Genomic DNA, 115,239 nt, shown 5'->3' with positions numbered 1-115,239 from the left:
TTTCTTTAAATGTATTGGTGTTTACTCTTCCATAAGGAACTTGTGGGCACCCCTGCTATAAAGTATATATATTCTGGATCCTTATAGATAGCGGAGTCGATTAAGCCATGTCCGTCTGTCTGTCTGTCCGTCTGTCTGTCTGTTGAAATCAATTTTCTGAAGGCCCCAGATATCTCCGGGATCCAAATCTTCAACAATTCTGTCAGACATACTTTCGAGAATTTTGCTATTTTAAATCAGCAAAATCCGTCCATAAATAACGGAGATATGAGCAAAAATCCGAGACAACCTCTGAAAATTTCATCAAAAAACACAATGTATTGCATGCTTTGACAAAAAAACAACAAAACGTATGCTTGGATGTGCAAGCTTTGTGTATTTTGTTTTTTTTTTGTGTTTTGTTTCTTTTGGCGTTGTTGTTGTTTTTTATACAACTAAAGTTTAGTTTGGTTGTGTGTTGGTTTTTTTGACAAAAAAACAACAAATCGTATGTTTGAATGTGCATGCTTTGCGTATTTTGTTTCTTTTGGCGTTGTTGTTGTTTTTTATACAATTAAACGTATGTTTGGATGTGTGTTGGTTTCATTGCCTTGCGTATTTTGTTTTTGTTTTTTCTTTTGGTGTTTTGTATCGTTTGGCGTTGTTGTTGTTTTTTGTGTTCTTGATAAATTTAGGATGCTGTACGCTGAAAGTGGGCAATGTACATACATATATACTAATTATAAAAAATAATAATGCATCCACAACAAAGGTGAAGGGTATATAAGATTCGGCATAGCCGAATATAGCACTCTTACTTGTTTTAGCTACATATTCTTGTTGTGAATTTACTACTTATTTCTCAACTGATTGTAAGTACATTTGTTAGCTTGACAAATGTTCCCAGTCGACCTATATCTTCATATAGGAAGCTGGAACTTTAAATCATTTATTAAAAAGTTAGGTTATGAAAACCAAAAACGATTGCATGTGGACAATGCAAACTTCGAGAAACTGTAACGCGGTACAGTTAGACGACGCCAAACATTATCCAATGCGAGAGTGAGCCGCAAAACTCTCGAAGGCAGCGGGCCTGATTGCCCTTAAGCGATAATGACAAAGACGCGCGAGCTCTTTCTCCACCCAGAGCTGAATTACGACTGTAGTTATCGCTTTGCTCCAATTATACTTGATGGCTTACTAGGTAAATAATGTTTTTGCTGGGTAACTATATGAATCAAGGCGAATTCATACAGGGTGGTGTCAGTTCTACAAAAACAACGATTGGTCTTAACAAATGTCAAAAAACCAAAATTAAAAATTAAACAAATAAGTATTTAAACACCGAGCTGAAGAAAACAAACTTTTTAACAAACTTTTTCATTTTTAGCAAACTTTTTTCAGAGTTGTATAAAAGGTAGTATTTTGTATATATGGGTGAGCACTAGAGTGACAGCCGATTCTTTTTTTTTAGATTTCAAAGAGTGCCGGGTGGAATATTGTGAAACTAGGCCTAAGTGTTAAGTGCTGAAAATTTGAGCCAAATCGGTCAACGATTTCTGGACGCGCATCGAGGACAAAGTTCAGATATATGCAAAATTTTACTATTTATATGGAATAAATAGGTGAAACTCGTTAAATTTTTGCATTGTTTTCTAGAAATGTATAGAGCTATTTATATTAATGAATATTACATTAAAAAAATTTTTTTGGAAGTTAACCCTGCATCTCCTTTGGGTCAAAATGACCCAAAAACTGTATTATCGCCAAAATTCGGAAAAAATTCAAATTTTTCAGATATTTTAAAAATTTTGCTACTAAATAAATACTTTTGCAATTGAATGCAAAATAATCGAAATGTGTACGTAATTATCGTTGTAATGAGATATAAATGACATAATTTGGTTAAAAAATGTTAAAGTTATTACAAATTCGCCAGACCATTTACGTGTTTCAGGCCACTTGAACAAAAAATTTAGGAAAAAAAATTAAGATATTTCGAGAAAAATTAAAATAAAATCTAATTTTTATTTAAAATATATCCGTATTTACTTGTCTATGAGTTTTTTTCTTCGTAGGATACCGTTAACCTATTCGCAGGTATGGCCAAAAAAAATATTTGTTTTAACGGCTGTTTCAAATCTCCATTTTCAAATTTTTAAAAATTTTGTTAAACAAATTACAGATTTTTTCGATCATCACATTGGGGTTTATTGAGATCAAAATAGGGAATAAAAATATGAAAAAATTATGTCAATACCTCTTACAGTTTTTCCGTACCTGCGATTTAAATTTTGCGATTTTCAAGAAAAACTAATTTTTTGTCCATATTTAGTCGAATGAGTCCAATTTTCTTAATGTTATAAATTTTAAGTAAAACCTATTCATAATATTATAGTCCTTGTAATTTTAAATATGGTCTGAAAGTTTTACTAAAATCGGAAAACGATAACCTTAAATCGTGAAGGTCAAAGGTAAAATTTTTTAATATTTGGAATTTCTAATGAAATGTTTTGGATTTGTATTGTCCACAGCGTTGCCGCTTTGGTCCAATTGGACCAAAATTGGTAGTTTCATGTTAACAAATTGACTTTTGGTAGTTTGGTTGGTTTGTTCCGATATTTGTCGTATTTTGGTAGGTTACGATATTGCTGAATACATAAGTATTTTTAAGAACAAAATAATTAAAACAATAACGAAAAAACTACTTATGTTATGCCAAAATAATAAAACTACATATTTGCAAAATATGAAGATAGCTTTTTCTTAAATATTTAGTTTAAATGTATTTATTTAGTAGTGTTGAGTTCAAAAAATGCCAAAGGGCTCTCAAAACTTTTATTTTCTAATAATATGTGTTAAACTCTGCTTCAATATTTCAGTTTCATCTGACACTTTAATTATCCAAATATGGAAATTAGGACGCGTACTTTTTTTCTATATGAAACTTATTTGTGTTGAATTTTTTCGGGATACCAACACTTTTAGGTGTTTTATGCTCGTTTAAGTAATTTTCGGAAGGGGGCCTTATATGGGAGCTATGGTCAATTATGAATTGAATTTTTAGGTGTAATTTATTTGTAAAAATGTTATTTAATATCTATATAAATCAAGCATTTATGACGGATAATGTCCTATTTCTGGAGGACATTTATATGGGGACTATGTGAAATACATGGACAACCAGCCAGACAGACGTACGGAAGGACATCGTTAAATCGACTCAAAAATAAAATCTCGAAAAAAGAACGATTTTAACATATTTATGATTGTAGTGTAATTAAATAACTTCCTTCCTCTGGGTAATTTTATAGCAGCAATAATATAATTTTAAGTTAACTATTAATTTTGAAACGAATCCGTATAGCATTTCTCAAATATTTTAAATTTGGTAGGATTTGGTAGGTTTTGGTAGTTTTTAATTAGAAATTTGGTAGGAAAAATATTTTATGAGTGGCAACGCTGATTGTCCATGTTGTTGTTTTTTCCATGATAAAAATATAGAAGGTAGTTTCAATCAAAATTTTTTTTAAAAATAAGGTTTTTTGAAGTTTCCTTTTTTTGTGAGCATTATAAAAAGCGTTGCCACATTCCAAAAAATGATTATGATTTTCGAGAATTTTTTTACAAAAAATGTGTAATTTAATTTATTATTTAAATAAAAATGTATTATGTTGTGTTGGGAGTTATTGATTCAATTCCTAACGTTCGATTACTTATTAAAACACATTGACTATTTTTATATGTTTGCATTTTCTTCATTTTTTTTATTACTATGTAAATATTTTATATCTTTTAAATGGAGGTTTAATTATAAGAGACAAGTAGCACACGGAAGAATGTATTTTCAAGATCTAGCCGAGCACTCTCAGAAAATATAAAAAGTCTTTGAAATCGGATGGAAAACAAAAAATGGTACGCGTTTAACAAATTTACATGTCGAAGGTGCCCTACTTTGGGTCCCATAGCGCCGCCATTGAAGTATTTGTGGGGTTCATTTTCAAATCTTAAACTCGAATATTCCTTGGGTACGCCGTTTAGAAATACGAGATTTATTTTCAAATAATTTCGATTCTACTCCAGTGTGCATAGTTAATGGATTATGATCGGTAATAATCGGTGATATATATCCCAAAATATGTTTACATAATAAATAGTATTTTGAAGTTACCTTGTGTTCATTGGGACAGCATTCATATCCAATCTCACACGCTTTGTTTTAACGGAAATATTACTTTTAACTAAATGGTCGGAGCACACCATTGGCTGTTTTGGCAAATCTTCTTCGCAAGCTTTACATATATCCATAAACTCTTGTTGTTGTTGGGTAAATATTTTTTCTATTTTTTTTAATAATTTTCAAATTAATGAAAATTATGTATTCCCAAAAGGAAAATTTGAAATTGATATGGCATTACTATTTTAACGAAAACGTCAAAATCCTTAAGCATGTCAGACGTAGAATTTTAAAAAATAAAGAGAGAATGAAACTACCTTCTATTTTTCTACTATGGTTTTTTCTCTTTCGATTATATATATATATACTTATATAAAAGAGTTACGTTACTGACTGACTGAAGGTAAAATCATGAAATTTTAACTGTGGGTTCCTCCCTCCCCAAAACGATCCGATAAGAAGGGATTTTTGGAAATTCGAACCTTTAGGGTGTAAAAAAGGGTAAAAACGGGTAAATTCGGTAACCTTATATCTTAAAAACTAATAAAGACTCAAAAAAACTTAAAATTGCTTGTTACTCCATTCAAAAAATAAGCTGACAGGTGTTTCGTACTTATTCGAAATTCGAAACTTTTAGGGGAGAAAACTGGTAAAAACTGTATTTTGGTACTTTTTTGGCACCCTATGTATCTTTTAAACCAATAAACATAGAACCAAATTTTAAATCGTATTCTTTACTTATCAAAAAATAAAAAATATAAGTTTGGTACTTTTTGGAAATTCGAACCCTTAAGGGATAAAAATTGTGTTTATTTTTGGTACTTTTTCATAAAATATGTTTTTCTATAATTTGACATAGACATACGAATATTTTATTATGAGCTCCCACCACGTTACAGAAATTTATTTGAATAAAATTGTACCACCTCAATGGGGATAAACAAGGTACCAAAAAGGGGATAAAATCGGGAAAATACATTATATTTGAAATTATTAAGCCAATTTTGATAATTTTTTTAACGTTGGTTCCTGGATTCATACAAAAATTAACGAACAGGGTGTTATTTGGAATTCGAGTACCAAGGTGTATATTGGGCCAAATCCGGGTAAACAGTTTGGTACTTTTTTTAAAACATATTTATTCTTGGGCACATTAACACAGATTTTATTATTTTGAGACATGCCTGTAGCATAAACAATTTTGCCAAAATGGAATATTTTTAAATTTCAAACTTGAGGGGTGTTCAAGGAAGAAAAGCGAAGTTGGTACTTTTCTCCTAATGGTACTTTTTTACATTTTAAATTATTTCAGTTATCGACATTAAAGTTAGCTGATATGTATCTGAGTGAAGTTAGTGTTAGGAATAGGGGATAATATTTAGGTACAAAAATGTGTGAACTGAACTATAGGTACTTTTTTGTTCTTCTAATGGTACTTTTTTGAAATTTCTATAACAATGGACTTAGAAACATGAAATTAAACATATATGGTCCTAAGTGAGTGAGAATTCTAGGGGGAGACTTTTTGGTACTTTTTCTTTATTGGAATGGTACTTTTTGTAATTTTTTCACCAATGAACCTAGAAACATGAAATAAAGCTTATATGGAACCGAGTGAGTGGGAAACTACAAGTGGGTGCATTTTGATACTTTTTCTATATTCTAATGGTACTTTTATGAATTTTCTATAACTATGGACTTAGAAACATGAAATTAATCATATATGGTCCTAAGTAATTGAGAATTCTAGGGGGAGACTTTTTGGTACTTTTTCTTTATTGGAATGGTACTTTTTGTAATTTCTTCACCAATGAACCTAGAAACATGAAATAAAGCTTATAAGGACCGGAGTGAGTTGGAATCTACAAGTGACTGCTTTTTGGTACTTTTTGAATTTTCTGTAATAATGGACATAGAAATATGAAGTTAAGCATATATGGTCCTAAGTGAGTGAGAATTCTAGGGGAAGACTTTTTGGTACTTTTTGTTTATTCTAATGGTACTTTTTTGAATTTTCTATAACAATGAACTTGGAAACATGACATTAATCATATATGGTCCTAAGTATTTGAGAATTCTAGGGGGAGACTTTTTGGTACTTTTTCTTTATTCGAATGGTACTATTTGTAATTTCTTCACCAATGAACCTAGAAACATGAAATAAAGCTTATATATAAACCGAGTGAGTGGGAAACCACAAGTGTGGGTTTTTTGGTACTTTTTCTATATTCTAATGGTATTTTTTTGAATTTTCTATAACTATGGACTTAGAAACATGAAATTAAGCATATATGGTCCTAAGTAAGTGAGAATTCTAGATTGAGACTTTATGGTACTTTTTCTTTATTCGATTGGTACTTTTTGTAATTTCTTCACCAATGAACCTAGAAACATGAAATAAAGCTTATATGGAACCGAGTGAGTGGGAAACCACAAGTGTGGTCTTGTTGGTACTTTTTCTATATTCTAATGGTACTTTTTTTAATTTTCTTTAACAATGGACTTAGAGACATGAAATTAAGCATATATGGTCCTAAGTGAGTGAGAATTCTAGGGGGAGACTTTTTGGTACTTTTTCTTTATTCGAATGGTACTTTTTGTAATTTCTTCACCAATGAACCTAGAAACATGAAATAAAGGTTATATGGACCAGAGTGAGTGGGAATCCACAAGTGACTGCTTTTTGGTACTTTTTCTATATTCTAATGGTACTTTTTTGAATTTTCGAATGGTACTTTTTGTAATTTCTTCACCAATGAACCTAAAGCCATGAAATTAAGCTTATATGGACCCGAGTGAGTGGGAAACCACAAGTGGGGGATTTTTGGTACTTTTTATATATTCTAATGGTACTTTTCTGAATTTCCTATAATAATGGACCTAGAGTTTCCAAAAAATCGAAGAATTTCAAAACCGCGGCTTCGGTTTTAAAAAATTAAAAACCGATCGGTTTCGGTTTTGTGATAATTTATTAAATATTAAGTATTATATAAACAAAATTAGTTGATAATATAGGAAATGATATACAATGCTAAAATTCAAACTTGACGGGTTATGGTTTAGTGAATGCGAATTTAAAAGTGATAATCAATGGTACTATTTCCTTATTGCAATGGTACTTTTTGAATATATTTCTAATATATAAAAATCTCGTGTCACAATGTTAGTGTTTGAACTCCTCCGAAACGGCTCAACCGATTTTTATGAAATTTTGTATGTATGTTTGGTAGGTATGAGAATAGGTTGTTAAGTATATTTCATACCGCTAGGTTATTAGGGTGACCCTATCCAGAATTTATTTTTACCATTTTTTGGCCAAAAGCTTTTTTTATGCATTTTATTTATTTGGCATTAAAAAATACATATAACCCCAAATTTTCATCAACCGACCCTCACCCAGCCGTTTTAGTATTTTGTATGAGCAATATCAAAATATCAATATTTAACTATTTTTATGAAATTTTGTATATATTTTTGGTAGGTACGAGAATATTATATATCATACCGCTAGGACATTAGGATGTCCCTATCCACCCATTTTTTAAAATATTTTTCGCCAAAAAATTTTGTTTGTATTTCTCTTCATTTGGCATCAAAAATTACCTATAATGCCAACTTCACTTAGAATACATTCGCTATTTTTTATTTAACAACCAAAATATTCACTAGAAATAATTTGTATGGCAGAACAACGTTTGCCGGATCAGCTAGTTTTATAATAATAAACCTAAAATTTTAAAATTATATGAAATTAGACATTTACAATTAGATTCACAAAGTGAGACTTGATAGTACTATTTCTTTCTTCTAATTGGGGTGGCGAAGCGCACCGGGTCAGCTAGTTTAAAATATTATTGTAATTTCGAATTACATTGTTATTATTAGTTGTTATTGGAACATTTGCCTCACTCATAACCGGTTTTAAAGTTTGGGTTTTTAATTATTGAATCGAACAAGAATAACAAGAAAGTAGTATTAAGTATATGAAAAATGTTTTGTTTTTAGTAACACACAAAATAAATGTTCTGATCTCCGTAAATTGACTGTCACGCATCACGGTCAAAATTTGGACTCCGTGAGTATCGGGTGTATCATGGTATTGATCATCAAAAAAGTAAGATCGTAATAATTTTGCCATCCCTGTCGTCAAGGTTCAAATACTATTTTCTACTAGCAGCAAAATTGATAAACTATGTATGTAATTTTAACCATTTTTGAAAATTTTTATTATGATACCGGTATATCTGTTTCATTTAATTGTTTTGTTGCTTTTTTAATATATTTTTAACATAAATGCATAATATTTTATTTTAATGTCCTTTGACAAAAATAATGTATAAATAGGGTATAAAGAAACAATCTAATATTAAGTAAACACTAACACTAAGTAAAAGAAAAAAAATGTTCTTTTAAAATTTCAATAATTTTTTTTTTTTTTTTTATTTAAATTAATTACAAAATACAATTAGTGTAACTAATAATAATGTAGAGTACTAGCAACAAAATGGCCTGCGACCCGAAATTAAATAAAATTATATTTGGTTTAAAAGATTATTTTCTTTTATAAATTTAAAAATTAATTTAATATTATCTGTCTCCATATTTTTTAAGAGATCAGTAGGTATACTATATTTAAAAATTTTAATCCTGGACGTATTGAAAATTGTACATTCGTTAAGGAGATGAGAAATCGTTAGTGATGTGCTGCAAGTGGCGCAGAGAGGCGAAGGTGTATTTTCTAGTAAATGTTTATGTGTTAGTTTACAATGGCCAATTCTTAGCCGAACAATGACATTGCTTTCATTGTGCCGATATTGAGACCAATTTTTAGCGCATATTAACTCAAAACGCGATGTGAGAAATGCTGCCGTACAACCCCACAACATGACCCTTATTCACTGTTTGGCCTTCTCCAAACTCTTAATCATTATGTTTGCGCCATATTTTTAGTTTCCCTTCTCAACCAAATACATTTTACTTGCTTTCATTTTACTTGCTTTTTTTGGTGGGCTTCCAGTTTCTGACTTACTTGTTATTTCCTCAATATTAAAATATGTTCTCGCATTTCGATACAAATGTCCTTTGTTTTCTTACTCATTTTACCAAAACATAATTTTTTTTCATAAAATGACTGCAGTCTTCAAGAATTTGTTTACAAGTTAAGCTTTTAACACTTTCCATATATTATTATTTTTTTGAAAAGTAACGATCTCTATTTGGTATCGTACGTATAATTTTCTGTCCTACCAGATTAAGTTTTAACTATAAAAGTACAATAAGCCGGAATTTTTGTAGTTAGTTTATGACAACTACAACCCGGAAGCAATCAAAAATATCGATCAGAAGTCCAGGGTTAAAATTAAACTCCAATTTTAGACGAGGTACGTAATATTACACAGGTCAACACCAAAAAAAGGCTTGACTAACCATTATATAGATTTGATGCATCATGTCTACCTAAGTCCAAAAATGGTCAAATAACAGTTTTTGAGTAAACATTAATTATGTGAAGAAACGTCTAAAAAAATCACAAATTTACTTAACATTTTTTTTAAAAATACCTATGAATAGAATTTAAAATTTGGACCATATTTGTACTACTGGAACCACGATACACCAAAATTGTGTAGTTGTTTATGGTGTTTATAAACCGGTTAACCGAAATCTCTTTTTTTTGGGAACCGGTTAATTTAAAATGTTGATTTTTGGTTAACCGGCTTATCCGGTTTTTATCCCTAACTAAAGTTAATAAATCTCATGTTTTTGTGCATATTTTATATCCATTATATCAGGGTTCAGAAGAATTCATGTATGAACACTTAAATTTATGCATTCATGATAAATTTTCAAGAATGAAATTTGAAATTTTTTTTATGCTCATATTCGAAAATTAAATTCTATTTTATGTGTTTTTTTTTTTAAAAGTAAAGAAAACTTCTGAATGAAACCTTATATTATAATTAAATTGAGCTTTACTTTTATTTTACTGATCCCTTATTTATAAACTTCAATTTTAAGAAATGTTTTTTGATAAATGTGATGTTTTCGTTCACTTTTTAAACAGAAATTTAAAATTCCTGTTAGAAATCTTGACCTTTTTATTTATCCGATTTTTTTTGACGATTTTTAAAATTGGAAATGACGATTTTTTTCTTTTTTGTCGGGATATTGACGATTTTTTCGTCGTTGCATTGTCCACATGCAATCGTTTTTGGTTTTCATAACCTAACTTTTTAATAAATGATTTAAAGTTCCAGCTTCCTATATGAAGATATAGGTCGACTGGGAAGTAAAATCAACGTTGGATAACCTGGCAATTTGAGTTTTTCAACTCCGCCAACCAAATTTAAAATTCTAAAAAAAAAAAAAAAATTGCAATAAAATTGCAATTCTAAGTTAGAATTGCAATTTTATATATATATATAGGACATGTTTTTTATACCAAAATGTTCTCTGTAAAGCTACCTTACAGAAAAACATAAAATTGTTATATGTTCTTAAAGAAAGTTTTTTTTTTAATAAAAAAGAGTTAAGTCACCTTTTCATCCAAAAAACAGCAAAAATCTACTATTTTTTGAATTCTTAAATTGAAAATCGTTTATTTTTGGATCTATAATCGTATTGCTCTGAAATATTTTGTATATTACTGATAATTTAGTTGTCTAACTAACAAAACAAAAATCGAGTCCGTTCAGTACAAAAGTACGACCTATATTTTTAAAAAAGCGGACCAAGGTATGGCAAAATTTTAAAATTTCAATTTTGAAATGCCTATAACTCGAAAAGTATAAGAGATAAATAGCACACACAAGCATATTTTTTCAAGACATAGGCGAGCGCTTTCTAAACATACAAAACTCTTTGAAATCGAATGGGAAACAAAAAAATGGGACGTGTTTAAAAATTTTGCATGTCGAAGGTACCCTATTCTGAGCCCCCATAGCGCCGCCCCTAGGGCATTTGTAGGGCCCATTTCAATAATTTAAACTCGAATACTCCTTGGCTACGCCCGCGTCAAATTTTATCCTGATCAGATCAGCCGTTTAGAAATGCCAGATTTATTTCAAAAAAATTTTGATTCTGCCCAACTGTACATTGGATGTGTTTACTGATATGTTGTTATGCACTTATCAAGAACAGCAACTGATAGCATCAATTGCAGAAATGTCAATTGTGCTATAGCACAACTACAGAAGTGTGTATTTTTGCTAGAAAAGTTTGCCAGCACAACAAAATAAAACGAATGGAGTGCAATATTAGCACGACAAAAAAACTGTGTGTGCTACTAAAGCACGAACATATATTTTGGTGGATATGCAATGGATTGTGTTTGCTACTAAAAATTGCAGACTAGCAATGCAATTTTAATAGTAATACGAACGAACAGTATGAATATTTATATTAGCTGATTGTGATGAAATGAGATAATTGCATATTTATTGCATAGTCAAATGTAAGAAATATGTTGCTAGAGCTGAATATCGAAACCCTGATTCTAACACTCACTTTCACTTGAAATTAAAACTGAAAAAAAACACATTTGTAAAATTTCGTATTAAAAATTAATACAAAATTCAAATAAGTTATATTTTTGCAGAAATTTTTGATAAAAAAGATAAAAAATCTATTTATAAAACTTCTCCAGGTCAAATATAAAATAAATATTTTGAGAATTGTTCGAATTTTTAAATTTAATTGTAATAAAATTTTGTTACAGTTTTTAAGGTCGCTTATAACTATGTGTGTTTGAGGAGTGTGGTGAAAGTGGTTTTATCACCAATACATATAAGCAATATGTTACCAATACATTCATATAGTTAGGTTTTTTTTGACAACCGACTTAGGTTTTTTTGACAGCGTTTCACTTGTTATTATTCTTTGGTGAGAAATATAAAATGTCCAATGTTCAAAATTGAGAGGCTCTCTCATCACGCTCATTAATGTTCATACACATTAATGTTGTTGGTTTTTTTTATCATATATGTGCGGACTTCTTTTATATTCATGTGTGAGTTGTTTGTTTTATTTGTTTCTATTCAATGAAAAAAATAAAAAAAAAATTAATAGGTCCTTTTTACATGTTCTAAATCTGGATGCGTGTAACTTTTTATAGGGACGAAATAACTGTTAGCAAGTTGATAGCTGATTTAAAAGAAAAAATCGGACTTCCGTAAGCCCTCCATGTCTAAAAAACCAAAAAAAAGATCTGGCAAAATTAAAAAAAAAATAAACTCAAATATCTCCTCAACTAAAAGAGATAACCTACATGTGTAAGCGTAGTTTTTGTAGATCTTCCCAGGGTCTACCTATATTTTAAATTTCAGCTTATTCGGTCAAGCCCGACCATATTAGGGTATTATATGGTCGGGCACTAAATAAAAGAGCAAAAACTGGTTTCTTTTAAAATTTCAATAATTTATATTTTTGAGTGATGAAAGTTAACTATGTTGAATTTTGTGTGTATACCAACATTTTTAAGCGTTTTATGAACGTTAAAGTGATTTTCGGAAGCGGGTCTATATGGGAGCTATGACTAATTATGGACCGATCGTAACAAAATTTGGTGACATGCATTTTGTATATGGGTCATTTCATGTCAAGTGAACCAACTTTTGAAATCGATGTCTTCCGATCGGGATGAAATTTGTCATCGGTCGAGAACTCTCTGAGTTATAGGGGGTAAAATTTTGACAATTTGGTCAAACAGGGGTTTTTTCTTATCCATGTAACTTATTACCTATTGTTCTTAGCAAAATGTGTCCCAAATAGTATAGATAGCTATTTCTTCGATCTTTCGAAAAAAAATATTTAAAAAAAAAATAAAAAATTTTTAATATTTTTTTTCCGAAATCAAAAACTTTTTTGACTTTTTTTTAAAATGGGTCCTTTTTTTTTTTTTTTTTCTTAAAATAAAGTTTAGATATTTTCCTTGAACACCTACTTGGTCGCTTAGTGGGATGCGAGTGGGATATCTATCAAAATAAATATTTTGTAACTCAAAACATAAAATTTTTGACTTTTTTTGCAAAATCAAAAACTTTGTTGACTTTTTTTTTTCAAAATGGACGCTTTTTTAATCTTTTTTTTTAGGTCAAACAAAAGCTTAGATATTATCCTTGAAGACCCTTTTGGTCGCTTAGTGGGATGCGAGTGGGATATCTATCAAAATAAATATTTTTTAACTCAAGACTTACAATTTTTGACAATACGATTTTTTTTCCAAATGGGCCCTTTTTTTAAATTTTTTTTTTGTAGTCAAAAGAAAGCTTAGGTCCATTCCTTTAAGACATTTTTAGTCCCTTAGTGGGATGCGAGTGGGATATCTATCAAAATAAATATTTTGTAACGCAAGACATACAATTTTTTAATTTTTTTTTGCAAAATCAAAATTTTTTCCCAATATGGGCCCTTTTTTAATTTTTTTTTTGCTCAAAAGAAAGCCTAGGTCCATTCCTTTAAGATATTTTTAGTCCCTTAGTGGGATGCGAGTGGGATATCTATCAAAATAAATATTTTGTAACAATTTTTTAATTTTTTTTTGCAAAATCGAAATTTTTTTCCAATATGGGACTTTTTTTTAAAAATTTTTTTTTGCTCAAAAGAAAGCTTAGGTCTTTTCCTTTAAGACCTATTTTGTCACTTAGGAAGATGTGAGTAGGATATCTATTAAAATAAAAATGTTGTAACTCAAGACATTCAATTATTGACTTTTTTTTGCAAATTCGAATTTTTTTTCAAAATGGGCCCTTTTTTAAAAATTTTTTTTTAGTCAAAAGAAAGCTTAGGTCCATTCCTTTAAGATATTTTAGGTCCCTTAGTGGGATACGAGTGGGATATCTATCAAAATCTATACTATTTGGGACACATTTTGCTAAGAACAATAGGTAATAAGTTACATGGATAAGAAAAAACCCCTGTTTGACCAAATTGTCAAAATTTTACCCCCTATAACTCAGAGAGTTCTCGACCGATGTTGTTGAAAAATTGTGTCTGAGTTACTATCCAATAGAGCTAACTTTGGTGCAAATTTCATCCCGATCGGAAGACATCGATTTCAAAAGTTGGTTCACTTGACATGAAATGCCCCATATATTAAACTTATTTGGAGCGGAATTTGTGGAGATACATATATAAATTAAACATTTATGACCGATAAAGTCCGATTTCGGAAGGACTAGGTGAAATAATGGACCGATTTCAGCCAGTTTCAATATGCTTGGTCCTTGGTCCGCAATCTTCAAAATAGCGACCTGTACTCTGCGCACAAGGTTTACATGGACAGCTAGCCAGCCAGACGGACGGACATTGTTTAATCGACTCAGATAATGATTCTAAGTCAGAGGTTCGCAAAAATAAATCCTCTCACCAATACACTTACTCTCACCAACACATTCAATTCTTTATTTTATTCAGTGCACCTACAAACACACAAATACAAAAACTGAAAAAATAAAGAAAAAGTCATACACCAATGCTCATGCGTATTCCTAGTTGTCTCGTTGAGTGGACAACGACTACTAAAATGTAAGAGCATAAGAATACGTGTGATTTGATTCTGCACAATTGTGCTATGGGCTGCGCATTACTGTTCTAAGTCGATCTGTATACTTTAAGGTGGGTGTTAGACTAATATTTTTGGGGCATTACAAACATCTGCACAAACGCATTGTACCCTCCCCACTATGCACAGTGGGTGATCTGAAAAAAAATGTAAAAAAAATATGTAACTTCTAAACGAATAGTCCGATTTTAATAAAATTTCCCATGGCCATAGAGGAGGTGTTGATAAGATTAAGTTTTGAATTTGGGCTTATAACACCAAGGTGGGCCGAGCCACAATGCCCCAAAGTGGGGCACCTCGGGTATATCAAAAATTAAAAATGATGCCAAATTTTTCTTTGCGATCCGATTTGAAAAATTTTTATATATATGGAATCTACTAGACGAGGTCTACAAAAAACATCAAATTTTATTTTATTTACCTACCTAATAACGGATCCAATTCTTTCCCGATTTTCTTGAAATATAATTTTTTGAATTAACAAGACATGTAGTAATTATAGTAGGAAAGAATTGTTTAAAAAAAATTGGAAAATTTTAATTTTTAAAATGCAATAAAAGTTTTGTTTATGAATCGTTTTTAATGAAATTTTACACTTATATAGAAACTTTCGATCCAAATCCAAAAGTTACAAAGATATTTGTGAATTGTTAATGACAATCCCACAATTCCCAAAAAACTTTCCAAAAATCCCAAAATTGTTATTTTTTGAAATCCCTTTGCACAATATTGAAGAACATATTGGGACACACAAAACAGGTCTTAAGTTTTTGAAAGCAGCTATGCGATTTGAGAAAATGTTGTCTTAAGTTGAAATTTATATAAAAAATAGGTCTACTTCAGAAGGCTCCGGACCACGCAATAATACGAATTTTGATATTATTTTGCTTTTATAATATTTCCCGAAATGTTGTCTTTCAGAAAAATATAAATACACTATTTATATTTTTCTTATTTTCTGTATAATTTAAAATTAATGTAAGTACTTTTTTCGAAAAAAATGGCGAAAAAACGAACGAATTTGTTTTAAGTTTGAATGCACATAACTTTTGACTCAGTATAGGTTTCTAAACAATTCTTTCCTACTATAATTACTAAATGTCTTGTTAATTCAAAAAATTATATTTCAAGAAAATCGGGAAAGAATTGGATCCGTTATTAGCAAAAAAACAGACCAAGGTAGGTAAATAAAATAAAATTTGACTTTTAAAATGCGAATAACTCGTAAACTATAGCATAGAGATAAAATATGGCTAAAGCAATGTTTTTTGTAGACCTCGTCTACAAAAAAATCAGACTATTCGTTTAGAAGTTACAGATTTATTTCCACTTTTTTTCAGATCCAGATTCAGATGGGGCAGAATCGAAATTTTTTGGAAATAAATCTGAGATTTGTAAACGGCTGGTCCGATCGGGATTAAATTTGAATTGGGCGTAGCCAAGGAGTATTCGAGTTTAAGTTATTAAAATGATATGGGGGCTCAAAGTAGGGTACCTTCGACATGTAAAATTTTTAAACACGTGTCATTTTTTTGTTTCCCATCCGATTTCAAAGAATTTTATATTTTTGGAAAGCGCTCGGGTAGCGCTCTTGAAAAAATCGCTTGCGTGTGCTATTTATCTCTTATAATTTCCTAGTTATAGGCATTTCAAAATTTAAATTTTAAAATTTTGCCATACCTTGGTCCGCTTTTTTAAAAATATAGGGCGCACTTTTGGACCGAATGGACTCGAATTTTTTTTGTTAGTTAGACAACTAAATTACCAACAACATACAAAAGATTTCAGAGCAATATCAATTACGAATCTAAAAATAACAGATTTTCAATTTAAAAATTCAAAAAATAGTATATTTTTGCTGTTTTTTGGACAAAAGGGTGGTATCCCGATCTGACCAGCCGTTTAGAAATGCCAGATTTATTCCCAAAAAATTTCGATTCTGCCGCAATGTGCGTGGGTAGACCAAAAAAAATATGTTCGCCAAAAGGCTGCTCAAAACTTACTTACCTTGTTTGGAGGGGGAACAAACAAGGAAGTAAAGATGTCTTCCAAGTAGGAAGCTATTTTCAAACTTGTTGGAATGAAAACTTCGGTGGAAGGTTTATGAACAAAGCGCCATGGGCTTAACTCACCAAAAAGTCAAGAAGATATAAGTCAGACTATTGCAGATGCAGCTTTTTCGGAATGTGTAGTGTCACAAGAACTAGAAGAACCAAGAAAGATTCCAAAAATAGTTCGCGAGCGAATATTACAACCGCAAGTGTGCTACCAGCATCAACTTCCCCAAAAGTTCCAAAGTACCAACAATTAGCTGAGCACAATGAACTAGAGACAAGTTCTTATGATGCCCCTCAAGCTGAGCTTGAAGTACAAAAGGAATTAGTCAAAACGATAAAATAGGTAATAGAAAATCAAAAGGAGCAGCAACAAAAACAAAAAGAATTTATCGGGCTTTCGAAAAACTTAATGAGAATTAAAAAAAAAACGAAAATCTTAAAAAAGAGGAAACGGAGAATTGCGCCGGCAGAATGCTTTTATGGAAAATCAAAGAATTAGATAAGTCGAATATAAATTAGAGAAAAATAGCTTAGAAATGCAACTACAAGAATATACAAAATAAGTAATTTGTGTTCATCACACTGTGATTGAAATTGGACGTGTTTTCTTTGTGATTCTTTCGGAAAATAAATATAAATTACAACTGTTTATTAATTACGCGAAAGGACGCTTTTAATTTAATAATATTATTAAATAAAAAAAAAATAAAAAAAAGAACTAAAAGACAAATAAGTGAAAAATCTTTATTTATTAACTATTAAATATAGATCAAGAGTGTTAACTAAGTATTTACAACTACTCTTTAATGAGTCTCTTTATCGAACACAGTGAGCGAAGGTTAAAGGCCCAACTATAATATGCATAAAGGCCCAACTATAATATGCATAAACTAGCTTAAGTCAGCTTAAGCAACTGTGCGAATACATATAAAATGTATGTGACAAACTATAATGTACTTAAGAGAGTTTCGTCAAGTTACGTCAAATTTTATTTGCTTAAGCAAAGTGCGAAGCTGGTCGCACACAGTGATGTTAACTTTTAAATTTCGATTACCGTACAGCCCTAAAAAAAATACCGTTTTTTAAGTAAAATTACCGTATGCAAAGTTTTGTACAAAAATAATAATATTTTCTTATTGAAACAGGTTTATTTTTATAATTCAATATTTTGAGGGCCTATATTCAAAACTCTCTATCTTAAAAAACACAACTTTTCAGGCAAGCCAAAAAAATGTTTTTTTCGCGTATTACTTGAGTTATTAAAATTCGGTATGCTACAATTTTAAAGCAACTACTGAATCTCACATATAATTTGTTTTTAAAATTTTGCATTATTTATATTTTCTTCTCAAAATATTCAATGTGTATGTACAAAAATGATAATTTCATTTATGCCATCTGTCAGTTTTTAACGTGATTTATTTAGATAACGGCTAATAATACAACATAAGATAAAAGACACTTTAAAAGTAGACACTTATTAAGCAAACTCCAACTTTAACCATTAATTGTTATGCCATGGAAATTATATTTTCCAAAAACAAAAATGTAAAATATTTCCATGGTAATTCATTTTTTTAAATGATTGAAAAATGTAAAATTCATGTTCAGCATTCAAAAATTAGTAAGAACATGAATTGCAAGAAGAAATTATTCCACAAAAAATATTTGAAAATTAATTATTTGAAAAGATAGAGACTTTTTCATTCGGAAAAAATTAATTGTATAACATAGAGAAATAACGGGTTTTGAATATAGGACCAAGTTTGTAAAACAGCAGAATGCCTTTTTTATCAACATCTTTTATTTGCCTTATAAGCATAAATTCCTTATCAATTTCATTAAATTCATCCATTTGAACATTTTCTGGGAAATGCAAAACTAAAGGATATTTTAATATTACAGAAATATTGGTATCGAACAATTGGGGATTTATTTCGTCAATGTTTTTAATGATTGCATTTGATTTTATTCAAAAAAATGTTTTCAATCAGTTTTTAATACTAATTTTTTTGTATTTGTATCCATACTTGAAATACTTGCGGTAGTTGGTTATCATCATCCTCAAAATTTTATTATTATTTTAATGAGAAATATGTATGTATATCATATGTAGACACATTATGGAAATATAACTTTTGCGATATAATTCTTAAAAATTTAAACTTTTTAAAATTACCGTACAAATGTAGAAATTACCTGCCTACCGTACGAAGGACTAAATTACCGTACAATACGGTAATTACCGTACGGTTAACATCACTGGTCGCACATTCAGCTGTTTGTTTATTTTATACAAAGAAAATAGAGAAATAAATGAAAAGGATGAAGAAAATTAATTTATTTTGATAAAATAATAAGAAATACGTATTTTTGTAATTGCATGTTGCACATAAATGTGCAAATGGAGCTAAATTGTTTTGAATGCACGTAAGTACATTATGGTCATCTAAAAGTTTCTTCGGATTTTCTTAAGCATTTGACAGTCTTTTCGTTCGGTTTTGACATTAACTTAAGCTAGCTTATGCATATTATAGTTGGGCCTTAAGCTATCTTAAGTTAATGTCAAAACCGAACGAAAAGTCCGTCAAATGCTTAAGAAAATCCGAAGAAACTTTTTGGTGGCCATAATGTACTTAAGTGCATTCAAAACAATTTAGCACCATTTGCACATTTATGTGCAACACGTAATTAAAAACAATCGTATTTCTTATTATTAAAATAAATTAATTTTCTTCATCCTTTTCTTTATTTTCTTTGTATAAAATAAACAAACTTACGGAATGTGCGACCAGCTTCGCTCTTTGCTTAAGCAAATAAAATTTGACGATACTTGACGAAACTCTCTTAAGTACATTATAGTTTGTCACATTCGTTTTATATATGGGGGATTTCATGTCAAGTGAACCAACTTTTGAAATCGATGTCTTCCGATCGGGATGAAATTTGCACCAAGGTTAGCTCTATTGGATAGTAACTCAGACACAATTTTTCAACAACATCGGTCGAGAACTCTCTGAGTTATAGGGGGTAAAATTTTGACAATTTGGTCAAACAGGGGTTTTTTCTTATCCATGTAACTTATTACCTATTGTTCTTAGCAAAATATGTTCCAAATAGTATAGATAGCTATTTCTTCGATCTTTCGAAAAAAAATATTTAAAAAAAAAAATAAAAAATTTTTAATATTTTTTTTCCGAAATCAAAAACTTTTTTGACTTTTTTTTAAAATACGCTATTTTTTTTTATTTTTTTTTTTTCTTAAAATAAAGTTTAGATATTTTCCTTGAACACCTACTTGGTCGCTTAGTGGGATGTGAGTGGGATATCTATCAAAATAAATATTTTGTAACTCAAAACATAAAATTTTTGACTTTTTTTGCAAAATCAAAAACTTTGTTGACTTTTTTTTTTCAAAATGGACCCTTTTTTAATATTTTTTTTTAGGTCAAACAAAAGCTTAGATATTATCCTTGAAGACCCTTTTGGTCGCTTAGTGGGATGCGAGTGGGATATCTATCAAAATAAATATTTTTTAACTCAAGACTTACAATTTTTGACTTTTTTTTTTGCAAATACGATTTTTTTTCCAAATGGGCCCTTTTTTTAAAATTTTTTTTGTAGTCAAAAGAAAGCTTAGGTCCATTCCTTTAAGATATTTTTAGTCCCTTAGTGGGATGCGAGTAGGATATCTATCAAAATAAATATTTTGTAACGCAAGACATACAATTTTTTAATTTTTTTTTGCAAAATCAAAATTTTTTTCCAATATGGGCCCTTTTTTAATTTTTTTTTTTTGCTCAAAAATAAGCCTAGGTCCATTCCTTTAAGATATTTTTAGTCCCTTAGTGGGATGCGAGTGGGATATCTATCAAAATAAATATTTTGTAACGCAAGACATACAATTTTTTAATTTTTTTTTGCAAAATCGAAATTTTTTTCCAATATGGGACTTTTTTTTAAAAATTTTTTTTGCTCAAAAGAAAGCTTAGATCTTTTCCTTTAAGACCTATTTTGTCACTTAGGAAGATGTGAGTAGGATATCTATTAAAATAAAAATGTTGTAACTCAAGACATTCAATTATTGACTTTTTTTTTCAAAATGGGCCCTTTTTTAAAAATATTTTTTTAGTCAAAAGAAAGCTTAGGTCCATTCCTTTAAGATATTTTAGGTCCCTTAGTGGGATACGAGTGGGATATCTATCAAAATAAATATTTTGTAACTCAAGATATACAATTTTTGATTTTTTGGCAAAATCAAAAACTTTTTTGACTTTTTTTTAAAATGGGCCCTTTTTGTAATTTTTTTTTTTGCTATAAAGAAAGCTTAGGCCTATTCCTTTAAGATGGTTTTGATCGCTTAGTGGGATGCGAGTGGGATATATATCAAAATAAATGTTTTGTAACTCAAGACATACAATTTTTGTGTTAAAACATTTATTTTGATAGATATCCCACTCGCATCCCACTAAGGGACTAAAAATATCTTAAAGGAATGGACCTAGGCTTTCTTTTGAGCAAAAAAAAAAAATTAAAAAAGGGCCCATATTGGAAAAAAATTTTGATTTTGCAAAAAAAAATTAAAAAATTGTATGTCTTGCGTTACAAAATATTTATTTTGATAGATATCCTACTCGCATCCCACTAAGGGACTAAAAATATCTTAAAGGAATGGACCTAAGCTTTCTTTTGACTACAAAAAAATTTTAAAAAAAGGGCCCATTTGGAAAAAAAATCGTATTTGCAAAAAAAAAAGTCAAAAATTGTAAGTCTTGCGTTAAAAAATATTTATTTTGATAGATATCCCACTCGCATCCCACTAAGCGACCAAAAGGGTCTTCAAGGATAATATCTAAGCTTTTGTTTGACCTAAAAAAAAATATTAAAAAGGGTCCATTTTGAAAAAAAAAAGTCAACAAAGTTTTTGATTTTGCAAAAAAAGTCAAAAATTTTATGTTTTGAGTTACAAAATATTTATTTTGATAGATATCCCACTCGCATCCCACTAAGCGACCAAGTAGGTGTTCAAGGAAAATATCTAAACTTTATTTTAAGAAAAAAAAAAAATAAAAAAAATAGCGTATTTTAAAAAAAAGTCAAAAAAGTTTTTGATTTCGGAAAAAAAATATTAAAAATTTTTTATTTTTTTTTTTAAATATTTTTTTTCGAAAGATCGAAGAAATAGCTATCTATACTATTTGGAACACATTTTGCTAAGAACAATAGGTAATAAGTTACATGGATAAGAAAAAACCCCTGTTTGACAAAATTGTCAAAATTTTACCCCCTATAACTCAGAGAGTTCTCGACCGATGTTGTTGAAAAATTGTGTCTGAGTTACTATCCAATAGAGCTAACCTTGGTGCAAATTTCATCCCGATCGGAAGACATCGATTTCAAAAGTTGGTTCACTTGACATGAAATCCCCCATATGTATATTCGCACAGTTGCTTAAGCTGACTTAAGGCTGGGTTAGCCGACCGTTGATGTAATGTAACCGTAATGTTGACTTAACGTAACACTTTAGTGCGATTATAGAACATTAAAAACGTGTCATATGTTTTTGACATAAACAAATTTAAACAGCTGTTTGAAAGTGTTATCAACACAATTGTTTTAAATACTGTTCAAGCGATTTTATAATTTTTTTCTGCGATTTAAAAAAATAAAATATTAAACTTTTTTGGTAATAGTACTTACATATAAATCGTATTTTTTTACACATAATGGCCCATAATCATAGTCAGAAATAAAGTATATTTTAATAGAAATAAAGTCGTCTTTACTTCAGAGTGGACTTTAGGTCTACCATAGACAAGTTAAAGTATATTTTTGACGTTAAAGTCGACTGTAAATATAAAACAAGCTGAAGCTGTTATTAACTCATTTAACAACAGCATCAGCTGTTCCTTGCCACGTAAAAAAGTTCGGCAAAAAGTAAAAAAAAATTAAGTTACAAGAATTTGGCAGAGATTTTGCAATTATTGAACAGTTATCAATAAAATTAGTACCAAAATATTCTAAATATGATATTAATCTTATCTTTTCCATTTTTCCACCACAAAAAACTTTTTTTCTTTAGTTGTCCCGGTTATTTTTATTGTTTACCTTTTTTGGTTTTTGTTTTAAATTTCTATGTCAGCTGTTCAGCAGTGCCACTTGTCTTTATTTTGTTGTATATTGTATGAAAACATTTTTTACATTTGAGGTGGCACCCAGTTAAAGTCAGTTCAATTTAAAACATACTTTAATTTTGACTATAGTTGGGAAATAATATAAAGCGGGTTTTTAATTTAAAGTGGTTTTTAAAAAGAACCGACTTTAGTGTTTGACTATGATTATGGGCCAATGTATTCATCATCATTGTGAAGTGCTGCGAAGTGACTTCATATATGTTTATATTAACCCATTAGGAGACAATTATAAATATTATTTATTACCTTGTCATACAGACTTTATTTATTAAAGGTCCGATAACATAAAAATTAATTAATATTGTATTGTACTTTATACTAAGGGCCATTATTACAACTTGCCTTTATGTTCGTAATAGTAATAGTTAACTTTAAGGGTACCTTTTTCTATTGCTTAAATTTTCACCTTTCACTATTTCGAACATAAAGGAAAGTTGTAATAATGGCCCTAATTTGTTAATTTAATTTGTCTATACAAAATATTAATTTAATATTTTCAAACTTATTACTTTCGACTATTATTAGTATACATTTTATAAATGCTTGTGTGAACTAATTTGTATAATAAGTAAATATTACCATAACAATAAAAAAATTTTGTTTTTAGTAAGAATTGTGCTAAATTTCCCAATTATTGATAAATTCACTGACATTTATTGTTGTGGGATAGCTAGTTCCTTTGTCCCCTTTTACAATGCAGAAATTGAAAGGCAGACATTTTTCTCATTCTCTTTTGAACTAACCTAAACCTGTGTAATACACACTGTACCTCTTCAACATCTCGCCTTCAAACTTCGTCTGTCTACCTTTCAATTTCTGCATTGTAAACGTAGACTATGCGCATTTCGCTGGTTGCTTAGGCCAGATCATCAGGAAAACTTTTCCCAAAAGGCTTTAGAAAAACTAAAGATATTATACAAATCAAACTATAGAGTGAATGAGAATTACAGACACTCAAGCTTTTTTTGTAAAAATATCAAAGCTTAAACAAACAAGTAAGAGTGCTATATTCGACTATGCCGAATCTTATATACCCTTCACCTTTGTTGTGGATGCATTATTATTTTTTATAATTATTATATATGTATGTACATTTCAGCGTACAGCATCCTAAATTTATCAAGAACACAAAAAACAACAACAACGCCAAACGAAATAAAACACCAAAAGCAAAAACAAAAACAAAATATGCAAGGCAATGAAACCAACACACATCCAAACATACGTTTAATTGTATAAAAAACAACAACAACGCCAAAAGAAACAAAACACAAAAGAAAAACAAAATACGCAAAGCATGCACATCCAAACATACGATTTGTTGTTTTTTTGTCAAAAAAACCAACACACAACCAAACAAACGTTTAGTTGTATAAAAAACAACAACAACGCCAAAAGAAACAAAACACAAAAAAAAAACAAAATACGCAAAGCTTGCACATCCAAACATTTTGTTGCTTTTTTGTCAAAGCATGCAATACATTGTGTTTTTTGATGAAATTTTCAGAGGTTGTCTCGGATTTTTGCTCATATCTCCGTTATTTATGGACGGATTTTGCTGATTTTAAATAGCAAAATTCTCGAAAGTATGTCTGACAGAATTGTTGAAGATTTGGATCCCGGAGATATCTGGGGCTTTCATTTGATTTCAACAGACAGACAGACGGACAGACAGACAGACAGACAGACAGACAGACATACAGACAGACAGACAGACAGACAGACAGACAGACAGACAGACAGACAGACAGACAGACAGACAGACAGACAGACAGACAGACAGACAGACAGACAGACAGACAGACAGACAGACAGACAGACAGACAGACAGACAGACAGACAGACAGACAGACAGACAGACAGACAGACAGACAGACAGACACAGACAGACAGACAGACAGACAGACAGACAGACCAGACAGACAGACAGACAGACAGACAGACAGACAGACAGACAGACAGACAGACAGACAGACAGACATACAGACAGACAGACAGACAGACAGACAGACAGACAGACAGACAGACAGACAGACAGACAGACAGACAGACAGACATACAGACAGACAGACAGACAGACAGACAGACAGACAGACAGACAGACAGACAGACAGACAGACAGACAGACAGACAGACAGACAGACAGACAGACAGACAGACAGACAGACAGACAGACAGACAGACAGACAGACAGACAGACAGACAGACAGAGATAGGGCCAAGCTCAGGCTACTATCGGGGTCAGCGGGTGGCGGATAGCTGAACGACCTACAGATATGTAGGCCAGCTGCGATAGATAAGCAGTCCCCGACCATGAGCGGCGGAGTTCGAGGGTGTGCTAGAAAAATGCACATGAGCCTTAAGACGATTCTGCGACGTGGCGATTAGATGCCGCCATTAAGTAAGCATCCCCCACAGGAGGTACCCTCTACAGAGGTGTAATTTGAAGAGCGACGCCTTCGTGGTTCCTCCAGTCGAAACAACAAAAAACCCAGAAGCGTTTGTCTCATATTGGGCGGCTCCCTGGTCAGCGTCTGCTTTCATGTTAGAAACGGCTGTAATCACACCTGGCGGCTAGGTATAAAACGATAAGGGTAGGAACCCCGACAGAAAAGCCACAATGGAAAGTCAAACAAATGAATTTAAACTTACGGTGCAGGGAGTTAATAACCCAGTGCCGGCGGCAGAGGGGGGTGGGAACGCAGGCCCCCGGTCGTCGATATCCAGCGACTGCATAAACACAAACACAAACAAAAACAGCATAGGAGAAAATGTGACGCACAACGATAACCCGTTACGTGTTTCGATGTCAATGGCAGATATGCACATAGCAAACCCGTTTGGAAGGAGATCCTCAATAAAGAGAACACCACCAAGTGGAAACAGTGTTTTTAACGTTGAACAACCCAAAGATATAGCACAGAACACGGTTAACCCTCAAGAGATACCAATAAATCACAGCGATACCTTTACAGATCTGGGCAAACTAATAGTAGACCTCATGGAGTACGTCAAGAGCCGCAATAATGTCCACCATGCAATAAAGGACAAAGTGAGAATAATAAGAATAACGTACAACAAGATCCGCGATGAGGGGACTAGCGTAGGGAACGATACCCATAAAATTCCGGACGGCGCCTATGGAAACAATGGTACAATCGAAAGAGAAACGCAGACGTCACCACAAGTATGGCCCACCAAAAGAGACACCAAGCGTGATAGGGACGTTTCCGAAGAAACGCCAAAATCGACTGCCCCTAAAAGACAGAAACAAGCATCAAGAAAGACGAAGCAATCAAAAAAGGTAGATGTAGAAAACACCGCTAGCGACACTGCATCAACCCAAAGGGAACAGCCTCCTGAAAATATATGGCAGACGGTAAAGAAAACCAAAAAGAAAAGTTTTAGAAAACCCAAACCGGACGTGATGATTATATCAACTAAGGGAGAAGCTTCATATGCAGACATTCTACGGAGACTCAAGGCAGACCCTGAGCTAAATAGCCTAGGTGAGGAGGTAAATAAAATAAGGAGGACACAAAAAGGCGATCTGCTCTTAGAACTTAAGACGACAGGCGGCAACGTGGCGGAAAGATTCAACGATAAGCTTGTAACTTCATTGAACGGCTGCGCTGATGTTAAAACACTCAAGGAGGAGACTGTCATTGAATGTAAGGATTTGGATGATATTACAACCAAATCGGAGATTTGTAGAGCTTTAGCTCATGAGCTAAACTTACCAGCTCTAGATGAGAGAATAGTGAAATCGCTTCGGAAAACACCAATGAAATGCGTAAGATTAAAATAGGATGGTCGGTGTGTCGACTAAAAGAGACAGTTACGTTAACAAAATGCTTCAAATGCCTTGATTATGGTCACATCTCGAAGTTCTGTAAATCGGAATGCGACAGATCTAACCATTGCCGGAAATGCGGGGTGGAGGGTCATTTTGCCAAAAATTGCTTGTCCGAAGCTAACTGTATGCTATGCAAGTCAAGAGGAGCAGACGACACCAGGCACGTTACAGGAAGCTATAGATGTCCCGTGTTCAGACTGGCGCTTAGTCACAAAAGCAAATGATAGGCATACAAATAAACGTCAACCACTGCGCAACAGCACAAGACCTTCTAAACCAGTCTATCCGTGAAATTAAAGCAGACGTCGCAATAATCAACGAGCAATATAAAGACCTAGATAAAAATGTCTGGGAAAAGGATACAACAGGAAGAGCAGCAGTATGGGCCTGTGGCAATAAAGCTATTGAAGAAGGAATGAAGCAGCAACATGAAGGCTTCGCAAGAGCAAAAATCGGAGGCATTTATATATATAGCTGCTATGCATCGCCAAATATGCAATTGCAAGATTTTGAGCATCTTATAGATAACCTTGTAAGAGATATACACCGTCACCAACCAACAATCATAGGGGGTGATTTTAACGCTTGGGCAACAGATTGGGGAAGCCAGAGAACCACTGATAGAGGAAGAGTACTCCTGGACGCATTCTCTCAACTGGATGTTATCCTTGTCAACAAGGGGAACTCGCATACCTTCAGAAGAGCTGGTTATGGGTCAATAGTCGACCTAACCTTTGTAAGCACAAACCTATCTAGGGACATCGAGTGGTACGTTAGTGAACACTACACACATAGTGACCATCAAGCAATCATATTTACAGTGAATATCGGAATACCTGCGCAGATAGCCCAAAGGAAGGAAACCCTTCAAGGATGGGCAAAAGATAAACTTGACGCCGAATGTTTCATGGAAGTGTTTTCCAACTATAACATAATAGAAGGCACCGCGGCAGAAATGTCTGAGCAACTAGTCTCATCGTTAAAGGCGGCTTGTGATGCATCCATGCCTAAGCGTAGACAGACCCAAAGAAGAAATGAAAACTATTGGTGGAATGATGACATCGCACTCCTTAGAAAAGAATGTCTTAAGGCAAGACGTAAATATCAAAGAAGTAGATCACGACCCGACCACATCTTAAAAAGAGAAATCTATCAACAAGTTAGAAAAAAACTTCAAAAAGCCATAAACAAAAGTAAATCGGACGGTTTTAAAAAGCTATGTAACGAAGCTGACTCAAATCCATGGGATAGTGCTTATCGTATAGTGATGGCACGCCTTAAAGGGAAGAAATCAGCACAAATTACTTGCCCAGAGCTGATTAATAACATAGTAAAAACTCTGTTTCCACAAGAAGAGCCCTATGCTGATTATAGTTTAGCCCCAGAAGAAGCATTAACAAATGAAGCGCAAGTCTCAGAAGCGGAAATCCTGGATCTTTGTTCTAGGATCGGTGAAAATAAGGCGCCTGGATTGGACTCTATTCCAAACAAAGCCCTAAAGCTTGCCCTTAGAACGAGGCCCCACGTGTTCGCTAAAATTTTTACAAAATGTTTAGAAAATGGAACTTTCTACAGTAGATGGAAAATGCAGAAACTGATATTAATCCCAAAGCCAGGAAAAACACTAGGCCAACCTCAATCCTACAGGCCAATATGTCTCTTGGACACAATAGGTAAATGCCTAGAGAGAATCATATACATACGTCTACAAACAGCCGCAGAGGAGTCCGGTGGCATATCTAATATGCAGTTCGGTTTCCGCAAGGCGAAATCAACGATCGATGCCATCAATCTGGTGGTGAACACGGCGAAAACTGCTATTCAAGGGAAAGGCATTGCATGCAAATACTGCTCTATTATTACCTTGGACATCAAAAATGCATTCAATTCAGCCGGCTGGAAATTTATATTATCAGCATTACGGAGAATAAATATTCCATATTATCTAATTAAAATAACCATGGACTATTTCTCGAATAGAACCCTATGGTATGAAACTGACAAAGGCCTTGAATCATATAACGTTACGGCGGGAGTTCCACAGGGTTCAGTCCTGGGACCACTTTTGTGGAACATTATGTATGATGGGGTATTCAGACTAAGACTGCCTGAAGAGGCCACCATTGTAGGCTTTGCAGACGATATTGCAATACTTGTCCAAGCTAGACATCTAGACGACGTTCAACTTTATGCAAACGAGGCTGTAAGAACAATCAAAGCCTGGCTGGAGACGGTAAACCTTGACCTCGCCGATCACAAAACCGAGGCTGTTCTCGTCAGCAGAAAACGGAAGGTGGAAACACTTACTCTAAGAGTTGGAGATAGCATAATAGTGTCATCGCGAGCAATTAAATACCTAGGGGTGATGATAGACGATCGCTTGAACTTCAAAAGTCACATGGAATATGCATGTAAGAAGGCTACCGGCGTCGTTAACGCCTTGGCTAGGATGATGCCAAATATTGGAGGTCCCCGACAAAGCCGGAGACTACTCCTCTCACGAGTCTCAAACTCAATACTCCTCTATGGAGCACCAGTATGGGAGAACATGACAAAAAACTCTGCCAAGAAAGGAATGATATCTCTCTTCAGGAGAACCTGTTTAAGAGTTTGCAGTGGATATCGTACGATATCCCTCGAAGCAGCTAGTGTTATCTCTGGAATTGTACCAATAGATACAGCAGCTAACGAGCTATCTGAGATATACTACGCGCTTGGTAATAACCCGAGCTTAGTAAGGAGAACTTTGAAAAAAATCGAAAGAGAAAATTCTATACGCAGTTGGCAACAAAGATGGGATAACACACAAAAAGGAAGATGGACTTACAAACTGATTCCTAACATCAATACTTGGATCTATAGAAAGCATGGTGAGATGAACTACAACCTGACGCAGTTTTTGTCAGGCCATGGAGGTTATAGAAGTTACCTATACAGGTTTGGTCATGATAGTTCACCTAGATGCCCCGAATGTACAAACGAAGATGAAACGGCGGAACACGTCGTTTTCAAATGTCCGCGCTTTATAAGCCAAAGGAATCAACTGGAGATATGTGTTGGCGAAATCCTGTCAGCCGAAAATGTGATCGGAGTTATGCTTCGAACGCAAGATAACTGGGAAGCAGTAAAAAGATTTATTGACATTGTGAACCACTCGCTAAGGTTAGCAGAAAGAAGCCGCAAAGCGGAAACAGATAGGCTGCCCTGAACTTTGGAGTAATACAGTGAGGTCAGCATTTTGCTGAACCCTCCCGCGAAGTAATACCGAATGGCAGTTCCGTGGGGATAAGGGTCTGAAGAATGGGGGTGTGGTTTAGTACGTAGGCAGTCGTGAATCGTGCATGTTTTTCAATACGGGTTGAATACATTTATGAAAATTCCACACCTCCAGCGTATCGAAAAAAAAAAAAAAAAAAAAAAAACAGACAGACAGACAGACAGACAGACAGACAGACAGACAGACAGACAGACAGACAGACAGACAGACAGACAGACAGACAGACAGACAGACAGACAGACAGACAGACAGACAGACAGACAGACAGACAGACAGACAGACAGACAGACAGACAGACAGACAGACAGACAGACAGACAGACAGACAGACAGACAGACAGACAGACAGACAGACAGACAGACAGACAGACATGGCTTAATCGACTCCGCTATCTATAAGGATCCAGAATATACATATATACTTTATAGGGTCGGAAATGAAAAATGTAGAAATTACAAACGGAATGACAAACTTATATATACCCTTCTCACGAAGCTGAAGGGTATAAAAATCAACAATAAACAGTGAGTTTATCTTTTCTTGTTTTTTATACCCTTCAGCTTCGTGAGAAGGGTATATATAAGTTTGTCATTCCGTTTGTAATTTCTACATTTTTCATTTCCGACCCTATAAAGTATATATATTCTGGATCCTTATAGATAGCGGAGTCGATTAAGCCATGTCCGTCTGTCTGTCTGTCCGTCTGTCTGTTGAAATCAATTTTCTGAAGGCCCCAGATATCTCCGGGATCCAAATCTTCAACAATTCTGTCAGACATACTTTCGAGAATTTTGCTATTTAAAATCAGCAAAATCCGTCCATAAATAACGGAGATATGAGCAAAAATCCGAGACAACCTCTGAAAATTTCATCAAAAAACACAATGTATTGCATGCTTTGACAAAAAAACAACAAAACGTATGGTTGGATGTGCAAGCTTTGCGTATTTTGTTTTTTTTTTGTGTTTTGTTTTTTTTGGCGTTGTTGTTGTTTTTTATACAACTAATAGGGGGGTCAGACGGCATGTATTGCTTGTGTATTGGGACATGTATTCGATACATATGGAATTCCATGTGTATGGCAAAATTCACGTAATACATACGATTCATAATTTCCACGTTCAAACGTACATATGTAATTGCATGTGACATAACCTCTATTAGTTTATATGTTTGTTGTTTTTAACAATATATTTATTTAAAACATTTTAAAATCACAATACATATATTTAATGCAATGAAATTTATTTTGTTATGATTTTTCTTTACTATTTTTTGTTTTGATTTTTTATTTTGCACTCACACAGTGTTGTATTTCAAAATACAACACTGTTATACACACGAAAATAGAACATGCTCTAATTGCAAAAAATGTCACGAGTAATACACATGTATTTTACATACACAAAGTTTCATATGGATCACACGGTATGTACATGTTTACATATGGAAAAATGTCCCAATACATGGCACAAAACACAAGCAATACATGCCGTCTGACCCCCCTTTAACCGTTTGTTTGGTTGTGTTGGTTTTTTTGACAAAAAAACAACAAAACGTATGTTTGGATGTGCAAGCTTTGCGTATTTTGTTTTTTTTGTGTTTTGTTTCTTTTGGCGTTGTTGTTGTTTTTTATACAACTAACCGTTTGTTTGGTTGTGTGTTGGTTTTTTTGACAAAAAATCAACAAATTGTATGTTTGAATGTGCTTGCTTTGCGTATTTTGTTTTTCTTTTGGCGTTGTTGTTGTTTTTTATACAATTAAACGTATGTTTGGATGTGTGTTGGTTTCTTTGCCTTGCGTATTTTGTTTTTGTTTTTTCATTTGGTGTTCTGTTTCGTTTGGCGTTGTTGTTGTTTTTTGTGTTCTTGATAAATTTAGGATGCTGTAAGCTGAAAGTGGGCAATGTACATACATACCTATATACTAATTATATAAAACAAAGGTGAAGGGTATATAAGATTCGGCATAGCCGAATATAGCACTCTTACTTGTTATTTATGTATTTATATTATTGAAATATTTAAAACATTTTTAGAACATTGAAAATATTGTTAAGCGTTCTGAGCATAAGTATTTTTTATACAAGACTTTTAAAATCAACAAGTTGACAACACCGTTAGTAAATGTCACGTTGAAACGTAAAGAAATTCTGTTTTTAACAGGTTCAGACGTTACAGTTACGTTACATTTTGTCACTATAACTGCTTTAACTACTTTACACACAATAGAAACGATCAGCTGTTCCGTTCCGTTAAGGTTACATTACATTACAGTCGGCTAATCCACCCTTTAAACTAGTGTATGCATATTATAGTTGGGCCTTAAGTGTAAACGGCAGAAATGCATACGTTACAGTTAATGCAGATGAAAAAAATATAAACAAAACAAACAGAAGAATAGATGACAACTTGTTTTTAACCGCCAAGCCTGTTAACCGTGCTCGTTCTTGTTCCCCCGCATTGTCAACAACTAATGATTGTTAAACGAAAGAAAACCCAACAGCTGTTAATCTGGAGTTACCAAAAAATACAAATATTTTATTTACGCCTGAAAGTATGCTAGCAATATCAGCTTCAGAAACGAAATCCACCACACCGACTACAATTAAAATTAACCCATTAAGCGGCGCTATACCCAAGATTAGTCAACCATTATATAAAGATAATAAATCCCAAATACAGGTTGGAATGGACCGATATGTTACAGTATTAAAACGGGCACGATAGGATAGTGAACCTGCAAGACTAAACAATGAAAAACGTTTTTCTATTCTGGAATGTGAAACAGATGAACCAGTAAATAAAATTACCTCTACAAAACCACCCCCTATTTAATTGAGAGAAAATAATTCAAATTCTAACGTTATTCCAATCAAGAAAAGCACGATTCATGAAACAAAAATACAGGTCAATAGTGAAAACGATTATAGAAAGGTTGTAACAGATTTTGAAACTCAAAAGAAAAGTTTTTACACTTATCAGCTGAAAGGAAGCAAGGGTCTACAAGTTGTAATAAAGGGTATTGACTGTAATGTCGAACCACTCGAAATAAAGCAAAGCTTAGAAGATAAAGGTTTTAAGACAAACAAGTAACAGAGCTATATTCGGCTGTGCCGAATCTTATATACCCTTCACCAAAGTATACCTTAATTGTATGTTGAAACAAAATAACAACAAAAATAAAAAAAAAATAAACCAAACGCACTCAAATACATACAAATTATGCACGCGTGTGTTTGATTTGTAATTCTCATTTCATTCCACATTGTAAATTCTACCCAACAACAAGATTCTACAATGTAGAATGTTGTTTGTGCTACGTATGATAGAGTTGCTCATATGAGAACTCATTATAAGCAACTCTCTCTATTTTGTTAGAGAATAAGATTTACAAAGAAACTAAATAGAATTGGTGAATATACTCAATGTGTATTACACACATAAACTTTTGTTTTCTTTTTATTCTGCTATTATATATGTACATGATTTCATATATCTCGGCCATTTGTACACCAATTTTCTCGATTTTAAATAGCAACCGAGCTGGAAGAATTCCGGAGATTTTGATGTATCAATCATGTTTGTAAGTTATTTAGGGGATTTGGAAAGTTGATTTCAACACACAGACGGACGTGGCTATATCGACTCCGCTATCTATAACGATCCAGAATATATAAGTTAATAAATTTTGTATTTTGTTTATTAAAAAAATACAACTTTATTGATGAAATTCTTAATTAGAACTAACAAAAAATGTTTAGTTTATTCTTACAATAACTTAAACTGAAATATTAATTTGCATGGTAATGAATAATGTAATTGTTTTGCAATATTGGTAAATTGGAACACGTCTGGAGCTGCGTTAGCAGTTTTGCAATATTGGTAAATTGAAACACCTCTGGAGCTGCGTTAGCAGTTTTTATTATTTCGCAAATATTTATATTATTGGTATTCAACTTTTTTTGTGTTAACATATACACTGTATGGGGTCGCAAATGGAAAATGTAGAAATTACAAACGGAATGACAAACTTATATATACCCTTGCCACTCATGGTGAAGGTATAAAAATGTGATAAACATTAGAAATCGCGAAAAAAAAACCCCAACCACTCTTCCGTGTTGAACTTGACATAAACCTAGTGACATAAACCTGAAAAAAAAAATGAAACACATCCCATATATAACCTGAAGTATTTGGCCCAGTCCAATGTATGAATTGCCAAGAATATTGACACACCAAGGCATATTGCAATTTGCCACCAGTATGTGTTATTTGCGGGGAGTTGCATAACACATCCCAATGTAAAAATCCAAAGATGATCCTAAAATAAAAAAAATGCAGCAATTGCGGAGGTAACCACACAGCAAACTACAGGGGTTGTCCAGTCTACTCAATTGTTAAAAAATCACAAAGCCAGAAACCGAAGATTTTCCCCGCTCACCCATTAAATAATATCAATTTGAACTTCCCCCCGTTGCAACAGACATACGACAACAAAGAAACATATGCAAATGTACTATGAAACAACCAAACTCAGACGCAAGTCCGTCAACCACAAAACCAAAATATGAACCCAGAGGTAAGAGAGCAAACGCAAATTTTCAATTTTACCAGACTGGAATCTACAATAGAAACTCTTGTGCAATCGGTAAATAACTTTACAAACTCAATGAGTAACATGATGCAAGGAATGCTTAAGATGCAATCAATGTTATTGAAGGCTGTGCTTAACAAACCATGAACTGCCTAAGAATATGTTTTTGGAACGCTAACGGCATTCGCCAACATAAAAACGAACTCGAGTATTTTCTTAAAAGACATGAAGTTGATATAATGTTAGTTTCGGAAACCCATTTGACGTCTAGAAGTTTATTTAAGATAAATGGCTATGTTTTTTATGGCACAAATGATCCAAGAGATAGAGCATGTGGAGGCTCTGGAATTTTAATTAAAACCCGTATCAAACATCATTCAATGTGTGATATTTGTGAAGATTATCTTCAAGCTATGACAATCTGTTTGGATGATTGCTACAGAAACCTATTAATTTCGTCGATATATTCACCTCCAAAGTATTTGGATTACTGAAAACAAATATGAAAATTTTTACGAATCACTAGGACCCCGATTCCTGGCAGCTGGAGATTATAATGCTAAGCATACTCACTGGGGATCAAGACTTGTAACCCCGAAAGGTCGTGCTTTGTTTAATACAATTTCTAAATTGAATTTGAATGTGCTGTCGAGCGGAGAACCAACATACTGGCCTACTGACCCAAGCAAAATACCCGATGTCATTGATTTTGCAGTTACAAAAAATTTACCAATGGAACTAGTGCATGTTAAATCCTCATTAGAATTATCCTCGGATCACTCATCCACCTTCGTTACTCTATTGAACCCCCTAGAAATAGTATCCCCGACTTGTCACCCTGCAATATCAAGCACGAAAATAAATTGGTTGAAATGTAGAAAATATATTAGCACACACAGTACAGAAAATAATCGCTAAGAACACCAGAAAATATCGATATCTCACTCAAAAATTTTAAACAAAACTTAAAACTTGCTGTTGAACACGCCACTCAATTAACCGAACAAATAAGATACATTAGACTCTATTCTGCAGAGATTGAACAGTTATTAGCTGAAAAAAGAAGAGTTCGTAGAGAGTGGCAACTCTTCAGATCCCCTCAACTTAAAACGGAGCTTAGAAAATGTCGCAAACGCCTCAGTATGCATCTTCACAAACGCAAAACTGACTCAATTAATAAATATCTGGAGAACTTAGATGCTCAGTACTCAAATTACTCTCTATGGCGAGCTACAAAAAAATTAAAAAGACCTGTTATGAGCAGACCTCCTCTACGTAATTCTAGTGGAGGCTGGGCGAGAAACGATACTGAAAAAGGAAACCTGTTTGTTAGTCATCTAAAGAATGTATTTTCCCCAAACATATTACTGCAGCTGAACCACTTCGTTTTGAGATTTCAGAGATTGTCAAGGCTATTGGTGATTTAAACTCCAAAAAATCACCTGGTATTGATAAAATCAGTAACAAGATGCTCCTCGAGCTACCCCAAATTGCATTAAGAAAAATCCTATTTATTTTTAATGCTATATCACGCCTTGAATATTATCCACCAGAATGGAAGGTTTCTTTAGTTACAATGACACCTAAGCCGGGAAAAGATCACAGTAAAGTAGAATCATATGGACCCATTAGCCTATTGTCAAATATATCAAAGCTATTCGAAAAACTGTTAATGCACAAGTTAAAGCCGACAGTGAATCATTTTGATTATATTCCAACTCATCAATTCGGATTTCGAGAAAAACATAACACCATAGAACAAACTCACAGGTTGGTAGAAATCATATCCAAGACATTTGAAGAAAAAAAAAATTGTTCTGCACTCTTCATCGACGTTTCGCACGTCTTCGACAAAGTATGGCATGAAGGATTATCGATAAAAATAAAACAATATTTACCAGTGAACACACACTTCATAAGTTCACCACAGCCTATTGAAGCAGGCGTACCCCAAGGAAGTATACTGGGTCCCTTCCTATATTTGCTATATACTTGTGATAAGCCTACAAACAGTCGAACCCACATATCAACTTTTGCTGATGACACAGCTATACTAGCCATTCATGAAAACCCCCAAGAAGAATTTGTACTTTTACAAGACCGTATCCTTTTACAAGACCATATCCTCGAAAGGTGGTTGAAACAATGGAGAATAAAAGTAAACGAGCAAAAATGTATACATCTCACTTTCACATTGCAATCCTAATAAATAATCATATAATACCTCAACAAACTGAAGTTAAATATCTAGGTCTGCATCTAGACCGACGTCTTACCAGGAAAAACCAACTAGATACGAAATTGACTCAAATGAAGTTAAAATTACTACAAATTTACTGGCTAATTGGTTAAAGCTCGAGATTGAGTTTAGATTGCAAACTTTTGCTGTACAGCTCAATAATAAAACCCATATGGTGCCTCAGCTTCTAATATTGAAAAAATTCAAAGATTCCAAAATAAAATATTAGGAATGATAACAGCAGCGCCTTGGTATGTGAGAAATATTAACATTCATAAGGACCTAGCTGTCTCCCTGGTGAAAAATGAAATAAAAAAACAAGCGGAGTCATATTTGAAAAAGTTAGAAGTTCACCCAAACCCACTTGCACGAACATTAATGAGAAGTAATGGCTACATCCGACTAAGAAGAAGGAATCCAACAGACCTGCGCTGATGATAGGATCTATAATTTAAACATAATTTTTCGTCCAACTGTGGTGGGACGTAAATAAAAAATAATATTTAGATTTAAGATTTGAACAAATTATTGATAGTTCACATTATTTTGTGAAGATACAATAAATAAAATATGAAAAGAAAATAAATTTGTGAAATACAGCTCAATAATAAAACCCATATGGTGCTATGGAATTCAATTATGGGGCACGGCCTCAGCTTCTAATATTGAAAAAATTCAAAGATTCCAAAATAAAATATTAGGAATGAAAACAGCAGCGCCTTGGTATGTGAGAAATATTAACATTCATAAGGACCTAGCTGTCTCCCTGGTGAAAAATGAAATAAAAAAACAAGCGGAGTCATATTTGAAAAAGTTAGAAGTTCACCCAAACCCACTTGCACGAACATTAATGAGAAGTAATGGCTACATCCGAATAAGAAGAAGGAATCCAACAGACCTGCGCTGATGATAGGATCTATAAATTAAACATAATTTTTCGTCCAACTGTGGTGGGACGTAAATAAAAAATAGATTTAAGATTTGAATAAATTATTGATAGTTCACATTATTTTGTGAAGATACAATAAATAAAATATGAAAAGAAAAAAAATTTGTGAAATATTTTTCAAAGTTTTGTGTAATGTGAATTGACAATGTAATGTACCTTGTTTTGTAAGAATTGTTTTCTTTGTACATATGTAAGTGAATTTGTTTTTATGTTTAAATAACTTTTATTTTATATTTGAATAAACAAAAATTAAAAATAAAATGATAGTCAAATTTATTTATAAACAATTATAAAAGTGTATGGCCAATATTAGCTCTTGTAGTTTGCTGTAACTTAATATTGGCTTGATACTACTGGTAGAACACTTCTTCTTCTGGCATATTTAAGTCTGTAATTTCGCTGCATGAATCCGTTACTTTATAATGTGTGCATATGTTTGGCAGCTTTTTCTGGAGCGTAGTGCAACTCTCTTGCACCGAGGAGACATCTCCAACGATTTTTCAATACCCCATTAGTACGTTCAATAATGTTTCGGCATTTTGAATGGGCCCCGTTAAATCTCATTTCTGATGATCCATCTTCTGGGACACGATGAGGAGTTAAGAGCCATGGCTGCAAAGCGTATCCTGAGTCTCCTAATTGTATAAAAAATTAAATTATGAATTTTCATAATCATTTTTTAAAAAATCTTACCTAACAGCCAAAAATTGGTTTCGCCCAGCAATACTTTTGTTCAAGGTGAACTCTTAGGTCGCTGTTACCCCATATAAAAGAGTCATGACATGCGCATGGTTGGCACGAATCAACATAACGAATTTTTAACTCGCCATCACAAATGTACAAACATTAACCACTTTAACACTTCCAAACAAAAGATTACTTAGAGGTTACACTTTTTACATTCACTTTCAGATCTTACCAGCATAACATTTAAGCTAAATTTTCCTTTTCGGTTATAGAAAAGATGTTTGTTAATCGATGGAGCAATTATTTGCACATGGGTTCCATCGATGCAACCGGTAACTCCAGGAATATTGTGCTTCTTATAAAAGGCAAGCGCAATTTTTCTTTTTTCTGTTGCTGTTTTTGGCACATTTATCCAAATCGGGCAAAGGTGCGTTTCGAAAATATTAATCACTAAATATACGTCGGAATCTTTGCCAATATCAGTTTGGTATCCACCTTCGGCAAAGAAACGCAAGCACCCACTGAGCTTAATTCCGGGTGCTACAGCAAATTGTTTTTTGGCCTGTTGAGTGCTCTGTAAGTACTTCCAGTAAATAACTGAAAGCAGGTTTATTTACCCGGTAGTATTTTTGAAACCTAACATTAAAATATAAAAAATAATAATTGTAATAAAGGAAAAATATCTCTGCATATACATTCTTACAATGATTGCGGATGCTCCAGTGGGTTAGACACATCGTGCAACTGCCTTCTTTCAATTTTTTGATTTCTCAATTGTTGTTCATCTTCTACAAAAGACATATTTTCAGCAAGCATCCGAAAAGCAATACTATGCATTTTAGTTGTTTTTTTATTTATTTTTATGTGAAATATAAATTAAATATCTTTTACTAATAACTTTTGTAAAAAATATTAAATGGCGCCAGGCCAAACAGCTGACTTCGAAAATTCGATTTTCCCTTTCCCTTATTTTTCATTCCCACGGAATTGATGATTGGGAAAATTTTTTCTCGAGAACAAAATATTCCGTGAGAATATTCCCAAACTCTTCAATATTTCAAATAAAATGTGCAACCTCTAAACATTATTCGATTTTACTCAAATGTTTTAGATGACGGAGAATAATTTTGTACCTTGGGAGCAACGAAAATTCGATTTTCCCTTTCCCTTATTTTTCATTCCCACGGAATTGATGATTGGGAAAATTTTTTCTCGAGAACAAAATATTCCGTGAGAATATTCCCAAACTCTTCAATATTTCAAATAAAATGTGCAACCTCTAAACATTATTCGATTTTACTCAAATGTTTTAGATGACGGAGAATAATTTTGTACCTTGGGAGCAACGAAAATTCGATTTTCCCTTTCCCTTATTTTTCATTCCCACGGAATTGATGATTGGGAAAATTTTTTCTCGAGAACAAAATATTCCGTGAGAATATTCCCAAACTCTTCAATATTTCAAATAAAATGTGCAACCTCTAAACATTATTCGATTTTACTCAAATGTTTTAGATGACGGAGAATAATTTTGTACCTTGGGAGCAACGAAAATCCATAAATTGCAAAGCAAATTAATATAATACAAACTATAAGAATTGAATTTCATATTTCCAATGCTATTTAAATGAACATGACTGTAAATATTGCGTAAGAGTTTTCCGTTTTTAAGCGTAACGTATAGTTTTTATTATGTCGATTAGTAAAATTAGTACAAATAAGTTTTTTTTTGATACACATAAGATTTGTATAAATATGTACTTATGTATACATATAAAAATATAACAATAAAATATATTTATGTATATATATGTATGTAAGTCAGTATGTGACACATTAAGTTTTATTTTCCTTAACACGTTAATGACGTTCATTACGTACATACATACATTAGATATTAGACATTACATTATATGTAAGTATAACTTTTATTGCATATTATGAATATATTTACATGTGTTCGTTCATACTTCTAACGTAGATATGTTTCCTGCTCCAAACGAGTTTGATTTCAAATAGATCACATTTTAGTTAAACCTAGCTTAACCTACTCTTATTTCAAAAACGCTAGAAATGTAGACAAGCTTTAATCAATGATGCAGCTTTTCGGTGCAATTTACACTCAGAATTTTTAATGTTGAATAGACTTGTTTAAAATGATAAATATGACAATAAGTACTGTAAAAATTCGATAGTCAGGAACCGATTTATTTGGTTAAAAAGCCATTCAAATGATGACACGAATTCGCATAAAAAAGAACAAATATATTTTCCACATGTACATTAGAGGAGTTCAGTGTTTGATGCTTATGGCACAAAGTATGTCAAATTTTGACCCACTCTTGTTGAAAAATTGTGTTTGAATTACTATCCAATAGAACTAACCTTGGTGCAAATTTCATCCAGATCGGAAGACATCGATTTCAAAAGTTGGTTCACTTGACATGAAATGACCCATATATATTATTGATCCTTATGAAATTCTGTCTGTTAATGAAATGTATACCAAAATGTTTATCTATATATATAAAAGAGTAACGTTACTGACTGACTGACTGATTCATCATCGCACAGCCCAAACGGCTGAAGCTAGAATCACGAAATTTTAACTGTGGGTTCCTCCCTCCCCAAAACGATCCGATAAGAAGGGACTTTTGGAAACTCGAACGTTTAGGGGGTAAAAAAGGGTAAAAACGGGTAAATTCGGTAACCTTATATCTTCAAAACTAATAAAGATACAAAAAAACTTAAAATAGCACGTTACTCCATTTTTAAAATAAGCTGACAGGTGTTTCGTACTTTTTGGAAATTCGAAACTTTTAGGGGAGAAAAAGGATAAAATCTGTATTTTGGTACTTTTTTTGCACCCTATGTATCTTTTAAACCAATAAACATAGAAACAAATTTTAAATCGTATTCTTTAATTAACAAAAAATAAAAAATACAAGTTTGGAAATTCGAACCCTTAAGGGATAAAAATGGTGTTTATTTTGGTACTTTTTCATAAAATATGTTTTTCTATAATTTGACATAGACATACGAATATTTTATTATGAGCTCCCACCACGTTACAGAAATTTATTTCAATGAAATTGTACCACCTCAATGGGGATAAAAAAGGTACCAAAAAGGGGATAAAATCGGAAAAATACATTATATTTGGAATTATTAAGCCAATTTTGATAATTTTTTAACATTGGTTCCTGGATTCGTACAAAAATTAACTAACAGGGTGTTATTTGGAACTCGAGTGCCAAGGTGTATATTGGGCCAAATCCGGGTAAACAGTTTGGTACTTTTTTTAAAATATATTTTTTCTTGGGGACATTAACACAGATTTTAATATTTTGAGACATGTCTGTAGCATAAACAATTTTGGCAAATGGAATATTTTTAAAGTTCGAACTTGATTGTTTCAAGGAAGAAAAGGGAAATTGGTACTTTTCTCCTAATGGTACTTTTTTTTAATTCTTATCGACTATTCACTTATCGACTTTAAGTTAGCTGATATGTATCTGAGTGAAGTTTGTGTTAGGAATAGGGTACAATATTTAGGTACCAAAATGTGAGAACTGAACTATAGGTACTTTTTTATTCATCTAATGGTACTTTTTGAATTTTATATGACAATGGACTTAGAAACATGAAATTAAGCATATATGGTCCTAAGTGAGTGTGAATTTTAGGGGTAGACTTTTTGGTACTTTTTCTTAAATCGAATGTAATTTTTGTAATTTCTTCACCAATGAACCTAGAAACATGAAATAAAGGTTATATGGACCAGAGTGAGTGGGAATCCATAAGTGGCTGCTTTTTTTTACTTTTTCTATATTCTAATGGTACTTTTTGAATTTTCTGTAATAATGGACATAGAAATATGAAGTTAAGCATATATGGTCATAAGTAAGTGAGAATTCTAGGGGGAGACTTTTTGGTACTTTTTGTTTATTATAATGGTACTTTTTTGAATTTTCTATAACAATGAACTTAGAAACATGAAATTAAGCATATATGGTCATAAGTAAGTGAGAATTCTAGGGGGAGACTTTTTGGTACCTTTTCTTTATTCGATTGGTACTTTTTGTAATTTCTTTACCAATTAACATAGAAACATGAAATAATGGTTATATGGACCCGAGTGGGTGGGCAACTACAAGTGGGTGCTTTTTGGTACTTTTCTATATTCTAATGGTACTTTTTGAATTTTCTATAATATAATGGACCTAGAAATATGAAATTAAGCGTATATGGTCCTAAGGGATTGAAAATTCAAGCAGATACTTCATGGTACTTTTTTTTTTATTATAATGGTACTTTTTAATTTTCTAGAACAATGGACTTAGACACATGAAATTAAGCATACACGGTCCTATGTCAGTGAGAATTCTAGGGGGAGACTTTTTGGTACCTTTTCTTTATTCGAGTGGTACTTTTTGTAATTTCTTCACCAATGAACCTAGAAACATGAAATAAAGCTTACATGGGCCAGAGTTGGTGGACATCTACAAGTGACTGCTTTTTGGTACTTTTTCTATATTATAATGGTACTTTTTGAATTTTCTATAATAATGGACCTATAAACATGAAATTAAGCGTATATGGTCCTATGTGAGTGAAAATTCAAGCGGATACTTCATGGTACTTTTTTTTATTATAATGGTACCTTTTTAATTTTCTAGAACAATGGACTTAGAAACATGAAATTTAGCATACTCTTTTTTGGTACTTTTTCTTTATTCGAATGGTACTTTTTGTAATTTCTTCACCAATGAACCTAGAAACATGAAATAAAGCTTATATGGACCGGAGTGAGTGGGAATCCACAAGTGCCTGATTATTGGTACTTTTTATATATTGTAGCGGTACTTTTTCTTTATTCGGCTTTTTGTAATTTCTTCACAATTAACCTAAAACCATGAAATTAAGCTTATTTGGGAGTGAGTGGGAAACCACAAGGGGGGGCTTTTTGGTAGTTTTTATATATTCTAATGGTACTTTTTGAATTTTCTGCAATAATGGACATATAAATATGGGGGGGCTTTTTGGTACTTTTTATATATTCTAATGATACTTTTTGAATTTTCTGCAATAATGGACATAGAAATATGAAATTAGGCGTCTATGGTCCCAAGTGAGTGAAAATTCAAGGCCATACTTCTTGGTACTTTTTATTTGTTCTCTTATGTACATTTGTGAATTTACTATAATAATGGACCTAGAGTTTCCTAAAAACCGAAGAATTTCAAAACCGCTGTTTCGTTTTTTTTCGGTTTTGTGATAATTTTTAAATATTAATTGTTATAGAAACAAAATTAGTTGATAATATAGGAAAGGCTATACAAATTTAAAATTCAAACTTGACGGGTTATGGTTTAGTGAGTGCGAATTCAAAAGTGATAATCAATGGTACTATTTGTTTTTTGCAATGGTACTATTTTATAATAATAAACCTAAAAATTTAAAATTATGCACACATGATTCTGAATGAATTTGAATTCACAAAAGGTGACTTTAGTGGTAACTTTCTTTTGCATTTTCTATAATAATAGACCCAGAAATATGAAATTAGACATTTACAATCAGATTCACAAAGGGAGACTTAATAGTACTATTTAACTCTTCTAATTGGGGTGGTGAAGCGCACCGGGTCAGCTAGTAATTTATAAAAGCAGTTTGGTAGTGAAAATCAGCAAAATCTAATTGGTAGGGTTATGTAACATAATGTAAGACAACCTCCAACAATTTTGGTAATTTTCACAAGGTTTTTGTGACCTTCGATAAATTCAGTTGGAAATTATAATAATCGGTTTATAATTTCTTCTAGCCCCCATACAAAATTTCTTCACGAAATATGGTGCTATGATATATAAATGTCCATAGAATGGCAGTATCCATACAAAATTAATCACAACAAAGTTTTGTGGAAAGAGAAATTTTGAGACCAAAATTTTTGCATCGGGCACTATTAGTCAATAGCCCACATATAAAGTTCACTTCCGAAAAAAACTTAAATATGTACTAGGGTTATCGGTCCGGTTTTTAATAACCGGTTTTTTTGCTAATGTCGGTTTCGGTTTTTTTGAAAAGCTCACATTACGAATATCGAAGAAACCGGGGTTTTTCTCCTCGAATAGCCGGTTTTTTCTAAAGGTGTATTTTTATGAGTTTTCGTGTATTAAAAACTTAAAAAATATTTAAAATCAAAAAAAAAAAATTAAAACAAATACTTCAACTATTTTAGAAGACTTTTTATATTTAGAAAATCTCCCATGTGATCTGGAAAGCCTGAAAACATACTCAATGCTTTGTTTTCTATATGTCCAACAAATACATCAAGTGAAAACAAAAAAAATCGATATAATCCGAAGCATTTAAACTGTGTTTTACTTATTCCTAAGAGATAATTTACTGACGTTAACAATCTTCGGCTCAAATTTGACAGAAATGAAAATAGATTTTTTTTAAAAAAAAACCTAACGTAGTTGTTGACATTTGAAATTAAATTAAAGTCATAAAATATCAAAAATATCAACCCCTCATTTTTAGAAAAAATGCTATTTTAATTTCAAAATGGGTAATATTTAACCCGAAGACCTTATGAAGGATAAGAAAAACAGTAGTTCAGCAAGTATGATGAAAAGAGACTGATACATATATAATAGAGCTACCAAAGATATATTGTTGTGCTACCAAACCACTGAAAAAATGTAACTTAATTGTACGTAACAAAATACCTTAAGTCCAAACAAGTTAATAAACACTTTTTTTTGCCAATTTTCTAAAAACCTAACATTGTTGTTGACATTTGAAATAAAATAAAATTCATAAAATATCAAAAATATCAACCACTCACTTTTAGAAAAAATTAAATATTAATTTCAAAATGGGTCAAATTTGAACCGAAGACCTTGCGAAGGATAAAAGAAGTAACCAAAATGATTTTAATCACTATTATTTTAATAAATAAGTTTTTTTCTTCTTATTTCTAGGCATTTTAATATTTTTCCAAAAAACCGGTTAACCGGTTATTATAAAAAAACCGTAACCGAACCGGTTTATATTAAATAGCAATTTTTCGAAGAAACCGAAAACCGGTTTCTAAAAAATGTCGAAGAATCGATCACCCTAATATGTACACATTAATATCTTATATACATACATATATTTCTACTAGGTTGATATTCGACATACATAATCCCCATAAACATGAGTAGCCTGATTGGACATGCTAACACCGGTGCGTCTCAGGTAATTAGGTGACAACCAGAAGTCAAACAGTCACTGAAGCTCATCGAATTTTATAGGGCGCTCTTTTGTCCTCAGAAGGCGGATGAAAGGCGGACGAACTAATTTCTCTAATTGGTCAACGGCGAAGAAACTCAACGAAAGGACATCGTACACCCTTCAGAAGGCAACGGGAAACCACTGAAGTATATATCCCTAGAACAAACAAATATATGGCACCCAATCTCCGGTAACTCGAGGGTGCTAAGAATCCCGGAGGTAAAAATACATTAAATATTGGTACATGGAACATGCGTAGCTTATACGAACCCGGAAAATTCATTAACACCATTAATGAAATGAAAAGGTTAAGCATTGACATTCTCAGTATAAGCGAAACATGGTGGCCAGACTCTGGTCAATTTCAATCTAATGACTGTAAAGTGTTCTATTCTGGCAATAATACTACTGAACATAGGAATGGAGTTGGGGTAATAGTATCGAAAAAATATGTTAATTGTATTGAACAATTTGTTCCATACTCAGATAGAACCTTACTGATTAAATTTAACGCGAAACCGTTGAAACTAAATTTAATACAGGTATATGCACCGACATCTGATAGCAATGATGTGGAATTGGAATCCTTTTACTCGGAACTGGAAGAACTTATGAAAATTGGAGACTTTAATGCCAACTAATTGGCAACGAAAATTCGTATAAAACTAGCCTCAATTAAACGAATGCCTTCAAATAAACAAATGAACGTAGAAAAACTCAAGGATGCAGAAGTCAGTAACAGTTTATCATTACAAATAAATGAAAAACTACAATCCGACCAAATCAACGAAAGGAATGTACACTAGACATGCCCTTAAAAAATAGATTTGCTTTGGATGGATCTTATTTTGTTCATTAGCAGCTAAAACTAACTACTGCAAAATTTAAGTGCAATCGGATAACTAGAACACGTGCCGGAAATCGATTGAAAGTTGTAGAATTGGGTAAATAATGGTACTTTTTCCGATATCTTAACAAAATTCCAAAATTTTCTCTAAAAGCTTAGGTTTATTGAAAATATTTAAAAAACAGTACTTAAATAGGACATTTTTTAAGATATCGGAAAAAGTACCATTATTTACCCAATTTTACAACTTCCAATCGATTTCCGGCACGTGTTCTAGTTATCCGTTTTCACTTAAATTTTGCAGTAGTTACTTTTAGCTACTAACGAACAAAGTAAGATCCATCCAAAGCAAATCTATTTTTTAAGGGCATGTCTAGTGTACACGCTATGGAGAAGAACAACGGAAATAATGAAAACTGAATCTAGAAACAAACTTGGTATAAGGAGGAAAAGGCCAAAGAAAGGATGGATTACAGATGAGATTCTGGGTCTTATGGAGGAAAGAGGGAAATTTAGGAACAATAACCAAACGGAATACGATAGAATACAACAAATTATACGCAGAAGGATAAGAGAAGCGAGGCATAACTGGCTTGAAATGGAAAATCTCCAAACAAAACATGACGATTTTAACTTACATACGAAGTTAAAGGAAACGTGTGGATTGCATAGAAAATCCTCAAATACCGTACTTTTTAACAATCAAGATGAAATTATTTCTAGTAATGATGATAGGAAAATGGAATGGGAAAACTATATTAAATCCCTGTTCTCGGACGACACCAGATCTTTGAATGATGATACTATAAATGTGCAACAACTCACTGGACCGCCAATTACAAAGGATGAAATTAAGAAGGCTATATAAGAAGGATGTGACGAGTTACCAGCGGAATTAATCAAACTTTTAAATTATGATAATTTAAACATTCTCATGAAACTATTCAACGAAATATACGACACTGGTATATGTATATCCAGATGACTGGCTTAAATCCACCTTCATAACAATACCGAAGAAAAATAACCCTAGAAAGTGTCAAGATTATAGATGGAAAATGTGAAGAATTTATAGGCCGTACACAATTTGGTTTCAGAGAAGCAATGGGTACGCGTTAAGCCCTTTTTAGCATACAAGTTCTTGTGCAAAACTGTCTCGATGTCAGAAAAGATGTATTTGTATGTTTTATGGACTACGAAAAAGCCTTCGATAGAGTACAACACGATAAAAGTTATTTTCCAACAATCTTTCAGCTCTATGGAAACCGGAATAAAGGTAAATGGCCAATTTATCAACAATATCCGATATGCAGACGATACGGCAGTATTGGCTGACAATATGGAGGATTTACAATCGCTTGTACAAGCAGTATGCACACAAAGCAACATACATATATGGTTTAAGCCTTAATATAAAAAAAAACTAAATTTATGATAATAAGTAGAAACAATACATCTTATTCGAATGCTGCATTATTCATAAACAACCAACAAATAGAAAGAGTCAATAGATTTGTCTATCTCGGATGTGTGCTACATGAGGACTGGGATTCTGACGCAGAAATAAAAAACGCATAGAAATGGCAAGAAAAACTTACGTTAAATATACATAGTAACATTCTTTCAAGTAAAGAAATCAACATTGGCCTCCGGCTCCGCTTCAAGAAATGCTACGTCTGGTCGGTACTAATGTATGGTGCAGAAACATGGACATTAAAAATCAACACTATGAATAGAATAGAAGCGTTTGAAATGTGGTGCTTCCGAAAAATACTAAAAATATCGTGGGTAGATAGAGTGTCTAACTATGAAGTTTTAAGGAGAATGGGATGTGAAAGTGAACTACTTCCCACTATTAAACAAAGGAAAACTGCCTACTTTGGTCATATTATACGTGGGAGCAAATACGAGCTATTGCAACTGATATTAGAGGGTAGAAAGAGGGCAGGCGAGGAATGGGCCGAAAACAAATGTCGTGGATGCGTAACATAAGAAATTGGATGGGCTTGAGAACTATAGGCGAATTAATTCATACAGCAGGACAACGGGACGAATTTCGTGATATTGTTAATAATTTAAGTTAGAAATGATATTTAATAACCAATTTATTGTAATATATGCATGTGATCACTTATATCCAGCAGTGGATTTGTAATAAAAGAAGAAGATACATATATTTCTACTAGGTTGATATTCGACATACATAATCCCCATAAACATAAAAATCACTCTACCGAATTTTATGAAGATCGGCCCATAATTGGTTATAGCTCCCATATAGGGACCACTTTCGAAAACTTTAATCTTTTTATACCCTCCACCACCATAAGTAGTGAATGAGGGTATATATAAGTTTGTCATTCCTTGTGTAACATTGAGAAATATTCATCTGAGACCCAACAAAGTATATATATTATTGATCCTTATGAAATTATAAGTCGATTGAGCTATGTAGGTCTGTCTGTATGTCTGTGTAAAACACAAAATAGACAAACAAAATTGGTAAACTTGAAAGAAGAATGTTTATTGTTCTCCTAAGCAGTTTGGTATTGAAAATCAGCAAAATCGGTTCAGTGGAACCAGAGTTATGAACCAAAATGTGAGACAACCTAAAAAAAAACATGGTAATTTTAAAGTTGTTTTTGTTATATGTGCAAATATATTGCAGATAATACCATAAAATTTTACATACGTTATTTTTATATTAAAAGTACTAACTCTGGTAAAAATTATAGGAATCGGTAAATGATTTCTCCCAGCCCCAATACAAATATCTTCCCGAAAAATAGTTCTATGGTCTGTAAATGCCTACCAAATTGCAGTATCCACACAAAATTCAGGAAAAATAAGTTTTGTGCTCAACAAAATCACAACACCAAATTTTTTGTGGATCGGCCCATATTTGACCATAGCCCCCATATAAAGTTCAATTCCGAAAATCACTTAAATAAGCATAAATGTCTTATTAATATCGCTATTAAGTTCAAATTCGTCATAAATAGTCGCAATAAATAGGCCAATAATTGGTTATAGCTCCCATATAAGGACCACTTCCGAAAAACACATTAACCTACATAAATATCTGAAAAATATCAATATCAAAACAAAATTTTATACAAATCTCTAATTTATATTTAGAAATCATACTACAGGATTTTGTGAATATCGGTCCATATTTGACCATAGCTCCCATATAAGGTACACTCCCAAAAATCAGTTAAGTACTCATAAATCTCTTATAAATACCTTTATCATGCTAAAAAGTTATGCTCATATACAAAGATATCACTGTACCAAATTTTATGCAGATTGGCCGATAATTGGTCATAGCTCCCCTATAAGGCCCATTAAAAAATATTTAAAACATATCGATATCAAAATGAAATTACGCACAGATCAGTAATTTGTATCCAGTAATCATACTTCTGGATTTTGTGAATATCGGTCCATATTTAACCATAGCTCCCATATAAGGTCCACTCTCGAAAATCACTAAAATCCTAATAAATTTCTTACAAATATAGTTATCAGGTTGAAATTCGAAACAAATTTATTCAATATATACAAAAATCGATGTACCAAATTTTATGATGATAGGCCCATAATTGGTCATAGCCTCCATATAAGAATCACTTCAGGAAAACACATTAACCTGCACAAATATTCAAAAAAATCTATTCTGAATCAAAATTTTACACCGATCAGTAATTTGTATCCAAGAATCGTACTACAAGATTTTTTAAATATTGGTCCATAATTCGGCATAGCTCCCATATAAAGTCCACTCTTGTTAATAGCGTTGTTTATATGAAATTCTACTGAATTAGCCCACAAATACTTAGGACCATAATAGGTCATAGCATCCATATATTAAACCAAAATAGTACACAGATCAGTAATTTGTATTCAAATTACAAAATCATAATACTGAATTTGGTGAATATTGGTCCATAATTGGCCACAGCTCTCATATAAATACATAAAAATCACGTTAAAATATTTTATGACAATCGAACCATAATAGGCCATAGCGCCCACATAAGTCCCACAACCAAATATTTTGAAATTTGTCTAAATATTTGTATACCCTTTTTTATACTCTGTTTCTTCACTTGAGGTTAAAATGGAAAAATGTTGATCCAAACGTATTAACTAATTATTAAGTATATAAATTGTTAAATTTCGTACGTTCTAATAAGAATTTCGATTATAAATTGTTGAATTAGATACAATTTTTTGTACATTTGAAATAAAATATCTTCTGCGTAAACTAGCCTTTCTAACAATTGTTATATTATTTCAGTTGTTATACCATCATATTTAGGTGGAGGGTATTTAAGATTCGGCACGGCCGAATATAGTACTCTTACTTGTTCCTTATTGAATCTTTCTTTTGAGAAATTTACAATAAGTGCAATGTTCAACATGAGTGCTCGTTAAAATGATTATCTGGACAGATCCAGTGTTTCCAATCGCCTCAGTCTTCTATGACTAGAGTGGTCAAACCGGTTTTCGAATTATTCGAAAAACCGGGTTTTTTCCAATTTTTCGGATTTTTTAAACCGGTTTTTATAAAAGGGCGGTTTTCGAGTTATTCGACAAACCGGGTTTTTTGTCTCGAATTATTCGACAAAATCGAATATTTTTTTTTAGAAGAATTAACAAGTTATACATCAAGACCAAGGCGGAATCGCAAAGTAGGTCTGGGTTGATTAACAACTCGCGCATCATTGTCATTATTTCTTAAGGCTCGTTTTCATCTTATTTCATTCGACAATTTTGCGTATAAGATTTTTTTCAAGCCAAGTATTATAAAAATACCAAAAAAATCAATTTGTAAAAAAAATCGAAAAGTACTTTCTGTTCTGCGGCTCCTATTATATCCTTTCTTTGGATTTAACATTCTGTGTAATTTGGAATAAATTTAAAGTTATGTTAAGAAATTTAAGTTATGTTAAATTAATTTTTAAAATATTTAATTAGTTTTAATAAAAAAAAATTATTTAAGTATAATTTATACCTCAATTCATAAAGTGACAAAAAAACAATTAAAAACCGAATAACCGATTTTTAAAAATTATTCGAAAACCGGTTTTTTGTATACGTCGATAACTCTATCTATGACCCTCAAATGACAGCAACTTCCTGGCAAGGGGATTTTGATGATCCAATAGTTTTGAAAGGTAAGTAGTTTAAACTGGAGAGTTTGATCTCCCCGCGTATTACGGGGACATGGAGATTCCTATGGATATTACTATTGCGAATGTACCTTGGGACACCTGTTATTGTCCTTAACTGTGCTAACTGCTTTCTTTGCAATTTTCCAAAGTTAGATGAGGAGGCTGTTCCCCATAGCTGAGTGCCGTATACTTAGCCATATTGGTTATATTATTGTTTTGTACAAAATCACTTTGTATTCCAAGTCTAGAGCAGACTTTGGGCCAATTAGCCAGTACAATTGAACTGACTTTAATTTTATTTGTGTACCCTTGGCTTCAATATGGTGGGACCATGTTAAACGGCGATCAAGATGGATACCGAGATATCTCACATGGCTCTGTTCTAGAATTTTGATATTATTTATCTGTATGGAAAGGCAACTTTCTCGTCTTAGAGTAAATGTAACGTGAATACATTTTGTTGCATTGACTTTAATTTTCCATTTGTCCAGCGGGGTTTTCATGTGTACTTAAAAAAGCGGTAACGTCCGCAAATGTGGATGTGTGAGTCAGTGTGCTCGTAGGCATATCTGCAGTATATATGAACGGCCCTAGAATACTTCCCTGTGGTACACCAGCGGATATTTTGCGACGTGGCGAGATCACATATTTTGATCTGATTTGGAAAGATCTTTCTTGTATGTAAGTTTTAAGCAGTTTATGTATATTCGCAGGTACTAATCTAGTAATTTTGTATATTAGTCCATCGTGCCAGACTTTATAGAAGGCTTGAGATATGTCAATAAAGGCGTCATGAAATAACCCCCACGAAATAATCCCCCAAAAATAAAATGAAATAACCCCCCAAAAATTAGTACAGAGAGCAACAACAACGATTTTTGGGGAGTTATTTCCATTTTTGTGGTATTATTTCATTTTTTTAATTGGGGGATTATTTCATATGAAATAATACCCCAAAAAATCATTATGAAATAAGTCACCAATATAAATTTTGGGGGATAATTTCATTTTTTAATTTATAAAGAAAACGTAAATTAATCTGTAAATTATGTTCCGATATACTAACAACTTGTATTTATCATTCACAAAAAAATGTGATATCAGTGTAAAGAAAGTTGTAAAGAATAAAAATTAATTTTGGAATTGAAACTGGGTTCAGAATGACTTTTTTTGGTTCAGAATGTCAAAAAATCGGTATACAATAGTACAAGTAAATAAGAGTACAGGAATAAAACTTGCAAGGCAAGAGTAAGTGTGCTAACAGCTGGTAACTGCTTACTTGCCAAGAATTATGTTGAACACAACCACAAGAACGAAAAAGAATTGTATAAGGAGTTAAAGGCTCTGAATATAATTAGGGACGAATGCGAAGATTTTGCAGCAATATTATGAGGCGATACCTCTGCAATGAGCTTAATAAGATCATCATTCCGTAAAATATATGAACTTATGTTGTATGTTAGTAAGTTAAAATATATTGTTCTAGTTTTCCCTCAATTTCTAATGGTGTTTGAAAATACTTTCCGAGAAAACAAATCAATTTATTTCCTCACATTTTAATAAATAAAAATTAAAAAGATTTTAATTTTAAAATTTGTATATTTAGTCTGCTTTAACTTTTTAATAAGGTTTAATTTAAAACCAGTTTAGTTGAAATATTGTTTTGTAAATTACTGTAATGTTTTGGAACCAAGCGCCGCAGGCGAAAAATTGTGTAAAAAATAAAAAATCGCGTGATAACTCAAAATATATTTACAATCCAATATTTTCAAAAATCTTATTAAACCCAAAAATATTTCGTATTCAAATACAGTTTTTATTTCATCCAAAACTCTTAAAAGAGATTTCAACACAAAATGAGAAAGCAACAAGCATTGTTTTTATTCCATGCAAACATCTCAAAATATGCAGTTAATACGATATGAAGCTAATGGTAGATGTTATTTCAAATGTCTCCCAAAATTGCAACTGTCCATGTTGTTGGATTACAGTTTTCATTTGCAGTATTTTATTTTGTCAAAAGTAAATACAAACATTTCATATGAAATAAGACCTGAATAGTTTTGGGGCGTTATTTCGTGGGGGTTATTTCATGCCGCCGTCAATAAATAATGCAGAGCAATACTGCTTGCTCTCGAAGGTTTTCCGAATAAGTTATCCGATGTATCTGTTCGACAGTACTATGTTTCCTTTTGAAACCAAATTGATTATGAGGAATAATGGAATTTTCGTCAAAGCGCAACAACTTTTCAAAAAGTTTTAAGAATATTGACAATAGGCTAATGGGACGGTATGATGTCACTTGAGTGACATCTTTTCCCGGTTTTGGTATCATAACTATATCAGATATTTTCCATGAGGATGGGAAATATTCAATACGTAGTATTGAGTTAACCCCTTGTGGCCAACATAAAATAACTAATAAGGAAATGTTGATGCAGAAACTACAGAAAAACTGGCTTTATCGATGAAAAATCACTTAAGAGACGTAATTGCTGCTAAAGGACACCACATTAAATATTAAGGACATCATACATCATCATAATATGCATTTTATAAATAGATGTGTAAATTTATTTATAGGGTACGGAAAATTTTTTGAGTTAATATTTTGAATAAGTTTTAATTTTTTTATTATAAATAAATGTGAACCTATTTTTATTTTACTATTACTTGGCAATTTTTATAATCACTTGTTGGACTTTTAAAAACCATTTACTTTATTCGAATCGGATAAGTATTTTTCGAATTATAATCAAATATATATTCAGCTGTATAGGGTACGGACAATTGTTTGAGACAGTGTATATAGAAGATGTACGGTTTTTTCTTACTGTTTTAAATGTCTCAATATTATGTGTTATTTCTTTTTCATTTTGCAATATGTTTTTGTGCGATTTACTTTAGTATTTTGTGTACCAGGGCACAGTGGGGCAGAATCGAAATTTTTTGGAAATAAATCTGGCATTTCTAAACGGCTGGTCCGATCGGGATAAAATTTGAATTGGGCGTAGCCAAGGAGTATTCGAGTTTAAGTTATTAAAATGGGTCCTACAAAGTAGGGTACCTTCGACATGTAAAATTTTTAAACACGTGCCATTTTATTGTTTCCCATCCGATTTCAAAGAATTTTATATTTTTGGAAAGCGCTCGGCTAGATCTTGAAAAAAACATGCGTGTGCTATTTATCTCTTATAATTTTCAAGTTATAGGCATTTCAAAATTGAAATTTTAAAATTTTGCCATACCTTGGTCCGCTTTTTTAAAAATATAGGGCGCACTTTTCAACCGAATGGACTCGAATTTTTTTTGTTAGTTAGACAACTAAATTACCAACAACATACAAAAGATTTCAGAGCAATGTCAATTACGAATCCAAAACTAACAGATTTTCAATTTAAAAATTAAAAAAATAGTATATTTTTGCTGTTTTTTGGACAAAAAGGTGACATTTTTTTTTAACGTTTATTTATTTATCGAATCTGCCTTACTTAGGCCTGACAATAAGTAATAAAAATCTTATAACTAAACTTAAAACTAAATGCTCTCTGACGGGAGCGTTGATGTTCATATGGGCCACATCTTAGCGGGGTGGTAGATCGGCTCTACGAAGCCTTGATCTTGTTTGGGTCTGTGTGAGATGTCTTGCAAGCGGGTTCGGGTGGTTCCACAATTTCATGATGTATTTCTCACGGACATTCTTGAATTCATCTTTAACTAACGGTACTTGTAGGTCTCTATGGATGTTCTCATTTCTTATGTACCAAGGTGCACCTGTCATTATCCTAAGAAGGTGACATAACTCTTTTTTTATTAAAAAACAACTTTCTTTAAGAACATATAACAATTTTATGTTTTTCTATAAAATTTCTTTACGGAGAACATTTTGGTATAAAAAACATGTCCTATTTTTCGAACATGTCGGCCCTACGCCCTTTGGAAATTGACCTATTTTTTATCAAAATTTCAACTTTGGACCACATGTTCTAAAATCCCTAAGCTGGGATCAGAAAACGGAAAGCAGTTTTGGAAACCCTGATGTGTTCCCTATTTATCCCTAAAGTATTTTCCCAGCCCCGAAGGAAATGTGGACCCTATAGACAAAATTGTAAAAATACCATTTTTGGTATTTTCGCTCCAATTTTTAGGAATTGCGGGATTCCCTTTGACCTTTTGACAGGTTTTTTTACACCTTGTTATTTCGAATGAGAAACTTAAAAAACGCTGAAAATTTCATTGAGTTTCGTTAATAAATAAAGATTTTATTACATATTCATTGAGTTTCTAAAACTAAAATTTATATCAAAATTTTAATAGGATTGCAAATATTAGGAACAATTTGATCCATATTTTTTCCGAGCTATATTTTTTTGTTTAGATAAGTTAATTTTTGGTCTTACAAAAAAAAATTTCAAGTCAATATCTTAATTAGATTCAAAAATATGCCACTTTAAAACTCCGTCCTTCAAAAATATTGCACTTTTTCATACTAAAGCATTTGTATAAATTTTCTTAATGTGACTAGTCAGAACCAATGATAAAATATTAAGAAAATTTATAAAAAAATTTTAGTATGAAAAAGTGCAATATTTTTGAAGGACGGAGTTTTAAAGTGGCATAAGAGATAATATATGGCTAAAGCAATGTTTTGTAGATCTCATCTAGTAGATCGGATCGCAAAGAAATTTGGCATCATTTTTAATTTTTGATATACTTGAGGTGCCCCACTTTGGGGCATTGTGGCTCGGCCCCCCCTTGTTATTATAAAAATTCAAAACTTAATCTTACCAACACCTCCTCTTGGCCATGGGAAATTTTATTAAAATCGGGCTATTCGTTTAGAAGTTACAGATTTATTTCCACTTTTTTTCAGATCCCCCACTGAGCATAGTGGGGAGGGTACAATGCGTTTGTGCAGATGTTTGTAACGCCCAAAAATATTAGTCTAACACCCACCTTAAAGTATACAGATCGACTTAGAATCATTTTATGAGTCGATTAAACGATGTCCATACGTCTGGCTGGCTGTCCATGTAAACCTTGTGCGCAGAGTACAGGTCGCAATTTTGAAGATTGCGGACCAAGCCTATTGAAACTGGCTGAAATCGGTCCATTATTTCATCTAGTCCTTCCGAAATCGGACTTTATCGGTCATAAATGTTTAATTTATATACATATGTATCTCCACAAATTCCGCTCCAAATAAGTTTTATATATACAAAATGCATGTCACCAAATTTTGTTACGACTTTTGGAAAAACACAAGATCATGAAAGTATAGGTTCGACTCTACTACCAAAGAGTAGTAAAACCCTATACTCAGTTTTTCCATTTTGGTGACCGATTTTTTTTATGGGCCCCCAAAGTCTCTGAAAATCAGTGGGGCCTCTAAAAAAGGTGTCATCAGTTTTTGGTTAACAGCTAATTCAGACTTTGTGATACGGCTTAACTTTATATGGCAATAATATAGGTAAGAGTCCGCCAAATAAATTTTGTTAACATTTTTTTTCCAAAAAATAGCTTTTTCATGCACTTTTGTTGAAAAAATATAGGAAGAAAAATTTTTTTTTTACTTTTTTTAGAATAACTTCCAAGGACTCCTAATTTTCCAATGACAATATTCTGCAAAGTTGTAGCTACGGTAAATAACTCCTGTGAACATATCAATGCAATCCGAACGTATCTAGGCATTCTAAATAACTGTCAAAAATCACTTTGTAGCTTAAAAATTTTAGTTTTTTATTATTTTTTGACTCTAAAACAAAAATTTTTTGTTTAAAATGTATGTTCGAGTGTATACTTCTCTATTGTGCTGGAATAACGAAGAATGGGTAAATCATTATCGGTATGATCCGGGCGCATCACTTTATCCAATATTGATCACGCAAGACCGGCTTGATGCAAGATATGAAAAAACATTTTGTGGAGCTTCGAAGAGTAAATATAAACTTTTTTATAAGTTTTTGATATCGGTTTTTAGTGAAATGAATTAATTTTGTGTTTTTTGGACGTATTTTACCTTGAAAACTAACAATATTATAAAATGGTGATTTTTCATCAAGAAAAATTAAAACTTTGAATTAATTTAAAATTTGACCAGTTACAGGCATCATAATAAAATTTGGAAGTAATATAGATCTAAATGTTCTTAAGTCAATGGAAAATAGCCCACTTTGACGTTATTTACAGTATGATAGTAAAAACGTTTTGTATGTATATAAACAATATATAGGGCTATACAAAACTACAATTGCTACTTAAGTAATGTCTTTTTTAATAACTTACTTTTTAAGTATACTGTTTTTGTTTTTTAGACTTTACTATAAAATAAACAAACAAAACAAAAAATCGAAAGTCCCTTTGTCTTTAGTTATTTGTTAAATTTCAGAAACAATACAATTTTTGTGAGTCATTATTACTTATTTAAATTTGGAATTATGAAAAATTTTAAGCAATTTAATAAATTTAAATATATATGAACATTTATTCGTTTTATTCGATTATTCTACATAAAATTGTTCGAATTATTCGTTATTCGAAAATGGCCATTTTTAAATTGTTCGAATAATTATTCGAAAGAAATTATTCGATTAATCAAACGATCATTAGTCGAAAAGTCGACTTTTGCCATTTTTTAAAAAGTCGACTTTTCGAAATTTCGACTTTTGGTAGTTTATGAAAAGTCGACTTTTCGAACTTTCGACTTTTTAGTTAATCGACTATTTTCGACTTTCCAACTATTTTCGACTTTTTTAAACTTTTTACCATTTCTTGTAAAAAATACATGGTCTTTTGTAATGTTTAGCAATAAAAATGAAATTTATCAAGGCGATAATAGTTAGAATAATGTTGTAAGAATTTAGTGTAGAAAAAGCTTTATTTTATAAACATTTATTTATGTATTATTTAAATATAAAAAATTACAAAAAATGCAAGTGCAATATTTTTTTTAACAATCTAAAAAGTCGACTATTCGACTTTTTTCGACTTTTATCGACTATTTTCGACTTTTATCGACTTTTGAGATAACATAATCGATTGTTCGACTTTTTTCAGGAAATAGTCGATTGTTCGAACAATCGAACAATCGACTTATAGAACCCTACTAACGACTGCAACCTCTGCCACTATTTATAACACTGCCATCTGCATTCTAGATTTCTCTTTAACTTTCTAGAGGTTTCTAATACATACGCCATCTGTGGTGTACTTTCTACAATGTTCTTTACCTGAATATTCGAATACAGCGTTGCCAACTTACGATCAAATCAACTGAAAGCTTTTATTTAATAATGCCCACAGATATGTTACAGTTTGCTATTACAGCACTGTTATTTGAAAGCATTATGCTACTTTTAAATCAGCCCTTAAAATCGTTATATTTGAATTCAAGTACAATTTCGTAACAATATCAATAAAAAAAAATTGTATGCATACGGTTCAGGTTTGTAAAAACGTTTTCAAAAGTAGAGCCCTCAAGATGGCATGTAATTCGATTTTTTTTTACTTTTACCGTAATCTGTGTAAAATTACGCAAATTTTAATACCTCTTGTGAAAGTGTAGCTCGAAAAAACATGTTTCTCATCCAAAGACGGGCCAGCCTAACGTACATGTACAATAAGGTGGAGCGATAATGTATGAAATTTTTTTTTGGTTTTTTGTTTTCAATGGAATAGCGATATAAAGTGGCCTTTTAATGAGTAAGTTAAACGTACGAAAGATGACTTACCTATTTTGATGTTTTGAGGTACCCCAACACGATTGAAAATCAAACATTTTCCTATTTTTCATATGGTCATTAAACAACCTTATACTTTATAAACTTTAATTTATGTTGAACATAAATATTTTCATGTATTGTTAGGTCAATAAAGTTACATCCAATAATTAAAAAAAAAACTAAATTTTTACTTAAAAAATTAAATTCATATTTCATATGTTTTACAACCCAATCCCAATCCACAAAATCGTACTTGTAGCTTATGAAAGTGGGCCTAATCACTTGGTTATTTTTTTTACTGATAGAGGACATCCAAGGCTACTATACATAAGGAGGACATTGGGGACTTCCACTCCCCCCGTTTTCTAGAGCCATTTATTTTTGTATTATTATAATCTATATTTACGATCTACCAAATGAATTTTTTTGTGTATATTTAAGAGTTAAAAACGCAACTTTTAACAGGTATTCCAAAGCGAATACGAAAAAAAATAAAAATCGCTCCACCCTAATGTACCTGGTACATGATATATAATGACAAATAATCACAGCAAAGTATTATATATTTAGTAACATATTTATACTCAATTCCATTTGGTTGAGAAAATAATTCTGAAAGTTTTACAAAATAAAATGGACTTAGCACTTTTGTATATTTATAGTTATTTAATATTAACCATTACTGACTACTAAAAACTACAAATTTTAAAGCTGTATATACTTTATTGGACATTTTATATTTTCTACACATATATGACACCAGTTTTCTAAAAAGACCAATTTTCGGTTAACCGACAAATAGGTTTTTTATAAACACTAGTGGTTTAAAAAACCTCGAAACAGTGTTATCTGTGTGACTCTATATCGATTTTCGTTCAATTTATTCTGTTTTATTTCGGTTTTTAATATTTTTAATTCCCAATATAGTTATTTTCTGCGCATTGGTGTGAACATACCTTAAGGATTATCAATGACTTTTATGAAAAATATATAGTTTTTGAAAGAAACTGGAACAAATTATTTGAAGTCAATTATTTTCAGAATTCGCTTATTTTCGGAAAATTGTATGTTTGCGATATAGCAATAAACCTGAACAATTTCTGCAGTTTTCGATTTTTCATGAGTTTTTTAAAACACAAAAAATTTGCTATTTTCACGTAAAAAATATATTTTTTGCTTCAATTTGTTATTTGAACTCCGAAACCACTGAGCCGATTAAAACCCAATATATAAGCGGATTAAAGGCTATGTAAATTTAAACTTTTCTAAGTTTATTTTAATAATATCGGACTAACCCTTTTTGTGTTATCATAAATTATGTGGAGTAATGCATTAAACACATTCAAGACAGCAGGCTACCAACTTCAATCTGTCAAAAATAAAATGCACACGTTTATATGGAGACGATTATTTTAACGACAGCACAGCTACACGGCCACACGACTACTCATGCCGATGTAGCCGAATTAGGCTAATTTCTATTTTTGTCAACTACAAAACAGAAATAGTGTTGCTAATATAATAAACAAATGTAAATCAAATTAGTGCTTAAAAAAATATATTTTTTTACTTAATTAAGAGAAGTTTCTGATAACCATATTGAAATAAATTAATAACAGGTACATAATTATTTATAACCATATATATATTTTTACTCAAAATAATTGTTTCAATCTTAATTACTTTGGAATTTTGTACGGTTATTTTTTTATTAAAGTGACACCACTGAATTATAAATCAGCTGTTTTCTTTGTAGCTGTCGTCTTTAAAATAATTCAGTAGCTGCCACACGACTACAACTGTAACCAGCAGAATTTGTGTTCGTGTAGTCGTGTAGCCTGCTGTCTTCAATGTGTTTCATGTATTATGCATTAAACACATTGAAGACAGCAGGCTACACGACTACACGAACACAAATTCTGCTGGTTACAGTTGTAGTCGTGTGGCAGCTACTGAATTATTTTAAAGACGACAGCTACAAAGTAAACAGCTGATTTATAATTCAGTGGTGGCACTTTAATAAAAAATAACCGTACAAAATTCCAAAGTAATTAAGATTGAAACAATTATTTTGAGTAAAAATATATATATGGTTATAATTAATTATGTACCTGTTATTAATTTATTTCAATATGGTTATCAGAAACTTCTCTTAATTAAGTAAAAAAATATATTTTTTTAAGCACTAATTTGATTTACATTTTTCTATTATATTAGCAACACTATTTCTGTTTTGTAGTTGACAAAAATAGAAATTAGGCTAATTCGGCTACATCGGCATGAGTAGTCGTGTGGCCGTGTAGCTGTGATGTCGTCAAAAGAATCGTCTTCATATAAACGTGTGTATTCTAATTTTGACAGATTGTAGTTGGTAGCCTGCTGTCTTCAATGTGTTCAATGCATAACGTATAAAAAAAATTCACAATTTTACAAAAAAAAATTTAAAAACAACTTCTCCATAGAATTTAAAATTTGGACCATATTTGTTGTACTACTGGAACCGCAATACATCAAAATTATGTAGTGGTTTAAAAAGGCTCTAAAATTTTTTCGATTTTGTTGCCCTGTGTAATTGGAGTACCTCTGTACTTTTGAAGTTTGAATTGTTCTGAAAAAATTTAAGAAACAAAAAGAAATAAATGAAATGTTGGTCACCTCAGTTTTTAGTCAACCTTTAAAGAAGTGCTCTGCTTAGTTATGTCGTTTTGGTCAAGTAGCGTGACAAAATAATATTAACTTGTTTTAAATTTTAAGCAAGTTAATAAAAGAGAGCAAAACAACTTTACGAACTGAGAGCTGCTATAAAAGTGGCGAAGCATAAACGGACCCACATTTTATTTTTATCGTACATTAAATTTTGTGTATTTTTGTTTGTTTTGTTAACTAAGTTTTTATTTTTATTATTTTTTGGCCAGAGCATTGTTACTCTGGCCCATACAATGGAAATCAACAAATATTGTTAACAGGAATGAAATGAAAAGACGGCAACTGGTTGTGATGGTTTAACAGTTTGTAGCAGTTGCTGAATAAAGCAAGACGTTTTTACGGATTACGGGCGTTTTTTTAAAACGAGTGCGAGTGTTGGTTATAAAAGTCTTGAATATTACAACTACTAAACTATTTGTTGTTGTAGTATTCAGTTTCAGTTTTACGCCGGTGAAAGCTGTTAAGTGCGAATAGTTGGTTGTTTGTGCATATAAATAAATATAGTAAAAATTCAGTTGTCGTTGCCTTTATCGGTCGGTTGGTCAACGTGAAATAAGAACTTTAAAGACGGCTATCGATTACGTTACGCTTTAGCTTGATCCCATTAATTGTGTGAACTTATTGGCCACCTACCTTCCTCCCATCATCGCTGGGTGAAGTTCTACGTTGTCAGAAAGTGAATAACAAAAAGCTGTAAGTGAATGTGTTGTAGTTCGTGACATCTTGTATCTTTTGCTAAAATTGTTCAAAAACTTGTACTCAGCAGTACGAGTATTTTACTGCACACAAAATGAGTTTTATTTGGAACACTGCAAGTTGGCACTGTCTGTTACTCAGCCACTTGGATTAACAATAAAAATTTATAAAAAAAACTAAATATAAAAATATAAAACCACAAAGTGAAGTGAAAACAGTAATGGATAAAGTAAGATAAAAAATACTTATTGAAAAACAAAAGCCATGGAATACGAATGAAATAAACATAACGAAACATAAAAAAAACTTCATTTCACTTTCATTTGAACATTTTTTTTTATTTACCGATCGAGTGCATTGTGAATTAAAAAAATCAAGAAAAAAAATATATATGTAAATTGTATATGTATGTTTTGTATTCGTATAATATATGTTTGTAAATAATACCAGTACGCGTTGATTTATTATCTGTGTCTCTTGATCAGATACATTTAGCACGGGAATTTATGAAACATATACTTCATACAAATGTATTTACATACATACGAACATACGTTCATATGTAATATGTAAAGTCACAAATGTACGTGCAGATTAAATAGATCGAATCAAGTTTTGTTTGGTTTCATTCTTTATTGTATTATACATACATATATTTTCACAATAACGAAGATTACTTTTAACCCGCTTCTTCTTATGGTCCTTACTAGGGTATTCAATTAATCGGGTTTCTGGTTTAATCGGTTAATCGAGCAAATAATTAATCGGGTTTAGATTTATTCGGTTAATAATCGGTTAATTTAAAATTATTCGATTAACCGAATAATTTCTATTTTAATTTTAAATTGAAAATACAACAACGAATTTTGTGTACAAAAACATAAAAAACAGCAAATAAGGTATTTGAGATCATTTTTGTAAACGTATCGCCTATTTGCTGCAACAACGTCATAACTCAAAATCCATGTTTTTTGAACTGAGTAATATAACCTTTCATATAGTTTCATCAGTTTTCAAAAAAGTCAATTATTTTTTGTGTGAGAGTGTTTTTTTGTTGTAAACATCAAAATTAAAATTCATGTTTTCTCGTATATTTGATAAGTATATTTATATTTCTGAAATCGCATGATTTGTTGAAAATTTATTTAAGAAATAGTAAAATGTCATAAAACATTCAAAGATGTTTTTCTCGAAACGACTTTTTTGAATTATGACGTTGTTGCAGCCAATGAGCATATGAGCAAATGTTGGAGAAATCAAAAGCATTACAAAGAATATTCCTTTTCGGATTGTTTTAGATTTTCATTAATTTAATAGTGTCGTTTAGTTATGATAAAAGACTCATTTCAAAAAAAGTTTCGTCTATACATGTAAATACAAACAAAGTTTTAAAGACATGTAAATTAAATATGTCAGTTGTTATTTATACATACTCAATAATCATGTTTATTGGATGTTCAAAAAATATATAATTTTAATTTGAATTTAAAGGAAAAATAAATACAAAACAATTTTTTAAAGTCCAAAAAAAGGAATTTCGGTTAATCGGTTAATCGACACAAATTAATCGGTTTATTTGTTATTTGAAAATCGGCTATTCTAAATTAATCGAACAGTTAACCGTCCAAAATTACTAAACTGAATATTACAGATACCATTAAGTAGTGATTTTGAACGTATGGCTTGTTCCCTTTCAATCCTGACAATGGTCATTAATTGTCTAAAAAATCAATTAGGAATATTTACTGAAGATCGCAATTTACTGAATATTTACTGAAAATTGGCAACTTCTAAAGTGATAGTCCGATTTTAATATAAATTTAAATTTATAGAGGAGGTGTTGAATTTTGATTTTAAACAAAAAGAGGGGATGTTTTGTGCGAAGCCTCAAGTAGTGTTCATCGGGTATATGAAAAATCAAAAATTATGTAAAATTTTGGATTTGAAAGATTACACTGTGCTCGAAATTGACACTTTTTTTCTGTCAAGAAGGGCACTCAGTGGTTTAAACTAATTCGGGTACGCTGAATTCAATGTTGCTAACCGTTTTTTTAGGTTAGCTCGTATTTTCGAGATATACCGTTATTTTGAAAATGGAGGAGTTTGTACAACATGTATTCGCGTAATTCAAAAACGGTTTAGTTTCTTGAATAAACTGAAAAACCGCAATAAAATTACCTTTAAGAAAAGCTTAACACCTTTTTAATCTTCGCAGTCGTTTTAGAAATGTAAATTTTTTTGGACAAAAAAAAATAATTGTTTAGAAAAATTTCGAAATTTTTGGTTTTTAAAACGGCGTTAAAAAAATTCATATACGCTCTTAATTTTTTTCACACATATAGAAAACGAAGTTCCAAATAAAACAAGCCCTAAAGATTAAAATCTGCAATGAACTTTTAATTTTATTCACAAAAGATCGTGCACTGTTTTCTATGTTTAGTACTGCAATAGTCGGCAATGCATTCTGTAACTTTTCTTTTTGTTGTTGATTTTGAATCCATAAATTTGACTAGTGGAAAAGATATACATATATATTATATATCACCGTATAAGAAATTATGTCTTCTTTTCAAAAATGTATAAAATTTTTAAAAATTAAAAAATTTATAGAAGACTTTTTTTAAAAATGTGGGAAAAAAGGTTAAAATGTTATTAGGCGATATTTTGTTTATAAAATCAAAAGTTGTAATCATATTTTAATCATTAAGAGCATGTTTTGTTTGGAACTTTATTTTCTATACTCTTAGAAAAAAATATTTATAAAAAATAATTTTTTGTTTGCCAAAAAAATGTATATTTCTAAAACGACTGCGAAGATTAAAAACTTGTTAAGCCTTTCTTAAAGGTAATATTGCGGAATTTCGGTTTTCTAATTCTTTACCGTTTTTGCATCATTTACGAGATATTCGCATATGAAAATTAAAATTTCAGTTGTTTACCGATATTAGTCTGGTTTTTTAATTAAAAACAAATTTATATCTATTTTATCTATTTCTGAACATGTCCAACAGATCCACGATATGGCGCAAACGAAAGAATCTAGCTTGCACAAATACTATCTGTTGATAAGGTTTGTTTGGTATTGAAAATGGGCAATATCGGTTCATCATTTCACATAGCCGCCATACAAATGTCCCCCCGAAATACTTTTTAATGTACAGTCATAAATATATTGATTATCCAGCAATCCTGATAAAATTTTGCACAAATAAGTTTTTGTTTTTCATTCACAAATTTTTTTCACCAAATATTTTTTCATACAATTTTTTTACTTAAAACATACTTAAGTAATCGTTTTTATTGAATTTCTTTACATTCTTGAAAGATCAGACAAATATTCCAAAACATCCACCAGAATTCTTATGCTATACAATTTCAAAATAACCGCAATATTTCGAAAACGCTAATTGGAAGAAAGTAAGTGTAACATAGTAATGAGTAATTGAAATCGAAAATTTCAAAATTAACAAATCCAAATGTGATGATTATTGAGTCGAAATCGCAAATTCTTTTTCAACCCATACGAAAAGGTTTTCCGAAGACCTTAGTTAACATTTGGACCCAATATACCACGAATACCGGTTAAATCTTCATTTTCGGTTCTGGTGTTTTTTTTTTGGGAATGTGTGAATACGTGTACCTATATCCAAAAATGTTGATTAATATAAATAATTGTCTATTGATCCATTAACCGTAAATAAGAAAAGAAATTTGTTTGTTGTTGATTCAAACAATTAGCCAGTTCCCATTTTTAAAATTTTATTAATACGTATTTATACTTACTCAAAACACACTTACATATCGATGGCTTAATATAGAAAGGTCGTATCTCGTTTTTTTAAAATCGGGTTTTTTTACATATTCTGGTAGACAAAACCCAAATAGACCTCCCTTAAGTTTCCTATGTTGACAAATAACAGATTTACAGTAATTATAAAAAAGCCATAACTCATTTAAAAAATCGTATGAAAGAAAAACCATTTAAAGTTGAATGCATATTTTTTGGTTTATAATAAAACAAACAACTTTTCTAAAAATATTTTTTGATATATTACAAATTTTTAGTTGTTTTTTTTTCAATTTCACTTTTTGATATTATTGAGTTTTTCCTTCTCCTGTAAAGTAACTCAAAGTTGAGATACGACCTTTCTATATTAAGCCATCGATATACAAATTTATATTTATGTATAGCTGTATGTATATAAGTAAATATATACATACATATGTAGTAGATTCGTAAAATTTAAGTCACAAGATGTGTTACTAAAAAATAAAACAGAAACAGAAGTAAATACAAAATAAATTTAAACTTGTTCCACAAACTTGAAGTACGGGACTTAAAGATTTGACCATAATAATACGAACAAACAGTTAGTTGTATGTATTGTAACCAGTTTGTTTTTAATCGATTTTTTGTTGTTGTTTTCCTGAAATTTTTAATAGCACCCCTTTTTCACAAGTTAACTTAAATTAAAATGCGAAATGATGGCTGTTGTTTTGTTTCTTCTCATTTCGCAATAAAAAAAATTAATAAGTGATTGTTTTAACGGAAATATATTGTGACTCACTCAAAACTTTATATAGATTGTTTAATAAGCTGTAACTTATTTATTTAATTAATACTATTTATCACACATAGGAATCAATATAGAGGAAATAATGTCTGTTAAAAAAAGAAATAAATATAAGAATCAGTCGATTGGTGAAGTGAAACCCACTCAAGTTGGTTGTTTTTTTAAATTTTGTATATTTAAATTTAAATACAAACAGCTTTCGAATTTCTTTTGGAAAACAGTTCATAAATTAATTTACATTTTAAAGATCAAAGATTCGAAATACATGCTATCAAGTAACATTCCATAAATGCCCAAAAATATCTCCATAAAATTTTATAGCATACCAAATATTAATACATATCTCTAATATATCGAAAATGTATTATGTCTTCATACTTATTTTTAAAGATAAACACAAATCCATATTCAATACTTATAACAAGACAATTTTTTTTTAGAACTTATACCTATAAAATACTAATGGTAAAATATACTTATTAAATTGAAATATATACATACAATACTAGTTCGAGTACGTTGATAATTTAATACAACTTTTATACATTTGTGGTTTTCGATTAACTGCTTGTAAATTCAAGGAACACACATATGTATGTACAAAACGTTAATAACAAATTTAAATCAAAGTTTAGACTTAAATTATTTAATTTCCTTGTTTTTACTTGTTGCCAAAAAAAAACACATACTCACAATCAAAAAGAGTACGACAAAAGAAATAAACAAATCGTGTTGAATTATTTAGTAATAAAATAATCGCATATATGTAGGTACAGGCGCAGATCCACGGGGGGAAAGAAATTTCCCCCCAAAACCAATTTTTTAAAATAAATAATAAATAGAACAAAGAAAAGAAAGGAGGAATAATCAATTTTAGAAATTTAAAAGAAAAATACATTTTAATGAAAAAGCTTAACATTATTTTTCAAGTTTGTTGTTTTTTGAAATATGGGCAATTTCACGAGAATGACAACCACGACTGAAAAATCTAAAATCCTTGAAACCTTTTTTTCAAGTGAAAGTATTTAGAGTTTATTACAACATCTTAAGGGCAAAAATAATAGTTTTAGGCTAAAATGGCGGAGAAAACTAAGCTCCTAATTAACATGTAGTATGAAATGAATTTGAATCTGGTTGTGTTTTTGTTATTATCCAATTGTTTATTGAAACCGAAAATATACATACATACATATATTTTCTATTTATTTTTTTAATTTTTGTATACATACTCTATACATCTCTGCAGCAACCTGTGTTGAAGATATTTTTGGACATAACTTGACCTTTTTGATTATATGGATGTATTTACGCTCACTTAAGAATCTAGGACGACCTGTATGTTTAGCACTTTCAAGTGTTGATGTTGCCTTAAAACGTTGCACGATACTCCAAATTGTAAAACGGCTTCTTTCCATAATCTCTACAATCTCAGCATATGATTTTCCTTGATTGTGCAAGTGAAGGATGATTTTGCGCTCAGATTCTGTTGTTTCCTTTTTTCTGTTAGCCATTTTAATCAGAATTGATAATTATTGTGCTCATTTTTTACAAATTGACATTAACAGTTTTAGAAACGAAAACTGTTAAATAAAAGAAGATAAAATCGCATTTTCAAAGAAAAAAAAGTGAATAGATCGATCAAATTTGAAGAATCTGGTTAAGTGTGCCAATAGTTTTGTTCTACGGAATTGTGGAATTTTTCGTCTTTTTATTATTTTTAAATAATATTGCAAAATTGTTGAAATGAAGTTGGTGGTATTTTGTAGGAAATTCATCAATCTATCTGATAAATATATGTATATTTTTATTAAAAATGTCAACAATATGGCCTTTAAATCGACCTTAAAGTACAATGAGCATCCTGTGCCAATACTTAAGTTCGGCACTGTACATATACATACATATTTACAGAATATAGATTATTTTACTATAAGAGAAAAATCTGTCACGTACGATATTAAATTTAATTTATTACAAAATCATCAAATATTTGGTTTAGTGTAAGAAATAAAAAGAAAACATAACGCCTCTCACGATTCGCAAATTTTCGCATATTTCTACATGTACCTCAAAATTACTTCAATTTTATGTCACGTAGCATGTGACACGTACGATATTCCCTTATTTTGCTCGATATTTTGGACAACAATGTTTCGAAAGAACTTATTATTTTTTTTAAAATATAGTACCCTCTGAATGGAACACAAATTATTTTTCAGATACTCTTATTTTTCCAAAATCTATTCCACTCTATAAGGGGAACAAATGTCACGTACGATGACATGGAATTGCTCATATGTAAATGTAACGTTGTTCTCAATGATGGTGGTGATATCCATAAGCGATAAATAATTTGTTGCAATTAGTTTTTGTCTAAACTATTTGTGTGAATTGTGAATCCAAAATTCCAATATTTTTTTATAATCAAAAAAAGTATGTGCAATATCGATTATTCATGAATTTCTAAAAGTATTTTTTAAAATACACTGAATTCGCAGAAAAAAAAACGTCAAAACAGTTATATGTAAACCGAATTTTTAGTTTTTTATTTAGAAAATCAGGGATATTTATACATGTCCGAAATCTCACAACAAAAGCTAGTTTGGATATTGTTCAGTCGTTTCATATTTGACTACGCGTCCATGTAAAACTTTTATACATTTTTATTACTTTTGCTACACATTTCAAGATTCAGGTACTGTAAAAAATGTTCTCAAATTTCTTTAATTTAACCACATAAATAAAAAAACCTTCTTTCACCATACAAACCATACAAAACTGCGAGGAATTGTATTGCATTGTGACATATATTCCATTGTGAATTCAGTAGGATGTGAAGGATTTAAAAATTCGTTATTTTAAAAGTGATTGATATACCCAAGCTTCTTAACAAAATTATAATAAAGCTTTCATATATTGAGATACAAAATGTCGCGGATCAAATTATTATTCCGTCAGATTTCGAGTTTTTCCCCTTTGCGTTTTCACTAAAAGTCTGGTTTTTCCAACATATTCACTTTCAGAACTTGGAGATTATCTTTCAGATATTTATCGAGTATTGTAATAGTTTCAGGCCCTAATTTTGTAAATCACGTCACCAAAGTGATATTTATGTAGAAAGCAAGAATAAAATTTCAAAAATTTTAAAAATTTGTTTTTGTTTTAAGGAGTGAGATCGAAAAATTCTTAACATACATATATGTTTATAAAAAAGAAACCACTAAACTTACAGCTTTAATTTTTTTTTTATTTGATTGAAATTATTATTACAATTTACAAAAAAAATTATTTTTATAGTTTTAATCACTAGTGATGAAATTTTGAACCTTTTTCGGAAACCCTTCCATTAACGTTTTTATAGTGCTTTCTGTCACTTTGCTCGAACATGTAGTCCATCTCCGTTTAAAATCTACCACACTTTTGGACACCTTTTTTGTACTCTTCAATTCTCTTTTAACAAGAGCCCAATATCTCTCCACTGGCCTTAGCTCCGGGCAGTTTGGAGGATTTGCCTCTCTTGGTACAAATACCACATTATTGTTCTTGTACCACTCAAGGGCTTGTTTGCCATAGTGACAGGATGCCAAGTCAGGCCAAAAATAAGTGGACACATTATGAAGTCTTATGAATGGAAGCAGCCTTTTTTGTAAACATTCCTTGATGTAAATTTCGGTATTTATAGAGCCCGTTGTAACAAATGAGTGGCTTCTTTTGCCGCAACTGCATATTGCTTGCCATACCAAGAACTTTCTGGGAAATTTTGTCTGCTTTTGGGTCCTAAACTTTTCTTCAACATTCCCTCGAGCATCAGCAACATAAAATTTTTGACCTGGAAGTTGCGAAAAATCTGCCAGAACATACGTTTCGTCATCCATTATGCAGCAAGAATATTTTTTTATAAAACTTGACTTCAATTTCCGTGCTCTGTTTTTGGCCTCTAAATTTTTAGTAGCGTTCCTGTCAGGAACTTTTTGAGCCTTGTATGTTTTTAAACCTGCATTAGCTTTAACTTTTCGTACCAAATAGTCCGAGCACTGAGCTAACCGGGCTGCTTTCCTACCGGATGTGTTGGGAGCTCTTTTGAAAATGCGTTCTATTTTTTTGGCTTTAGAAACATCATGTGGACCATTCCTTCTACCTGAACCAGGTTTTCTATCAACTGACAAGTTCTCCCGGTACTGTTTAATAACATTGGAAACAGTTTGACGGCAGACCTTTGTATGCTTGGCCAACTTTTTGTAAGACCAAGTTGGGTTTTGTTGAAAATATTTAATAATTTCAGTACGCACTTTTTTCTGGTCACTCATTTTAATCAGATTAACAAAAAAATTAATATAATTGACATTACACATAATAACTGACATGTTTTTCAAAGGTAACTTGATCAAAAAAAAATTCAAATAATACTTGGGTTAAAAAATGTAATGAAAAACGTGTGTTAAGAATTTTTCGATCTCACTCCTTATATACAATATTTTCAAATTATGAAAAAGAATCAATGCCTTAGTTTTCTTGCGTTTGATCTGTTCAGAATTTGTATATAAAACAAAAACAAATTTTTTAAAATTTTGTTTTTGCTTTCCACATAAATATCACTTTTGTCACGTGATTTACAAAATTAGGGCCTTAATTTTAATACAAAAAAATTTATAAAAAAATTGTCTAGTTTCTGTACTTACTGCTTACTGCTTTTAGTTAATCTCCACTGGCTAAAAAAAAACTGGATTTAGTGAAGACATAAAAGTGCAAATATCTTTAAAATGTTTGTCATATTTGTTATCAGCGTGATATAATAGTATGAAATAAATGTTTTGGATGTGGAGTAGGGTTGGTCGAAAAAATCAATATTACCTAAAATATTAAATAAAAAAATTAAATCAGCCGATTTTTTTTATTACCTATTAAAAAATCCTTAAAAATAAAAGTAAATTTTTTACTTTTTCTGAAATTTTATCTACTCGAAAATGATCTTTTTGATATGTGTAGTCGTAATGGAATTTTTTTTCCTCATGCCAGAAACTATCGAAAAATCGATGGCACAATATCGACAAATTTTTGTCCATACAAATCGGCTTTTTCAAATCTATCGTCTGTTCTTTATTTTTTAAATATATAATATTGTTTTGAATGAAATACAGGTAGGCCTCCATTTACGCGGTTTGTTGGGCCCAAAAAAATAACGTGTAAATCAAATTCGCTTAAAACGAGGTTCTAATTTAGAACGAAATGCTTTTGTGGGGCCAATAATTTTTTATTTCGCGTAAAACAATACATCAGTCACATAACAAAAAAGAAATTGGGACCTAAAAATCGCATTAAATAGAAAACACATACATACATATCGTCACCTTAAATGAAAGCGAACGTAACTACACAAAAATTCAAAATCGAGTTTTTGATTGATCGAACAATTGCCAAGAATACTCTATTATTATTGATTTTATAACCTATCCTGTAAAAACAATACAAATGTAGTTACGTCCGTTTGCATTTAAGGCGACGATATATACTTTAAGCAAACTTATTTTATTTGTACTTCTAAAAACTTACTTAAAACAAAAGTGAAATAAAAAACTCAACAAAAAAAATTATTTCTTATCGAAAATTAAGGAGAAAATTTCAATTAAAAAAAAAAATTCTAATACATAAAAGAGATCAAAACATAACAAAAAATTCATGAAAATTAACGAAGTTTTCAAAAAAGAAATCTGTTATTCGCTTGTGTTTTTTCATTTCTTGTTGTTTGTTGCCGCATTATATAAAAATCGCGTAAAAAAAGTCGCGTATTTGAAAAATTGGTTACTAATTTGAGTTCGCGTTATATCGAATTCGCGTAAATAAAGTACCGCGTAAATGGAGGCTTACCTGTACTTGTAACATAAAATATATGGAATGCATCAATAAATATGAAATAAAATCGAATACAAATTTAATTTCAATAAACTTTATTTTAATCTTAACATTAGTTAATTAACATGAAGGATAAAATAGGTTTTCTAAAAAAATAAAAGTTTTCCCTCCAAATTCTTTGGATGGATCCGCGCCTGTGTACAAACATACGATTTACATACAAACAACTCATAACTATATTCCATGCCAGCAATTGGATGTTATATTTTCGATGTTATGTTATTCAGCATATGAAAAAAATGTTACAAAAACAAATTACATTTGTATCGACTTTGTAACCTAAAGAATTGTCTTTGTTCGACAGTTTAAATTTAAAAGAATAACATGACAATACTCAGTATATTTTTAAAATCATCGGTTGTCTTTAGTGTTTATAAAAAACCGACTTTTTAAAAAACCTGTTTGTCGGTTAACCGAAAATTGGCCTTAGAAAAAAAATTTTTTGGTTAACCGACTTTCAAAAAACCGGTTTAACCGGTTAACCGACATTGAAAGGACATATTTTAAAAGTTTAAACAATACATGTTTAGATGTTGAAAAATAAAAAAATATCCAATAAATTATTGCAAACAAAAGCAGTTTAGTAGTTCAAAATTTGTAACAACTCTTTATTTAAATTTACACAAAAATATAAATACTCACACTCTTCAAAGCACACACATAAAATTTATTTTCCTTTCGGAGATTTACAACCATATTTCGAACTAGAATATGAACCCTTTTTCAATTTGTCATTTTCAAGGATAAAAATTCAAAAAATCTTTAATTATCACTTTAACAATTGTAATGCTTGTCAATTTAAATAAATCAACAAAATTAACTGTTATTTCCTTTTCTTTGTTTTAAATATTATATTTGATGTTAAAAGATACTACGTTGTATGTAGACTTTTTTCCCGCTAATTATTATGTTTTTTCCCAATAATTTCTATGTTACATTTTTTTCATATTCTTTTTTACTTCAAACAGTCTTAATATTAAATACCTTAAACATTGCTATAACATATTTTTAAATTATCGCCACTAATTCTCTAAAACTTCAAAATCGTAGGGTGTATTTAGACTTTTTTCCTTGACTGTATATTACACACTTTAATAACAACACAAGAATAACAGCGCCTATCATAAACTAACTTTCTGCAACTTGATATACCCATTTATATACACAGTGCCATCTACTCGAGGTTTCATGAATTATCTGACGGACAAAACTAGAATGTTCCATTTCCAGAGCTTTTAGCTCTTATATGTGTTTAGCTGATAAGCTGGGTAAATGGGGATAAGGCTGGATAATTGGAAGAGATGTTCAAACTCTCTGAGCCGAAACAAAATCGTTTAGATTTTGTACTCAGAATAATTTAACAAACAATATGAAACGAAAAGGAATGAATAAAACCAAAGGATTATGAATTTTTCTAATTATTTATTAAATTATTTGGAATATGGATTCTTATTGGTAAGAACAAAAGGAATAATATACCGATGTGAACAGGTTAAAGTTAGATTTGTAACTCTACGAAAAAGAAGTTTTTACGACTCTTTACTCTTTAAGAAGTTTTTACGACTCTTTACTCTTTACTTATGATAATTGGAAGTGTACTGAAACACATAGCATTCTGCATTAATATATATTGAGGAAAAATAGAGATTGCAGGGAAATGAGAAAAATCGCTAAGTGTTGTTTTTGGCGTAAACAATATGTATGTATATTAATAGTGTATTTTTTTTTTAGTTTAGAAATATTTTGAATATTGAAAAAAATTCTCAACTTTATAAATGTGTACATTAGGAATATAACTTTTACATTTTTTGCAAATATCAAAATGGACCTAGCATAGTCGAATAGACCATTGAAAGTTATTTAAAAAATAGTATTACTTTTTCGCGGTTAACAAACAAAATTTGCCCACATAACGCGGTAAAGTTTGGAGATATTTTTTTTTTTAGTTTTATCCAAAAAACGCAAATAGTTTTTTTTATTAATATATCAACCTGACTTGAATCTATATTTAAAATTTGTGGTAACGGGAAAGAGTCCACTGTTTTACTATAAAAAAATAAGAAAAGTAATAAAAATTTGAGAAAATTTTGACTTTATAAAATCATTTTTCTGGATGAGGTTTTTTTTCCAAAATGACCCAAAACATTTGCCATCGCGTTGTGCTAGGGTACAAATTTGGTTATAGCCCTAGTATACATAATTCTAGATACAACTATATATCGACCCCTTTGCGCGAAATTATTGTATGTTACATTTTTACATAGTAAAATATTATACCGATATTCGCTATATTTATGGAAATATTACTAAGTTAATTTTATCGTATGTGAAATTTAATTTACTAAATCGATTATTGAATCGCATTTAAAATTTGGTATTGATGTGATACTAGCCAAAACAAAGAAATTTAATAATAATAAGTTATTATTAATAACGCTCTACTGCAAAATTTGGTTTTTGTAACATACGATAATTTCGTGCAAAGGGGTAGATATAACTTTAATTTAAATATATTGGCTTTGAAATGACTTTTCCTTTAAAAACTCTTTCAATTGAGGAGTTATGAGCAAAAATATGGTCTAAATCTAGATTGATATAACAGAACAATACACAGTGGGCCAATTTTAAAGTAAATTAATTTCTAGGAAACACTTGCTTCATAATTTTTAAACAAAATTAGTGTTTAACTAGAAACTTTGCTACGTTTTTTTTAGAATTTTGAAGTTTTGCATTGTATAGTTTAAAAGTTTAAAAGTCTTGACTCAAAAATACATAATAACTGTGATAAATTTCATTGAAATCGGAGATGTAAAATTTAACTGATGTTCGCTTTGAGATGGATTCTACTGCATATACAATTTTTTATATATTAGTTTTCTATATCAAAATATACATTTTTTGGAAGTTATGAAAATACATAATTAAAATTTATTTTTGCTTAGTTTAGACAATAATATTCAATTACGTTTACAATTAAATTATAAAAGATGAGATAATGATGAAACCTGCAGATATTTCATTCAAGTCCAATTATCTTCATATTCAACATCATGTTCATTATAGTGATTATCATCATAACATTCAGTAGATTCAATGTGTTTGAGATAATTTTTCAGGACATCATGTTGAAAGCTGCACTTTTCACTCCGTTATCTAAAAACATCGCTAAACTAATTTAATGCTTAACCTAACGACAAAACATAATTAACTGTTCGTAAATATGTAGATGGTTTCGTATTTTTGTTTTTACAAGTTTAATTTGACTTATCATCGCGCAATTTCAAAACCAAATTTGGAAATCTTTTTAAATTTATTATTCCCACCAGCATATATTATATTCTGCGTTAAAATTTTTATCAATTTGCTAACGATGTTTTATTTGCTGAACTTGTCGATGACTAATTGTTTTTTTTCCAATATTTTAAATTGCAATACGATACACAGTAACAGCGAAGACGGCAAGTCATTATATTTTTATGTTTTCATTTTTGTAAATACTATATGTTTATTCCAACAACTATGTGACTATCTTCAACCACAAATCTTGTTTGTGATAAACATTTATAATTGTATAATCATAGTTTTTCTCTGTTTTTTTTCTAATTAACATCATAATTTATTTTCTATATACATAAATAAAGTTTCATGTGTAATTTTTCATCATGATTATATTTAACAATTTGAAAGCCTTATTGATCCTAAAATATTGTATTGTATATTTAAATACATTTAATTAACGTTTACAAAAAGGAATATTAAGAGAATATGAAAAGGTGTCCTCAATCGTATTTTCTAAATTTCAAGTCGCATTATAAGTGTAGTTATGCCCTAATTCTGTTCGTCATATACATAAGTTGATTATCAACTTTAATATTTTCGGTTGATTTTTATGTTTGTAATCCCACGGTCGAACTGCTAAACTGAACAGCAGAATGAAATAAAAGAAAACAAACAATTCAAGCAACAAACATGTTTTGCCATAAACCTAAAAATTAATTAAATATAATTACAGGAAAATTCTTTATCAACTTTAACCGTAATACACAGTTTCGTAGACATACTATGTATTTATTCGTAACAAAAAAGTGGTTTGTTTATTGTGTGTGTGTGTTTTTTTTTCAAATTAAAACTATATTTTCTGTTTCTTAAAAAAGATTGTGAAATGTTGTACTTGTATATACATATGCAATTTGTTAATGTATGTGTATTAGGGTGGTCCTTATTTTGAACTTTTTATATTTTCGAGTTTCGAGTTTTGGGTCAAAGTAGAATATTATATTCTTCTAAACTTTAAATTAGGATTAAAAATCCAAATTTTAACTTATTTTATTATGGATAAGCGTGAAATTGGCGAGGACATTTTGTTTTTGGTCACAAATTTGCTAAAATTATTTCTTAAAAATACATTTCGTAGCATATTTTCTTTGGCGATTTTTATGATTTTTTAATTTTTATTTCTAGGACATTATTGATTAACCCATTTATATCTGAGATCAAAACTGTCCATAACAGCAAAGTTAGACCTTTTCACTAAAAATAATTAAAAATACATGTAAGGACAATTTCTGTATTTTGTATTTTACTTAACGTTTTTGAACAATATTTTCATTTATTGAATGTAGAGTAACTTCGGGTAATGTGGACTACCGTTTTGTTTCTTCTAAATTTTGGCCACAATATATATGGATATTAAAAAAGTTGTGAAGCAATATATTAGCTAATATATTCCCTAATTGTTTTTGCAGTTGAAAATTTTTTGCGTCAAAGGATAAAAAAATTATGTGAAAATATTGTAAGGAACCCAAAAACCAGCATTAAAAAAATTGGAGGGTAATATGGACCACTATATGAGGGTAATGTGGACTAATATTTAATACATAAAATTCATAAACCAGCAAATCATGAATGATTAAAAAATTTAATTTCAATATATTTTTATTAATACAAACTAAAAAGTCGCGTTCCTGGCTTAGATAGATTGCTTAAAAAGTACATAGTAATTGTCGGGTAATATGGACCAGTAGTACATAATCAAGTAATTTAAGTGGTCCACATTACACGAACTTGGGTTACAGTGGTAAAAAAATATTTTTACCTAATAATCTAAATGTGCTTAAATTCTTATCAAATATATGCAAAACTACGTGTCCACTTTAACTATATAAAACAACCAAACATTAAATTCTACAAAGTAACTGTACCAAATTTTGTTTCTTACTTGAGCAGAAAAAAATGTTGAGCACGCGCATTAATTTCAATACAAGAATAAATAGCCAACATATCAATTACTCATGAAAGCAAATGTGCAATTGTCGTTTCAAACAAATTGTAAAATGTACGACAAATCAGTTTTATCATACCTTCAATAGTCTCTGAAAAAAGACACTGGTCCACATTAGACGCATAGTCCACAATACCCGAAGTTACTCTATGAGTTAGAAAAAGTTTTGAAAACTTTTTAAAAATGTATAAAATGTAGGTACGAAAAAACAAAAGTTCTATTTTAAAATATGGTCGACTAAATTTAAAATTTATTTTAAAGTTGTTAGGCTATTTAGTTTTAATGTGCTAAATTCACAATTAAATTATTTATATAAATTTACTGAAATTTATTTGTTGGGGCATAAGCTAGTTCCCATTCGCATTTCACAGTATGCTTAGGCCAGATCATCAGAAAACCCCAAAGATTAGGAAATTTAGAAATATAAAATTTTAATTTTACTTGTAAAAATATCAACGCTTACACATAACACCAACACTAAAATTAAGTTTTAAGAGTCTTCAGTTTTAATTTGCTAAATTTCCAATTTAAATATTATTGATAAATTCTCTGACATTTACTGTTATTTATTTTTAAAATTTTAGTGTCGAAAAAAACTATTTGTGTTTTTTGGATAAAAAAATTATCTCCAAACTTTACCGTGTTTTGTGGATGAACTTTTTTGACAACCGCGAAATAGTAATTCATTTTTTTTTTAAATAACTTTCAATGGCCTATTCGACTATGATAGGGCCATTTTAATATTTGCAAAATATGTAAAAAAGTTATAGCCCTAATGCACATACATATGTATATGTAATATAATTTTGGGTGAGTGTGTATTGGTGTTTCGTGACTGCGTATGTGTGTGTGTTTCTTTATTTATTTTCTTTTTAAATTTATATTATATTCGTTAATAAGTGCAAAAATAACACCAATAACAAAGACTAATGGTGAATGACCGGCTACAAAAATAAATTAAAAAAAATATATAATGTAATAATTGGCAAATGAAATGAATTTAATTAGGCTCGTTTAATTAATGTATTACTTAAATATAACTATATGGTATATACAAGTACATACAAACATCAATACTCACATCAATGTAAGTATTTTAATATTTAATTGAATACCTAAAAAGACTTAAAATTTTTTAAAACAAAAATAATGTGAAGACTTTAAGTTGATTAAAGGCATGTATGTAAATATATTTGATATTTACCCAATATATATTTTATATAAAAAATTGTACATACATATGTAAGCATATAATGTTTACATCAATAGCACAAACAAATTTCCCTGTTTTCCATTTAAAAACTTTCACTGAAATAATGAAAGAAAGAAAAAAAAAAACACTTTAAACTACTTTTAACTAACAGCAGCCACGTAGACTAAGATTAAGTGAATCTATGTTTATTGAAATATTATACTTACATATTTAGCGGATTTAACTAAAAATCTACATTACATCTTTAAATTTGACCCAAAATTTTGAGAAAAAAAAAACTCATACATAAAATAACTACTTTCATTTTTTACCATGACACACTATAAGATGACAGACAATAAATATGTTCATAAATATGTTGTTTGTACATACAATCTTACATACATATGTACAAACACCCATGAGTTATGTGAATTCATACATTCATTACAATTTTCAAAGAAGTCAAAAAAAAGCTAAAAACTTTTTAAAATAATTAAATCGATTTTTTCGCCTATTACGTCAAATAAGTCGTCGCTTTGAATATTAATAATTAATTGTTAGTTATTTAATTTTTTTCATATTTTTATTGTTTATTATAATTTTTGTTATTAAATAAGTTGTTGGTAAATTTCATAGATATACATACACACATGTATATATGAATGCCAACCCAACAGTTCTAGGAGACAGTCCCGAACTAGTGAATTTACCCATCATTTAGGGTGACAACTAGTTACATAACTAGCTACGTGACTAGTTTTAGCAATTTCTAGCCATTTTTAATTCTAAATCAAGCCATTTTCTGAGCTTAAGAGTTGGCAACCTTGCTTACCACCTACCTAACTAGTTACTTGATCAGCAACATAACTAGTTATTTTAACATATGCGGGTGCTAATTGACCTCAAATAGTCAGCTAAAGACACATATCGCAGATAGTCCATTAAACGATTTCTTGTAAACAAACCTTCCTCCTACAACTCTCCAATGATTGCTGGGTGGGTAAAATATTGGTGGGTAAAATAACTACTTTCTAAAGTGCAGTAGAAAAAAAACATTTCAAGTGACTTCACTATATGTTACTAAGAGACACTAAAGTGACTATAGACTTCATGATATGTTACATGGGATATCAGTTAGAGTATCCAAAACCGGTCATCTTTGTAAACTCCACCGGTTTCGGTTTTTTGATAAACCGGTTTTTGTAAGACGGTTAACCGGTTTTAATGAAATATATTTTCTGAAGCTCATTCAAACATATTTATGAAAAACTTTGATACCATTTTGAAAAATATTGATTTATTTTATAAAAAATTGTAGCATTTGCCAACATTTCGTAAAAGATATAAAATAATTGCATAAAGAATTCAAAAACGCTAAATTTCCATTAAATAAAAATTTACTATAAACCGGAAACCGGTGTCCAAATTTGCCGGTTTTTGGACACTCTAATATCAGTACAATAACACTCTGCTACAAAATGACACTTTTTGTCAGAACTTGAAAAGCGACCTAATGGGGGTTATAGGCCTAAGTGGGGGCATACTAAAACCGTTTTCACACTAAACCCTCAAAATTTTGAGTTATTTTGAAGACTGTTTCAGGGTAGGTTGTAGTACTTTGGTACCTCTAACTCACACATTTTTAGACCAATTTCAAACTTTTAAACAAATATTTTTTTTCATCATTTATTTATTGTATCTTCATTATTTAATGAACTAACAATAAGTGGTTCAAATCTTATATCTAATAATTATTATTTAATTAGTCCAGCCAGTGCCGGACGAAAAAATTTTGTATTCATGGTTGTTTTGGTTAAATTGGCATTCTTCCTTCTAGATTAGGTCTGCTGTGTCCCTCCTTCTTAATCGAGTGTGGCCACGGTTATCTAATATGTTGCGGGCCAGCGAGTTTGTGTGAACTTCAAGTTTTTTTTAAATATTTTTGTACATTTTTCGAGATTTCAGTTACTACAATGGGCACGTTAAGATCTTTGTGTATATTCGCGTTTTTGATATACCAGGGGGCAACTGTAATCATTCTTAGAAACTTGTTTTGGCGTCTTTGAATCTTTTCTACATTTGACGCTGAGGACGTGCCCCACAACTGTATGCCATAACACCATATCGGTTTTATGATCATGTTATAAAGTAGAAGTTTACAATCTAAACTAAGCGTAGAGTTTCTGCCAATAAGCCAATTAATTTGAATTGATTTAAATTTCATTTGAGTCAACTTTGCATCTATATGACTTCTCCATGTAAGGCGACGATCGAGATGTATTCCGAGGTATTTCACTTCCGATTGTTGAATTATTGTTTGGTTATTCATATGAATAGGGGGGCATGATTCTCTACGCAATGTAAATGTTGTGTGTACATTTTTGCTCGTTGACTTTAATTTTCCATTGTTTTAACCATTTTTCTAATTCAAATATGTGGTTTTGTAAGTAACGAAACGCTTGTTGAGGGTTTTCATGGATGCTTAGAATAGCAGTATCATCAGCAAATGTTGATGTATGAGTGCGATTGTTAGTTGGCATATCAGACGAATATATCAAATATAAAAAAGGTCCCAGGATACTGCCTTGGGGGACTCCAGCTTCAATGGGTTGTGCAGTACTTAAAAAGTTTCCCTCTTTAACCTTAAAAGTTCGACCAGTTAAATAGCTTTCCAATAGCTTATGTGTGTTTGCGGGTAAATTTTGACTCAGTTTGTATATTAATCCAGCATGCCATACCTTATCAAACGCTTGAGAGATGTCGATGAAGAGTGCGGAACAGTATTTCTTTTCTTCAAACGCTTTTCTCACCATATTTATAAGTCTATGGGTTTGTTCGATAGTACTGTGTTTTCTTCTTAATCCAAATTGATGATTCGGAATACAATTGTTTTCAGTTAACATCGGGTACAACTTGTTCATAAGTATCTTCTCAAATAGCTTTGATATATTAGACAATAGGCTGATGGGTTTCTATGATTCTACTTTTGTGTGATCTTTTCCCGGCTTGGGTATCATGGTAACCAGTGAAACCTTCCATTCGGGAGGATAATATTCAAGTCGTAATATTGCATTAAAAATAAAAAGAATTATTTTTATTGCTATCCGGGGTAGCTCCATAAGCATCTTGTTGCTGATCTTGTCCATGCCAGGTGCTTTCTTGGGATTTAAATCAACAATAGCATTTTCGATCTCTCGAATCTCAAAACGTAGTACGGGTACGGCTGCTCCAAAATGGGGTGCAACAGGTGGCAACTCAATTGCTTCGTTTGATGTGTTCGGTGTAAATACTTTTTTTAAATGATTAACAAACAGATTCCCCTTTTCAGTATTATCATAGAATATACAGAAGTGTCAAATTTGACGTTTAAAAAACGCCAGATGTTAGGGCAGTTCTCATAAAAAGAGATAGCAATATATTTTGTACTACAATATCAGTGATGTTTTAAAGCAAAACGCTATATACAACACGAATTTGGTAGACAAAGAAATGTGAACAAAACAAACAAATAAATTTGTAAGACAATTTTTTCGTAGTCTGTGGCACAAAATTTTTTAAAATGGAAAATTATAAAAATGTTTGTATTGTTTACGTGTAAATTTAAATGAAACAAAATTCTTGGTTGTTTTTTACATTTGCAAAATAAAACTCCACATGTACAATGGCAATTAAAAGTGAAATATTACAAAAATAAATGATTGCATCAAACTAAATCGGAAAGAAATTGAATTATTGCGGCAGAAAATTAAGACTAAAACAAAATGAAAAGGGCAGTTACTAAAAATGAAACAAATATAGAACTATATTATTTTCTGTCTCGTGACGCCTCTGTATACTTTGTGGTATTATTTCTTGCCCAACCGCCACTTGAATTTCGCAAGGGGGACTTACATATAACGGGTCTTTTAAGACTTTTTGTTGCTCGCCATAATGAGTAATCCGATTGCGGGGTTGCGTCCAGGCTTTCTAAATATTTATTCAATGATTCCATTTTTCGAAATTCCAAGAGCTTTTTAAGTCTTTTTATACAATCTTTAAGCTTCGATTTCAGTTGGGGGGATCTGTGCAATAATCAGTCGTGATCCCCAGAATGTGTGTTTAGCCTAGTGATTTAGAAAATCTATTATATTGACTTTCTGTAATTGAAACTCTAGGGGGTGAGTATATCGATGAAATCACTAAGTTTCGATGAAAATCTTCAAGACAGATTGTAGTAGCTTGAAGATAATCTTCGCAAAAATCACACATTGTGTTTGATTCGAGTTTTTATTAAAATTGCCGAGCCTCCGCATGCTCTACCTCTGGGATCTTTGTTGTCATATATTACATATCCATTCATTCGAAATGAACTTCTGGACGTCAAATGAGTTTCAGAAACCAGCATTACATCAATATGTTGGTTTCTTAAAAAATATTCGATTTCGTTTTTGTGTTGGCGTATGCCGTTTGCATTCCAAAAACATTCTTAGGCAGTTCATGGTCTGTTAAGCACAGCCTGCAATAACATTGATTGCATATTAAGCATTACTTGCATCATGTTACTCATTGAGTTTGTAAAGTTATTTACCGATTGCACAAGAGTTTCTATTGTAGATTCTAGTCGGGTAAAATTGAAAATTGGCGTTTGCTCTCTTACCTCTGGGTTCACATTTTCGTTTTGGAGTTGACGGACTTGCGTCTGAGTTTGGTTGTTTCTAAGTACATTTGCATATGTTACTTTGTTGTCATATGTCTATTGCAACGGGGGGTAGTTTAAATTGTTGTTATTTAATGGCTTAGCGGGGAAAATCTTTGGTTTCTGGCAATTATGTAGACACGACAAACCCCTGTAGTTTGCAGTGTGGTTACCTCAGCAATTGCTGCATTTTTTATTTTAGGATCATCTTTGGATTTGTTACTGGTGGCAATTTGCAATATGCTTTGGTGTGTCCATATTCTTGGCAATTCATACATTGGACGGGGCCAAATTGTTTGTGTGGTTCTTCTACCGTAATTTTACGATGCAATAAGTACTTCAGGTTATATATGGAATGTGTTTTTTTTTCAGGTTTATGTCACCGGGTTCAAGTTCAACACGGAAGAGTGGTTGGGGTATTTTTTTCGCGATTTCTAATATTTATCACATTTTTTGTCTTATAGCCTTTATCTTCTAAGCTTTGCTTTATTTCGAGTGGTTCAACATTACAGTCAATACCCTTTATTACAACTTGTAGACCCTTGCTTCCTTTCAGCTGATAAGTGTAAAAACTTTTCATTTGAGTTTCAAAATATGTTACAACCTTTCTATAATCGTTTTCATTATTAAACAAATATGGATAGAAAAAAATAAGCTTTCATGTTATGTATGCAGACAATGTATATTCCAAGAAATTGTTTAAGTTATTATAAAAAGTTAATTTTTTTTTTTTATTTTTTTTTCGTTATTTTTCATTTTCAACAATAGTTATTTAAATTTTTTTCTATGAAACCCAAATGCACAGTGTATATAGACAACAACTAGATATTACTTATTAAAATCGGTTTATATTTGCAAAAGTTATTATACTTTAACGATAAAAGTTTGAAAAAATTTATCTTGTAAATTAAAAATTTTACAAATATTTTTTTGTTTTTTTTTATTCATATTTGCTGGGGATGAAAATACTCAAAAAGTTATTAATGAAAAGTTGAATAACTCATGCAGTTTCCATCTGATTTGAAAAATTAAAAATTAAATTATTAAGAACAAAATTTTCTTTATACATTGATATAAATTTGTATAGGCTTTCATATCAAAATAAGCAATGAAAAGCGACTAAAATCAAAAATTTTGATTAATTTAGTGTTTTTTTAAATATTCTTAACAAAAACAATACTAATAACTTGCAAATGTGTCAATAAATGCATGTCATTTTAAAGCGTAATCAGTTTCTTTCCCAACACGTTAAAAATATTAAAATTGGAAATAAACTGACTGAGTTATAGGTCGATAAGTTGATAAACATCACTGAAAACGGTCTTTTTAGAATAACTTCTGAATTTGAGGATGTTTCTGAACACCATTTGCATAAAACCAGCTTGTACGAATTACTCACAAATCGTTTAAAGTGTTTGTTTGTATCTTATTACGATATGGGTATCGAAGCGCACCAGGTCAAGCTATTGTATAATATATTTTTGTCAAACGCCTTAGGAATTTTCTAAAAGCCTTACCCCTTGTCTATACTTGTCAAATATTTATCATAACAATTAATGACGTTTGTTGTCAAGACAAAGTTGTCTGAGCAAAAGCACTAACAATTTTGTCATAACGAAGCAATAATACTAATAAATGGAGACTATACCTGATAATTTTTTATCTTGACAACCATTTTGACGTTTATCATGACAAAAATTTATCAAGTATAGACAGGGGGTTATGGAATTTAAATATTTGATAAAATATCAAATATCAATTCTTGTTCTGGTTGAACAGCTGTTTTAAGCAAAACTACCATACTTTTATCTTATTTAAATAAGAAAAATTATATAGCACTGAAAAACTGTATTAAGTGCCACTTAAATTCGGCTGTGCCGAATCTTAAATAACCTCCACCAATATATTTATAATGAGAATTAAAAAACTAGATTGATCATCAGTGTTTGCTAATATATTTAGATAAACTATAAAAGTATAATTTTTGCATATGGAAATGAGTTAAATCGCAGGATTTCGAGCATTAACAGTGAAAAATTCGCATACAATGAATTATGTAGGAGATATATATGTACATATAATTATGAACTGAAAGTCACAACATCCAGCAGCATGTTTTCTGCTTATTTAAATAAAATTTCTTTTAAATATTTTATCAATACCGATGTTTGTGTGCTTTAATGAATTTTTCGGATTTATATACATATATATATATATATATATATATATATATATATATATTAGAGTGACAGCCGATTTTTTTTTTTTAGATTTCAAAGAGTGCCGGGTGGAATATTGTGACACTAGGCCTAAATGTTAAGTGCTGAAAATTTGATCCAAATCGGGCAACGATTTCTGGACGCGCATCGAGGTCAAAGTTCAGACATATGCAAAATTTTACTGTTAATATGGAATAAATAGGTGAAACTCGTTAACTTTCTGCATTGTTTTCTAGAAATATGTAGATTTATTTATATTAATGAATATTACATTAAAAAAAAGTTTTGGAAATTAACCCTGTATCTCCTTTGGTTCAAAATGACCCAAAAACTGTATTATCGCCAAAATTAGAGAAAAATGCAAATTTTTCAGTTTTTGAAAAAAATTTGCTACTAAATAAATACTTTTGCAATTGAATGCAAAAGAATCGAAATATGTACGTAATTATCGTTGTAATGAGATATAAATGACAAAATTTGATTAAAAAATGTTAAAGTTATTACAAATTCGCCAGACCATTACCGTGTTTCAGACCACTTGAACAAAAAATTTAGAAAAAAATTTAGATATTTCGAGAAAAATTAAAATAAAAGCTCATTTTTACTTAAAATATGTCCATATTTACTTGTATATGAGTTTCTGTCTTCGTAGGATACCGTTAACCTATTCGCAGGTATGGCCAAAAAAAATAATTTTTTTTAACGGCTGTTTCAAAACTCTATTTTCAAATTTTTAAAAATTTTGTTAAACAAATTTCAGATTTTTTCGATCATCACATTGGGGTTTATTGAGATCAAAATAGGGAATAAAAATATGAAAAAATTATGTCAATACCTCTTACAGTTTTTCCGTACCTGCGATTTAAATTTTGAGTTTTTCAAGAAAAACAAATTTTTTGTCCATATTTAGGCGAATGAGTCCAATTTCCTTACTGTTATAAATTTTAAGTAAAACCTATTCACAATATTATAGTCCTTGTAATTTTAAATATGTTCTGAAAGTTTTACTAAAATCGGAAAACGATAACCTTTGAATCGTGAAGGTCAAAGGTCAAATTTTTCAATATTTGGAATTTCTAATGAAATGATAGTGAAATGTTACATAGTTTTGGGCCGATTTTCATGAAACTTGAGGAAAATATAACATAAAGTCCAGAATTTAAAATAACAGCACAAAAATGGAAATTAACCCTTAGCAGCACTTGGGGTCCAAATTATTCTCAACTTTTAAAATCAAGAAAAACACAACCATTTTGACCCCAAGTCCTCTTAAAGGTTAAAATTCATTTTTGCACTGTTGTTGTAAATGCTAGATCCCAATATATATTTTCCTCAAGTTTCATGAAAATCGGCCCAAAAATATGTAACATTTCGCTATCTTTTCATTAGAAATTCCAAATATTGAAAAATTTGGCATTTGACCTTCACGATTCAAAGGTTATCGTTTTCCGATTTTAGTAAAACTTTCAGAACATATTTAAAATTACAAGGACTATAATATTATGAATAGGTTTTACTTAAAATGTATAACAGTAAGGAAATTGGACTCATTCGCCTAAATATGGACAAAAAATTAGTTTTTCTTGAAAAACGCAAAATTTCAATCGCAGGTACGGAAAAACAGTAAGAGGTATTGACATAATTTTTTCATATTTTTATTCCCTATTTTGATCTCAATAAACCCCAATGTGATGATCGAAAAAAATGAAATTTGTTTAACAAAATTTTTAAAAATTTGAAAATGGAGTTTTGAAACAGCCGTTAAAAAAAATTATTTTTTTTGGCCATACCTGCGAATAGGTTAACGGTATCCTACGAAGACAAAAACTCATATACAAGTAAATATGGACATATTTTAAGTAAAAATGAGCTTTTATTTTAATTTTTCTCGAAATATCTAAATTTTTTTCTAAATTTGTTGTTCAAGTGGTCTGAAACACGGTAATGGTCTGGCGAATTTGTAATAACTTTAACATTTTTTAATAAAATTTTGTCATTTATATCTCATTACAACGATAATTACGTACATATTTAGATTCTTTTGCATTCAATTGCAAAAGTATTTATTTAGTAGCAAATTTTTTTCAAAAACTGAAAAATTTGCATTTTTCTGTAATTTTGGCGATAATACAGTTTTTGGGTCATTTTGAACCAAAGGAGATACAGGGTTAATTTCCAAAACTTTTTTTTAATGTAATATTCATTAATATAAATAAATCTACATATTTCTAGAAAACAATGCAGAAAGTTAACGAGTTTCACCTATTTATTCCATATTAACAGTAAAATTTTGCATATGTCTGAACTTTGACCTCGATGCGCGTCCAGAAATCGTTGCCCGATTTGGCTCAAATTTTCAGCACTTAACATTTAGGCCTAGTGTCACAATATTCCACCCGGCACTCTTCAAAATTTTAACAAAAATTTTTTTCCATACAACTGATTGTCACTCTAATATATATATATATATATATATATATATATATATATATATATATATATATATATATATATACATATATATATATATATATACATATATATATATATATATATATAGCTATGCCATATTATGGGCCGATCGTCATAAAATATTGTAACAAGATTTTTATAGATTTTAGGTATTTTAACAACGATATTTAGGCCCGTTTTCTCAATGTATCGACAAACTGCCTGTTACTAAATGTCGACATAAATTTATTAGGCCGATAAACTGTCCGTTAACAATTTTGTTTTTCTCAATATACCGACAAAAAAAATTATTTTCAGTTGGCAATACCTCTCAAAATAGATGTGAAATTTGGAAACCCTGCCTTCAATTGACAACATGTTTACATAAATCAGCTGTTTAACGTGGCCATCGACAGCCGGAGTCTTTTGAAATATTCATTATCCTCCATGTCTGCCAGGTAGTTAGGCCTGGCATGATAAAATTTTTCAGCATTCACTTGGAACTCATGTTCTTCGTGTTCATCCTCCATCAAATTAATGTTAATTCCTCTATTAAACTTTTGTTTTTATAAAATCTATTTAATTTCGTTTACAAAAACACAAACACATACAAACAGCAGTCAGCTGATTGAATTTATCTGTACGATAAATAAATAATTGGCAGATGAGGTCGGGTTAGCTTTGCGACAGAATAGAAGCAAATGAGACATTGAGAAACCAAATTTCTTTATTCTGCAGTTTTTCGTTGGGAAAAAAGATAATCACCTAATGAGAAAACGGCCCTTACTGTGTATTATGGATGGATTATGAACCGATATTCCTAAAATCTGTTAAACATTTTAGTTCGATATAGACTTTTTTTAGAATTTATGTATGTAGGTTAATGTATTTTTCCTATATATATATTAACAAAATCACCACACATTCGAGATAATTTACAAACAATTAAAGAAATATGTAGAGTTTAAAATAAGAAAATTGTGATAATAAAACATCAAAAGTGTGAACAAATTTTAATCTCTATTTAGATTGGTTAAATAATTTAGGAATTTAAAATCTAGCTGACCTTAACATTATTACTTTTGGTCTGTTTGGATTTTGGAATTGCTTTTTTTGTCCATACACGTACATACATACATATTTATTTATATTTAATCTTAAACACCTCTAAAGCAAAAATAATTAATATTTTGCAATGCATACTAACTAACTACACATACAAACATACCAACATAAAAACATACTTGTTTTATGGACTTGGAGCCGAGACGTTTAGAATTATAAACAGTTTAGTTATTTAACTTTATTTTTGAAAACGTAATGACAAATTGTGTATTCGCTTGAATATAAATTTTAATTCAAAATTCGCAGTGTTCAAGATTAAGGGATATCCTGTTTTTGTAATATTAGTGTACGGAGATTTGATTGAAGGGGAATTAAATTAGATTTACTTACTTATCCAAATTTACAAACCACTTAAATTTTATCTGATTATATCCCATTTACACAACTTATAAATGCTTGGGATGAATTGAATTCAATTGAAATTCTTCTGAATTTTAAATAGTCATATTAAAGTTTAATGACCAACAAATACAATTTAGAGCAATTTACCCGAAAATTTGTTGTTATATGTTTCCTGAAGAGGCACTTGGAATTGTGTCATTTCATTTTGATATGTTTGAAAATATATTGGAATACTTTTTTATATGACATACACGAATCTTCCCATCGTAAGCGATTATTGGTCTAATAAAATTTATCTTAGCGCAAATGTAATAAAAAATCAAATCACACGTAATCGTTTCTAAACGATTCGAATACTGATTCATTGTAATGACAAAAATAATCAGCTTTATTTAATTAGACTTGTTATCAATGCACTAAACACTACTTTTAAAATCATTCCAAAAATGTTTTATTATCACAATTTAATTATATGAGAATGTGTGTCGATGAGCAAATTTGTTCAACTAAAATTGGAAGCTATTTTAAACAAACCAAAAAATGGGGGTTCAAGCTATTTGTTTCATGCGATATTAAGGATATTACAAGTTCGACATCAATGATGACAATCCCGATGTACCAGCACAGGGTGAACCAGATCTTCAATCATCCGCAAATATAAGTAGTGATAATATTGCTAAAAGAAGTGCCATTAAATAGTAGTATTTTTTCGAACTAAGGGTATCCTGTCTGTTATTAGTATTCGCAGATATAGAAATATATACATATATGTATATAAAAGTGAATGTGTGTTTATATGTATATATGTATATTTGTTGGTTTGACGTCTATAGACGGCTAAACGGCTAACCAGATTTGCTTGAAATTTTGACTGTATGTTTTTCTATATCTGGAAGGAACAATAGGATTCGTTTTGTTTTGAATATTCAAGTGGGCGTGGTACCTCCCATACAAAGTTAATTTTAAATATCAAATATTTTGGAAACTATAATAGCTATAGTCCTCAAATTTTGCATGAACAATACCACCGTTTGTATAAATATTTAAGGCAAAATGGGAGTAGAAACCACAGAGGGCATGGCACCTCCCATATGATGATAATTAAAATCTATTATATGGGATACTAAATAAGATATAGAGTCCATAAATTTTGCACGGTTATTCTATCATCAATATTAATAGTTAGGACAAGAATGGGCGGACTATCAATAGTGGGCGTGGCACATCACATACAAACTAAATACTAAAAATCATATACATATATGTGTATAATTTTGATATGTAAAGCAATGAAACTTTGTATGAATTACATATTTAGGCCAAAAATGGGCAAACTAGCAAAAGTGGGCGTGGCTCCTTCCCTAGATATAATGACAAATTATATATGGGGAAAGCTATAGAAGCTATCAATATTAATTTTTAGTACAGAAGTGCGCGGACTACCAACAATATTAAGTAAATGTTAAAATTTGTATACATTTGAAACCCTTATCTATATATAAAAGTCAATGTGTGTTTGTATGTATGATTGTTTGCGTATTTGTAGTGGCACTCGACTTACAGTAAGGCAATTAATGACCTCTAATCGGAGCGACAGTTTCCTATTTGCTTAATATTTGCAATGACAATTGATAAAAATCAAGGTCAGTCTTTGCAAATTTGCGGACTAAATCTATAAAATCCATGTTTTTCACATGAACAGAAACTAATTTCAGATAGACTAACCCCAATTTTCTCAATATCTGGTTATCGTTTTTCGTAATGATAAACCTCCAAGTAACATTTTTTTTGTAGAGAACCGTCAGTTTATCGTCACAATAAAAAATAACCAGAAATTGAGAAAATGGGGGTAAATATATTGTAAATCTTTACGGTACGGGTAGCGAAGCACACCGACCGCTATTAATTTTCCACCCCCAAAATTTGTCTGAGTTTTGTATCTTGCGGCTTTTTTAGTCAATCCTAGAGGTAGTTTTCAGCGCACGTGATTTTCATTGTTAAAATATCAGGTGCCCCAGAAACAAATTTTTGGAATCAAGTGGAAATATTTTATGGCCCTTCTCCGAAGTACCAGTTTATTTATTATTTTATGACATTTGACTTTAAGAAGTGGGTGGAGAGGTAGAAGTTGACAGGTAGGTTATTTATATGGTGGTTTATTTTTATTATTATTTGTAACATTTGGTTAAACTAGGTACTTTAGTATGTAAGCCCTTCTTGACCCTAATAAAAGATTTTAGACTCATTCATTAAAACGTACTACCTATATGATCTTAAAAAACAATTTATTGTCATTCTGAAGACATACGGAAATCAGTTTTTTAGAAACAGCGTTAAAGTTAAGACGTGTGTTATTTACATAAATACTTACAAAATTAAAAATGTCTACGACTTCTAAAAAGGCTAAGGTTGAAAATGAAATTTATTCGTCTTTTTGTTTTAATCCCTTTAACAAAATGAAGCACAGATCATCAGATATGCGAAATATTTCCGACGGCTTATTAAAAAAATTCCCTACGCTGTCAAAACGATTGAAAATTTGTGGATCATGCAGGAAAGAGCTCGGAACGTTGAACGAATTACCGAATTTGAATAGTAATGAGCCTTGCGTTGAAGTTATTCCAGATGAAGACAAAAGTAATTCCGAGAATGAAGACAGAACTGTTGATGATGATGGTTATTCTAACTTTTCAAATTCAACGAATGAGTGTCGAAACCAATACCATAAGGATGCAGTAGAAGTTCTTGAACAAATAAAAGAGAAATACAAAACGTCACAGAGTGAAGCTGAAAGAATTCAACTTCTCACGCTTGCTCCAAGAACATGGAGTTCTGCAAAAACAATGACTGAGTTTGGAACGTCTCAACGAAAAGCAAGAATTGCTAAACAATTGGTTGCTGAGCATGGGATTCTCACACTCCCAAACAAAAAGAAGGGAAAAACTTTGGAGTGCGATACTAAATCTCTAATAACTCAGTTTTATCAGCGAGATGATATGAGTCGCCTGATGCCAGGGATGAAAGACTGGATGTCTGTACGAATCGATGGCAAGAAAGTTCAAATGCAGAAGAGAATGGTTCTCTGTAACCTGAATGAATTATTCGCAACATTTCAATCTGAATACGAGGATGTCAAAATTGGATTCACAAAATTTACACAACTGAGGCCAAAACATTGCGTTTTGGCAGGAAGCAGCGGAACTCACACAGTATGTGTTTGTATTTACCATGAAAATGTTAAATTGATGTTGAAGGAAATCAACTTAAATTACTTAAAAGATGATTCATCAGAAGATTTACACCATTACCGCGATTGCCTTAAATTGACTATGTGCCCTAATGCTACAACTTCTTGCCACTTAGGTGAATGTTCGAATTGCCCGGAAACCATCAACTCTTTTGATTTTGCAAAAAAATTCAAAAATTTTAAATTTTGAGTTACAAAATATTTTTTTTGATAGATATCCCACTCGCATCCCACTAAGCGACCATATAAAAAAAAAAAAATAAAAAGGGCTCATTTTGAAAAAAAAAGTCAAAAATATTTTTGATTTAAAAAAAAAAATCAAAAATATTTTATTAAATTTTTTTAATTTTTTTTTTCGAAAGATTGCATAAATAGCTATCTAAACTATTTGGGACACATTTTGCTAAGAACAATAGGTAATAAGTTATATGGATAAAAAAAAACACCTGTTTGGCCAAAATGTCAAATTTTGACCTCCTATAACTCAGAGAGTTCTTGACCGATCTTGTTGAAAAATGGTGTCCGAATTACTATCCAATAGAACTAACATTCATCGCGATCGGAAGACATCGATTTCAAAAGTTGGTTCACTTGACGTGAAATGCCCCATATTTCAATTTAAGCACATACAAATTGTTGTAACCTTCCATAAATTCTTCAAAATTGCTCTAGTTCTTTAATTATATCTTTTTGCATGGTTGCTCAGAATTGCGTTTCAACGGCCAAAAATCTGTATTTTTTTGAAACGATAGAGATATTTTTGTAATTTTTAATGTACAGATAACTTCTTGAACACCCATAGTTAAATGGTCATAAAATCATATTGTTACGTTTTAACCTTTTCAAAACGTTTGGTTTATTTCCTTTAAATAAACCGGATACTTTTGATTGCAAATAAAGGCCGTTTAGTAGTTTAAAAATTGTAACAACTCTTTATTTATTTAAAATGTACAACAACAGAATTAAATAGTCACTCAATGTTTTTATACCCTACACCACCATAGTGGGGAGGGTATTATGCGTTTGTGTAGATGTTTGTAACGCCCAAAAATATTAGTCTAACACCCACCTTAAAGTATACCGATCGACTTAGAATCTGAGTCGATTAAACGATGTCCGTCCGTCCGTCTGGTCGGCTGGCTGTCCATGTAAACCTTGTGCGCAGAGTACAGGTCGCAATTTTGAAGATATTTCGATCAAATTTGGTACATATTATTTTTTCGGTACAAGAACCAAGCCAAACTGGCTGTAATCGGTCCATTATTTTACCTAGCCCCCATACAAATGTCCTTCCGAAATTGTACTTTATCGGTCATAAATGGTTAATTTATAAATGTATCTCCACAAATTGCGCTCCAAATAAGATTTATATATACAAAATCCATGTCACCAAATTTTGTTACGATCGGTCCATAATTAGTCATAGCTCCCATATAGACCCGCTTCCCAAAATCACTTTAACGTGCATAAATCGCTTAAAAATGTTGGTATACTCACAAAATTCAACACAATAAACTTTCATATAGACACAAATCACCTAATTTCATGGTGATAGGTCCATAATTGGTCATAGCCCCCATATAAGGTCCACTTCCGAAAATCACTCAAAAGTATAAATTATTGAAATATTAAAAGAAAAATGTTTTTGCTCTTTTACTTAGTGTAGGGTATTATACTTTCTTACTTGTTTTTATATACGTTTATAAATTCGCAGAAATACAGACACACTTTATAATGTACAATACAGCACACTTTAACGCCTCAGTTGATGTTTCTTCAAATAGCGTCTCTGATAAACTCACTAACGACTGTAACCTTTGCCACTATTTATAACACTGCCATCTGCACTCTAGATTGCTCTTTAACTGTCAAAGCTCGTATATTCTAGAGCTTTCTAATACATACGCCATCTGTGGTGTACTTTCTACAATGTTCTTTAACTGAATATTCGAATATACGGTCGCAGCAAACAGCGTTGCCATCAATGGTTAACTGGAAGTTTTTATTCAATGTTAATAATGCTCACAGATATGTTACAGTTTGAGAGGCACTGCTATTTGAAAGCATTATGCTACTTTTAAATCAGCCGTTAAAATAGTTATATTTGAATTCAAGTACAATTTCGTAACAATATGTAAATAAATCGGACTACTTCTGGAGAACAGTTATTTCTACTGATGAAAGTAAATTTAATATTTTTGGGTCGGATGGAAGACGTTTTGAGTGGTGAAAAGAAAAAACCGCGTTGCAATTAAAGCATTTAAAAGCAACAGTGAAACATGGTGGTTGCTCGGTGAAGGTGTGGGGTGCAATGGCAGCTGGAGGTGTGGGAAATCTCATGTTTGTGGAAACGACGTTGGACATATTTAGTTATTTGAATATTTTTAAAAGAAAATTTTAAATCTAGTGCCACTAATTTGGTCATACAAGACGACTATCATATCTTTAACGACAACGACCCAAAGCACACTTCCATGGTTGTTCGAGAATGGCTCCTCTAGAACGCTAAGGCTCCCTCCCCGGAGACCAGATTTAAACCCCATAGAACATTTTTGAGATATTTTGGAGAAAAAATTCGACAGCATAAAATAACTAATAAGCAAATCCTGAAATATGTCATCGTTCAAGAATGGTGCAAAAACTACAGAAAAACTGGCTTTATCGATGAAAAATCGGTTAAGAGACGTACTTTTTTTTTTTTTTTTTGTTAAAAATAAATGTGAACCTTTTTTATTTTACTGTTTATTAGCAATTTTAATAATCACTTGTTGGGCTTTTAATAAACATTTACTTTATTAGAATCGGGTAAATATTTTTGAATTATAATCAAATGTATTTTCAGCTGTATGGGATACGGACAATTGTTTGAGACAGTGTATATAAAAATTACTGCAAGAATTTACAATTCTAAAAACACGTCTTTCAAAATGTTTAATTTAGGACTTGAACCAATGAAAATAAATGGCAAGAAATAAATTATTTGTTATTTAGTAAAAGAAAGACTGAATGATTTTAGAATTGATTTCGAAACAGAAATTTTAGAGTCTAAACAAGAACATATGCTGGCGAAATATTAGCAGAATAGCAATTAATTATCAAAATATTATCTTAGAATAAAAACAAAAAAATGGCACGTGTTTGAAAAATGTATATGTTGAAGGTACCCTACTTTTCGCCCCTGAAGCATTTGTAGGGTCCATTTTAATAACTTAAACTCGAATACTCCTTGTCTACGCCCAAGTCAAATTTCCCGAACAGACCAGCCGTTTGGAAATGCCAGATTTATTTCCAAAAAATGTTGATTCTGTCTGCATGGTAATAAACTTTCTGCGTATTTATAAATGCGTAAATCATGCACTGTATGACTTCAAATTAGCCACGTTCACTGACAATGATATTAAACTTTGAACAGATTTGTGTAATTCCCTAAGACCACTTGATTAAGCAAAGATTCGGCAACATTAATAGACCTAGAGGGTATAATACAATTTGTTATAAATCATTGAGAAAAAGTGAATAATTCATTTACTAAAGAATTAGTTACTCATTTTAAAACCCGAATTAATGAAAAACATACAAATTTCTTAATACGTTTATATTGAATTCAGGATCATGTCCAACTAGCTCAAATTTTTAAAGCATAGCTATTAAACGGATACTAAAGAGTTTGCTAATCAATTGTTTTGTAGATTGGACTTTGTTTTAGAATGTTTTTTAACATTATCAATACTTGAATTGTTAACTTTAACGTTATTTTTTGGTTTTCTTTAACAATAAAATATTAAAAAACCTACATCAAAACTTCATTCTTTACTTTTTAAAAAAATTAAATTATTCGAATTATTCGGTTAATTTTAAACGTTTGTTCGAATTATTCGAACAAGTTAAAATCTCCTATTCGAATTATTCGTTTTATTCGAACAAGAGAAAAATCGAATAATTTGAATACCCTATTACTTATATATGTATTAATATGTATATAATAAATACAAAATTATATGTAACTTTATATATGCACATTAGGGCCATAACTTTTTTAAATTTTTTTCAAATATCAAAATGGCCCTATCATTGTCGCATAGACTAATGAAAGCTATTTAAAAAAATGGTATTACTTTTTTCGCGGTTGTTCACCCACAAAACGCGGTTATGTTTGGAAATATTTATTTTTTATCCAAATAACGCAAATAGTTGTTTTTTATCAATATATCAACCTGGCTCGAATATACACAGAAAAAAGTTTCAACATAAATATTATGATTTGATTTCATTGATTTCAATTCATAACATTTATAAATAATTTCTTAAATATTAACAGTCTTAGCAAAAAAAAACCTTATTGTAGATTTAAAACACAACTTTGTTAACGAACACTTTAGCTTTAAAACCCATTTATAAAAGTATTGTATGCAAAAACGTTTGTTAAGATAGGATCACACGATTGCCGCAATGCACCAATTATTGGTCTATTTTATACGTCAATCGTGTGATTTCACAACTTATTGGCTCATATGTCAAACCACAACAATATTGTGCTTATTTGGCCCAATCAAATGCAACCCTGGTACGGCAATCATGTGAATGCTTGATAGGCAACATGCACCAATAAAAAAGTTAAAAATACACCAATATTTATTGTGTTCTAGTGCGGCAATCAAAGAAGACAATTAGCACCAATATTAATTTTTGTAAATGAAATATTGTTTTTGTGAGCCACTCTCTGACCCACATACATCTTTTAACATTTCTTTATTAATTTTTTTATATGATAATTAAGGCCGACGCAATTTTCTTTTTTTATTTAACAAATATTTTTTTCAAAAACAGATTGGTTTTACATTTATGTAAACAAAACAAAATTTAACGTCTAGCACAACAGCTGTTTCTCTGAGTTGCCGTAAACTAGAACAATCGTGTGACTGAAATGCGACAATTATTGCCACTAAATCGCTTTGCTCCAATTTACGACAATCAAATTTATATAAAATGAAGCAATCATGTGACTGCAGAGAATTTGATTGGGACAATTTCTTTATTGGGCCCCAATTCAGCACAATAAAATTTGTATTAAATTGGTTCATTGCGGCAATCGTGTGATCCTACCTTTAAAGGCATAATAACTAATGTACTGATTTTTGTCGAAGCTGGCAATGCTTCTCATTTATTTCCCCTTTTTCGTTGTTAGTGTTGCTTTCAATTAGGATAAAATATTCGTTAATTTTCTATTTTTCATTAATTGTTTTTAGTAATAATAAATTTTTGAATATAACAACTAATTTTTAGATAAAAAAATGTATATCTGATTCTAGTAAATTTATATTAAGCTAAAATGTATTAATGTACAAACTTTTTTATATAGTTTATTTCAATTATTATTAAAAGTATTCGAATGACGAATATTCTGTGATAAAATCAACATCACTGTTATATAATTTATTTTTATTGACATTTTGTTAAATTTTAACAAAATTTAATGAATTTCTATGTGGAAACACACAGTTATAATTCCGGAGTGGGTATATTAGATTGTGTGGACCTTCTTTCACAATGTTTACACATTTTATTACTATATAGCGTTGCAGGTTAAAAGTAAATGACAAAAATGCCAATCAAACTCACTTGTGAACCTCATGTAGTTCACTGCCGGAGGAATATCAAACAAAATCATATACTATTAAAATGGAACTTATTCGCCAGCGAAGTGGAAATTGTGTTTAGCAATTGCAATAGTATCGTCTGTTATTCCAAATTTATCTTTAAAATTCTCTTTTTTAAGATAAATAGTAAAAAGAATTCCTTAAAATAGTTTTAAAGTAGGGTTGAACCATTATTAAATTTCATATATTTAACAATGGTTTACTACAGGTGCTTTAAGCTAATTTTCGTTTTTGGATATACTTCTATCGAATTTAGCTTAACAACGGTTAGTAAGCATGTTGTAAGTTTTTTTGCATAAGACTGTAAGATTTTGTTCATATTTTATGTTTTCAAATTAAATCTAGAAGGCTTGAAAAATATAATTTCAATTTCATTTTTATGTTGTTGAAAAATGTTTGGAATTTTCCTTGGAAAATTTTTTATTTATTTTTATGATTTTCAGCCACAAAATGAGCAGATATGCGCGAAATTGATTAAATTTTTTAAGGGGATGATATGCTTAATGTTTATTTATATTTTATTATGTTTAATGATACATATTTTTAATTTTCAGATATTGTTGATTCATCTTAAAATATAGGCCAATATATGGCTATTATGCAAATAGTTTTGAATTAATTCATTAGATAATGCAATTATTATAAAATGTTATTAAATTTATGCAAAAAAAGCAAAAATTTCCGTCATGAACAATTTTATATTTGTGAAAAAAAGTCAAGTTCGATTAATAATATTTATTACAAAATGCATTCCAATTATGAATTTCTTTTTTCTGTGTATATTAAAAATTTGCGGTAACGGGAAAAAATCCGCTGTTAGGGCCAAAATTTGGTTATATCCCTAATAAACTTTGAAATCATACAGACGTTTTGTATGTATGTATCTACTTTTAAATGAATGAATGTATCTATGATTTAACAATGATGGGAATCTTCACACTACATTATGAATAGAAAATGCATAAAAAATAATAAAATAAACCTATAACTCTAATGGAAATCCATCATAAAATATGTACCATAGAAAATTTAAAATTTTTCACCGTTAAAGAAACAATGGACTCTACAAAGGTCAAACAACGAATAATTTTTTTCTTATATACATATGTATGTAATTAACACATTGTGCATACTGGCGAAATAACTAAAATGAATACATAATTTTTAAAATTTTCTATTCATATTTGAATGAACTTAATAAATACTGAAAATATTTCTATTTTACAGATGCAAAAGTAATCAAGGACAAGACTAATCCAAAATGTACGAATTCCCTAAAACAAAATTGATAATGAACAATGATGGCCAGCGCTGTATAAATAAAAGCCATTTGATATTGCTCATATTTGCCATTGCTCTGAATAATGTACAACGCTGTGATGGTCATGGTCGACTAATCGAACCACCAAGTCGTGCATCGGCATGGCGTTATGGTTTCAACACACCGCCTGACTACAATGACCACGAATTGTACTGTGGCGGTTTTACGCGTCAGTGGAAACGCAATGAAGGTAAATGCGGTGTATGTGGAGATGCGTGGGATATGAAAGAACCACGACCCCATGAACAAGGCGGCCAATGGGGTCAGGGAGTAATTGTGCGTCGCTATTCTCCTGGATCACAAATGACCATACGCGTAGAGTTAACCGCCAGTCATATGGGGTAAGATGTGCTAGAAATTAGACAGTAACAGTAAGACAGTAATATTTATTGTATTTTTATATTTTCAGATATTTTGAGTTCCGTCTATGTCCAGAGCCGAAAGCAAATCAGGAATGCTTAGATCGTAATCTATTAACAATTCTAGGAGGAGCACCATCTGTGCCAGCGCCAAATGATTTAGAAACACGATTCTATCCCCGAAATGGAAGTAGAATTTATGAAATAAAGTCCAAGTTACCAGGTATGCAAAATAATAAAAAAGTTTTTTTCTAAAGCTTAGATATGAATTTTAACAAAGCCTATTCAGAAAATTGTTACGCGAAGCGAAAACAAACCATACAAGAAATGTTTATTATACCCTTCAGCTTCGTGAGAAGGGTATATATAAGTTTGTCATTCCGTTTGTAATTTCTACATTTTTCATTTCCGACCCTATAAAGTATATATATTCTGGATCCTTATAGATAGCGGAGTCGATTAAGCCATGTCCGTCTGTCTGTCTGTCAGTCTGTCTGTCTGTCTGTCTGTCTGTCTGTCTGTCTGTCTGTCTGTCTGTCTGTCTGTCTGTCTGTCTGTCTGTCTGTCTGTCTGTCTGTCTGTCTGTCTGTCTGTCTGTCTGTCTGTCTGTCTGTCTGTCTGTCTGTCTGTCTGTCTGTCTGTCTGTCTGTCTGTCTGTCTGTCTGTCCGTCTGTCTGTCTGTTGAAATCAATTTTCTGAAGGCCCCAGATATCTTCGGGATCCAAATCTTCAACAATTCTGTCAGACATACTTTCGAGAATTTTGCTATTTAAAATCAGCAAAATCCGTCCATAAATAACGGAGATATGAGCAAAAATCCGAGACAACCTCTGAAAATTTCATCAAAAAACACAATGTATTGCATGCTTTGACAAAAAAAACAACAAAACGTATGCTTGGATGTGCAAGCTTTGTGTATTTTGTTTTTTTTGTGTTTTGTTTCTGTTGGCGTTGTTGTTGTTTTTTATACAACTAAAGTTTAGTTTGGTTGTGTGTTGGTTTTTTTGACAAAAAAACAACAAATCGTATGTTTGAATGTGCATGCTTTGCGTATTTTGTTTCTTTTGTCGTTGTTGTTGTTTTTTATACAATTAAACGTATGTTTGGATGTGTGTTGGTTTCATTGCCTTGCGTATTTTGTTTTTGTTTTTTTCTTTTGGTGTTTTGTTTCGTTTGGCGTTGTTGTTGTTTTTTGTGTTCTTGATAAATTTAGGATGCTGTACGCTGAAAGTGGGCAATGTACATACATATCTATATACTAATTATAAAAAATAATAATGCATCCACAACAAAGGTGAAGGGTATATAAGATTCGGCATAGTCGAATATAGCACTCTTACTTGTTTTTCAGACAGATTGATTGGTCTTAAGAATCTTCAGTATATATTTATTTTGTATTAAGTAGTAATATTCCAAATTTGTTTTATTAAAACTAAGAAACGTAAATATACAATTGGGGTATTCACACGGTTTTGGTAATATTGTCATAATGTCCTAATATATTATGATAGTTTAATATAAGTTATAAGATGTATTCTCCTTATTATTTGTGGGGAGGGTATATTGAGTTTGTTCTGATCTTTGTAACGCCCAAAAATATTATATCATTGGCTCAGAATCACTTTCTGAGTCGATTTAACGATGAAGGTCTCTCCGTCCCATCCTCCGACTCGCTGGCTGTCCATGTAAAGATTGTGCGCAAAGTACAGGTTGCAATTTGGAATATATTACGATAAGATTAGGCACATTCATTTAAATAGATATCCACACAAATTCATCCACAAATAAGTTTAATATTAAAAGAAATCATATTAAAACATTTTGTGCTGGAAAAACTGGAAGTAACCACACAAATATCCAGAAAGAAAGAAGTACGGTTATGCATAAGAAAAAATTTAATTGAAACTTTAAATTAATTTGATTGCAATAAAAAATTTCGTGGATTGAAAACTCGAAAGTAACATTTTCTTTAAAGGAATTATAGTCGTAGTGCGAAAAATGCATTTTTTTCTAAAAACTTACTTACTCTAATGGATAATGTGGTAAAGGCGGGTAATGTGGTATAGCTGCTTTTCTCTAAAACTAAGAGCATACGAGTAGCGGTACCAAGCTTAAGAGTTTTATGATCTCAAAAAATTAACATTGGGTGTGTGTACTTCATTTTTGCAGGTCATGGAAATAGTCAGTTGGAAAAAATAAGCATTATCTTGTGGTAGACTTTTTTTGTGATCTGCTAAAAATTATTTTTTTTCTAAAATCACGTGTTTTAAACTTCATTAATTTAATTTTAAAGTCAAATAGAAATATTTTGCTATTGAAGAACATATGTAACAATATAGCATATTTAGTGTATATGTTTAATTTTATAATAATTTCAATAAACCACGTGGTCGGCTAATGTGGAATAGCTAAAGAATTTCAAGCAAAGAATATGCCAAAGAAATGTGAAGTATGAAAATGGGCAGCGGAAGATTTGAAGAACGCTATCTGAGCTATTAAAAACAACAAATTATAATTTTTTTCGCATCAGTCATTCAATGTCTCATACGAAGCGAAGAATGTATCGAGGAGCTTCTGGTAAGCTTGGTCAGCCGCCAACTTTAACCGAACCCATTGAAGATGATTTAAATAAAACGCAACTCATTTACATATTAAAATACTATGCATCGGTTATGTGGTTTAGCATACAATATCAACAGAACATGTATACCACATTACCCACCAATTTTTTCAATGGCTTGTTTATGGGCTTTTCCTCTTTTTCCCAAATTTCTCTAAAACTTGAACTTAAAAGACTTTTTTACTTTCATGGATGTAAACCCAACACTTGTAGTAGAACACCAGCTGAGAACTGTTCCAATCGAATTAAGATTTTAAAAATTATAGTCAAATAAAAAATAGGTATACCACATTACCCGAACTTACTCTATGAAATATGCAAAAGCATATTTTTTAATCAAAGAGCTTGAAAAACTTGCCCATTAATTTAAACAATGTTTTTTTTATTTCATCTATGTAGATATAACATGTGATCAATGCGTTTTGCAATGGCGGTACATAGCTGGAAATAACTGGGGTATGTGTCCCGATGGCAATGGAGCTGTTGGCTGTGGTCCGCAGGAAGAATTTAGATCATGTGCTGATATTGCATTGGGAGAAGGCATTCCCAAACGTCCAGTCAGACCTCCCATTCGTCCAACATTGCGTCCCAAAACAACTACCACCAGCACGGAGCCCAGTCAACCAGAGGAATCCACGGAGCCATTCAATTATGTTCCCCTACTTGTTATATTCATTTTATTGTTCCTTGGCTTGGTTGCCTTGGCCATTTGGTATTTGTATCGGAAGAATAATCCGCTTATTGCACAATGCAAGGAATATGTCGATAAACGTCTATGTAAGAAAAAGCCACTGCCTGGTACAGTAACGACTGCTACACAAAAACGATCGACACTATCAGCGTTTAGTTCAGTTCCTGTACTTGGAAATAATCCCCTCAAAGCAGACACTGCTAATCGGACATCCACTGATGCAGTACCAGTTCCACCGCCTCGCTTAAAACGAAATTCTCGCGTTAAAGAGATGTCACCCGATGAATCAAGCATAGCATAAGCTTTAATTGGAAATGAATCTTTTCATATCTCAACAACTTGAAATGGTTTCGTGTTTTCTAATTCGTTAGTTCACTTAATCGTACAATAGTATTTATATATGCAAATGAATTGTGCTCATTATTGATCGGCTGAAAGTTCCGAAAAGGAATTATACGTTGATTAGATTGACTAGTTATGTTTGCACATTATCATTAAATTTTATTATTTATTTATAGACTTCGGATAATGGAATAAATTAAAAATACACCCGACTGCCCTTAACTTGTGTTCCATATAAACTTAAAAATATTAAACATAGATATTAAAGTTTATAAAATAGTTTAAGCACATTAAAACCATTATGTATTATTTTATGTATGTATTTCATAATAAAATAATGTAATATATCACATCATATTCTAAATATATTCAGATTTAGATGTGATTATAACATTTATATTGTAATTTTGTGATAAGCAACTACATATGTATATATGCATGGATAATCAAATGTCAATATTTTTTAACAATTATCATATACTATATTAATTATGGATTTGTTTTATTAAAAAATCTAAATTATATACAAATGTATCGAACTTTTTATTTTTTTTGCTTTAAAAGTCATTAGGTAATGTAATGTTGCCCTTACACTAAGTTAAAATTTGGTTTTTATTTCTGCAGAACGTTTTCATTTATATGATATAACATTGGACTGATAAAACTCTCAACTCATTATTATAATATCCCTGTAAAGTCCAATCGAAATTTCAGGCTCGGAATTTTATCTCTTCACTAGTCTTGTCAAAAAAACAAGATTAGTAGTAACATTTTAATAACCTATAATTTGAATTATTTCGGTAATGGTAGCTTATAGAGTATCCAAAACCGAAACCGAAAACCGGTCAACCGGTTTTTTCATCTTTGTAAACTCCACCTGTTTAGGTTTTTTTAACTTTTCGGTTTTTTGACAAACCGGTTTTTGTAAGACGGTTAACCGGTTTTAATGAAATATATTTTCTAAAGCTCATTCAAATATATTTATGAAAAACTTTGATACCATTTTTAAAAATATTGATTAATTTTATAGAAAATTATAGCATTTGACAATATTTCGTAAAAGATATAAAATAATTGCATAAAGATAGTTCCTTAAGAATTAAAAAATGCAAAATTTCCGAAAATTTAGTACACAATTGATAACACATTTCCTATTAGCGTCCACAAAATATTTAAGAAGGCCTTTTTCATATTATATAAAAATTTAATATAAACCGGTTTTTTAGAAGACAGAACCTGAAACCGTTTAACCGATTTTTTTAAAATACTATAATTAAAACCGGTTTTTTCAAAAACACACTTTTTCGGTTAAACCGGTTTTTCAAATTTTCCGGTTTTTTGGACACTATAGTAGCTTATCTGTTATTTCGGCAACGGATATTGAAATAAAAACATTTTATTTTAATAATTTAATTACACAGAGCAAAAAAATCGAAAATATTTTAGAGGCTTTTTAAACCACTACACAATTTGGATGTATTGTTGTTCCAGTAGTACAAATATGTTCCAAATTTTAAATTCTATGGAGAGGTTTTTTTTTTTAATTTTTAAGTAAAATTTTGAATTTTTTTAAACTTTTCTCCACATAATTAATGATTACTCAAAAACCGTTGGTCCGATAATATTAAAGTAAACTTCAGAAAAATTACATAACCTTTAATGCGTTTATATATTGAGTTTTAATCGGCTCGGTATTTTCGGAGTTATAATAACCAATTGAAGCAAAAAATATATTTTTTACGTGAAAATAGCTAATTTAAAAAAAAAAAAACTCATGAAAAATTGAAAACCGCAGAAATTGTTCAGGTTTATTGCTTTATCGCCACTTATAATAGCAACAAAATGAGATATTGATCATAAAAATCGATTGATTGTTTTCGAATTTATTAACAATTGAGTGAATTCGTTCATTTTCACAAAATTTTAGTTTTTTGTTTGATATATGTATGTACATAAAATTGAGTAGTTAATGTTCTTCTTTCGATTGATGGAATTTTGAAAACATTTACCCCATGCTATGTAAAATGTTCACATATACGTTTCAATCGATTCAGAACACAGAAAAAAGTTACAACATAAATATTATGATTTGATTCAATTATTTTCAATTCATAACATTTATAAATAATTTCTTAAATATTAAGATTTCTTTCATATTATATGTTTTCAAATTAAATCTAATAGGTTTGAAAAATATAATTTCAATTTCATTTATATTTTTATGTTGTTGAAAAATGTTTGATTTTGATGATTTTCAGCTACAATATGAATAAATATGCGCGAAATTAATTAAATTTTTTTAAAGGGGATGATATGCCTAATGTTTATGTATATTTTATCATGTTTAATGATATTTTCTAAGCTTCTGATATTGTTTATTCATCTTAAAATATTGGCCAATGTATCGTCGTCCGGGGATTTAGTGCTTCATGTGCCAAAAATGCATTTTGAGTAAATCGATGTTGAATTTTAACGTCATTTTTCTAAGAAACTACTCGATAGGATTATGAGATTTTTATACCATGTAGTTGTTTTATAAAGATGAGGAAAAATTATTAACTCCCGATCGCATCTACAACGGGATATTTTCTAAAGATAATAAAAATCCAGTTTGCTCTATACGCCATCTTAAGCATATTTCCTTGCAAATACATACACATAGAGCAAAGTAGCATTAACAAAGCAATAAAACACACCTACAAATTTCAGTAAAAAAAATATATTAATTTACAAAAACCAAAAATAAAAGCTATTCACAAAGTTATTAAGTATAGAATATATCAAAATGATAATAAAAAAATTAATATTTCAATTTATGTATTTTTGTTAGGTAATAATTGTGATTAACAATTTTAATTCAGATTTTTTTCATTTTTAATTTTCACAAACCTATACTGAACGGAGTTGGTAATTGATTCCGCAAACCTTTTTTATTAGATATATGTATTTTCTGCTTGGAAATGAGGCTCCAAAATTGAGTTTTTAATTTTATTTGGAATATATTGAAGAACTCTTATTTTGGTAAATGGAGGAATCGAAAAATTTAATTAAAATTCTTAAATTTGAGAATTGAATTTCTGCAACCTTAAGTTTTATTTTATTTGTTTTAAAATATTTCAAATAATTAACGAGTGACAAAATACTATGAATTTCTAAACGTTTCAGATATTTGTCTAAAGCCCTATGAACGCAATCTATTTCATGGATTTGTGAATGACTAGACTCAGAAAATTTCTAGATAATACTTTTGACCTGAAATGGTCTGATGAAATTGCTTTGGACACCATTTGGTTTCTATTTTGTTTAACGCACAAATCACTCCACATACCTATACATTAGAGTGACAATCAGTTGTATGGAAAAAAATGTTTGTTAAAATTTTGAAGAGTGCCGGGTGGAATATTGTGACACTAGGCCTAAATGTTAAGTGCTGAAAATTTGAGCCAAATCGGGCAACGATTTCTGGACGCGCATCGAGGTCAAAGTTCAGATATATGCAAAATTTTACTGTTAATATGGAATAAATATGTGAAACTCGTTAACTTTCTGCATTGTTTTCTAGAAATATGTAGATTTATTTATATTAATGAATATTACACTAAAAAAACATTTTGGAAATTAACCCTGTATCTCCTTTGGTTCAAAATGATCCAAAAACTGTATTATCGCCAAAATTAGAGAAAAATGCAAATTTTTCAGATTTTGAAAAAATTTTGCTACTAAATAAATACTTTTGCAATTGAATTCAAAATAATCGAAATATGTACGTAATTATCGTTGTAATGAGATATAAATGACAAAATTTGATTAAAAAATTTTAAAGTTATTACAAATTCGCCAGACCATTAACGTGTTTCAGGCCACTTGAACAAACAATTTAGGAAAAAAATTAAGATATTTCGAGAAAAATTAAAATAAAAGCTCATTTTTACTGAAAATATGTCCATATTTACTTGTATAAGAGTTTTTGTCTTCGTAGGATACCGTTAACCTATTCGCAGGTATGGCCAAAAAAAATAATTTTTTTAACGGCTGTTTCAAAACTCCATTTTCAAATTTTTAAAAATTTTGTTAAACAAATTTCAGATTTTTTCGATCATCACATTGGGGTTTATTGAGATCAAAATAGGGAATAAAAATATGTCAATACCTCTTACAGTTTTTCCGTACCTGCGATTTAAATTTTGCGTTTTTCAAGAAAAACTAATTTTTTGTCCATATTTAGGCGAATGAGTCCAATTTCCTTACTGTTATAAATTTTAAGTAAAACCTATTCATAATATTATAGTCCTTGTAATTTTAAATATGTGCTGAAAGTTTTACTAAAATCGGAAAACGATAACCTTTGAATCGTGGAGGTCAAATTTTTCAATATTTGGAATTTCTAATGAAAAGATAGCGAAATGTTATATATTTTTGGACCGATTTTCATGAAACTAGAGGAAAATATATATTAGGGTCTAGCATTTACAACAACAGTGCAAAAATAGATTTTACCCTTTAAGAGGACTTGGGGTCAAAATGGTTGAGTTTTTCGTGATTTTAAAAGTTGAGGGTAATTTGGACCCCAAGTGCTGCTAAGGGTTAATTTCCATTTTTGTGCTGTTATTTTAAATTCTGGACTTTGTGTTATAGTTTCCTTAAGTCGCATTAAAATCGGCCCAAAAATATATAACATTTCGCTATCTTTTCATTAGAAATTCCAAATATTGAAAAAATTGACCTTTGACCTTCACGATTTAAAGGTTAACGTTTTCCGATTTTAGTAAAACTTTCAGACCATATTTAAAATTACCAGGATTATAATACTATGAATAAGTGTTACTTAAAATTTATAACAGTAAGGAAATTGGGCTCATTCGCCTAAATATGGACAAAAAATTAGTTTTTCTTTAAAATCGCAAAATTTAAATCGCAGGTACGGAAAAACTGTAAGAGGTATTGACATAATTTTTTCGTATTTTTATTCCCTATTTTGATCTCAATAAACCCCAATGTGATGATCGAAAAAATCTGAAATTTGTTCAACAAAATTTTTAAAAATTTGAAAATGGAGTTTTGAAACAGCCGTTAAAAAAATTATTTTTTTTTGGCCATACCTGCGAATAGGTTAACGGTATCCTACGAAGACAAAAACTCTTATACAAGTAAATATGGACATATTTTCAGTAAAAATTCGCTTTTATTTTAATTTTTCTCGAAATATCTTAATTTTTCTCCTAAATTTTGTGTTAAAGTGGCCTGAAACACGTTAATGGTCTGGCGAATTTGTAATAACTTTAAAATTTTTTTAATCAAATTTTGTCATTTATATCTCATTACAACGATAATTACGTACATATTTCGATTCTTTTGCATTCAATTGCAAAAGTATTTATTTAGTAGCAAAATTTTTTCAAAAATTGAAATATTTGCATTTTTCTCTAATTTTGGCGATAATACAGTTTTTGGGTAATTTTGAACCAAAGGAGATACAGGGTTAATTTCCAAAATTTTTTTTTAGTGTAATATTCATTAATATAAATAAATCTACATATTTCTAGAAAACAATGCAGAAAGTTAACGAGTTTCACCTATTTATTCCATATTAACAGTAAAATTTTGCATATATCTGAACATTGACCTCGATGCGCGTCCAGAAATCGTTGCCCGATTTGGCTCAAATTTTCAGCACTTAACATTTAGGCCTAGTGTCACAATATTCCACCCGGCACTCTTTGAAATCTAAAAAAAAAATCGGCTGTCACTCTACTATACATATTTTGAATAGTTGACTGTTCTATCATCAGCGTATTTTGTATTTACAACAACTACTTATTTCATTACCTCCACGACAGTTATTAAATTCGTCCCAAACGCAACAATAAGTAATTTTTTCCTTATTATTAACAATTTTTGTTTGCTTATAATAAAAATACAATGCAAAACCTCAGGAAGGTTGAAAACAATTTGGAAATCATAAGTTTCAACAACAGAAAAAGGAATTTAAGGCCATTCGTTTCATTTCTGTAGATATCGAATTCTTAAATTTTATCCTCCGTTGGATTATTTTATATTGAAAGTTGTACGCAATGGACAAATTAGAATTTTGGTTGAACTGATCTCTATAAAATCTTTACAAAACTGGCCCATCTAAATGGGCAAATGCACGCTATAGGGGTAACAACAAAACCTAAATAAACGCATCAAGCATTGCGGTGACTGTAAATGGTGGCATGTCAAAGTGTCCATTGACATAATTTCCATGGACATTATGACACCCCATAAAGTGACATTATGTCCATGGACTTTACGACACTTTACACATGGACATTATGACACTACCAAAATGACATAATGTCCATGGACATAATGTCATCTTTTGGAGTGACATAATGTCCATGGAAATTAGCAACAATTTTTTCAAATACGCGACTTTTTTTACGCGATTTTTATATAACGAAAAAAACACAAGCGAATAACAGATTTCTTTTTTGAAAACTTCGTTAATTTTTATAAATTTTTTGTTATGTTTATGTATTGGAATATTTTTTTTTTTAATTGACATTTTTCATTAATTTTCGATAAGAAATATTTTTTTTTTAGTTGAGTTTTTTACTTTACTTTTGTTTTAAGTATGTTTTTAAAAGTACAAATAAAATAAGTTTACTTAAAGTATATATCGTCGCCTTAAATGCAAACGGACGTAACTAAATTTTTATTGTTTTTGCAGGATACGTTATAAAATCAGTAATAATAGAGTATTCTTGGCAATTGTTCAATCAATCAAAAACTCGATTTTGAGTTTTTTGTTGTTGTTGTTGTAGCAGCAGTGTTTGCTGAGTTGACAGCCCTTGGCCGAGTGAACTCGGGTCATTCCGGTGCATAGAACCGGCTGTCGTGGGAATGTTTTTTTTGTGTAGTTATGTCCGCTTTCATTTATGTATGTACATATGTACATATTAGGTCCCAATGGAGGCGTACCTGGTATATTAGAGTTAATTTCAAAAATTTGATTTGCGGGTATCATCATTTTTCTGAAGGTTTTTACGTCAATAAAAATAATGGCGTCCATATTTTGGAAAATTTTCACTCCTTGTGGTAGATCAACGCACCTAAAGACGCGGATTTTGAACACATTTTTCTGTAGAGCAAAAACGGTTGAATATATTGCAAATCTGATTTCACCAATGGATTGTGTATCAAAAATTAATACAATTGATGTTTTTGTATAATTTTGATATGTAAAGCAATGAAACTTTGTATGAATTACATATTTAGGCCAAAAATGGGCATACTAGCAAAAGTGGGCGTGGCACCTTCCATAGATATAATGACAAATTATATATAGGGAATGCTATAGCAGCTATCAATATTAATTTTTAGTACAGAAGTGCGCGGACTACCAACAATATTAAGTAAATGTTAAAATTTGTATACATTTGAAACTCTTATCTATATATGGGGGATTTCACGTCAAGTGAACCAACATTTAAAATCGATGTCTTCCGATCGGGATGAAATTTACACCAAGGTTAGACCAATTTTTTTTTGTTCAAAAGAAAGCTTGGGTCTAGTCCTTTAAGATCTACTTGGTCGCTTAGTGGGATGCGAGTGGGATATATAGCAAAATAAATGTTTTGTAACTCAAGATATACAATTTTTGATTTTTTTTTGGCAAAATCGAATTTTTTTTCAAAAGGGGCCCTTTTTTAATTTTTTTTTTTGATCAAAAGAAAGCTTGGATATTTTCCTTTCAGACCTATTTGGTGGCTTAGTGGAATGCGAGTGAGATATCTTTCAAAATAAATGTTTTGTAACTCAAAACGTGCAATTTTTCACTTTTTTTTCAAAATCGAACTTTTTTTCCAAAGTGTTGATAAAGCTCAAGGTTAGTCTTTGCAAGTTTGCGGACTAAGTCTAGACAATCCATGCTTTTCACATGAAAAGTTTTCAGTTGCATGTTCGCGAGTAGGAAAACCCAACATTAAATCCAAATATTTTTGGTTCTAAACTTTTGTATTTTATAATAAAATTTTTATTACAATTCACACAAAGGTTAGAAAATATGAAATAAATAACGTACTTTTTATTACATTAGAAACTAATTTTATATAGACTACTATATTGTAAATCATTACTTTACAGGTAGCGAAGCACACCGGGTTTTAGCTAGTTCTATATAAAAGGAAGAACTATTAATAAGTCTTCATAACAAAAAACATATACTATTGAAAAATATTAGCATTCAACAATATTAATTGTACGTAGAGCAAAATGTATAACAGTAATCATTTTCATGATTTTGTACTGAAATTTTGTTCTGTATAGAGCAAAATGACACAAAAAAGTTCTGTTTTGAAAGATATAGTGCAAAATGAACACGATTTATCTCAGCAACGAGACGAGATAGCCGAAAATGGATTGCAGATTTAAAAAATTTGGGGTCGAAAACCACTTAAATCCTCGGACGATAGTGCTAATAGTTTTGAATTAATTCATTAGATAATGCAATTATAATGCAATTTATTATAAAATATAAAATTTATGCAAAAAAACCAAAAATTTTCGTCATGAACAATTTTATAATATGAACATGTTCTTATTCTGAATGAAAAAAGTTTAGAAAAAAAACGTCATGTTCGATTAATAATATTTATGTATTACAAAATTCATTCCAATTATGAATTTCTTCTTTTTGTGTAGTTTCGGTGTTATAATAACAAATTGAAGCAAAACATATATTTTTTACGTTAAAATAGCAATTTTTTGTTTTAAACATATCTTGAAAAATTAAAAACGGCAGATTTGAAATTTTAATAACATCGGACTAACCCTTTTTCAGTTATTATTAATTATGTGGAGAAAAGTCTAACAAAATTTAGAATTTTACTTAAAAACTTTTTCGACAGAATTGAAAAAAATAGTGTTTTCCTTAGGGCACTGCTACACGTTCAATATATGTATATTGACCGCGATCCAATATCGCGATATTTATTAAACGTGTATCATGCAGTTTTGATGGATTGCGATCCAAATCGCAGAATAACCTAATTTTGCGTGATCTATTACAATGGATCGCGATCCAAATATCACAATATATATTGAACGTGTAGCAGTGCCATTAGAAGTATTATATTTGACAATATTGCAACTTTGATTTGGATTGTGATTTAATTTTAACAAATACGTATAACCAAAATTTCACAAAAAAATTTAAAAACCACTCACGATTTTACCGACATTGATATTATTATTTTTTTTTGTCTAATACATATATTTTTTAGTATACCTTTATAAAGCAATTTCTTCACATCAGATCGCGGGTACACATACATACATTTCAAGTAGAAAATATCGATATGTCGCTGCAGATAATCGTGTTACTATAGGCTTTTGGGCTCAAAAACATCAATAAATGACACTCCCATCACATTTGGATATATATTCTTCATTCTTTCCAATTTTATAGATTGAATTATTCGGTAAAAATGTAACTCTGCAATAAGTGTAATTATTCATTCATATTTAAACTATTTGTAGTTCTTTAAATTGATTAATTAAGTAAACTATTAAAGAGGTAGTTTTCCTAGTTTGTCTTTGTAAGTTTGTTTGTTGGTTTATTTGAACATCACGCCTAAACGGCTGAACCGATTTTATTGAAATTTGGAACATAGATAAATCCTTACTTGGAAGCGTCAATAGGCTATCTCTTTTTCAATACTTGGACCAGAAAGAGATTTAAAGGGGGAAAACCGGTAAAATTGGTACCTTTAGTTCTTAAACAATCAAGAGTAAACGGCTGCACCGATTTGATTGAAATTTGGAACATAGATATTCCTTTACTTGGAAGCAATAATAGACTATATATTTTTTCTTAGCTTGAACCATAAAGGGACAAAAGAGGGCAAAATTTGTACCACCCATACAAAGTAAATAGTTATTTTCGAATATCTGCAGAACTAAAATTGTGCCTATCTTCAAACTTTATACATACGAATCAATTTCGTATCACTGTTTGAAGTTTAACTAAAAATGGGACGGATCGGAACAGGGGGTGTGACACCTACCATACAAAGTAAATAGTTATTTTCAAATATATGGGATTTTGAGAACTATAATTACGAGCAGTGCTACCAACTTTTTTTTTGGAGAAATAGTCAATTTATAAAAAAAAAAAATCGTCAAAATCGTCAAGTTAAAAAGAAAAAAATCGTCAAGACAAAAATACGTTAAAAATAC

At 30.7% G+C, this 115,239-nt stretch overlaps 1 protein-coding gene and 1 pseudogene across 1 annotated transcript; one reads left to right on the top strand and one right to left on the bottom strand.

Moving 5' to 3' along the window:
- Positions 1 to 38,305: 38,305 nt before the first annotated feature.
- Positions 38,306 to 39,412, bottom strand: LOC135949012 (putative nuclease HARBI1; annotated as a pseudogene).
- Positions 39,413 to 62,709: 23,297 nt separating this feature from the next.
- Positions 62,710 to 105,548, top strand: LOC135962996 (uncharacterized). Its single transcript, XM_065514786.1, has 4 exons — positions 62,710 to 63,006; positions 100,913 to 101,347; positions 101,416 to 101,588; positions 104,385 to 105,548. The coding sequence occupies exons 2-4, from the start codon at positions 100,947 to 100,949 to the stop codon at positions 104,975 to 104,977; spliced, it is 1,167 nt and encodes a 388-aa protein (XP_065370858.1). The 5' UTR covers positions 62,710 to 63,006; positions 100,913 to 100,946; the 3' UTR covers positions 104,978 to 105,548.
- The last annotated feature ends 9,691 nt before the right edge of the window (positions 105,549 to 115,239 follow it).

Source organism: Calliphora vicina, chromosome 1 (genome assembly GCF_958450345.1).
Source record: "Calliphora vicina chromosome 1, idCalVici1.1, whole genome shotgun sequence".
NCBI classification, from domain to species: Eukaryota; Metazoa; Arthropoda; class Insecta; order Diptera; family Calliphoridae; genus Calliphora; species Calliphora vicina.
Note: the sequence above shows the minus strand (reverse complement) of the source record. Positions and strands in the feature narration are given on the sequence as shown.

Bases quoted from the DNA above. Each gene is read 5' to 3' on its own strand.
- LOC135962996 (XM_065514786.1), top strand. From the start codon at position 100,947: ATGTACGAATTCCCTAAAACAAAATTGATAATGAACAATGATGGCCAG. The intron at 101,348-101,415 runs GTAAGATGTGCT...TTATATTTTCAG, and splicing joins TTAACCGCCAGTCATATGGG to ATATTTTGAGTTCCGTCTAT. The intron at 101,589-104,384 runs GTATGCAAAATA...TCATCTATGTAG, and splicing joins AATAAAGTCCAAGTTACCAG to ATATAACATGTGATCAATGC.